A 139,207-nucleotide genomic window follows, 5' to 3' on the forward strand; every position below is an offset into this window, starting at 1 on the left:
AGGACTTAGGTGTCCATTTCTTTTTTCTTTTTTACTGAACCCACTGTCCATACAATGCAGCTGCAGGGCAGGCTTCTTCCCCAACCTGGTTTCCTCCTGATGTCATTGGACTCTAAGTCCCATCATCCCTGACCACTGTTCATGCTTCCTGGGATGATGGGAACTGGGAGGGAGTCCAGCAACATCTGGAGGACACCGGGTTAAGAAGGCTGCTGCTGAGGTTTCCAGAAAGTGCTCCCCTCTCTTTCTCTCCCCTACCCCACATTACATGCAGCAGTGCTTACCTATTGTTCCTGTAGATCTAGCATTTTGAACTGGTAATAATATCTGAAAAAGAAATCAATTTGCATTGGGAATTAACTTCAATTTCACTTTTTGGAGAAAACATATCACTTTAATTGACTTACAGAGCTATCCAGTCTCCCTGCTTCTGCCACCCAGGAGACCCACCAGCATATCTACAACCTGGCCTGGAGGTGCCAGACAGAACCTGGGATCTTCTTTCTGCATGAAAGCATCTCATCTACACTGGCAGTGGTTCTCCAGAGTTTCAGACTAGAGACATTTCCAGTTCTACCTGGGCAAGCCAGGGGCTGAACCCTGGAACCTTTTGCATACGAAGCAGATGCTCCACCATTCAGCTACATCTCTCACAATGTTTGAGAAATCATGATTTGCCCAGTGACTTGGCAAGTTCTGGGCTGAGCTGGGCTTTGAACCCAAGTCCAAGCCCAATGTCCTTCATATCCCCAGCAATTTGTTTTGTAGATTCAAACAGAGAAGGGAAGTTTTGTGGCACGGCATATACTTACACGTAAGGATTCCTCCAGTCAGAAATAGGAGCTTCGACAGTTTACAACAACAACCAACAACAACAACCACCCCAAATCTCTTCCTTGTGTAAGGAGTTCTCACAATAAATACATATTCTGTATCCCCTGTCCTGCTTTACCTTCAGTTGCTCCTGATGGGTGAAACACTCTTTTTCTTTTCAGTGGGTGTTGGAGAACTTTCAGTGGTCTAGATCCTGGTGAAGCTTTAATGATACAGCAGATTTCTGGAGGGTTACGTAGACACTGAAAGAAATGGAACAAAACTTAGGCCGTCCTACAAGGCATAGACTGGGCTTTGATGCAGCACTGAATTATGAACCAATAGCTTTGGGCTCGCATGCTCCCTCTCCCCTTTTCTCCTCCAGAGGGGCCACGAGGAAAAACCTGGAAGCATTTGCTTCCATTTAAGCAAAGCAGAGTTCCTTTGTTTGCATCTTAACTCGGAAACTCAAGAGTTCAAAAACAGTTAGACAGAAAGTCAGGATTGTAAATTATATTTGATCCTGACAAAGTATCATTTATGCTAGTCAGAGAACTCTCAAGTTTGAATATAATGAGGAATTATGGTTGGTTTAAAAGCAAAAGCTTCCCGTCCCCTTTAAAGGTAAAGGTCCTTTAAAGGCTGGCAGGAGCTGGGACTGAACAACGGGAGCTCAGGTCACCCTGTCGAGGGGATTCAAACCGCCGACCTTCCGATTGGCAAGCCCTAGGTTCAGGGGTTTAGACCACAGCGCCACACACGTCCCCATGTCCAGTCCCCTTTAGGCTGCACCAAAGGAGAAGGGAGTTCACAAGCTCAAGGCTTGGTGCTGATCACACTAAACTATGGTAGTAATTTTAATATCTGGAAAAAGCCATGTTATGTAGGACATTCCGCCAACAGGAAGGTGCCCTAAATATGTTCACTACAAACATACTCTTTTCACCCCCTACAGGCTCTGGGTGGAAAAAACCCCTGGTTCTGCTATTTTTTCAGCAAAAGTGCATCGTCTTAAAAGTTTAAAATAATTAAGATGTGGCCAAGTACTGCGTATTCTTGCTTGTGCTTTTTTTTTTTTTAAATGCAGCTCTACATTGGACTTTCTTTGTGGCAGCTGCTTGTATAATCAAACAGGTTTGGGACAGGCCTCACAACATGACTTTTATTTAAATATCCTGTCTTCACTTACCATAGATAGGCAATTTTGAGTTTTGGAATCATTTGACATGTTCTCCTGCCTTGTCTATTTAAAAGTATGTACACACCCCCCCCCCCCTAAGTATGTTTGGTTAGCACTGCTGCAAAGGGAAAAATATAATAGAGATATTACCTGATGAGTAACATTTTCTGGAGACAGGGAAGCAGGAATGACTTCTTTTGAATTTACATTTGAACGACTTGTGCTTGGCAAGGAAGCTTCACCGAGTGAGACTTTATGCACTGATGAAGAGTCCAACTATATCAAAACAAAACAAAAATGTACAGCACTCTCATTAATACGGATCTAAGATCCTTCAAATAAAAGGTGAAGCAAGCTTTCAAATGAGTCCCCTCCTGGCATCCTATACTGTGCATATACAGCCTGTCTGAGTCATGAGGAAAAATGACAATTAGCCTTCTCTTTGTCAGTATGTGACTGTCACAGGTCACTCAGCTTCTTTCTCCCAGCACACTACTATAGCCCTAGGGGGTAACTGCAGTTGTTTGTCAGAAGGAAGACAAAAGGACACTTGCATACTGCTTTTCTGAATTGAGTGGAACATTTAGTGTAATACTTGAGAATCTCTGAATATATACTTATCTGTCGTCAGGATGACCTAAACTACTGATAAGGCAAATGAAGGCAATCTTAGTTTGTTTGTGCTTCTTTTCTTTCCTTTTAAAAACAGCTAGTGTGGCACATTGAACAGAGTAGACCAGGAGTGAAATCTACACACTACCACAAAGCCAATCGCTATCTCTTTTAAGCCTTTTGTGTATCTTAAGAGATGCATGTTTAATAAATAATAATAATAATAATAATAATAATGATGATGAAATAGTAAAGAGGAAGAAAAGAAATTAGTTTATGGTTTGAACAACAGGTAAGTGGTGATGTATAGCTTTTCCCCTACCCTCTGGCTACCAGTACCAACATCTATTTTGCCACATATTTGGAAGCCGCAACGGTTATATATGTGCAATTTTTATATGAATGCAAGTACTTTTCTTCCTGCATGATGATTATTTTCTACACAGAAAAGGTATTGCCTAAAGTGGCCCCCAGATTTCAAAACAGCTACTAGCACATACAGTACTGAGAAACATTTCAAAAGCCAGGAAATGATGCAGATAAATGAGATATAACTTTTGGCCCACAAAACTGGTTTGAAAATGGCCGTCTGAAACTGATACAAACAACAGCACCAAGACCCTGATGTTTTAAATATAAACACATTTCAATGCATTGTATCATTCACATGGAAATAAATGCAAATGGTTACATTTGTTTTGAGCTTATTTTGCTCTAAATCTTCTGTCTGTAGAAGTGCTGCCCTTGTTAACAGCGCTTTATTGTTTCTTATGTTCACCGCTCTGGATCTGCTCTCCGATACAGACATAAAAGTTTATCAGAAGCAAATAGCAAGAGCAATCTGTTCTGCTGTTAATTTTAAAATATTTAATTTCCTTCATATAAAACATCTACCTGCAGCCCATCCAGTTTCCAAATTGAATTCCTTTATAAGAGAGAAATCCATTTTAAACAGATAACCAGATTTTCCTGTAAACAGAATGCTTTGGTTGTATCGCAGGATACTCTGAATTCATTCTGAAAGCAAAATGTCAAGTGAACATGTCTGAGAAGACTCTGGGCTCATCCAGACTTCCTTTTGTGCCGTGTTTCTAGGCATAGGTCTGTGCTTTAATGCCCCCCATCCAAGCACTTTTATTTTTGCGCCAGTTCTTTTCCTGCAAAGCCCTACTTTTTATCACTGAATCAGAGCGAATGGCAATTTACCCCAAACCCGAATTGCCATTTGTTTTGATTCTGCATTAAAGAGAGAGTTTTCCTGGGGAAAGCGTGGGGGGGGGGGAGGGAGTGCTCAGACACTGAGCTTTAAAGCCCAGACCTGCGCCTAGAAAGCAGGGGGCAAAAGATAAGTATGGAAAAGCCAACTGAAGCACTACTTCCTGTTTCCTGAACACTAAGTACACCTATCAGTGGAACCATGCCAAAGGGGAGAGAGACTCCCAATTTTGAAGAGGGTTTATGGGTCCAATTCAGTCCATAGACCACAAAAGGCTCATCCATATTGTTTAACATGACCCAACCTCCCATTAGCCCTAGCCAGTGTATCCAATAGTTAGAGACGATGGAAGATGGGGTCCAACAACATCCCAAAGACCCCAGGCCTCCCGACACCTAGTTTAACTAGTGCCACTTTTATCTTTTGCCAGCTTTTGCGTTGTAATTTCCCATAGCACCATTCAGTATAGTTTCTGCATCTCTTAGCCTTGCAACAACTCTCTAACCCCCAAGTGCAGCACTCCCCATTCCCTTAAAGCTTAGCAGTTGAAAACAACTTACCATGCCAGTACCTGGCTGTGCAGAGCCTAAGGTTTCAGCTGCGATTTCGCAAAATTTGGCTGGACCCAATACATAAGGAGAGGATGAGGATGAGGATGAGGAAAACAGTACTCTTTTTGTGCACTTCATTTTCCTGGGTTGCTGATCTTTAGTCTACAGAAACATGAAGAATTGTATAGTAGTATCATCAACACTTGTAAGGGACGTACTTAAAAGTGTTTTATACAGCACTTTGAGCAATTGAAGTGCTTTGTATACATCTCAGTAATTCTTATGAACAATAGCATGATGAAAATCTCACTTATTATCCTCATGTTGCAGGGGAGGGAGAAAGAGATAGCAGCTTGCTGAAGGCCAACTAGTAATCTCATGGCAGAGGAGAGATGAGATTTAAATCAAGGTTTTAGTCGCTGCACTATACTTCATTAGGACTAGGATCACATGACAGTCCCTGGAAGACGGCCAGCCAATAGAGTGCTTGACCCATTTTATGTTCACTAAAAACATGACATTTGTTCCAAATGACCTCAGCACAGAATGCTAACAATTCCCAATTCCAAAATCTCAGTGTGAGGCAAAAAGGGCAATGTGAGGAGCAATCTAGAGATCTGCTATGAAGCTTGTCTTTGCACAGTTTTTTCTTTTAACAAATAGCTTTCTTTTCATCATGAACAGAAGCCACCCTTTATTTTGATCAAGACCACACACACACAAACATATTTGTAAATGGAAAATTCTGCAAGGGAGTGGTTTCCCCTCTACTTTGGCCTTTTCACTGAACTCACACTGTCAACTATTTAAGGAGTTACACAGAAGAAAAGATAGCCACGCCCACTTAGAAGAACAAGTAATAGCTATTGACTAGTGATTCTAGATGGGAAGTGGTTTCATATTATGTAAAAAGCTTAGTTGAATGATAAGCCGGGAGCACCTTTTCTATAATATATGAAAAAACTGAATTTGTACCACTAGGGCCCAGTGAGTTTCTTTTGCGGATGCCTCAGGTATAGCAGCTTCTTTCTCCAAAGGTTTACCAAATTTAGAGCCTAAGTTACCAGAACATTTTTATTTGGGTGGCTATTTAAGACAGGTTGAAGGGACAACCTTAATTCTGCTATTTTATAATTGGATGTTCCATGATTTCCACAAGGTCAACTTGAAATCCAACTTCAAAAGAAAGAAAACAAGAGGTGCTTAATCATTACCCACCCAAATAATTCAATTTACAATGGAATACAGAAAGCTGACCCAAAAAGTGCATGGGGAGGACCAAGGAAGAATTGTGAGAGCAGAGTCAGCAAGCAGGGGAAGGGTTAACAATCCCACTGCGCCACCATAGCATGACCTATTCTGAAGTTGTAACATCAAGTGTAGCCCCCTTCACTCATCACTGGCACTAAGGTGCCACCATGTGATTACTGCTTGAGCTCTTGCCCCTTGGGCAGGGTGGCTGATCCAGGGTAACAGAATGCTCATCTAAAGATGGGGCCAGGCAGTGTGCCAGGACTACAGCCCCATCCCCAGTAAACCCATGATGACCCCTTACTGGATTTTTAAAAAAATGAATGAAAGGACTACAGTCAACTGGAGATTATTATCACACTTCTGTCCAGATTCATCTACAGTATGAGATTAAGTGTCTCATACTCTACCGAGCTATCTTTCCATGGTTGTGTCACTACAGTTAGTTGTCCACCACACCACTATCCCAATTCACACATGGCAACCTATGAACATTAAACTCGTCACCTTTTTCGTTTGTTTTTGAGGCAATAAGGAGGCTCCAAAAGATTGCAACTCAGGTGTCTTTTCCTTTGCAGGCAAAATTTTGCACACTTGTTTGCCTGAGAAAACAGGAAGAAAAATAATTCTTCAATTTGACTGTGCAAATTGGCCCAGCTACTTCTCTGTCTCAATTTTGTGCTGCAGTTTGGGGGTCATGGGCTGATCTGCAGTCATTTACTGGCTGATCTGCAGAGCCATTCATTCGGCCTCAATGTCTGAGCTTTTAACCATCCCTTAACACTATGTGGCTTGTCCTTTTCACTCAATTTTCTCTTTCTTTCCCTTTTTTTTAGTGGAATGAGATTCTTAAATGGTATGTGTGTCTGCAAGTATGAAAATGGGGTGGGGGTGAGCTACTCTGGATGAATCACTTTTCAAGAGTCCACAAACACAGTTGCCATGGTAACCAGGAAAGACTGGGGTGCAGTCTGCAGCCAGGAGGAGCCACTGTATTTTGCCGTTTTGTTTTCAAAAACCGCCAGCATTTTCCCTGTTTGCAGTCAGTGTTCCTGCCATGCCTTGCAGTGTTCTAATTGCCTGGCTGAGGAAGAGGCAATGGCATGTTTACTTCCCTCATTCTGCTTTAGTGCTGGCTTCCATGTTCACCTCTTCTTCGGCTCAGCAGCTGTTTGAATTAAAGGAATTTCAATGCCAGGAGGGCCACCAAGCCAGGCTAAGAGGGGCAACCTTTCAGGATCATCATTATACACAGGCCCTGTGGCCTGAACGTGTTATTTTAAAAGCACACAGCAAAAACAAATCTGCTAGTCATGTCACATAACTTGCAACTTGTTTGTTTTAAATAACATTATTTACCTGCAACTACAGCTGAAACATCTGTCAATTCAGAATGTGATTTCCGCTTTGATAGCCTGCCACAGTAAGAAAATAAAAAGGCGAAAGTAAGAAAGTAGTTATATGCTTAGCTGCTCACAAAATTTCCATTAAGATCCAAGTGATTTCTTTCCTAACTGGCTAATATCACTTCAAATCTAGTGAAAATACACTGGCTAATGAGTCAACAGACCAATTAATATCTTCAATTCTGCCATAATGGGATGCTCCACCAATGTGTTCTCTTTGCGAGAGGGGATTTCCCTGGCTACAGCTGTTGCTTCTTAATGGCCATGGCGAAGGCAGTGCTTTATGTAGCTGCCACAATCAGAGTCATTACTCCAAGCAGTTGCATATATACTGTCTCTAAAAAAGAGAGCAGTCACAAAAAAATATTGTTATGCGTTTGTGGGGTGCCTGAATTCCCCTTCTAATTCCTGGACCCTGCTTATAATTCCTGGGTGTCAGATACTCGACCCCCTCTCTCAACTCATAATTGGCTAGAAAGACAAAAGCCTCTGAAGTAGAGTTTTAGAACTGGAAGGAGAGCAGTTGTTTTTAGGATTGCAGTTGGGGATGACGTCGGTTGGAGAAAAAATAGTTGTTGGCTGTGTCAGCAAGCCTGAGAGAAAAGTGGCAGTCTGTTAAACATAGCAAGCTGACCAGAGGGTGATGGCTGATTTCTGCAGGCATCCAAGACTATGGCCATGGGAGGGGCAAGAACCTTTTGGAGTGTTAATGCTTTGAACCCCTCCATCGTAGACTCAGGTTGTATATACAGTATGTGTAAATAAACCGTATACCCTAAAGACATCACAGTCTCCGCTGTGGCTCATTTCTTTAGAAACACAATCCCTGGGCAAGCACCTGGAACCCCTGGAATCTCACACCGCTCGGAGACTGGGGTGGCATGTAACAATATTTTGCTTAGGTATTACCTTGTAATGCTCTGGTCTTTTTTTCCTAAAGTGGTTTCTAGAAGAGATCAAATGTGAAGAGTGTGATCAAGGTAAGATAGAGCAATACAGCACAACATAGGGCTCGTCCACACCTCTGCTTGCCCCATGCCCAGAAAGCACAGGTCTGAGCTTTTCTGCTTGTCCTGTGCTTTCAAGGCATGGGTCCAAGAGGATTTTCGCTTGCCCCTTGCTTTCCCCGGGAAAATCAGCTGTTTAGCCCTGAACTGGAACAAACGTCAATTCACAGAAAAACGAATTGGCATTTGTTCCGAGTGCTTCTTCCCCAAGAAAAATACCGTATTTTTCGCTCTATAGGACGCACTTTTTCCCCTTCAAAAATGAAGGGGAAATGTGTGTGCGTCCTATGGAGCGAAGACGCCATAGCCCCGCGACCCTCTCCGGGCTGGAGAGGTGACGCGCGGCTATGGCAGGAGCCTCTCCGCTGCGCCTTTCCGCTGCTCCCTGACCTGCTCTTTGGGGCTGGTGGTGGGCTTCCCCCCGCCAGCCCCAAAGAGCAGGTCAAAAGGAACCTGAAGCCTGGAGAGCGAGAGGGGTCAGTGCACACCGACCCCTCTCGCTCTCCAGGCTTCCAAGGTAGCCGCCTGAACGCACCTTAAACGGCACCTTGTTTTAGAGCAGGAAAACAAGAGGGGGAAAGTTCTCCCCCTCTCTGCGCAGAGCCTCCTGCCGCTTCGCTGAAGGGGTGCTGGACAGAGAGGGGGAGATTTTTTTTTCTTGTTCTCCCCCTTCTAAAACAAAGTGCGTCCTATTGTCCGGTGCGTCCTATGGTGCGAAAAATACGGTAGGTGCTGGAGCTAACCATGAAGTTGTTATAGTAAGTCGCTGGGCAGCTGGCTGGGGCAGCCCTGAATAGATGCTGGTTTGACACAGGAGACGGACTGAAGAAAAGGATATACGAATTTGCCCCACCCTGTAGCTTGACCAATCGTGTCTAGGATGCTTAATCTTTCCTCTTCAAACCATTTTAGTCTTCCCATGGTCTCATCATCAAGCTGCTTTATTTCCAGACATCCAACTCTGCCACTTGGAGTGTGGAAAGACCAACTCAAGTTCCTGACACCCACATTTGCTGCCCTCTGCATCAAAGAAAGGTTTAAACTCAAGCTGGCAACCAAACACTTATGTAATATGTTCAAGGTTACCCAATATCTGTGAAAGATTTGGCACATGTGGCATCTTGTCTATGTTGATGGCTTTGCTGGTATCCAAGAGGGTTGAATTCCTGTGCCCAAGGCATTCTTCTGGACCAGTGCTTTTTTCTAAAACACATAACACAATATGGTTGCTAGCATCTTTCTGAAATGCTTGAAGTTCTACAATGCTAAGTTTGCTAACATTGCATTTGTAAGCTGATCACTCTTGAAGAACCTCCACAGATTTCAGTTGGCTTATTATGGCATAAAGTGTAAAGACTTTAGATCCCCTCCCTACAAACAATAATTGAGAATGTAATTTGAAGCACTTGTTCAGCAATCGATGCATGGTTGATTGCCCAGTGCTGGGGTTAAGCCAATCAAAAAAATGTAGTATAGGTCAAGAATTGCCAAGGACACTCTGAACTCTAGCCTTGGATTAAATGGTCATTCTCTGACCAAATTAAGAGGCATTTGGCAAGAATCAATTAGAAAAGCTTTCCCCACTTGACTATGTGATGGGCTTGATTAAGCAAATAAAAATGCAATGTAGTCAGGCCTTACAGCAGGGATGTGGAGTCAACTGCTCTCCAACTGTTTTTCCTCTCTGGGACAGCTGAGTCAGTAGACCATGAGTCTACTAGACCCTGATCTCAGGGTCATGGGTTTGAGCCCCATGTTGGGCAAAATATTCCTGCATTACAGGGGGTTGGACTAGATGACCCTTGTGATCCCTTCAAACACTCTACAAATTCTAAGATACTATGATCCCTGACTATTGGCCATGCTTGCTGTGGCTGAAAAGAAAGCAACATCTGGAGGGCCACAGGTTCCCAATTTCTGCCATACATTCTGCAACTAAAAAATATAGATGAGAGCACACATGCTTTTCTCAAACGGTCACTCCCACATGTAGAGCATAAGCATGCATACCTAATGTGTTTTCATCTCTGAATATCTCAGGTGATGAATAAGTACTTGCTCCATCACTAGATTCTGTATTAGAGCACAGAGAAGACCCTTCATCCAAACACTGCAGCAGAAAATGTGAAACACCTGTGGGTAAAGTCATTCCTGGAAATAAAGGGAAAATGAGATCAGGACACTGCTCAGTCTTAAAGTGCTCATTCAGGTACCCTGATATGCTGGGCACCTATAAATGCATACAAATGTTAAGATCTGGGTTTCAGTTTGAAATAAAAAGACTGTATGTTGCAATAGGTTATACAATATAGTCCTGTGAACAGAAGGCAGGCCACATGAGAGAAGGATGGAGAACAGCAAGAGTAATAGGTTCAATTGGATTAGTTTTCATTTATTATTACGTTACATGTTCTAAATTTCCTCCAAGGAGCTCCAGGTGACATACATCCACATGGTTCTTTCCATCCCTCTTTTACCCTCACAATAACCCTGTGAGGGAGGTTTGATTGAAAGATGGCAACTGGGCCAAAGTAACCCAGTGAGTTTCATGGCTGAAAGCGCATTTGAACCATAGTCTCCTAGTCCAATACTCAAACCTCTGCACTTGTTTCAGTATACATGCAATGTTCAGCTTCCATCATAAGCGGTAATATATATAAGCTGAACTACAACTTCCAGCAGTCCAAGTGCTCAGCGATTATGGGATTATGGGAGTTGTAATTCAGCAACATCTGAAGGGCCAAAGGTTATTCACTCCTGTTCACCCAATAATTCATTTTTTTTCCTGCCCTTCTTATGTAGAAGGCTGAACAAGAAACACTAGTGATATGAATTGCTCCTGAGGAAAGCTTCAGCACTGGCCACAGAGTTGGGTTGGGGGAATTAAAATTGGGTTAGCAGAACTAAAATATTAACATGAGGACTAGTCACATTAGGGAACTTGGAATAATATTTAGAAGAATACAGTTCCTGATCCAGTATGCTTAAGCATACTCACCTGATGTAGTTTCACTATATCTCGCACTCTCTTTACTTGCAGAGCTTAAATGCAAAGAATCCTAAGAACAACAGTGAAAGATGCAGAAGGCAAGGTATGACGTAGATAAAACTGTGATTTCCCTTATGACCATACAAAATTCATGAAAATAATTTCTCAGAAAGAAACAGTTCTGCACAGTTTTGTCATTAACAAAATATTCCTTAACACTGATCAGAGCAACTCTTGGATTTGAAATGTATTATCAATGGCCACATGGAAGCAATTTTAAATTATGTAAATTGTTCATCTGCAGAAGGTCATCAAGCAGAATGGGAGAATTTCTCATTCACCACAAAGCCCCAGAATTTCTTCCAAGCACAGTCTCTGTTAAGATCAGAGGTTCTGTGTGGAGACTAACATGACAGAGAGAATAATTTAAAGCTGAACCCATATGGTGGTTATTTCCTGGGCACTGAACCTCTATAGTGGTATTGTCAACTTGTATAAATTTCATTGTGATTGATGCACATTTCCAGCCACTATCCAAGTCAATGTGAATAGAGCATAACCATGAACTTACCTGGACAATATCCATAGGTCTTTATGACAATTCATCTGTTCCACACCAACCACTTGAAACACTATGACTTCTAATATTCCTCCACACTGAAATTCTCCCAGCAATCAGAGAGGCTGGTACACTAATTATGCTGGTGACTACTGCAAACCCTGATATTTCCACGTACCTCAGAGAGATGGATTTGCCCCCACTTTAAAGTCAGAACCACAGAATACATACAGAAACAACCTGGTGCTTTCCATATATTTTGAATTATAACTCCCATCATCCCTGACCACTTACCATGCTGCCTAGGAGCTAGCATGGCTTAATTGTGATTTTGGCTTAGTGTGATGTGCAAACCAGCTCCATGACACACCACTGGCTGCATACAAAATACTGTATATGTATTTTGATTGGCTGGACTCTGAAGGTGCAGCAGTCTTTCGTTTTTACCCTACTAGTAGTACATAGATTTGTTGGGATTTAAGAGGTTTAACAATTAAATACATACCTTTAATACAGCAGTGCCCATTTTATTGATACTTTTATTCACCTCCATGCTTCTGTTTTCATTTTCATTTAATTCAGTGCTATGGGGGGGGGGGGGATACAGCACAAATATGGGTCTGTATTTTTCATAGGCAATTTCAAACCAACTCTGATATCTGGAATTTCTGAGAAGATTGATTTCTTTTAATTTGAACTTAAACCAACACACTGACAACAGAAATTGGCATTATTATTGCTCTGGGGATGTTGCTCAAAACAAGGCAAGTCCTTCCTGTCCTGGCCATAACGCCTATAAATACAATTAAAGCTGAATTGCATCATCATATTGACAGTTTCTAGACTGGTGGTGTGGAACTTGGTGCTTTCCAAAAGTTGTTGGACTCCAAGCCATCAGCATAGCCAATTGTCAGAGCTGATGGGATTTGTAGTCCAACAACATCTATGGGGCCTCAAGTGCTCAAGACCTTCCCCCAGATCCAATAATAGAATAACTGGAATCTATACCTTTGTTCCACTGAAAGACAGTCCATCTGGGTCACCCCAGAGGCTTCTTGAATTTTGGGCAATGCTTTTTTAAAGGCATTTCCAATTTGTCCTACAGGGAGAAAAAAGTGAATGTTTAGCCAAAGACAGGATTATGATCCAACAGAACAAATATTGTATAAACTGTATAAATTGATATTAACCTAAAGTCCTACATTTACCCAAAGGATTTGCTCTGTTGTAAAGAGAGAGTAAGAATCATCTCTTTGTGTTAAGACGTCACAGTTGTTTGGCATTCACCCAACTTGTATACAGGTGCTGAATGAAGGGCTTCAATGTAATTATTTCTGGTGCCCCGAGTATGTGCAAAATTCAAACCGAGATATGCACATTCCTCCATGACTGTTTGAGATTATTTATATTGAACAGGGAATGTACACAGTTTCTTCTTCATGGATTATGTGCACATTTTCTTTGGGTGTATATTAGCCACTCAACTTACATTTCCCTAGACGCATACACACACACTTACACACACAAGGGGTTCTGCCCCTGCTCACCAACCCCCTGGGCTAACTCCCCATTCTTTAAACTTCACCCATAAACCCCATAGTCCGTCCCCGCCCTCCATGCTGCCCACCTGACATCATAGTGACACCAGGCAATGTTTCCCTTTGAAGCCCTGATTGTTGGGACTTCAAGTGACCCATGGGGCTTTCAAACCTCGGGGGCAAGGGTTGAAGGATATGGTGTGTTGGATGCAAGCTCCCATCTACCCATCAGATTACCAAACATGGCTGAAGAGAGGTTTAATGGAGAGGGCCTTCAAAGTGCAGCTTGCTAAACTGCTTGGTGAAACACCCTTCCCTGCTGCAATTGCATTTAATGGAGGGCGGCAAACACTTCACCCAGCAGATTGCTAAACACTGGGTGAATGGCCTACTTACCCTTCTGTTAAACCTCACTGCGGGATCATTTATTGGAATGCTCCATTAAACAGTTTGCCTAGGCTGGCCTGCCATTCCTCACTCTGCAATTGGTGCGGCTGCCTAGGTATGTATGGGAATATATGCAGGACTAGTTCATATGTCACAGTAACTACATGGTTTGTTCTTGGTTGCAGCTCATGGTAAACAAGGAAAGAGCTTAACCATGAACCTAGGTTTGTACAACAAGCTAAGCCAACCCAAACTCATCGCAGTACAGGAGTAAAATGACTTGGGGGAAGTAAAGCAGCTGTGAGATCCTCTTCAGGAGTCTGCACAGCCCTGATACACCATAGTTTGGCATGCAAACAAAGCAAAGACATGTGCACATACAGTTGGGTGCATTAAAAAGCATGTTAACCCACCCTGAACAGATTCTCTTCAAGGTCAGTAGATTACTCCACATTTGTTTCATTTGTGTATCGGCTACGGACAACACAACTCTAGCAAGTCAACAAAGAATGAGCAAAAGAAAACCTCAGAGTTGCACTATAATGGAATTTCTGCTCTCAAAAGGAAGGTCCTAGTACAACTGTGAAATCAAGACACCTGTTAAGCTCTCAATCTCCAGAGATTTGCAAGAAGAACTCCTTTGCACCTTTTAATTTTCATCAGGTTTTGCTATCAGTTTCTTTAAAAAAGAAATTAAGGCAAGTCTTGATACTCCCAAGACTTAGTACAATATCAGAAGGCAAAAAGCTCCCCCTACTGACAGTCCAATTTAATGCACTTGGTAAACCAAGCCTATCTGGATCAAAGGCTTTTGCTGCGCAGTTTTAAGAGCTGTTTAGGTAGAATCAGTGATTTTTTTCTTTAAAAAAAAGTTTAGGGGTGCTCTCATTTTCCTACTCATATTGAAATACTGCCCCTCAATGAGGCTAAACCTAGATTCACAAAATGTTTAGGGGTAAGCGTACCCCTGCGTCCCCCAAGAAAAAAGCACTGGGTAGAATAATCATCAACAGGTTACATTTCCACCTATTCTTCACACAGGTAAATACTCCATATGGTAAGACTGCAGCCATACTTAGTCTTTATCCTCCTCCCCCTAACAAGGATCTTTTTGTCATGTGACTGAGGGATATGTCACAATGAAGCAACACTTTACTTCAAAAATATTTGAGAATAATCCGCAAATCCCTCTGGGAACAACAGGATTTAAGCAGAGGTGGATTTAGGGCAGCATGACTGGTTCTACCGCAATAGGGGGAACCACAACTATGATGTACTGAATTGAGCCAAACAGGTGGTGAGAGGAAGGGGGGTGCTGAATTTTGGCTGCCCACAAGGCGACACTGAAATCTGAAAGACCAAAGTCCACCACTGACTTAAGTGTGCATAACTATATTCAGATTTACCACCTGCTCTTTGCATTTCAAGAGGGGCAAATTATTTTGGCGACAGATGAGAACAGGTGTTGTTGTCATGGCACCCACACACAATTTATAAAAATGGCTGTTTCTAACCATTGCAGGTGTGGGGAAAATAATTGTGAACACCATCAAACATTTCCAAAAGAGGAGACTTGGATGAACCACCACTCTTGAATGACAACATCAGTGTTTTGTTTGCATAAAGTCCATATGTACGGTATGTATGTATGTATGTATGTATGCATGCATGCATGCTATGTATAATATTTATAGAAATCTCCCTAACATAAAGTATCAACAAAATATGCATGTACAATAAAACATATACCATAAAAATATAAAATAACCACAAAATGGGTGGCTCATCTTCAAAAGTTTAAGCAGCTGCATAGGCCTTCTGGCATAAAAAGATCTTCAAGAGATGCCTGAAAATTAACTGTGAGAATGCCTGAATAATCTAGGCTGGAAGAGTTTATAGAATGGAACCAGGTATCCTAAATGCCTAAATTCTTGTTGAAGTCAATCAGGCTTCTGAAATATGGGGGACAACCAGCAGTACTTCTCCAAATTATCTCAGTGAGTGAGCTGGTATATAAGGGTTAAGGGAAGCATTATGGTATCCTGAACTCACGTTGATCAGGGCTTTGTATAAGAGAACGCTGGACCTGGTCTGGGAGCATATGGGCAGCCAATGCAGGTGTTTCAGCAGAATGCTACAAACCTACTCCTGAGAAGACATAGGGCTGCTCCACTAGACTTCTAATGTCAGTTTGGGGCACACTACATCACCCCACAAATCCTAGCATGCAGCAGCAGACCATATGTGAACACACAATTGCGTACAGGAGTCTTTGCCCACTGTAAGAGAATGGCGCTGAGCAGAGGAGCCCCAGAAAGCACCATAAATTTAGAAAGTGGCCTGAGAGGCTGGGGATTCAAAAGCTTGGAAAAACACCAGGTGATAGGAGTGTTGCTTTCAAAAACAGTGAGAACCTTGGAAAAAGCAAAACAGCAACTGGCTCAAGACCCAATCTTATGCCTGTTTACCGAGAAGTGAGTTTCACTAGGTTCAATGGTGCTTGCATCCTAAGACAGGATTCCACTGTGAGGTGGCTCAAAGGGTAGGATTCATCCTCGTGTGCCCTGGGGACAGTTGGTTTGTATTTGCAGCTGGTGATTTTTAGCTGGGATGGTAAAGACTGACATCAGGACCGAGTTCACTGTTGACATTCAGTGTTGCAGAAGGAGCACATACTGGAGTAATGAGCTCAGTGTTGTCAGGGTCTGAGCAACTGTGACAAAAACTATGAATACAAACCAAACTAAGGAAAGCAATGAGCCCCATCTCTGTGTCCCATGTAATGCATTTAGCAGGCCAAGCGGCTTTCTACAATACTCATCAAGACATAGCAGGTGAGATAAGCCCCCAACACATTCACAAACACCTCACCCTCTTCCCCACTACCAATTTCACCAATAAAGTGTTTCCATTAAGAGTGACTACATTAAGAGTACATAAAGTGACTACATTAAGAGTACATTCTCACCCCTACACATTTTTAGACAGTACACAGTAGAGTAGTTAGGGCCTTTGTGCCACTACGCAAAGACACAATAAATATTGTAATTAATCCAGACAAACAGGGATGTGATGGGGAAGGACAAGGTAGTTGCATGAACAATTACTTCTGACATGAGATTCCTGCCGAGGTCCAGAAAGCAGATCTAGGCGCAGCCGACTCCCTTTGGCTTCAGCATTCCTTTTACCTACAGTAGCAGATGCTGCCGCAGCTGGGATAGGAGATGCACAATGGACATTCTGTTGAGCCCGCCTCTTCCGGGAATAGGAACGCAATTTCACCCAGTCCATCCTCTTTATTTGCTTTTCCTCACAGCAATGCTGCCTACAAAGCGGTAAGAGGCAATACTAAGAAAAGAGGTTCTGAAAAGTAAAATATAATCCAAGCACAAATGCCAGGAAAAACCAAAACCATGACCTTTAGGGAAGGGAAGAGTCTTATTGGTGGATTGCTGGCTTTCTTGAAACTTGTTTAAGCTCCTGTGGTTTACTCCCTGAAGGATTAAACAAATCCATATTTACCCCCATATTACTCTATATTAACTCACTGTATAAAGGGGCTGTCAGCCCCACAGAACAGAAATGCTTTCACTAGAGCTCGGTGTGCCAGAGAGTACGTTCAATTCTAAACCCAAATATCATAAAGATCCCCTCACCAAATTAAACATGCATACACCACACATACACACTTCAAAAAACAAACATTAGCTAGAATATAATCTCAACAGCCAAATGCCCTACACTCAAATTACTATATAAACCTTTGGCAGTTTTCTCTCACATGAATCTACAAACAATCCTGGGAGCTGTAGATTAGTAAACAAGACTGAGTTATTGGTTATAAAGATCCCAAGCATTTCCATCCCTCAAACTATTGTTTGTGCTTCCCAAAGTTCTATGGGGATATGGGATGACTATTAAGCTGGTTTAAATCTAGTTATGATAGGATTTTGTTGCTGAATGTTACCACCTCCTTCGTGCCACACGTATAACCTTTCTGCAATACATACCTAAAAATCACTGTCAACTGTTGCTACTGTTCTTTGCCCACTCTGTGAATTATAACTTTTTGAAGGTGCTGACTATTTTCTGTCAGGCAGGCAGCCCAGCTTCCCTCACACTTCCTCACACTTGGGAACTACACTTCCCAAGGTTCCTCAGGCTGCAAGCCACGTCCAAACCCACTTTTTGTTTCAGCGTGGATATGCCTTTAACTGGAACTGCCTGCAGTGCTATGGGCAAAAGATCATGCAACCAAGCGAAAAGAAAATGAAACATTAGGATTAAATAATACAAATACTGCCTGAGCAACTGAGAGGAGGCAGCTGTATCGCCTCAGGCCCTTCCCCTACTGAGAACTGCCTCAGGTTTCAAATTCAGCCCCATTCTGAGAGAACACAAATGGCAGCAACAAAGAGCCAGGAGATCCTGAGGCTTCTGGCGTGGCAGAAATAAAGGAGTCAAACCAAAACGCAGGTTACAGGACCTGATCCATACCTGCACCTGTGTTGATAAATACTTTAAGTCAGGGGTCCCCTGCAGGCCTCGAGCCCCTTCTATTTTTACCTGCAGGAGGCATTTTCAACCATTCGGCCATTTTCCTTTCTTCTTCCCAGAATACCTCTAGGAGGACTCCCAAATTTATTAGGAAAGGAAGAGGGTGGGGCAGGTGGAGGCCAAGAGTTAGCTTTGCCTCCCAGCCAAACCGTCTTAAATTTGGGGTGGAAAAGAGAAAAACACTGAAAAGAAGAAAAATATAATTTTTAAAAGAGAGAGAACTGTCACTGTCTGGTAAGAAAGAAAACTGTCACTGCATGGTAAGGTTGTGTGTCCTTTCCTTTATGTTTTAGATTATTGGACAGGCATTGTGCTTGGCCTACTGTGTGTCGTTTGATGTGTATGGTTTTGTCTGAGTGTGTTTTGCTTGTTTTGGGAAGGAAGGGTGCTGTTTGCCTAGGAGTAGTTTCTTCACAAGGGCATTTCTTGGGTCCCAGAAATAAGGATTAGTCCTGTGCAAATAAAAGAACCAGGAAGGGTCAGAGTCCTTGGAGGTTGCCCATGGCAACATACATGCCCATCCCACCAAATATCAAATACCGTATTTACTCAAATCTAATGCTCACCTTTTTTTGGCTAAATTACGCTGCGAAAATTAATGTTAGATTTGATGGCACCTTTACATTCGCCAGCAAATACATTTTTTTGGTTTCAAGGTTCTGAAAATTGAGGTGCACATTAGATTTGATGCCGCATTAGACTTGAGTAAATATGGTATTGCACTGGCAAAAGAACCTCAGACTAGCAGCAGTACATCCCCAATATCGAGCTAGTCTGCACAGAAATTCTCATATGATTAAGGGAGTGTGATTAAGGGAGTAATATAATAGCATAGTCTTGATTAGTAGTGCTGACCATTTTGGAACAACATAGGCAAACCTTTACTTTTTATTGTGATTTTGCTGACAGATTAATTGACGCAGAAGTTGTAATGAGGTTTTTAATAGAGGCAGTGTTTTTGAGTACATACGATCTATCAAACGCTATGTGAATAGGTGTTGATGAAAGCAGTATGTTTGCTATTTGCAAACACCAAACTGGCATGAAATACTAAGCTGAGTTTTGAGGGGAAAACCTAAACAATAATTAAAATGTGAAATGTGAATTGTATGTTGAATTAAGCTGGGGGGGTGTGGGGGGGTGCGTGCACACACACATATGTATATGCACAGCAATGTTGTTGTTCAGTAGGTGGCACTGTGAACTGGTGTTGACAATAATTCCTCTATATGTTTCAAATTCGGTAATCCTGACATGATGAGGAAATGACATCTTTCCAGTATTCAAACTAGTGACTCTATAAAGATACTAGGGCTGGCATACAATTGTTCTTAATTTAATTCCTTCAGGGGAAGATGCTATAGCTAAATAGATGGAGAATTTAAGGTGCATACAGAAGGTCACAGACTCCATCCTTAGCCACTTCAGGTGGGGCTTAGAAAGACCCTTATCTGAAACCATGGAGACCCATTGCCAGTTATAGAGAGTTCTCAGCTAAACAGACCAATGGTATTATTAGATGTACGGTATTTCCTTGTCTCTATGATTACGAGTCATGAGGTCCCAAGCTCTTGGAATGGTACTACTTCAGAATCCATGTGAGATATTGCATGTTGGAATTCTCCTCCATCTCCTGCCCCCCCCCCCCAGGTTCTTGTGCAAATCAGGGCATCCCACAGACAGCTGTTGTTGTTTGTTGTTACAGAGGAAGTGTTCAAACATACAATTCGCTACCTGTTTTCTAAGATGGGGAAGCCCTAGAAGAGCAGTGCAATGTGAGAGTTCCAAACTTAACTCTCAATTTATGGAACAGGATCCACCAGCATGAAGCACACCTAATAAAATTGAATTATATATAGCGGTGATAGATTTTGCGTGAAGTTTCCTCTCTGAGTCCTTGAGTGCTCCCACACCTGTTTGGGCACCTGTTTCTCTTGCTCTGCTTAAGTTACAGCATACAAGGCTGCTTTGACTTTGAACCACTGAAAATAGTGAGCCTCTTGTCCGTTTGTGTTAAACCATGAGGGGGAAAATATATAAAAAGGGGATCAGTTGAAGACTACATTAATACACAGAGTGGGAAAATAAGCTGAATAATTCTATTGACTTTATTCTTTTAAACACATGGTCTGAAAAAATACTATACATTCCCATCTATTTATGTTAAACAAGCTCATACATTTTCTTCTGTTGTTACTGCCAGTTTTATAACGAGAATAAATTCAAGCGACTGCAGACAGGTTCCTCTTTATCTGCAAAGACATTGAAGTCAGAAAGCATAGATTTCTGAAATGGACCTCAGAATGCAGTATTTCTTTGGTTGTTAAAAAAAAGAAAAGAAAACAAGCATAATATAGTATAGGTATAGGCACTCATTTCTGAATGACTAGTTACTGACCACACAGACAAAATACTAGAATAAAACAATTTTTGTATAAAATATTTTATTTGTCAGTCAAGAGGAATATTAACAAATTTGAGAAACCTGACAGTCTTTCAGTTCTTTACAAAACAAAAATCCCACATTTGCTTCTTTGTATTTTAGGTATACATGCGGATATACCAAAACTAGGGAGGATAGAATATTTAATTACAATTGTTCTTAAACAAATAAGTCCTTGCATTTTAATCTCTTCATTTTTCTTTAGTTGAAAATAGAATAAGCAGTATATTTAGGGGAAATGGCTGTTTGACTTGCAATGTTTTACTCTTATTTGAATGCAGGCATGTTGTTCTATTGTGGTATGATAGATAGGGTAAGGTTTTTACAGAAGTGCTGTTGTCTCACAGAAAAATCCTAATTGGGAACAATTGTGGCTGGTGTTTGTTGGGGTCTTTTTTGTTTCTTTGTTTTCTTCCCTGATCATGAACTGCTCTTGCTGCAAGTCCTTTAGTGTGACCAAATGTGAAAGAGTGCTGAGCTCCTGCACATTTAACACAGGATTTAACACAGGGATGGGGAACATGTAGGCCCTCCATAGCTTGTTGGTCTCCCAACTCCCATAAGTCCCAACAAGCGCAACCAATGGTCAGGGATGGCATAAGCTAACATCTGGACAGCTACCGATTCCCCATGGCTGCTGGGATTTACATTTTTGGCAGATGCAACTCATCATGCAGCATCAAGGAAAGCTGCACTTGCTTAAATTACTGTCTTTCTCTCTTTTTTTTCTCCAAAAGTGCTAAAGTTACAAGAATTCTGTTATCCTTTACAACTGGACACCCTTAAAGCAGACTATTTATTGCTTAACTTCATCATCTATCGGGTTCACAGTCTTAACAGTGCAATCCTATGGAATACTTCCAGGTAAGTGCACAGGATTGCAACCTAAGTAATGCTAATTAACCTCCCCCTGCCCCTGCTTTTTAAGAAGCCCAAAACCTACTTGTAAGCAAATCCCATTGAAATAAATATGTACATCTTACTACAGAGGTCCAAATTGGCTTTTTGCAAGTTATTGAAGCTGTTGGCCTTAAAACACATACACGCGCTCTCACACACAAAGCTGAAGAATTGCATACTTGAGTTCAGGTACTTAGTCTTGACTTTCCTAATGATTGCTGATGCCTAAACATGCAGCCACCTTTTGCTTACAGAGACTGGCATCTAAGTGAATTTGCATTCAGTACAGCGCTTTCCGGCTAATTTAGTGTTATTGCATATGGGATCAACCTTCAGTGATTATCTGCTTCCCCCACACCAGGATAACTTTTGGAACTTAAGATAGGAATTAAACTGATTTTGGCAGGAGCTGCTATTGGTCTACTTAGTTTCACTACTTGCAATAATTTTGTACTCTCTCTCTGTACTCTCTGGTACAGAGTACCATCACCTCTTTTTTGGTTGTCCATGGCAGCCATTTTGTGCTGCCACCCGCAGCACTTTTTATCAATGTAAGTATCAGAACCTCATTTTTTTTAAATAAAAAAAGCATTGACTACTTCTGCAGAACTTAGGGATGCTGCTATAAATAGAAAAGCAGAATGAATATGCTCAGCGCCCCACTCAGCAACGCTGCCTCTCCATTTCAGTTCATCAAGCTATCAATACTAGATCAGTACTTTGGTGGTATGGAGGTGGTGGTTCTCATTAACCTGCAGTGATAATAAGTACATGCTTCCACACTAGTCATTTTCTCTATAGTAAAAGCCATTTGCTTACTCACTTTACAGTATTTGCAAGATTTCAGGTAAATCTCCCCAGCCATTTACTTCCATCTTTTTCTAACTGCTGTCCTTCTTTTCTTTTGCTTTTTTAAAGGTGGTTGTAGCTATTTTGGGAGCTTTCATTGCAGTTAGTGCAGTCCTTTTAAGATCAAAGTTCATGGGTGTAGTGCCTTGCCTAGAGTGGAATGAGTGTTGTAGTAGTAGTGTGTAACCCCACCAGTCACCATTACCTGGCCACCCTACCACCATGCCTACTACATATGCCTCTATAATCCCTCTTTCCTCTGGCATTTTTGGAGTTAAAACACCAGCCCATTCTGCTACACATTCAAGCCAAAGGAGATGAAATGAACAAGGCAGTTGGCAATTTGACCTCATTTTGGTTTGAAAATAGAGCTCAATCATTTAACTTACAACACCTCCTGCCATAGTGGTATTAAGGGCGGGGGGGGGGGAGACTTTGATGGGCAAATTCATAAGACATTCATTCCTTTGTCCCTGTCAATCAGTGTACACTTAAGGACAAAGAGACAGATTTCACATAAATACTTTTGTGGCATAGAAACTCTTATGAGGAAAACAGTAGTCAGGAAAAACTCCCCAGTAGCAGCAGAAAGAGTAGGCATTCTAGTCCAGTGGCGGGAGGGGGGATTTTTCCTAATATATCTAACCCTGATTCATTGTGTGCAGACCTCATTTGGGCCATTATCAGGCCAGATTTGTAATTCTACATAAAACTGCTCCACTTATTTTCAGCAGGGCTTACTCCCAGGCAAACGTATACATAAGATTGCAGATTGAATCTCACTAGTGCTTGGGTAGCATTAGTTCTAAAGCATCCAAGCTTCCAGCTTTCATTTTGGTAAATTCTACAAAGCAAGAAAAATTCTGTTTTAGCAAAAGCTTGTTTACTTTAAAAGAAAACAATGTTCCATCTATTGTACTAATAATCCCTAGATGAAATATTTCCATAGTTTTCTGTGAGAACCAGTACATCTCTTTGTCAGATTTCATGCAAAAATAGTATTATTACTTTTAAAGTTTACATTCATGTCATAGTTTATTTACATATAGATCACCAGTTTGTGCTTTTCACAGATGGAAAACAATAGTTTATAATGTTCAAGTTAATTTGTTTCATTCAAAAAAAGAAACCTGTTAAAAGATAGAAGCTGCTTTTTTGATATATGCGATAATAATCAAATCCAAGATATTGACAAGATACAAGATTTTACTGTCATTACCAGTCATGTGCTGCAAAAATGTTTGTAAAGGAATTGCAGCTTCTTTTCATGCAGGATACGCTGAAAATCCTCATTTGACTGCAGGGTGATTTGTCAAATAAATAGGTCCTAAGAGTGCTTTTTATTTCACTTGTATATGCTTTTTGGCTCTATGATAGTTTATGGGGAAGACTTTAGCAACAGGTATTCATAATATAAAACTATGTAATATTATTTTAAACCTGCAGTAATGACTGAGTGTAAATCTGCGATGGGCTGAACCAGGGCCTAAGTAAATTATACAAGTTTATCAAATTATGCAAGTTTATCACTTTGATGAGGTTCCAAAATGAAGAGATGACGTGTGTGGAAAATAGATGTCACTGACCAGGAACAAAACCTCCATATTGTCTTACTTCACCTCGTATCAAATGCGGTGCTTTTCTGGTGGACACAGTTCACACAATAACCACAAGTCATCAAGTGATGAACATGCATGTATGAACCAGCTAACACAGAGATTCCCTCTAATAACTAAGAACACAACTCATCTTTAAATACTGTGCATTTCCTTAGTTAAGTTCTAGGAATGTAGAACCAGCTTGCTTCATCTTATCTGCTCAGGGTCATGGGGCATGGCCATTATTCCCATCCCTCCTACCAGAACCTGAGGTGAGCTAGATCAGGCTTCCCCAACCTGGTGCCCTCCAGACATTTTAGACTAGAGCTCCCCTCATCCCTGACCACTGACTATGCTGGCTGGGGTGGATGGAAATTGTAATCCAAAACATCAGAAGGGCACTAGCTTGAGGAAGTCTTCCTTTGCCCACCTAAGCACCTGATCTTTGGATGGTCTTGCCTTGCAGAGTGATAACTGGAGAGGATCACCATTTTTGTTCCCTTGCCCTCAAAATTCTTTAGTTTAATTAAAAATATTTATATACTAGCCTTCAGGTAAAAAGAGCCGGAAGAAAATACCTAATACAATAAAACTCAGTTTTAGAAAATCAAATCAACAGAAGTATAATAGTGCATATTAATAACCAGTAGAACCAATAAAATGTCACTTAAAGCAATCTACACTGGACATGTATTAAAATAATAAAAACAGTATTCAACAGGTAGCAGAATACATCAGTCTGGGGAGGACATTCGACATACGTAGTGCCACAACAAAGAAACCCTCTCTCTGCTCACACCTAACTTAAGTGACACAGGGAGGATCTCTTAAAATGATCTCTAGTGGTAATAAAATTTTGGGCAGACTTTTGTGGGAAAAGGTGACCCTTTATGGACCCAGGATCATTGGCCATCTAAGCAATTTGAATTGTGTCCAAAGCAGAGGCAGTTAAGAGAAGTGATATGTTCCATAAGGCTAATCCCAGTAAGTACTGAAGCAACTGAATTTTGAACTAGCTGAAATTTTTGAGAAATCTTCAGAAACCTTTGTAATGCACTGTAGTAGTATAAACTGGAGGTTACTAGGGCATAAATGTGGCTGTTCTACCTCTGTTGAGGAGTTGCAACTAGCACATCATCCTTAGCTGGGAACACTGTATGCCACAGGTGACACTTAGGCTTCCAGTGATAGTGTTGGATGATTGCTTCCAAACTATGAACCTGATTCCTTAGAGGGAATGAAACGCCACCCAGAACTGGTTCAACAGCACTTCTGTGCTCAGACAAACCATTCACCTCTTTCTTGTCTGGAGCCAATGAATGATCCATACCAATTCAGCACTTCCATTGCTTCGTCTGGAAGTGGAGCTCTATGACATCAGTTTGTTGGCAGCACCTCACTCTTAAATCCCTGAATGGTGTTGCTAAGCTCATGTATGTATTTAAGAAAAAAGAAGACAAGATGGAAACATGGGGACCCCATTGTGTAAATACCACAGGGCCCCATAATGCAAATGCCACCTTCTGGAACTGATCATCAAAGTAGGAGTGGAACCACTGAAGTATAGTACAGTGCATCCAACCTCCAATGGAGAGAGCCTGTCCAGTTGGATACTGGATACCAGATGGTTGCATAATCCACCAAGAGATCCTGGGTCACAATCCCCCGTCCCTTTTCTCAGCATAAATCAGCAGCCAAGGCCGTCTTGGTGTTTGACTGAAACAAGATCTATATCATCAGTATCATCCAAGAGTGTCAGCAGCAGAACTGTTTTAATGGGCTCATAGAATGGGTGTGTAACAAATAGATAAATCCCATTATTATGTATTCTGAACTTGGTTTAATTCTAGTGCTTTTGATGATAAATTGACCTATTATTTTTCACTGTAGTTTGCAATCCGATTCAGAGTATATACAAAATCCTGGCTTGGCTGGCCAAAGGTTGTTGACTCTGTTTTGATTAGCATGTCATGATGGCCATGAACTCTGATTTTAACTGGCTGGGGTGTTGATCTTTCCTGCTGGCATAACATCATAGCAGGTGCCATTGTGCCAATCTGTTGCCCTCCAGACATTGATGCACCTCCACCTGAGTACCAGCAAGCACAACCAGTGATCAGAGATGATGGAGCTCATAATCCATCAATACCTGTAGGACAGCACTTTGTCTACCTCTCATCTATTACATTATCTTTTTAGGATCAGGTACTAGTGCTAGTACAAAAAACTCTGATAGGAAATAATATTCCCACTAGCAATAGCCTTTGGTGCAGTAACATCGTAATCCCGTGATTATACCGGTGGAATGGTGCATATCCTAAACTGGCATATGCACATTTGCTGATATAGGAAAGCTTACAATTTATTTAAACCTAGTTCGTTTTCTGATTTATGCTTTTATATGTCTTTCTTTAAGTACTGACCACTCGGGGTATGCATGTTTACTCGGTAAGGTGTCCTTCTTGTATTCTGGGTACAATGTAGGAACCACATTCATTCATTACAATTATGGCATTTTATTTTGCCTTTATAACTTTTAAAAGCACATGGCCATGTGGGCAACCAGCACAGCAGCAATGGGTTCTTCTAATGTACTTGTTTCATAGGTGAGGTAAAAGGGTGATGATTGGGTGGGAAGGACCTGTATGATGCTTAACTCAAGTGCTGCCAGGCTCTTAAATGTTGCAGCATGAATGTGGCATAAAGCCAGGAGTAAGTGGCTCTCATGCTACTGTCATATCATATAAAGGGCACCTAAAGTTCAAGGATGCATACTCCCTAGTAGTCTTTGAATCCAGAGGCAGATATCCATTGCAAATGACAGGCAGATAGCAATCTGTCCCTAGGCCATAGTGTTTGTCCTATTTGCCTAACTGTGGTGTAATACAACTTGCAATATTTAGCAAGCATATAGGGCCAAGCTCTAGCTTGGCTCCTTTTTCTGCAGCAAACAACAAACTTGTGTGGGTTTGTGTATATTGAACAACATACACAACTCAGCCACTAGAGTGGGCAATTGTGGTTACTGGGATTTTCCTTATGATGGTTTAAGGAATTGCAATTCCTCAATGAAGGGAAATGCACAATTGACTTTTTTTTCTTTAAGAAAATATGCTAGAGCCAACCAGTGTTAACTATTTTAAGAACTCTTGGTTTCACTAGAAAATATCTAAGATTTAATAAAATGCTTGTCTAACTGAAATCAAAGAGAATGAAATGTGGCTGGATCATACCCAAGGGGCTTTGGCTGGATCCTGCCCAATATGTTCCTATGTACTGCTTCAAGTAAAAGTTCAATAAATATCTAAGTAACCTTTGTAGATTGTAAATTGGGGCCATGAGAGAATTTTAGAGCCAGTGCCAACTACAAATCCTCAATTTCATATAGACCTGCTTTTAATCTGTGGGCCAGTTTTCTCCAGTGTTTATAGCTCAGGGAAGTAAGCATTTAGAAAATCATTCCCAAGCAATGCCTTAACCTAAATGAAAAGAACACACACAACAAAGTTGTGTACCTTCCTCCTCCAATGAATATGAAAAGTACGTGGTTTAAAAATCTGCTGTAAAATTGCAGCCTAGTATTCAAGTGTGGATCTAACAGTGCAGTCTATACATAGCTACTAGAAGTTAGTCCCATTGAGTTCAGTGAGACTTATGCCCAGGCAGTGAAGCCTAAATTACTGGCTTTAATTCTGCTTTTGCACTGATAGAACTACAAAATGAACCTGGATAATCAGATAAGTTTAAGCATAAAGTGAAACCTTTGTAGCTGGGCTATCAAGAAATCAGAACAGGCATTTGAAAACTACAAAAGAAGTACTTTTTGTACTGGAAGTACTACTTCAAAAATGCAGTCACTTTTGAAATCTTAACAGTTTGTTCAGAACAGACATTAATTAACCAGGCTCAGCATAAACACTTGCTCATTAATTCGCTGTCTCTCTAATTTAAAAAAAATAATCTTGCAATCTTAAGTTCACTTTGGTCACCCTTCCACTTGACTGATTTAGCAGCTCCATGTGGATAAATCATTTAACACCATAGTTATTGGTAAGATGATATGGAGATAGTAGGTCTACTTCAGCTCAAACAAGCCCAAGACTTCTTGATGTCTCATGGATGGTTCAGATGTCCTAAAACCTCCTAGGTTTCCTCATGGAAAGAGTAACAACTAAGCTGATCTTTCCTTATATCAATAAATGTGAGCATTGTGGCTCATTAGGGAGCTCCAGGTGCAAAAAAGACAAGTTACTGATCCTTGAATAGTGATATATATGGAGAAATTCAGCAGGTGTCATGCAGACTACAGATGCTAAAATTCCCTCTTGTATACAGAAAGCCTTCTTTTGAACCTTGCCATCCTATTCACCACCTTTCAGCTTTTCCACTCATGCTGATCTACATCAGAAGCAGCTCCTGTATTAATATGGTCACAAGCTTCTTTCTCCATACAAGGTGCTGTGTGTTGAGAACTTTAGAAAATCTGAACTATGTCTGGGGAGACTGTTTCAAGAAAGCCATATAATCTGTTAGCACTGGATTTGGTTCTATGGCTGTGTTCATATAGCTATGGCATTTGAACTCAGACATTCACCTAACCCTGCCACTGCCACCACTGAGGAATAGTTGTGCAGGAAGGGCCAGCCAAAACAATACACTCCCTTATAAGGAAAGATCCCAATATTTAGGGCTTTCTAGTTTGGGGAAAAGGCAAATATGCATCCATAACAGAGGTGTATGCAATTATGCATGATGTGCAGAAAGTATATATAGAAAAGCTTTTCTTCGATGAAGTTGAATGTTGGAAGTTTCAGGAAATACTACTTTTGTGCATAGTTAAATTGTGGAATTCACTACCGCAAGATATTGATGGCCACCAGCTTGGATGGCTTTAAAAGAGAGACAAATTCATGGAGGGTAAAGCTATCAATGGCTACTAGTATTGATAGCTATGACCTACCGCCAGTGTTAGGGATACAAGTAGGAATGGTGCTGCTACACTCATGTTGCAGGATTCCCATGAACACCTGGCAGGCCACTGTAGAAACAGAATGGTGGAGTAGACTGGGTTTAGGTTTGATCCAGCAGAGATCTTCTTGTGTCCTCCTGTATGCAGGTACTAGTACTAACTATTCCAGGGCTAGGGAACCTGTGGCCCTCCAGATGGTGTTGAACTCCTGAGTCCCATCAGCCTCACCCAGCATGGTCAACTGTCTGGTGTGAATGGAGTTTTAGCCCAGCTGCAGGTTCCCCAACCCTTGAATCAAATGACTACTTCAGAGCAGAAAACTATATTTAAGGTAGTCAGACATGGCCCCTGCACCTTTAGTAGTTGCATAAGAGAGAGGGAACTTCAGCAGGTCCTATCAGCTCTGACTACTGGATGTGCTGGCAGATGGGGCATTGGGTGTCCAGCACCACCTGGCTTGCCCACAGATTCCCCATTCCTGATCTACTTGCAATTCCTGGGCATCATAAGAAGGCTTGTGCAGGTTCTCCAGAGCAAGCGTTAGTTTCTCCACTGAAACATGGAATATTTATTTAGGCAAATTTCTAAGGTGTTGGCCTAAAAAAAAAATGGGAACAGGCTCTTTTTCTACATTTATTTTTATTATTCAGTCAAGTGAATCCCTCTCAAGGCCATTGTCAAGGGAGTGAAGCCTTTACTGCTATTCGCTCAGAAGTGCCTGCTGTCGGAATGCATGAGAATAAGAGGTGGGGACATGGAGTAGATGCAAGCCTGGTGGAAGAAGAAGCTGGGAGAAGCTGCTTTAAAGTCAGATGATGTGGCCAAACAGCTGTTTGTTAAGTCTTTGCATCCTCTTTAAATTATTTAAAGCCAGCTCAGTTCTCCTGAAGTGCACCGCTATAAAGTGCTGCAAAGGGAAAGCTCTGACTCAAAATCCTATTCTATTTGGAATCCACTGGGGTGGTGGGGAGTGGAAGCTGCAAAATTATGCAGCATATTTATACCAACTACCCTTCTGTTTTGCAAGTTGCTGTCAGGTAGCTGCCACAACACAAGGCAGTCAGTTCTTTAAAAGGAACAGCCCACAGAGATCCCTTGCTAATTTCAGAAACATCCAAGACACAAGAAATACAAAAAATTCCAAGGCCTGTAACATTTCTGATAGTTCTGGCAATTACAGGTTAGCATTCACCCAGCATGTGCCACTACACTGTATTAAGTAGGCATGAAATCCAAAGCTCTTCCTACTTCGATACATATGAAATCCAAACTCTTCCTCCCATCTGTTCTTTTTGTGAAAGGCTCGCACAAGGTGAATTCAATTTATGTCTTGCAGGGAAAGCATAAGTGCTACCACTTAAAGAACGATTAAACAATTCCAGTTTTAAGTTCTACATCAGGGTAACAGATTTATTTCTGGCTTTGAGCATCCAAGAACATTGAGGTAGACCACTAGTCTTTGTCAGATATCTCGCTGAGTGGGACCCTGGTACTTTTAAGAGCTCAGTTGCAGTGAGGAGTTCTTGGCCACATATGCACGCAGTAGCAGCCAAGGGTGAAGCTACACCACACGAAGGAAGGTGCTGTACCATGCTAAGGAAGGTGTGTGCATGATGTGCAACCTGGGAACTGCTTGCTTCTAAAGAGTTCTTAATGGTACCCATACAGAGAGACATCTGGAAACCCTATCACATTATTGAATCATCCAGGAGCTTAGAGGAGTGTCATAGAAAATGGGCAGGTCCAGTCTGCTTTTCTTTCCTGTTTGCTAAGGGATCTTTGTTTATGTTTTTGCAGGTATTAATAACAAAGGTGTCTGTAAAAGGCTTTCAGAAGGAGTGGGATTGAAAGTAGCTTAACGGTTGTCCAGTATGTTTTTAAGCAATCTTCAAGAGCATCCATTACAACAAGAGGAACTAGAACTAGATGGTAAAAGAATTACTCAGTGATGGTGTCTTCCGACAACAGAAGGCTCGCGTGGAAGGTCAGATGCTTATTCGTTTCAACTGCGCCCTTTTCACGTTTCAGTATTATCCTAATGTTGCTACAGAGTCCATTATTCTGAAGAACTTTCCCCTGGTGTCAGATGGAGATGCTTGAATAAAGCTCTTCTATCTGTTTCTTGAAAAATTCTCTCAGCTCCGGTCTCCTAGCTTTTAACGTAGGTGTCAACAAACCATTTTGTACAGAGAACATTTCGGGGTAGATGTAAACAGCTTTAACCTATGGGGGGGGGAACAAGTCAACATGTTTATAAAAATATACTGTAACGTTGAATAAAAGGAAACGGCTGATTTGATAGCTGTGTTCCAGACATATCACATTGGTCACTCTGCCAAGTATTATTCTGCACACCCACTCCTATGTAGGATGTAATAGCTCTGTGCTAACACCTGCCTACTTTTAAATTCAGTCTTTTAGTTGCAGCAGTTCATCAATAATGTCCCTAGCTTTGCCCAATACACTGGCTTTTTGAACAAAAGGTTCCCCCCCTTCCCAATAGGGCAAAGCATGTGACTTTTACAGCATAAATTATAGTAAGCAGTCACACTGTATTTTCGTTTACCTGACTCCTTAATACAACCCAGACTATTTAGATATTTGGGAGTTTTGTTGCTTTTTATTTGCTTGGCTTGCTATTGAAAGGTGAACAAATTTAGTGTGCAATCCTGTGCATGCTTATTTGAGAATGAGGTAGCTTTCTGCAATGGATGAGGTTCTGTGCCTGTTGCTTTGGTATATATCTCCCAGAGACATTGGAACAGAAATTCTAAATTTGGCTGTTGTTGTTATCACTTGGCATTTAATGGCAGACACAATGTATATTTTATCAACAGACTTTTAAAAATTTCTGCATCAAAAACAATCTTAAAAGGCTCGATTCTAGGATTGAGACACAATGAGGACATGCTGAGTTCTCTCCACCTTCTGCAGAAATAACTGGCACTAGGGGAAATTAAATTTTAACTATTAAAACACTTGACTACCTTTAGCACTGAAAATGAACTGCAGTGCACACTTCAAAGTTTCATGTTGGCAAAATCTTTGCTGCTGCTGTGAAAAATGTGTTGGTGCTAAGCATGAATTCTGAAGCAACTTAAGGATCATTTATGTTTTATTTGCATTTTTACGATTAAAGAGTAACACATTAGCCATCCATCTCCTATGTTGCAGAAAGCAGTGTTAAATCATGTGTTAATCCTGAATATAGACCTCATAGGAAACTATGATGTTTAAATGTGCATTTGTTCATTTAAGTGTCAGGAGCTCATTATAAGAGGTACTGGGTACAATGCAACTTGCATATTTTTGATTTTTTGTTTCCTCCCTGAGCTAAGAACACCCAAAATCATTACCCAAGCAACTGGCAGTGACTATAGAGGAAAAGGCTTTGCCCTTAATATCTTCTTTGTACCCATGTTTCCTGCTTGGGATTTTAAGAATTCATTTAGGAGGGCTCCCCCTGCCCACCTCATTACACAGTGCTGAAATGCTGCAGAGAACAGAGGCATATGTGCCCCCCATACCCCCATGGATTATATTAGATGAATTGATAAATAGTATATTTCATCACAGGGAGGTTTACAGCATGGGAGAAAAAGCAATTTTAAGAGACAGTCAGTTCTCAACATTTTTTTATAGACCAGTTTTTTAAAAAGCAGGAAAGCTTTATGTGGAATTAGTTTCTATAGTCTCTATTCTTGTTTAGTGCATGCATTATGACACTGCAAGTGCATTTATTATGCTGTTGCCAAATCTAGTGCACAAATGCAGGCACGCTTAGGAATTTATGTCATTATACGAATGTTACAGCTGTTACATTTGTGTTTTTAAAAATAATAGAATCACAACATGACCTTGTTTTAGATCACACTTCTTAAAAGGTGTGTGTGTGAGAGAGAGAGAGAGAGAGGAGTACATTATGTCCATTTTTGAACTTCCCTTATTGGAGGTTTGTAGGTCTGCCGCAAAAATACCTACGTCAGGAGGAGATTAGTCCATGGATGGGGGACAAACAGAACAGCTGTATTTTCCAGGTCAGCTACAAGAATGGTAATTAAGCTGACTTTCCAATACTGCTCTCGGCTTGAATGGAATGGTGTTTCAAATATTTTATCATGTTATCTATCATAGAGAGACCTTCTTTAACATTACCTTTCATGCATTCATAAACAGACAAGGATAGTTTTATTTTATAGAAAAATACACATTTGAGTACTGAACCACAAAGCATAAGCGAGGCATTGGGGCTTTTACATAATGCATGCTAAAATCCCTGCTATTCAATCACAAAGAAGCAGCTCATCTGCATCTAGTAATCAAAAGCTATCATCAGTATTTAGTATTTACCTGTTCAAACGAATGAAGTCCACTCTCTTTCCCTAACTGCACCATATCTTCCATTATTGCTTTTTTGAGCTCCTAAGTAAGAACATATGAGAACATTTACAGCCAGGAAGTCCTGTTCAAATACATGTTCCAATATTTAAATAATTATTTATTTGGCTCTCTATTGACAATTAACTTTTCAAAGAAGCAGAGGATGAAATGTGATTATACTATGCAGGACAAGGATGGGAAATATCAGGCAGAGGGATGAATTGTGTCCCCCCGCCCCCCAGACCTCTTTGTCTGGCCCTTGGAATTCTCCTCAGGTCATACCCTTCACATGCCAAGCTTTGCACTCCAAATACGCCCATCTGGAACATGTCTTTGAACTCTGTTATGGGGAGGATAGAGGCAGGGTGCTTGAGTGTTAGTACAAAATAGCCTATTGTACAAAAGGTAAAAATCACATTTGTTACTCCACCCATTTTGGCCCTTGCAAAATTGATCAGAAGGTTATGTGGCTCTCAGCTTGAAAAACATTGCCCATCCTTAAGGAATTCTGGTCCTGTAGTCTTCATGCAGAAGTGTCTGAAATACCTCTTTGATTTAAATTTCCCAAGCATGAACATATGTTTGCAGCGCAAAGACTTAAATTCTTATTCTGGCATGTTGTCTTGGAACTTGTTCTTAGAGCTCAGAGCTCTCACTTTCCTCTTTGCATTTAAAATTAAAATACGAAGGAGTTCAGTGACTGAAACTGTATCTTATAACGCCGGTTCCAAAATAGTAGATTCCATTCCATGGTAAACAGTAGCTGCAACATCCCTACACCTTACACTGATGCCCTTTTCAATGTTATTTATCTAATGCCATCAATATGAATTGCATTTTGCACAGAGGCCAGGTCCCAGCCCTGATCAGCTGGCAATCTAAAGAGAAAGTGCTTACAGTCTACTTCCTTAGTGTTCTAATAACCAAGTCCCTGGATTATAGCATAGGCATTTACTCAGAAGTAAGTCCTACTGAGTTCAATGGAACTTACTCCCAGGTAAGCAGGGATAGGATTACAGCCTTATTTCTTGAACATCCCAAGAATGTTGCCAGGAATTACTTTGGCTACTGCTGAATCCTAGCTGCTCTACATATTTCCAGCCCCTTACTCAAGTGGTAGCTAGCTCACCTGGCTTTGTCACACAGGAGTGGGGAATTAATTAATTATTCAGATACATAGGAGCGTAGGAACTGCTTTATAATGAGTTGGGCTATGTGATAGGAATTTTATGGTCTTAGATATATGGTAATGTTCATAACCGCACATACGTAGGTCAGCACAGGAAGACCAACCTGGAACCATTTTGATTCTTAAGCTGACCAAATGTTTTCTCTGCAAGGTCAAACTGGAAAAGTCTCCCCATTGTCTCTTTCCTCACAAATTACAACAGCTATTTGTCTGTCTAGTTCAGGATAGCCTACACTGACTCATAGCAGTTCTGCAGGGTTTCAGACATGGGGTCTTTCAATCCCTGGAACATCCAGGCAGTGTTGAGAATCTTGACCCTTTTTTGCAGGCAGTACATATTCCACCACTGAGCAATGATCCTTCACTTATGGCTTCCACCAAAGGTAAATGTGCTGGAGCACCCATAGAAGAAATAAAACTTGCTCTTTAGTAGCTTTGCTGTCTTCTTTCTGGAACATTACTGCAATCTTTATCTAGTCTAGGCAACAGCAGAGAAATCACATGATTTGGCACTGGCTCAGACATTCCAAGCCTCCAAAAAACAAAATGAAACAAAAGCATATCTCACTCTGCAAAAAAATAGATGTCATCTTGTAGCAATGGCAGTACTGATAAAGAAAGTGGAAAAAACCCAAGATGTTATACTAGCTCCTGTTATAGGACAGAGCTTTGCTTATCTAATGGAATCTTTCTAACAGATGTCCCAGTCTCTTAACACAGTAATCACCTAGCTACTTAGAGCCAGAATTACACATTATGTTAAAAGCAGTTTTAACTACTGTGCTTTGGACTTGGCTGTGCCTTTCTTTATGAAAAGAAGCTGTGGGAATCCTGACCAGGATTAAAACCCCTTTCCCTTTTTGCCTGAAAACTATCCAAAGCAGTAAATATGTCCTTTGGGGGCATTATTATTAGCAGGAAAACAGGGCATGGTTAAGCTCCCTCCTTCCGTGCTGTGGATCTGATCCAGTTCAGAGCCCCCTATAGCTGCTTTTTTTCTAAAGAAAAAGTCACAGTCAGATCCAAACACATTAGCTGAACTGTTTTAATTCAGCCATTCCCATCTTGGTGCTCTCCTGATATTCTGGATTACAGTTCCCATCATCCCTGACCATTGGCCATGCTGGCTAGAGCTTCTGGGAGTCCAAAACATCTTGGGGGCAACAGGCTATGGAAGGCTGCTTTTAATGTAACATTGAAGTTGGCCTTTCAGCTTATCATATTGCATCATTCGCCATAAGGCTCTTTCAGTGCACTGGCAAATTCTGATCTACCAATTAGAATTATAATCTATATTTGTCTGTTCACACACACACAGCCCAAATTGGCACTGAACTGCACAGGAACATGCACATAAGCAATTTACCGCATTTTTACAGAGCTCTGCAAAAGTTCCATCAAAGCCTCTTTTCTTGGCCCAGGCTGGCATGATTTCAGCATCAGGTACAACAATCCCCACCAGGAAGGCCTGCAACGATACAGATAAAATTGGGGACTGTATTTGTGACACAGCAAACCCATCTTGATCCCTTGAATTTTGCTGTGCTCTCTTATCTGTCTTTCCTAAATAAGAGTGCTTGTCAAGTTCTTTGCCCTTTGCCCCCATTCCTCAAACAATGATACAGCAGCTTCTGCTTATCACAAGAGTCTGAGCACCGTGTGTGTGTGTGTGTGTGTGTGTGTGTGTGTGTTCTCAGCAGTGGAGGTTCAGAGCAGAGCTCTGTTCTCTTAACTTTTGATAATGGCTTCCATATACAGTAAATAGATTTGCAGTAAGGTTACTCCCGCTTCTCCTCCACAGTCCTCCAGCTCTTCCAGTTCCATCAGGAGGCTGGTCCCAAATGTTACAAAATCTGCATGTGGGTGTGTTGCTTGACTCTGCTTATGCAGTTGTTTCCCTATTGATCTATACAGACTTTATAGTGTATGCAGGTCAATCAATGACCACTGCGCCAGAAAGTTTGCTACGTGTCCCAGAATGCCTTGTGCCTGGGACATCAGTGAGTGAATGATGTGCTCCTCTCATTAAACTATGTATCTAGCTGCTGAACTTACCTGCTCAGCAGGTAACAGACACCAACATCTTGTATCCATTTTGAACATTATTAAATGGAATAAAGATGACACCTTGCCTGTTCCTAAACGCAACCCCCCCCCCAACCCAGGAAACAATACAAAATGGTATAAAAGGCATGACCAAATTTCAAATAATGTTTAGAAAGTGGATAGCATTACCTGTAAACTATCTCCATGCACATATAACTGCGCGACAGGCTCGCTGCGAATGTAGATATTCTCAATTTTCTCTGGTGCAATGTATTCTCCCTGAGCCAGTTTAAATATATGCTTTTTTCGATCAATTATTTTAAGTGTACCATTCTGTGAGTAAAAAATAACATAAGAATGTAAGAAGAGTCTGTCTGCTGGTTCAGGCCTAAGGCCAATTCAGTCCAGCATCCTATCTCCCGTAGGGGCCAATCAGATGCCGAAGGGAAGCCTGCAAGTGGGGATACGCTTATGCAGCAGCAAGTAGTCACGTAGAGCTAGGGAAACGTGAGGTCGCCTTGCCTGCAACTCAGCTCCAGTCTACTGGGTCCCTTCTGAGCAGCAGAATTCAAACAGATTTCAAATTTCTCAGACTGGCCAAAGAAGCTAAGGTCAAATATCTATGAAACCTAACAGAAAGTGGCAGGCCCAGGCATAGTAGAGCCACGGGCGGGTAGGGGATTAGGTATAATCACAACAACACAAAGAACAGCAGTGTTGGGATTTAAACAGGCTACAACTATTGGTGTCAGCAGGTTTTGGGAGAGGCATTGGGTAGGTATCCTGAACTCAACCAGCCCAACTGCTGTGGATGATTGGCAGGGTTGATCAAGGTTATGGGTCACCCCACGGGACAGATACATATCACAATATGTATCATATCCAGGCAAACCTCAAAATCACCATTTGGGGTGCTATAGCCCATTAGCTCCCAAGCTAGGTATCAGAACAAGAAGTACTTCCCCCAGGCTCCCATTAAGGGGATACCCTGTGACCATGGAGCAGGGGAGGAGCCTCCACCCCCACCCACACAGACTGAGGATCCAACCCAATGCCTTATCCACCAGTAAGTTGTGACAATTGCTATGAGGTAGCCCATAAACCCATAAAATAAGGCCAGGGGAGGGTTGGAATCTAAAAGGGAACCAATGTTGGAGCTGAACCCTGGTGTAGGTTTGGCATATGCTCACATCACACAGTAGTAATTTTTATCCACCACTATACTCATGATCTGACGTACACATCAGTGTCTAATTCACTTATTCCTTTGGTCAGAGAGGCTTGTAAACCTGCAATCTTAGTGTGCAAAGCTAGCATTTCAGTACGTACGTGCAACCACTTCCCGACATCCCCAGTATGAAGCCAGCCATCCTTGTCTAAAGCTTCCGTGGTTTTCTCTCTATCTTTCAGGTAGCCCTTGAAAACGTTTGGACCTTTCACACAAATCTGCAAGAGAGAGATCTGCTGGTACACTGCAAGGTAGACATCTTTTTTAAAAAAGAAAGACTTAGGCCAATTGTTATAACTTCACACAAATGATGAATATATAGGCAAAAAATCTTCAAGAACCTCAGCCTATGGGTTAGACTGAGCCACACAAGGAACTCTTATTTTATAATCACATGCCACTGAATACTGGCATAACCCTTTTCTGGGGAGGGGAGGGCCAATCACACAAATATACAGTTGGCACCACTGATACAAGGTGGGAGACTTTCAGGAAGCTGGACCTGTGAGTTCTAGAAGCACAGCTGTTTGCCTATGAGGACTCTGTGCCAACAATGAGTAGATTGGAACATGTGTAATACTTCCTGAGTGAAGGTTTTCTGTTCTATCTGAGCAAAGACCAGCCTGAGCCAACACAACATACTGTTAGATGCACAACAGGCAGAATAGAAGCATCATTTGCAACTTAGGATGTTTTGTAATATTTGGGTTTATTTACAAATTTACCTTTGGAGAGACTGTATCAGATAGTTGTTTTAATTATTATTTTTTAATTCTTATCCCCCCCAATTATATCCTGTAACAATGATACATGAGAAATCTGCAACTTTTTGCTTTGTTGTTGTTGTTTATTGTACTGCAGTTTGCAAAACAAAATTATGTATTAAATAAATATATGCAAGTCAAGCATAGGTGGAGGCAGACAGCTTAACATTCAACAAAGCCAGTCCATTGTTCCCACACCAGATTGCAGAGAAAGACACTTTTCTTCCTCCTCAGCTGCTGTTAGCTTACAGCTCCAAGCTTTCTCTGTCTCCAAAACTCCAGTTGCTCTTCTGTTTCTTTCTCAAATGCACATATTTTGCTTACACCATCCTCAGCTGGGTGTGAAATGTGTGTTGCCATATCAGACTGTTGCAGCAGAAAGAGTCTTGTAGAAGACTTAAGAAATGCCTCACGGCATAAGCTTTCATAGTCCACAATAACTTATGCCCTTAGACTATGAAAGTTTATGCTATAACTTATTTGTTGGACTTTCAGGTGCCACTCTTCTTTGCCCCCCCCCCCATTCAAATTATTCCAGAGAGAACCAAGAAACCATCTTTTAATGATGAAGCGTTTTTTGTTCAAAACCAAACTGTGCTCCTGCATTCCTTCAAGGCAAATCCACAATAATAGTCCTACTCACAGCAATCAGAAAGCAGCCTCACCACAATACTAATCCTGGCCAGCAGGACAAGATGAATGTCTAACTCCACTGCCACCATCTTACTCCAAGGATGCTGTGTTTATTTCATTGTGCCTGTTTTCCTTTAGCTGTTCATCCTAAGCTAGGCTTCTAAGGAGTTATGTCATGAACCTTGTCCCTTCCCAGCTCCTGTCAGTTCCAGGAATTCTTGCCATTACCCTGCATGAAGTTTGGATCATCAGTACTGAAATGAAAGAATGAGAGCCAATGCCCGACTTGCTCGCTGGCCTTCCTGAGCACCAGAGCAAACTCCTCCTGCACCTGAGCTTGTTGGTTATGTCCTCGAGAAATATATGTATCTTTGCACCCTCCTATCTCCTGTAAAGGAGTGACAGATCTTGCCTCTGGAAAAGGGCTCATTGGCTTTTTTAAACTACAAGTGAGACAGCGAAGAGTTCAGGAAGAGTGCATGTTACCTCTCCTTCTCCTTTAGAAGAAAAGTAATTTAGTTCTTCAACATCGACCAGTTTGATTAAATTACAGGGCAAAGGTGCTCCAACATGACCTGCAAATCACAGAGAAATGATAGTTTTTAAGTTGCAAGGTACCATAGAGGTCATCTAGGCCAACAACCTGCCCAGTGCCGGATCTAATCCCTCGACATAGATTTATGAAAGTGACAGTGCAGTTCACAGTGCTCTCTGGTGAAGGAGCCTGCTCTGCAATTGAGTCACTGGCTTCTTGCCAAGGAGACATTTGTCATTTTAAAAAAAATTAAAGAAAAACAAAAGTAAAACAACTACAGCAGATTATTATCATAAAAGTATCTGAACATTGCTGAAGATGCAGTTTTATCGCTAGTCTAGTGAAAAATAATAATTGTAATTAGGAGTGAGGGGAAAGAGCACATATAACCCAGAGCTCATCTCTAAGGACAATCCAAAGGAGGAAACAAAATCCAAACAGGGCCACAGATTATCGTAAGTCACAGAAGCTGGGATCTAAAGAAATGATATACGCATACTGGTAAGTAGCATTTGTTTAGGCTGAGCACAGCTGTTGTTTCAGTGAGAAAAGGGACAAACCACTGATTGGTTTTTAAAGCTGCTTGCCTTTTTGGCAGTGAAAAATGCTGAGCCCAAAGCTGCAAAGTATATCACGATTACACGTCATTCTCCTGCACGCACATACATGGTGCCTTAGGATTCTGACCTAATTGTTTTCAAGCTTAAATAAGCTAATTAAACTTGCATTCTAAAACAGAATTTCTTGAGGGACTGCCTTATTCCTCATATACCTAGTAGATCACTGCATTCTACAGGAGTTTATCCTTAAAATCTCTGAAATATCAGAAACCACAGTATTTCAAAGCAGAGTTTTCAGTGCAGCTGCTCCTGTTTTGTGGAACATATATCTATCTTTTGGGATATGCCCACTATCTGTAGTTTCTGGTGGGGAAATGGTAGACATATTTGTTTCGACAAGCTTCTCCAGCTGGATGAAAAGATCCCTGTCTTTGATGTTCATTTTGTTTTGTTTTCACAGCTAACTTTATTCGGTTTATGTATTGTTTTTACAATTATTCTTAGCTGTTTTTACTATTTATCTGTGAATTATTTCACGATGCATAAAAAGGCAATTGATTAATTGATGATTCAGTACCCTGCCTGGTTTATTACCTGATGTCCAGTCCCCTGGAGTAGTGAAGGTACAGCCAGCTGTGCATTCTGTCTGGCCATAGCCTTCATAGACCTGTCAAAAGTATGTAAGGAAATAAGAACAACTTTACTGGATAAGACCAAAGGTCCATCTAGATAAATCAGATGCCTATTGGAAGCCTTCAAGCAGGACAAGTGGACAGTCAAATTCTCCCACTTGCGATCCTCAGCGACTGGTATTCTGAGGCAGAACAGGTATTCAGAGGCCTGCATCATTTAAACTAGATGATGCTAATTTCACCATTTTATTTGAAGGCCAAAAATAAATAAATGAGCAATAAATACTTTTCTCTCCAGTGTTGGGACTCAGGAAGAACACAATCTAAATTACAATTGTGTACAATAATAGCTTCTGATTGCTGAATTTAGAGATGGAGAAAGACAGTAAAGATGGAGGAGAAATCTCTCCTTTGTAGGAACTCTGGGAGCAGCTGAAGAGGATGCACTTTGGAACTTGTACTGCAAGCTAGGAAAGCCACTAGTACCTTGCTGAGAATGGCATGAGCCAATTATTGGTCAAGTTTAGTGCTACAGGCCTCTGCCCACACCTGAAAAGGCCTGTCGGTGGTTGCTGCTAAAGAAAAAGGAAAGACACTGCAAGCTGGGTTTGTCTTACTCAGCATCCCTGCCACCTTGAACACCCATTTAAGAAGGGTGGGTGCATCCAACTTGTTTCTTAAAACGGGAGATCTTCAATGGTATCTAGGAAACACAGGGGCATCCAAGGAGGGGGATTCCCCTTAGACAGAACTGGAAGGCAGACAAATCTGGCCCCAATCCGTCTATAGTACCTCCCCCACCTGATCTAAATTAAAATCTAGACACAAGTTCTGATCAGATCTTCACCATTAGCTTATTACTTTTGCAAGGGACTTGCTGTACGTAAACATGGCTCTTTATATGGTCCTAATACTTAACTCTCCCTATTTCCATTATGGATGTGTTTAGTTCCCACAGTGTTATTAGTTAATACCACAGCTCATTTTTAACAATCTAGCTTTTCCCTAATGGTAGCAGAACTTCTAGCTAGGAAATAAAAAGTGCAACTGGATAAATGTATAGGTGCAACATACCTGACACCCCAGGGCTGCTCGAAGGAAGCCCAGAACAGTGGGAGAAGCAGGAGCGGCTCCTGTTACAATCATCCTAACACAGCCACCCAGGCTTGCCTGTTGGGCAAAGAGAACTTTGAAAAAACAGCATGTAGCATAAAGAAGTTATTGCACATATTTGTACAGTATACTTTGGGCTTCCAGGCACAACAAAGATCAGCCTACCTGTTAGATCTAGCCGAATAGTTTATGCCTATATTTCCAAACCTCTTTCCTCTCCCACATTTATGAAGATCACACTGCATGCTGGAAGTCCCCTCCCCTTCCTGGGGGACGGGACGGTGTTGTGGGAGTGCATCCAGGACCTCCCAGTAATCCAGCTGTGGGTGGAGGGATGCAGCCCAAGTCATAGGGACTCCCAGCCGCATCATGCCCCCCGGCTGGCCAATCAGGTTGGCTGGGGGCATGGCCACTAGCCATTTAAGTTGGTGGGGAGCCTTTAGGGCTCGAGTGGCCATTAGGCATTGGGTAAGCCTTGTTTATGGGAGGGGAGGTTGCTGCCTCCGCCTGCCCCTCCACATTAAGGGTATCCTGTTAAAGGGACCCGGGCGTGTGGATCCTGTCCAAAGCCATGCCACAACCCCATTGGGGACCCTGGGGGTGCTCTTAATCAATGTATATCATAGGGCTCCCCCTACCGGTGGTTTACTCTTTGAGACTCCCTGCAGATGTGCAGGAGTCAGGATATAGTCTGGTTTCACCCAATGCCTAAGCCAAGCTGCTCACATCTGTAACCAATAAAGTTGTGGCCTGTTTTATCCCATTAACCTAAACATTTGTGTCTGTGTGTTTATTATCTAATGGAACTGCGGGACCCAGGGCCTTGCCACGCAAACAGCTACATTCCTGACCTTGCCACACATAACACACACACACACACACACACACACACACAGACCTCAGCCTAGGTGAATGATGTTCTGGGAGAAATGGGGTGGGGAGGGAGCGTAGTTCTGAATGCATAATATGGGCTGTAGAGTATTCTGTTTTCATGTCAAATAAAACTGGATTGTCTGTATCTGGTGATGGTTTTGCACTAGCAGAAAATGTACCCTCATACAAACTATGACATCCAATTTTCATGGATTCCTTCCCTACCCACTGCAGTCCCTACAAAGCTGTTCCAAATAGCATGGGATAAGGTACAGAGGAGCAGCAGGTAAGAACAATGGGTGGAAATTGGATGCCCCGCCATACACAATCATAAGCATTTTTGTACTACTGCAAAGCCACAGCTGGCTACAACCTTGTATTTTAGTGTTTCGCTTTTAATTTTTTATCATTACCATTTTTTTGGAGGAGCACACAATTGGTTGAAGCATGTACTGTTGAGTAAAACTCTAACTAATGTATTTGAGACCTTCTGATACTCTGAATATGATTTTGCTTCTTACTGGTCAAAGCTTTCCTTTTGTGTTTCTAGTAATGGCTTCATTTCTTGCCTCATGCCCTGATCCCAAATGTGCTTGAAAGTAACCCTAGAACAGCACACAGGGGAGCAGGAATGAGATTGTTCTATCAGGTAAGCAGAAATATTTGCACTGATGAACAATCTCCTTAAAGCTACAATAAATTTCACTTTTGGTCTGTGAATTTTCACAGTAAGAGGATCGGGATTCTATAAGAAGATTGGCGCCTATTTGGGGTCTCTTTGTTTACTCCAGCAATCCTGAATTAGTCACTTTGATAGCAACGTTTTCTGTGATTTTCACAGTTTAGGTACTTGTGAACTTGCATAAAACTAAACAGCCGACAGAGAGTGAAATATTAGTTGACTCTTAAACAAGTTGCTTCTGTCTGCTGCAAAGACAGGGCAGTGCCGTGGCTCATGCCTGAAAATTAAGTCAGGGAGCATCCAGATTCTCCAGTTTAGATTAAAATCCAGACTGAAAGAGACTTCCTGGTTTACTGCTCCTTTGAAAGACAGTAAAACTGTTGCTAGGGGGCAAACACCCATTCAGTGACTGGGACCCACTCAGCCCAAGGTTTGTCTCCATTCATTTGAATAACAATGTCATTCAAAGGCTTCACCCATAAAAATTGCTGCTGGGGCCAAAACCCAGTCCTTTAGAGGGCAAGAAGGCTCCCTGGGAAAGGTTGCCTCCCTCCCCCCCTTTAGTGATTTTTCTAGTTTCATGTACAATTTCATTTTCGTAAAGGGTTCCTTGCACAAGTGCCCATTTTTTTCCAGATCCTTACCTGTATTTTATTAAAGAATAGTCTATCCCACAGGCTGTCATTTCTGATTATTCCACTTTGAACTTCTGCCTTTTTACGCTTGGCAGCAAATTCCAGAAGCCAGCGTTTCAGTGGGGTGTCTGCTTGACTGAAGATCTAAGAGAATGCAAAATGGCAGGGCGTGGGGAGAGAGAAAAGATTGCATAGCTTAAAAGGGAAGCGGGACCAAATTTATCACTGGCATAAGCAGACAGGGCTCCACAGATGCCAGCAGTATAATTAATTGTTTGAATTAATCATAACTATACCATTGCTAAAAGTTAACAACAAAGCTCTTCTGCTGCAATTCACTTTGAATTATGCTTTCTGTTCTCTTCTAAGGGAAAACAAAATCACTGAAAACTATGTATAGAGATTAAGGTATCCCAAGGGCTTCCATTGTGTAATTAGCTTGGCACAGCTATATAGAATTATTGGGGATACTGTATTGTAACAACAGAATAGAAACATCTGGCTGCTGCAGAGCAGTTCCCAGTCTGTTAATGAGCTAATTGTGGCTGGCTGTTATTTTTATTAATGTTTTATGAAGTGGCAATTATGGCAAATCTCCATGTCAAACCAACCTAAGATTCATCAGAAATCATTTTATAAACAGCCCCACATGCAAAAATGTTAGGGAGTGGAAGTCAGACTTCTTTCACGTTGCCGTTACAACTTCAAGTATGTTGATTCACAAGCTCCTTTTCCTGCTTGCAAATCCATTCTCAGGTATACAATGCTGGTACACACCTAAGATGTGAAAAAGCAAAGAAATGCTTTTCGGCAGCCCATGGGACACAGTTCTTGCTGAGGGCCACATTCCAGAATTGGATGGGGCCACAGGTGGAAGTAGGCAGAGCAATAAACATAAATGTTATCATTGGCTGGTTTCTACACATACACACCCTTCTCTATTGTCTATCCAGATAGACGAGATTTCACCAGAAGTCAGCCCCACCACCACCACCCCGAAGTATTTTACTGGCAAATGTTGCAATATGATGTACACATGCTTGCCTTCCACATCAGATTTCATTAAAGAAAAAGAAAGAACGTTGAATCAATTTCCAAACAAAAAATATATAAATTGTATCTAGAAGTCTGTTTTGTATCTAGGGGGGTGGATACAGAAAACCTAGATGAGAACTGGGTACCAATAATAAATGTGTATCACATTCATAGTTTCCGGATATGACGGGTAAATCAAGCATAGTGCAGTCATAACATCATTAGAAAAAAAAAGTAGGTCAATTCTTAACTCCTGAAGCATCTCTGGAAAATTTGCTGTTGTGTACCTTTCACAGCTTAGCAGCATCCCATGCATGTAAAGCACCAATCAGTTCATGGTGACAGCTGGGAAGCTATTGATAACATCACCTTGCCCTAGTACACATTCCCTGCCTACAAACAAGGCACAATCAGAGTGCTGGAAAGAGTCTACAGTGGCTCCCTGTCAGAAACTTCCCATGGCGTGAGGAGGCTTGCATTTAGAAACTTGAGGCTGCTCAGGAGAAAGGTTTTTAAGTATGACTGGGATGCTAATTCCCTGCTCACAAACAGCCCTAATAACATTGCACATGACACCTTAACACTTGCTTTTTGCAAGTCGGTGGAAAGGGTGCTTCTCTGATAAAGCAGAGTGGGTGCTGCATCGTTCGTATGAATATTTTTATAATGTAATTTTGTGCTTTTCTTTTCTTGAAATCACTTTAAGACTCCTTTCCACTGTGTGAACCAATACAGTATCCTATCTGCTAAGTATCCTATCCTATCTGCTAAGCTACAACATCAGACATAAGGGAGACTCATACTGAGGATGTGCAAGTTATACTGCCAACATGTAATAAACAGTAATGCACAGAACTAGGTATACCTTGGAAGTTCATTTCACTTTTCAAATGTGATAACTCTGAGTAAGTTTGTTTCTGCTGGTTTACGGCAAAGTGGAAAACAAAGCAGCCAAAGAATTCAAGATACAAAAAAGTAGTATTCAGTAGGTCCACTTAACTTCATTGGGTAACAAGACTGTAGACCATCACTGATTGTTTTAATCCCCAAAACATATGTTAGGCTTACCTTGTCATACATCCTGTTCAGCAGTCTTGGCACAACAGGAAATATGGTGGGACGCAGTGCTTTCATATCATCAGACAGTAGGCGAATGTCCCCTTGGAAGAACCCAATTCGCCCGCCATGGCAATACACTACAGACTGTGATGGGAAAGGCAGAAAAATTTTTTTTTAGTTTAATCACATACATAGGGACTATTCTTCCTGCTCATTTAAACAATGCTTTCTTAAGCATTATTTGGGTATTTATGAATAGCTCTCCTTGATCTGGGTCATTTAGTATGGGTCATTTGGTCATAATGTTAAGATCTCAGCTGTGTGATTGGGATCAGGTTTGGATTGGCAAGCCCCAACATCGGAGGAGGAAACTGAAAGGAGACCTGAATGGTGAGATCAGGCGTTGCTAGACAGGGAATCTGGAGCCTAGAGTGCAGTATTGTTGCCTAGAAGCAGCTGCCACCTTCGCAGGAGGGAGCAGACCCACCCACCCTGAAGGAGCACATGGTTGCAATTCTGACATTCCTACAAAGTGAGTGAATCTTGTGAGTGAGCATGCCATGCCTTTAAAAGGTTAGTGGGTGGGGCATGAAACCTGTCGGGACATCTTTGTTGCTTCCATCCAGTTCTGAAAGTATTCCCTGATTCCTGAACTCTTTGTCTTCTGCTGACCTTGTACCATTACTTGCGTGAATAAACATCTCGTCTTACTCACACATTAGGGTTTCTGGGTGTTGGGTGGGAGCCAGGACACCTACATGCAAAGGGTCTTGTACTTTTCCCAGTATATGTTAGCATAGACAATGTAATATGTGAACCAGATGATTTATGAACTGGCAGCAGCTACTGTCATTATGGTGCTTATGAAAACTGCCTCTCCGGTTGTTAATTTCTGTAGGGGAGTACTCAATGCTGCCTGTCCATTGACAGAAGGAATATCTCAGCAGAACGGGATAGGGAGGCATTTTTCTCCTCCCCACCCCTAAATCTGTTATCAAGAGCTGTCCAATTTCTAGCCTCTCTCAGAAAATAATATGTTGTTATTATTTAACCTTTGGGTCTTTCCGTTCTTTTGCATGGTAACTGGATTAATCTCAAATTCATATAAAAGTTTCTTCAAGAGAGACCTTTATTTGTTGATATTTGTTTCCTTGCTAAAGGAAAACTACACCTGGTGCTGTGATTCAGGCTCTGTTGGGGACAGTTTTCTTCAGACCCAGCTTTAAGTCAGTGGAATAAAAGAATGCTTATTCAGTCGTGTTTAAGTCCACTAGAAATTTCAACACTAGTTTTGGAGCAGTCAGTATCCCGTTATGCTGCAGCAGACAGGTTCTGCAGAAGCTGGAAGTTGGGAGATATTGTCTGGGGTGGTGCCAAAGAACTGGGGCTTGAAAATTCCCCCTGTCAAATAGCCCATGGCATTTCTGGAGTGTAAGTGTTTTTACTTTTACAGTAGACAGGCTGTAGTTGCAAACCACATTGCAGCCACTGAATCCACGGTAAAACCTAAACCATGGATGTGCACAGGCAGCATTAAGCCTCAGGCCAGGTATAGGCAAACTCAGCCTTCCAGATGTTTTGGGACTACAACTCCCATCATTCCTGACCATTGGTCCTTTTAGCTAGGGATGATGGGAGTTGTAGTCCCAAAACATTTGGAGGGCCGAGTTTGCCTATGCCTGCTTCAGGCTCTTCCCTCTCCTCCCCTCTCTTACTTCCATGCAGCCATGAGGAGGAGTTCAAAAGCCTTCACTTTTGGTTAAGCGCTGTTTCCCATGTTGCCTAAGCCTAGAGCTGTTCTTAATGTTAACTATGGTTAGTTTAAACAATACAGCTTCAGAAACTATGCTTTGAACTGGGCTTGTGGAAACTGACCATGTTGAAATCACTCCTTTTCTCAGACATGCAGAGGAGGAGGAGTGTGTAAGCCTGACACTGCAGCTCTGTGCAGCTTATGCGCGTCATGCTAAACTACAGTTTAGTGTGGCATAGAAATGTGACCATTAGCAGACTCATTGATCAAGGGGAATTAGTGGACTTCCACTGACACTAAGACCTTACCTGTACCATTCTCTCAAACATGTGTGCTAAAGGCAAATAGGAAATGTGTGCATCCTCATATGTAGGAGACCACTGACTCTGGAAAAAAAACAAAAACAAGGAGCCCCGCAAGGCCCGGGTCAGTCTAGACAGGTTTCTTACCTGTATCACTCTTTCAAACATGTGAGCCAAAGGCAGGAAGGAGATGAGCACATCGTCCTGTCTCGGAAAGATCACTTTCTGCAGATGAAGGGCATGGGAGACAGAAAGGAAAGAAACACTGACAGGAAGACACAACAAGAAAGTCATAAAACAATAAAAAAGAAAAATGGCACCAAGAGGAGCAAAAGGGGTAAAGATTATTAAGCGAGAAAAAAGAGAACAGTGTTTGAAGTAATGCGTTAGGCCACAACACCAATGGAACTATGTTAGCAGGAGTGGTGAAGAACACAGGGACGTATGCAGAGAGCGCTCTCCGCTGCGCAGAGCATGTGCGGAGAGCTGGGTGGTGAGCATGCCCTTCGACCAATGCGCTTGGGCTTCATGTCCTCTGTCCTTGTCACTTCTGTTGCCCTGTGATATTCCAAGGTAAAGGCATAGCTCTTTTCTCCTAAGAGGTTTCCTGCAAAGGTGTCCGGTTGCTAAACAACAAAGCTGAGTGCCAACATTCACCTGAATTGGGAGCATGGGAAGCCAGTCTATCGCTCTGCACTGACTGGATGCAGATTTCCAGACTGTCAGGCAGGAGTCTTCCACAGCCCTGCGGGCAGATGCTGGGAATTGAACTGAGGACCTTTTGCATGCAAAGTGTGTCCTGCACCACTCGGCTACAGCAGATCTTTTTTGCACACCTTGTATGGCAAATGATTTAAACTTTATTTCCAAATACCCGTTTGAGCATTAGTACAGCTCAAGACCAGAAGATTGGATCATAAGGTTGACAGGATCCTCACCCCTCCCTGCCAGGATTCTTTTGCCACTAATAAGCTACCTGATAAGCAGGACTATGGCTCAGTGCTGGAACCTATGTGCTTTGCTTGCAAAAAGTTCCAGGTCCAATCCCTGGTATTTCCAGGTAGGGCTGGAAAAGATTCCTGTTTGAAATTCTGGAGAGCTGCTGCCAGTCAGTGTTAAACACTGAGCCAGACAGACCAGTGGTCGGACTCAGTTTATAAGACAGCTTCCTATGTTCTTCAGTAGAAATGTAGCAGGTGACACTTTGAGGGGATACAAAGGGAATTTGATAACCAAAATTTAATAGATTAGACTTTTCCTACCAGGCAGCATGGCACAGAAATCCTACTAGGGAGAGAAAAAGGCAACCTTATGAACTAATCTTGCAGACTTAAAGTATTAGATGCCTGCTATGGCTTAAATCGGCACTTGGATATCAACTTTAAATGATAATGTAACATTAGTTAATACCCAGCAGGTTTTTGCTGCCATGATCACAAAGTTTTCTCAGTGGAAGAGGCCATCTTTTTATCTTCCTCTCTTTTGTTCATTTTTTTTTTTTAAAGGAAAGTTTGATCCACATTATCCATAAGGACACTTGACGGGTAATTAATGTGGAATTAAACTGCTACAGAATTGTAAGCCCAGCTCGTAACACTAAACATGTTCACGAATGGCAAAAAGAATTAAGCTACCAACCTTGAAGCTACTATTTATTTATATAGGCTATGGAAATCATGGCAAACTAACTGAAACAACAGTGATCATAAATCACACATCTAAAATGTGGAGTGGTGTTTCTAATCCTGTTTAGTGATTCTAAGAACAGGACTATATAAAGTAACTTTCTTCTGGATGCATTCATCCAGGAACAGAGAGACTGATAGCACATGTTCCTCGATTGTACTAAACTTTCATGAACAGTCCAACACATTCTTGCTAAGGCTGGACAAATCCTTTGATGTAACAATGCTTTGATGTAGGATAATTTGATCCTATTTTTACAACCCACCATTGATTCTAGGTTCTCATTTAACCTCCAAAGACATTACATTATTTCACATTCAAACTAAGAAGAGCAATGCACAGAAGGAATCACCTGTGGCTACATTTTACAATTATATTTCCTTCTCATATTACGGTGATAACTCCTCACAGTCTTACAGGGGATTATATCCATGTAAGCCCCTATGAATTATGACTTACATAAATACAGAAGCTGACAGCGTGGTAGGCCTCTGCCACTCAACTGAAGTTCCTCTGACTGAGTAGCTGCTGCATACCAGGATGGAGAGGGGAAGGAGCAAGATGCCACTAAGGTCAGCACAGTGCTAACGTGCCTGCAGAACTAATACAGTGCTCCTGCTGGTGCATTTGCACTGTACTGCCTTGCCACTGTCCCTCATCATCATGGTATGCAGTTGGAGGGAGGTCAGATGAGTGGCACAGCCCCACCATGCTTCCTGCTACTGCATTAATTGTAGGACCCATGCTTTAAGAAAGCAAAAGTCAACCAGTTAGAAGAGTTGGTAAATACAATGGGAAGGACTATCTGTGCACCCAATAAGGCACTGCACGAGACCGAGGTTTTTCAGCAATGCAGATGAAGCTTTACTGTAGGAAACACATTTATGGTATATACTCCAATCTGGAGTACAGAGAGAGAGACAGACAAAGAATGATGGAAAATGACATTCCTACTGGCAATTCTTCCAGAGCACAAAGAGAAGAAGCGTTCAAAGTTCCGTGACTCATTTTAGGTAACACAGACTGCTATCTCATTTTGAAGCTGAGGACACACCGCTCCAGCCCTGATTTGCTTCCCTCTTTCCAAAATATTTCTAACTTTATCCTCAAGTTGGGATGTTATCCTCATACAAAAGAGGATAAAGACTTAAACAAAATTCTGAAACCTTTTCTATGTAGAAAAAGACTCACTGACCATTGTAGGCTAGTATCTTAACTGATACCTGAATTATTTTGATGGATCTGGAGATTTCAGCATCCTGCAAAAAAAACACTCAACCCAGCTCTGTTTGAAAGAGTATCACCAGATGCACCAAGGCAAGGAGGACCTCTCAAAACGGCAGTTTCACATCCGGTAGCTGTTTCCACATCAAAGTAACCGATTCACCGCATGTTATACATTCTGCTGAAATTTTTTTGCAACATAAATAGATAGAATATTCACCTCTGTCACTTTCAAAAAACCTGAAAAATCAGCAACCACATTCCCATGAGTCAGCATAGCACCTTTAGGGTTACCTGGAGAATGGAAGAAGAAAAATACATCAAAGGAACACTTAAGAGTTTCCAAAGTTGAATTAAAGGGAATTCCCGTTTCTTTTTCCGGACCAAAGCATAATACGGAGATGAGGAACCTGCAGCATGCCAGATGTTTCTGGACTCTCGCCTTCCATCAGCCCCAGCCAGCAGGACCGATGGTCAGGGATGATGGGAGGAGTCCAGCACAGGTTCTCCACCACTGATAAAGCAGAACCACCTCAGTGACCCAAACTGAGCTCTGTGCCTACATTTGAAATCCCAGCAAAGCTGTAGTTAAATCAGGATTCCCTTCCGTTATGCCTATCATGCAGATGAAATTAGACTTCTGTGAACACTATTGTCATAAACAAGTCTGTCATGGAAAGACTGAAGGGAAGATTATAGTTGGTATATAGCAGAGACAACCAGCACCACTGGACTCTCTCAGGAAACTGCCTCTGGATTATTTAGTATACAGTGACCCATAATAGGATGCACATTCTCAGCTGATTTGTTGAGCACTTTAACAATTTAAGATGCTTTAATTGCACTAGTTTTAAAGAAAGCACACTCATGGAAGGGAGGTGTAAAAAGCCCCGCGTGTAACCACAAAACGAACCTCCAGGGACCACCAGCAGTGGACCTTTTCCATTCCCTGAGGAATACTTTTCTATCTGGTATTGAAAGAGGGCACAATAAGCTTTTCCTCCAAGTGATCTCATTTTGAAGTATTTAAAGTATCATTAAAATGAACATGCTTGCTCCTGGACTACCTTGAAAAGCAAGCAGCTTTTTAATGCTTTCAAAGGTTTGTGTGTTATAGCTTTATATATCTCAAACCATTACTTCAGTATTGCTTAAGACGCTCACCGGGATTTCTCCAAAGCAATCCATTTGTTTTTTGTGTGAGGAATATGGGAGGCAGCACAATCTTGCCCCTTGCCTCAGACAGCAGTATGTTTTGGGCCAGAATTTTGTCCATAAGTGACATCTAAATTAGCAGCAATGGATCTATCATTAATTGTGTTAATACAATAACCGTGTGAACTAAAACTGCGTAGCTTGGCCCAACACCTGTAGGGCAAGTCAGAAGTGTATATGGGAAGAATGTACTCCAAGGTAAAGAACAGGGTTTGGTTCCGAGTCTCTGATTTGGACTGTGTCTCACACCCTAGATAGTCCCCGATTGATGTTTAGACTAGCAATGATAATTATATTTAAAACATTTAGGGCTATTTTGTATGGCGTACTTCCATTCACAGAAGGCTCTTTGATCCATTGAAGGCTTCAATGAACAGGAGCGATGTTCACAAATTTCCCTTTTCTCCTACAGCCATTGCACCCTCCCTCCTGCTGTCCTGGAAGGTCCCAAGCATATTTAGGCTGCAATTTCTAGTGTTGCCACCTCAACATGACAGGAAGCAGGAAAAGAAGTCATGTTGAAGGCAAAAATGGTTTCCTGTTAGGAGAAGGAACCTAGCCCTCCCGCTGCCACAGGCTTGTTCACTCATTCATTCTTTCTCCTCTCACACAGCCACAACTAGATCAGCAGATTCCACTTTCACTTTAGATTAATTGTGGTTTAGCATTTAATACTGAACCCTAAAACTGTGCTCTGTCTTCACCATGGCAGGTAAAAACAAACCAGCTTCATAAACTATTCATTATGTTTGTTTATTTTTCTACATTTACAGCCTACCTTTCTTTCATCATGGAACCCAAGCCAGTGTACACGTGGCTCTTTAAAACATTTAGGGCTATTTTGTATGGCATACTTCCATTCACAGAAGGCTCTTTGATCCACTGAAGGCTTCAATGAACAGGAGTGATGTTCACAAATTTCCCTTTTCTCCTACAGCCATTGCACCCTCCCTCCTGCTGTCCTGGAAGGTCCCAAGCATATTTAGGCTGCAATTTCTAGTGTTGCCACCTCAACATGGCAGGAAGCTGGAAAGAGTTTTAAAGTGATCACCCAGCCAGGCACTGACCAGAGCTGGACTTGCTTAGCTTCAGCAAGGTGGTACATGATTTCCCCTCAGACCAGGAAGCTAAACTATGCCCTGAAGCTGGCTTACTTTTGCTAACTACCTTTAAGATTAACCACAGAATGTCTGTGTTTGGACAATCTGGAAATCTGTGCTTAATTGCTATGGTGTAGCATTATATCTGAACTAGACCAGTGTATTGCACAACTCATACAAGAGCAAAAGCATGCTACGGAAAACATCACACTGACATTGTTAAATGTAAATGTGCAATGCAAGCAGCAGCACCCAGACACCTGGAGCCCTTGCATCAGATCCAGATCAAAACCAGCACACAATCCAAATGCCTAGGGAAAAATTCCATTGCTCAGTGGCCATTAAATTGGGTCAGGAAATGGCGCCAGAGTCTGTACACCCTTAGCCTAACACACACTAGGAGCATTTTAAATTCCAAAAACTTAATATGCAAAACAAACAAGAGTTCTTGTTAAAAGATCTTCATTACCACTAGTGACTGTTTCAGCATCTTTGGAAGTAGCTAAGACTCAATCAAGAAGTTGTGTTGTTGTTTTTTTTAAAATAACTGTTAGGCTCACAGATTAATATCCCAGTACATTTCCGAGCACAATTCAAAGTGTTGGTGCTGACCTTTAAAGCCCTAAATGGCCTTGGTCCAGGATACCTGAAGGAGCATCTCCACCTCCATCGTTTTGCCCGGACACTGAGGTCCAGCACCGAGGGCCTTCTGGTGGTTCCCTCGCTGCGAGAAGCCAAGTTACAGGGAACCAGGCAGAGGGTCTTCTCAGTAGTGGCACCCGCCCTGTGGAATGCCCTCCCACCAGATGTCAAAGAGAAAAATAACTACCAAACTTTTAGAAGACATCTGAAGGCAGCTCTGTTTAGGGAAGCTTTTAATGTTTAATAGGTTATTGTATTTTAGTGTTTTGTTGGAAGCTACCCAGAGTGGCTGGGGAAACCCAGCCAGATGGGCGGGGTATTAATAATAATAATAATAATAATAATAATAATAATAGTGAATTTCTGAGAAAGGAGAATAAATGTAAAGATTATTTGTGTTATATTTTATGCCTTGCCTCAAACAAGAAAAAGTCAGCAAGTCAGCTTCTTCAGTCATGGCAATTCATAACTTTTTTTCTTTGGGGGTGGCTGTGTCCAACCTCAACTCTTAAGTACCGGTATGTCTTGCCACTATAGAATACAGTATCACCTTATCATTTGTCATCTTACTGGAATCAGTTATTCCGACCCCGTCAGAATTAATGTCATAAAAATTAGTAGATAGCTTCTTGGATCACTTGGATACAACCATTTAGTTATGGCAGGTTTTCAGAAGGGACATTTGGCACAGTTTTGAAAGAACTGTCACAATCATCATACAATGCTCTTTGTTTTCTATCAAAGTCAATTCCTATGAGGGGCTAGTTCCTAAGTTTATGGTGGTGGACAATATGCCTGCATCCTCTGGCTGGAAAGGCTTAAGGAGAAAGATACAAGCAGAGATATTTTTTTCCAGGGCGGCAGCATTTCATTGTTTCTGTTATCTTTAGTTTTCTAGTGCTTTTTTTTTTTTTTTTACTTCCTGCTGGGTAACATTGGATCCTGACTAAGTTACTCAGGATAAAGCCCATGGATATTGGCAGTGATCTGTTTGTAGTTCTCATTCTGCCCTGCTCGAAAATGAGGCGGGATTGGCTGCATGGTTAAAATAATCAGAAGCCGCAAACAGGAGTTGATATATATATTTTTACATTAGTGAACATTTCAAGTGATAAGAAACTTTGGCTCATTAGCTGTAATGGTTCAGCTAGGTTGACTTTTATTTATTTTTTAATAGTAAACTTAATAAGCAATGTTAAACTAAAACTAGTGATATCCTCAGAGAATTCTGCATACATGTTTCTATTATTTTTCAAAATGCAATGAATAAATTTAAGTAACTTACAAAGCAGCAGTCTGTCTGTTTATCATCTGCCAGTGTTCTACAATTTGTATAGTAGTATATTTTCATATCCTTTCTGGTATATATGAAATATGTTTTAAAATATACACATAACTTAAATTTACATACATCTGATATCTATTTACATATTATTTTAATGGAATCAAAATGCTTTTCTGTACAATGTCACCATTATTAAGGCCCAAGGAAAACTGTTGCAAAACTGGTCAAGTTTACCTGTAGTGCCACTAGTAAAACAGACTATCGATAGATCTTCTGGTCGAGGAGGCTAGAAAAGTCATGGAAGAAAAAGAAATGTCTTAGTTCATTTATTTTACTTATTTATATGATTTACACCCCAGCCTTCCTTCCCAAGGAGAGCAGGGAGCTCCTTGTACATTGCTTATCTATTTTTAACCTTACAGTGCAGGTTTGAGACAAATTATGATGCTTTCGCACTGTGTGAATTCTTTGTCCCTCTGGCCAAAGTATTTTGTTCCAAGCATACGAAGCAGATTACTTTCTTTGAATAACTTGCCATGCAGGAGTGCTGGGCTGCAATCATATGCACACATAGCTGGGACTAAGTCCCACTAGATGCAATGGGACTTACCTCTGAGTAAGAGATTGTACTCAGGGCTGGCCCATGATATTTAGCCACTTGAGGGAAATCATAAATTGGTGCCCTCAGCTCCCTCCTCCTCCTCCTCTGTCACCTGAGGCGACTGGAAGTGGTGCAGGGAAGCTCCAGCACATTGAAGGTGTCAAGGGAGGAAAAAATAGAGTCTGAAGAGGAGCAGGCAGTGGCAGAGGGACCTTCGCCCTCAGGGGCAACTGGGATGGCAGTAACTCCTATCTGCAGCCGGAGGAGGAGCAGCAAAGGTATGCGAAGGATCTGCTGCCAGCCTGCGGCCTCAGCGAGGCTAATTAACAAGCCGATCCTGTTTGTACTGTTAGTTTAAGTGATTCCCAGCATTCTAGCAGCTCTGGTGCTGCTGTTTGAACTTAGGTAGTTGGGTAGTAGTCATTTCCTCAGAGTTCACTGCTTTATTTTTTCTCAGCTGATACTTCATGTGAGAAAAATTCAGAATTTTTAATTTCTGCCCCACAGTGGATCACTTTGTAGTCTCTGATCATATTGAATGTTTAAGCACTCAATTTGTTTACCCAGGGTGCTTTGTAATGAAGAAGGGGCCTTTGTAATAACTGCTTCGGTGGCCACCTCTAGCATGTCGTTTGGCTAGGCACTTATCTGTACTAGACTATATTTACCAAGTGTCTTACCCTTCCCCATCTTACTGCCATTTTACTTATCACATGCCTTGTCCATTAAGCTGAAATATTCCAAAAAAGAAAAGAAAAAAGGGACCCAGTGGCAAACTTCTAATACACAGCAAGAAACGTGGCCAATTGTGCTTTTCACAAGTAACTTCGATTCCATTTAAAACCACATGGTACTTAAATATGAGAATCATCTACAAAGACCCCTGCACCAGCTTTCATTAAAACAAATGGGCCATGCACAAGGACGGAGACAGGCTGTTCTGCAGCTTTCATTCATTTCAGTTATGCTTGCACAGGAGACGTTTGTGGTAAATTGTGCTCATTGTTCATGAGGAAATGTTCAGTGTGGAATAAAAGGGATTATACTCACTACAGGGGCACGCCGACTTTCTCGACCACAGTCCTGAAAGGATTTAATAAAAAGGAGAGCAATTTAATATATGTGGATTGGCCAAAGGCCTTTAGCCCTGCTGCAGGAAGGTGGCTAACCTAGTGCCCTTTAGATGTTGCTGGAATATCATCCTTGACCATTGGCCATGCTGGCTGGGGGTCCCAACAACATCTGGAAGGCCAGAGGTTAGCCACCCATGCTATAGCCTGTGGATTGGCCCACTTTCTTGAGTCACCAGGGCTACGCTTTCTGCAGATGCCTTTCTGCAGTGTGCCTCTCATTTGCTTGTGTCATGTTGTAATATCAGATGGCGACAAATAAGAGGAAAAACTGTTTGCACAATGAAAAGCATAGACATAAAAAATAATCACCTCTTATTATTATTACTTTGGCCATTTTGATTGTCCATCAGTGCATTTTATATTTGTGCTAGTCCAAGTCTTCACACACACACACACACACACACACACACACACAATATGATGGCATACCACATAACTTTAATTTGTTATAATTCTGTAGAACTGCTGCTTAACCGCATAAACAATGTAACGTGAGATCAGTTAAACAGTGCATAAGAACCTTACCTCTACTTCCTGCATAGCCTGGATTTGAACTCCACACTTTTGCCCTCTTTCTTTAAGATCCTTCTCAAAAGGGTCCATCAAAATAATGAATTTCAAGCCTGGAGTTTGTTTTTTCTCTACATTTTCTAAGAGGATTCTGGCTTTTTCGGGCTTATCACAAACTACTATAGAAATATCAGCTAAACACACAAAGAAACAAACAGAAAATTGTAGTGCAGTGTCAACACATTTCTCTTTTTAAAAAATCATAATCCGCCCTCCATTGAAATTTGTCACTGACCGTTATACAAAGAGATATAGGAATGCAGAGGAGCCTTTTCTGTGGTGGCCTCCCATCTGTGAAAAACCCTCCCACCCTTTACAGGAAGAAGCAGGACCAACATTGTTATCATTTCAATGCACAGCTTAAGGTTTATTCATTTGCCAATGCATTTTAAGTGCTTTATGTTGATTCACCTACTCTGGTGTTTAACTGACTTTTTTGTGCATTGGTGCATTTTAGTATGTTGCTTATTTTATTATTTGGTTGGCTGGCTTTTATTTAATTGGTGATGTCCAACTGAGTCATATTCAGAATAGAACACTGAAATCAATAGTCTTAAGTGGATGGATTTTTTTGGAGTATGACCAGCACCAGATATCAGCCTATGTTTTGTACTTCACCCGGGTCAATACCGCGGAATAGCTCAAATAAACAAATACACCAATTCCTTAATTTAACAGCTCTTGCTTTTCCAGGCTCATCAACCACACTTGCTTTCTTCTGTGTATCTTGATTTCAATATTTTAAAATTTTAGTTTTCAACTTGTTCTCCTAGTTTTCAACTTGTTCTTCATCTTCTGGTCTGACTCTCCCCATGGCTGACCGTGCCCTACTTTATAAATGTCATGAGCCACTTTGGGGTCTTTGGGCAAAAAGCAGGATACAAAATAACACACTCTCTCACACACTTTATGACAGTTTTCCTTTGGAAATACTGGTATACACCTTCAATTGCTTTAGTATTTATAAAGAAAGGGAGCAGAGAGATCAATCTTTTCTGATGGGAAATGATTGTTGCCAGACAAAAAGCCAAAACGCAAAATGAAAGTGCAGGTGTTCTGGTACCATATTGCCAGTGGATGACTGCTGAAATGAACTAGTGTTACCCTGGAACTCCAAAAAGGAAACCATTACAGAGCCACAACTAGACTCTGTTGATACTAGTGCTTAATGTTCAAATTCTACCTTGGGTATCTTCTGAAGTGCATTCAAAGGTATGAATTTGACAGGTTAGGTCTGATTGCCCTGCTGAAATTTTAATAGCTTTTTTTTGTAGTAGGGAATGAGGACTTGGTAAAGGATCTTAAAAAGATACAGTATTTGAATATTAACACTAAAAGTACCTATTAAATATCACGATGTTTATATTGGCTTGACAACCTACACAATAAAACACACAGTCAACCAATCTGCCCTAGGGTAGCTTGGTTGGCTATATCATCCTGCCAAGGAGCAACATTATATATCAGTCGTGTGATAAAACAACCACTTGTAACCACCCAGTCAGGTTTTTTTTGTGTGTGCAAGACCTTCTGTTTTCCTCTTCTAACATTTCACTAGAAAGTGAGGATTCAGAAGTGAAGCGATTCTTATTGGTGAAATAATGCTCCCAAAGCCAAAGCTGTTGCTGTTTTACATCGCAAAAATAGCTTTCTATGAAGCTATTTACTCACAATGAATCTACATTTCTTTTTACCTGTGTTGATAATATAACGAATGGCTCCAGGGCCTAACGTATCATACAGGGGAACCACAACCATGGAATAGGTATAGCAAGCCAGCTCAGAAATGATCCACTGGAAGGAGATTATGAAAGGTATAAGTTACAGTTTGCAATAAATATGAATAAAATGTGAAGTTGGAGATAAGGCTCTGGTTTTCTTGAAGCTCACCTCTGGCCGGTTTTGTGCAAAAACCCCAATAAACTGACTTGCTGATGGTTTGCACCCCTTTTGGAGTAAACCTGATCCCAATGCTTCTGCTCTTTCGGCAACCTGAAAGTAAAAGAAAACACTTAAGAAGAATTAACAGAGGATCATCTTGCACATTGCATTAGGCAAATCCAATGATATTCTTAACAGGGATTTTGTGTTTGTTCACAAACAGCTCTTATAGTGTATGGGCACTTCCAAAGAGTTGTTTAGGTAAAGGTAAAGGGACCCCTGACTGTTAGGTTCAGTCGCAGACGACTCTGGGGTTGCAGCACTCATCTTGCTTTACTGGCCAAGGGAGCCAGCATATGGCTTCTGGGTCATGTGGCCAGCATGACTAAGCCACTTCTGGCGAAACCAGAGCAGCGCACGGAAACGCCGTTTACCTTCCCGCCAGAGCGGTACCTATTTATCTACTTGCACTTCGTGCTTTCGAACTGCTAGGTGGGCAGCAGCAGGGACCAAACAACGGGAGCTCACCCCGTCACGGGGATTCGAACCGCGACCTTCTGATCAGCAAGCCCTAGGCTCTGTGGTTTAACCCACAGCGCCACCCGCGTCTCATAAAGAGTTGTTTACTGTGAACCAAAGAAGAATGGCAACTTAAGTTGACAGAATATGCACAACTTGCAGACTTAACATATAGAATCCGAGAACAAGAAGAACATACATCTAAAGAAGATTGGAAAACATTTATTGAATATATGGGAAATAATTGTGTACAGCTGAAAACACTGGCAGCATTAAAATAAATTAAACAGTGTAAATAATGAGTTGTTTACTGTGAATTTGGTGGTTCTCATGCATGGAAGTTTTGTGCAGCATCCACACAACATCATATTCATCAAAATGCTGTCCCATATTGTTTTGCCATTAAATAATTTGATTTTAACCTCCCTCCCTTCAGAAGTAGTAAATCTAGATATCAGGGAACTGCCATCAGCTCGGAGGCGAGAGGTGGAAGGGGAGTTGGGTTACAGGGAGCCTCCAAAGATCGTGCAAAGCAGCTCTTCCTCTGGCGAGGAGGGAAGCCCCGCCTCCAGTGGGGAAGGGATGCAGGGCTCAGAAGATGCTAGAGAGAGCTGCAACACTGGGCCTGAGCAAAGCGGGGGGGAGGCAGGTCCCCCTTTGCCCACGCCCTTTCTGCTCAGTCGGTTTACGCGCAGAGAGGGGAGGCGTAGGATGGGTGTCAAAAGACTGCTATGCTGGGGAAAGTTTAAGGACCGCCCACTCCCAGATTCTGCTAGCGAGTGAGCAGACATGGACTTGAGACGCTCTGCACTGTAAATGTTTTGTACAGATAATAAAGCCTTGAAAAGACCAGTGGGAGTCTTGCCTGTTCGCTCTCGAGCAACCACACCGGCAGACACACATAACACCAGATAAAATTGGAAAGGAGATATGGGATGTCATCTTAATGAGGACAACATCATATGGACACTACAGAAACCTTCCATATGTGAGCATTACTAAGTTCACAACAAACTGCTGTGTGGAAGGAACCATATTCCACAAGAGCAATAATTCAAAAACCCTCTTCTAATGTTGTTGTTCTATTAAGAAAAATATAACATGAACCTCACCTCTTTATAGGTCAACCACTGGTAAGGCTGTTTTGGTTTCCTGAATCCTAAGCAGGGGCCATTTTCTAAAGAAAAACAGATGAAATGAGCTATAAGAACCATAATTCTTTCCCAAAAAGATGGTTAATAATGCACTTCCTGGCAGCCTGAGTGCTCCTAAAAATAAACCATTGTTATTATCAAGGTCAGGGTGTATGTCAGCAATCCAGGAGTTCATACATAGAACCATCAAATGCAAACAGAAGCTATCTTGCCTAATGGAATATTGCATTCTGTAAGTTCCCTCAAGGACCATTCAGTGTTCTCATTTAGAAATGAGAAGGTGACTGTGACATTAAGCACCTCCACTGCCTTATTAATATATCTAGACTCTAGAGGGCTGCATCATCATTATCTGATTGATACTTCCATTCTAAATGTCACCTCCCATTGGTTCAGTTTGCTTTGACAGAAGGGAAAATAAGAAAAACCTCCATCTAACAAGAACAAAATACTGCATATTTTTCAGGAGGGATGGAAGGGAGGGCTATATGAGGTGTGATTATAACATCAGATTTATCCTAAAGGTTGGTAGAATTGTTATAGCATGATTTTAGCTCCTCCTGGAATTAGCGATATTATCTCTTTTGCTTCAGAACAGAGTAATTTATACTCTGATTACTGTTCACCCAAAGAGGGGCTGCCAGAAAGCACACACACACCGTTAATACTGCTAGATGCTGAAGCTGTTTGAACCAATGTGCAAGGGTTGCAATATCAATTGCAGTGAACAATTTGGACCACCACCTCGTTTTCTAGATCCCAAACTGCTTCCAGCCCATTGCAGTTTCCAATCTTGGTCAACATCAAAGTTCACTTCACAACTGGCCTCTTACAGAAATTGAGCCAACAGCCCCCTGTGGGTCTAGTAGGAAGTTTAGGCGAGAAGTTGAACATTATGATCTACAAGTCCACATTACCACTTCCAAATACTTACCAGATATATTAAAACCCCTTCTAAAAACCTCATACATGGTCCTTGCATCATCATAGTAGTGGGTTAGCAGTTGGGAGCTGTTGCCTATTACAGATCTCCGTGCACCATCCCAGCCCTACAGTGAAACAACACAGACAATGGGAGATCAGGAGTTTGGCCCTTAGAGTCACATTCCAGTTACTCAGACAAAGTTCTTAAAGCCATTGAAGTACAGACTCTGAGACAGTATAGAGAAAGCTATGCTAAACACTCCTTAATCCCCAATGCAAACAGACATGCACCTACAGCTACACATAGCTTCATTTGCTCACATTGATCCCTTCTTGTCCCTGGTTTCTCCACCACCGCCCTCTTCACGTCTTTCTGGCAAGACTGTCAAGATCCTAAAGAATGTGAGCGTTGACATGCCTGGCTACGTCCCTTTTGTCAATTTACAGTAGCACTATTTGGGTGTTTAGCTGTGCTCATGTGTAAGCAGTCACACAGTGCGGAATGGGGAGGACACTGCTAAGCCCCTCCTCTTTAGCATGTCATCTCTGTTCTACGAACAACTCTTCCAAGAGTTGCAAAAGTCTGTAGCACAGAGCTTCCTCCTCTCACGTAGGCTGCCTGCTTGATTTAAAACCCAGATTGTGTAACTGCTTACACATGCAGATGCTTGGATTGTGCTACAGAATAAATAGTGTCAGCATGATCGCTCAAAGGCCAAATAGCATACAAGCATGCGCTTTCAGGAGCCTCAGCTGTAGGAGAGCATGTGGATGGATATATCAATCTGCGTTACCTTCAAAGCCACATGTTACGGTGCAGTGAAAACATAATTGCTTGCTAAAAGTTTCTATTTATGCTTCGGTTATGCATAACATTACAGAACATTCCAAACCTGCAATTTTGCTGTATTGATTTTTCTGAATCCTTGTTTTGTACAATGTGCTTTCAAAATACTCTTACCGCTGGCTGCAGAAATGCTCCCTGTGGACACTTGCATGGAATTAAATGTATATTTCATGAGTCTTGCTGCATCATTCATGTTACTCACAAAGAAGTCAGTTGGAGAGGGGGGATACTGTTCTATACACAGCTGTGTGCCTCAACCTTCAAAACAGTAGCTTTTCCCCTACTCACCTTTGACAGCATCTCTTTATGTAGTTGAACACTGGCACAATGTGAATTTTGTGGCCTACTATCTCATTTCTAATGTAGTGGGAACATTTTAATGGTCTCCTTATTTTATACATCAAAGAATAGCCTAAAGTTTCAATCAAAATTTTCCTGAACTTTCCTATTTCAAATAAAATGAATAAATCCACTGATCAGCCTGGATATTATTATTATTATTATTATTATTATTATTATTATATGGTTGTCCTTCTCCAGATTGGTTGAAGAAAATACTAGGTTTAGGTATGGCTGATCCTTGTGATTAGTGGACTTGAAAAAAACTAGATCTCATCATTACAGTTCAGAGATAATGTATTCTTAATTATTCCTCTGTGTTGACTTCTGCCCCTTCAGTATTTTCATTCTGAATTCCTTTCTCCAATTGGTCTTTCTAGGCTTACTGCATGGTTGCTTGGTGATTTCTCAGAGTAGGGGGAAAAGCTTCTTCATGTATCACTGGTTGAGCAGTCCATTTGCCTCAGAAATCCCTCATAAGCCCATGTGATAAAACCACTTCAACATCCACCGTGCCCAAGTAGTTTGTTTTCAGCTGTCTCAAAATTATATATTTGGATAACACTAGGTAACCCCAAAAGCATAAAGGATAAGAGTGCACAATTACCATAGGTAAGTTTTTGTATGGACTTTAAAAATAAAATAATAATGAGGAGTTTTTGAGTACCATAACAGGAATCTCAATAGTATAATTACCTTGCTTTGTCTAGGCTTTTACAAATATGTCTCCAAGGATTAAAAGCATGTTGCAAACAAGAACAATGGCAAGGGAACTGTATTGCATCATTCATTTTTCAGAAAACAAACATGTAAATATTTCATTAATATTTAGGCAGCTAGATATCCCATGTTTTATCATTTTCGGTGAAGGTCAGCACAAAAAAACACTTTGCTCCACAGAACTGGAATTCAGTCCAGCAAGTGCTTTCTTGAAAGTGCTTGTTCATCACAAACAAACATATTTTAAAAAAGAAGATATCAAAGTAATACCAAGCTAATGAAATATTCAGTAATTATTTGGATTAAGGCATTTTTGCTGCAAAAACAAATATGTGGTTGAGAGGCGCACATGGCAGTAATCTGCAGACAAGCAGGCCATACTAAGTTTGTTCTGATATATTAGTATCCAGAGGAAAACTCAAAAACCACTTTGGACAAGCCATTCTGTTAAAATCAATTGTACTGTCACAATGTTTAAGATTGCTGCCTATGAATATTGTAAAAAATCAATGATGTAAGAGCCATGCTGCCTACTAATGAAAAAAGCGCAGCAAAAACACAGCAACAACTTTTCATAAAGTCTAACTCTTGTTTTTTGTAAAGAGCATAAAGACTCACCTCAACTTCTTCTGATTGCATCAGGAGGTCACATGGTGGTTTCACTGCTTTTGGCCGGCTGGCCAACCAGTAAGCAACAACAGCTGCAAAGGCACCAATGCCAACCAAGGTAGCAGCCGGCAAACTTCGGAAAAACTGACTGAAGTCTTCAAACTCTGGAAGCCGCAGGTTCCTGAGGATCTCTTGCGCTTGCATCTTTTCAAAGATTGAAATGGCAACTTCTGCAGAACCCAATGGAGAAACAATGAATTAGTTCACAGCAGGGTCAAAAGACAGAGGACCCCAAAGGTGGGATTTTTTAGGACCATACAACACCAATCTTAAAGAATCTTCCCAGGCTCCCAGTACATTTCCAAGAACAATTCAAAGTGTTGGTGCTGACCTTTGAAGCCCTAAACAGCCTCGGCCCAGTATACCTGAAGGAGCATCTCCACCTCTATCGTTTAGCCCAGACATGGAGGTCCAGCGCTGAGGGTCTTCTGCTGATTCGCTCACCGCGAGAAATGAAGTTACAGGGAACCAGGCAGAAGCCCTTCTCAGTAGTGATGGCCTCCATGTGGAACGCCTTCCCTTCAGATGTCAAGGACCATCTTCTCCTTTACCTCAGCAGCCAAGGGTCTTGTGCCAGCCCCAGCCAGCACTGACTCAGATTGGGCCTTGACACCCACCCACAGTGCATTTTGCTTCATACTATTTCCGGGGTGGGGGGGATGAAATGGGACACTTGCAACTAGTGTGCCACTTTCTGTGGCCAAAGTAAAATATCAACCAACTCATGGTTGCTACGCCTCTCCTATAACTATAGTCTTATTAAGAAAACAACAACTGAAAATGCCCCCACAAAAGCTGCTTCCAGCAAGAGTAGGGCTCGTGCTTACTTACAGATTTCATTTCAAATAAGCCTCAGTAACAACCTCATGATGACATAGCATCACAGCATGTTGAAAACAAAAGCAAGTGTGGCTTCTGTGTGAGAAGCAGCAAATCCCTCAGTTATGAAAACCCTTAACAGAAAATTTAGACCAGAACTAAAGCCATAACACTTTCAGTGTACATCTTTGAGAATGCTTAAAGCCTGCTTGTTTACTTGCCTCCACTTTGAGCACCCTTGAAGAATTTACAAGAAACCATTTTTTTAACATAAAGCTGTAGCTTAATTTCCTGCCAACAGACATCATAACATAGGGTGCTTATTGTTTTGTTTGGTGCAGTGAGTGATATGCTGGTATATAGCAAAACTCAGGTGGCATTAGGCAAACTACAGCCATCACTTCAGGTCCAATAGACTACAATACCTTTCCAGAGAGCTACAGGACACAGGGCAGCAAATCTATTTCACAGTAGTACTTTGCCACAGTAGTACTTTGCTGAGAGGACACACAATTAAAATGCACCCAACATAAACCCACTAGTTCATCCTGCAGCAACCACAAGCTCACCTACGCTTGTCCCTTCAGCGAAGGCAAGGCCAACTCCCAGAAAGACAGTTTCAGAAATGACCAATCGCTCCAGTGGGTCATTGGTTTCATGTTCAGTGATGGAACAGAGATAATTATCCAACGGCATTGCCAGCCACAAGGAGAGTTTTGAATATCTTTGAAGAGAGGGTGTAGCTATGTCTCTGTCTGTTTGTCTGCCTGTCTGTCTGCCTGTCTGTTGCGCGCTCTCTCTCTCTCTCATTAAGCTCACAATGTTCCGTTTTGTTTGTTTGGAAATTTCCCAAGCTCTTTGGCTTTATTCCTCTGTGTAATGGTTTGTAAATAATCAAGCGTAGAAGTCAGGAATTCATTCTAGCTTTGTGCATAGCATTCTGAAGTACAAGATAGGAAGCTATTAGAGGAGTTGGGGAAGTATGAGCACTGCAGATTATGTTCTCACAACATGTGTGGTAGCAACCCAGTTTCTGGGTTGCATACTTTCAGGCTGCCTGTGGGAACTCTCATGCCTGAATGCTATTTCATGGGAGGGGGCAGGAATATCTGCACACAGAAAAAACAACCATTGTCTTTTTTCTGATGTACTAGTTTCCCATGTTCATGTGTTATCTTTTCCTATTCAGGAAATATTCAGGCATGTGCATACACACTAGCTATCTATTATTATTAATAATAATAAATAATTAAATTTATTAGATGCCTTCTCTCACTAAAGGCAATTCAAGGCATCTTTACAAAAACAAAACAAAATGACAAACAGCAAAATAACTTGTATCTAAAGTGGTACAAGCCAGAAGCAGGGTTGTATCACATCTGCTTTTTGTAAAAGTAGGCTCAGGTTCCTTTAAGGAACCTGTTTTTATTTTGATTATGTATTTTTTTTTTGTATTGTGATTGTGATTTTATCCTGTGAACTGCTCTGAGACCTGTGAGTATAGGGCAGTATACAAATTTAATAGAAGAAGAAGAAGAAGAAGAAGAAGAGAAGATGGTTGCAATTTAAACTTGCATACCCAGGCCCAGTAAGTCCACTGCTGATGTAAAAAGTTTGTGGGCAGGCTCAATTAAAACTCAATGGCTTGCAGAGGCAGCCATGATGATCCCTGCCAGCCATTGGACCCAGAGCAGATCACCCTGGCATGATGGCAGACTGTGCTGAGACACAATAGTCATACCACGTTTATTAAAAGGTGAGAGGGTTTTGTAAACAATAACCATCATAATCCAGGTTGCTAATATTATAAGTGATAATAATTTCTCCATAGGTTTGGGCTGGCAATAGTGGCAGGGCTGGAATTTGCAAAAATAGTAGAAATGGAAGGATCAGATTGGCAGAGCATATAACAGTGATAAAACACCATGCAGCTCACCTAGCTTACAGCTGACATGAAAGACCCAGAAGCTGAATGGAACAAGGAAAGGAGAATAGACAGTCAACATGAGTTGTGGGTGTAACCACTGCAAGGGGCAGGAAGAAACTGGAAACTTTCCTTCCTTTAATTTCATTATGTCCACATATTTTAGGATCCAAGCCAATATTTGTGCAATTTGCCTCCTTTGAAGTAGTGACTCAGTACCATTTGGCAGCACAGATTCAGACAATTATGATTCCTATTTTCTCTAAGTAGATTTGGGTTAAAGTAAATTCTATGCATTGTGATTATCGCTCTGGTAAAGCATTTAATTTTCATTGCCGCAGATTTATCACCCTATAGAATCATAGAATTGTAGAGTTGGAATGGACCACAAGGTCCAACCCCGTGAAATGCAGGAATCTCTCGCCTACCAAAGGACTCGAACGCACAACCTTGAGATTAAGAGTCTCATGCTCTGTTGACTGAGCTATCACACCGTAAACCACACAATTAGTTATTGGTTGCTTCAGGGATGTGCATTTATTCTGCGACCCACCCTGAGACCTGTGGGTATAGGGCGGTATATAAATTCAATAAAGAAATAAAATAAAATAAAGCCCTAAGAGTGTGTGATAATTAATCCTTTCCTGAACTTTTCTTGCCACCTATCGGCTTATTTTGTTCTACATCCAGGCCTTTCATTAACATCACTACTGGATCTCTAGAGCCAACAGCTCCCACTGAATAAGCACTGCAACATCTATACAAAACAGAAAATATTACATTCAGCAAGCAAGAGAGGGTGCTATAAACCCTCCTACATTGATGTAATGATGGCTCAAGTGTGGTCTGACCTTACAGCTCCTATGCTTTAGCCCTGTGCAGGTCTTTACTCTACATGGAAAACAGTGTGTGAACGTGGTATATATGACCCGCCTGACACAGAGTCAGATCCTTGGTAATCTAACCCAATATAATGTGACGCAGCAGCTCTCAAGGGCCTTTTCCCATCAAAAGGCTACTTCATCCTTTTTAAACTGTATATGTCCTGAACTGAACCGGGGCATTCTGTACACACAGCACGCGTTCTACTATTAAACTATGGCTACTCCTGATTCGATGGCACTCCTTCGCATCCAACTCATGTGGATGAAACCAAATGCCTGTAGGCTCCCTATGCACAACTTACCCTGCCAATATTGTTCAGGTGCAGGCCTCTGCACAAACAACCAAGGGTGAGACCAGCTACTGGCTCCTCCCCACAATGCATTCATTTTCATACTTCAACAGGACCGCTGAGTGAAGTATGGAGATGCGAGATCTCAGGTGAGGAGCAGGAGAAGCTATTTCACTATCTAAGAGTCCACTCAACAATCAATGAGTGTGATATCTGTTCAAGAAGTGCCACAAATTTCTCAAGCTCTTAATAATAATCTGTCTAGGTTACCCCAGCCACTATGAGTGGTTTCCAACAAATTAAAACACAATAAGACATCAAACACTAAAAACTTCCCTGAATTTTAAGGAGAATGTGGAAGTCTTCTAGGATGCACATTAGGGTGTGAAACAAGATATCCAGTACCATTTACTTCACAGAGTTCTTTAAAAGAATAAGGACACAACCTTATTCAAGCCCCTCCCTACCATGGACCCAGCAACTCCTAGACCTAGACCTGAAGTCAGAAAACAGTCTTCTTTGGTTGCACTGGTAACTTCTGGTAGATTGGGAGCAGTCCTTGGACAAAGAGAGGAAATAGCCTACTGATGATCAGACCAAACTACCTGATAAATGGCGTGCCATGACTGGCATTTTGGATGCTCTGCTTCCCCAAAAAGCAGATGTGTCAGGGAGGCAATTAGAATCAGGGCCGTGGCTTGCAGAGGAATGGCATTGGCCAGAGGCAGTGGGTCACAAGATAAAGCTGCCACAAATTACTCCAGAGAGGTCACTACATTTTGTAAGGCCTCTGTTTTACAAGAATAGAGCCAGTGTGGTGTAGTGGTTAAGAGCGGTGGACTCCTAATCTGGGGAACCGGGTTTGCGTCTCCACTCCTCCACATACAGCTGCTGGGTGACCTTGGGCCAGTCACACTTCTTTGAAGTCTCTCAGCCCCACTCACCTCACAGAGTGTTTGTTGTGGGGGAGGAAGGGAAAGGAGAATGTTAGCCGCTTTGAGACTCCTTAAAGGGAGTGAAAAGCGGGATATCAAATCCAAACTCTTCTTCTTCTTCTTCTGAATCTGAGTGGCTTATACTGTCAGTCCCTCATGCTTTTCTGCAGCATCCAAAACAGAACTTTCAGTCTCCCACTACTACATGCAGCTCTGGATATATGATCATGGGTAGGAGAAACAAGCATTTTGTTTTGACCGTTACAGAGAAGGATCAGAACAAGGGAGGGTGAGGCACTTCTCTAAATATTTCTAGCTACTCTGCACGTACAAGATTTATCCAGTGTGAGTAACAATTTCCCTCCTACCTACTGTGATGGCTCTCTTTCCCCAATTCTGCTTTAGTAGGTGTGGAAACCGCATCCAGTGGGAAGAGAATGACTACACAGGACAGAAGAGTGTTGATGGAAAGTCTGTTTGCTCTTTTACTGAAAGGAGATGTTTCTCGTGCTGGAAACACTCTACAATGAAAACCCAAAAGTTGCACAGCATGAATATGACCGTATCTTGGATACTGATAAATTCTGTGGCCTGTTGATGTTGGTGGTGATAGTGGCAGTGTTTTTAAAGAATCCCCTAGCCATGGCAGCTTTAAAATATAATTTTGTTTTGCACTATTAAAGGTCTTTCCTAGCTGTTTGCTCTAATAAGCCTGGCATATTTGAGGAACCTAGTGTGTGAGGAAAGGTTTGGTGAAGTTGCACCTTTTAGAGATTCAGCATGGCCTTTAACCTAGTGTGTCATACAAATGTCAACACTTTAATGAGCCCAAATAAGCCCTCTAGTCTTCCAGCCAAGGATGGAAGGATCTGCCAGTTTTGGTTCTTATTTTTCCACATTCAAATTCAGTTCTCCACATTTTGAAGCAATTAGCCATTGAAAATTCACCAGGATTTTACTGCAAATTTCTCACGATAAACACGTTTTTATATGCAGTTTTGACCAATGTACATATTTTTTCAAGCAATTTTCCCTGATATAATGCACGTTTTGCATTCATTTTTATTCACTCCCCCCTAAGACATACAAACATTGTTGGATTGGAGAACTGTATTGCAAAATTCAGAGAAATGCACATTTCAAAGGAGCCCTGTGTTTCAGTTCACGTATTATTTTAGAATGTGTGAACTTGATAGATTCAGCTTTCAATGCATACTGAATCAAATTTCTCCCCCAACCCTTCTTCCCACCATATCTTCTTACATTCTTCGACTTCTACTGCTTCCCTTTGTATCAACTTCACACAACGATCTCTGCATCCACTTCATTGCTTTTCATGTGTCTGTGCTGACCTCAGCCTCTTTGTCTCTTACCTTCTGTCCCCCTGCGAGGTTTTCCCCTCATAGCTCCCTCTCATCACTGCTGCCTAATGCAAGGTTCCTTTCATATCCCCTTCTCTAACAGATTCCAAAATCAGATCCCTTTCGATGCCTCCCCATTTGCAGCCATGTACTCTCTGGCAGCTTCGACTGTGTGAGTGTAACTCTCTTCTAAATTCAAAACCCTTCCCCTGTTGCCTGAACAAAGTGGAATGCTTGCTAAGTAACACCCTGTTGCCATGACAGCATCGCCTTGTATTCAGAGACACCCGCAGTGATGCTTTCGAGATGAACTGTTTAGGATACATCCTGTAATCACACTTGAAGATATCTGTTACAACTGTGACAATAAGAAGTTTGCTTGCAAACAACAGCAAAGCATTCTGAAATGGCCAGGTTCCTCAGATAACATGGGTTTTGATAGTTCAAACATGCAGTTTGATAGTGGGGAAAATGCACCCCAAATCCAGCGGCAATTGGGCTGTGCATCCATCTCTTTCCCCCTCATTTTGTGGCTTTGAAATCTGTTTCAAATGCACAACTGCGATATTTATTTCATGCCGAATATGCAGCAGAATAATGAGGAGGTCACTAAATCCAGTGCTGGTGGAATCCTAAACTAGGAACTAATGGCCGAAATCTGAATCAACTTGTTCAGGATTGCCAAGCACAGTCTGTGGATGAGTATTTCCTTGAGTATGGAGTATGGATGAGTATGGTGATGAACTAAAGGGTTTAAAGCCACATTTAGAAGAGGAAGAATGAGAAATCTCTGAGTATAAAAGAATTCAAAAGGATGATACGTGTTGGCTACAAGGTTACACACACACACACACACACACACACACACACACACAGCAGCTTCTTCCCAAATACACGAAGATGCCGCAATCCTTTTCCAGTTGCTACTTCCAAGTGTTTTAAAGGGGAAACACATAGGCATCCTATTTTGTACCTTGAGATCAGAAACCAAGTTCACAATGTTTAGTAAGGAGTAGGTTACCAACCATCCCATTCACACCTGAAATAATAAGGAAGGGTATATCAAAACATTAATACTGTATTCCACCACCCTCCTGCTTCCTAAAATGACTCTGCCCTTTCTCACTTGCTGATTGTTATGCCTCTCAGAATGACTTCTGAGATACCTTCCTCCTCACCTCTATCAAATCACTCCTCAGTTCCTCCTCTGTTTCATGAAGCATTTAGAACAACATCCTTGCCCCAATTATCTACTATAAGTATGTAAGCCCATTATTCTTATTCTGTTTACCTCTGCCTCTATCTGTCCCCACTTCCACAGTTTCTTCTTCTTGTTGTGGCTTTCTCTTTTGCAGATTGTTGGGTAAGGGACCTGTCAGACCTGTTCTTCGTAAATTGCCATGTGTACAATCAATAGCACTATATCAGTGTGTTCAGTGATCAACAATTACTTAGCCATGAACATCATCACACTGCCTAAATTACAGTTTAAGCAATTGCTTTCTGTTTCCTATTCAATTTGGTGCCAGGAGAGACACAGGTGCTACTGTTAGTAGGTGCCTTAAAGAGATTAGCTTCAAAAATAGAACTGATGGGCAGGCACACAAACCATCATCTCTTCATGACTGATATTATTGCAGTATTATTATGCGTGTAATGCTAAGCACTTCCACACCCAAGCAGCAGCAAGTTTAACTCTTCCTTTCTTTTGCAACAAAAGTGACTATTACGCTGCTCAATATTAAATTTCTATTTTGCTGTGCTAGTTTTTTACTGTAGACTCTGCTTAATTAATTCAGCAAAGCTCACATTTTACAGTTTAGTATCCAACATCCCCCTGAGGTGGTACCTTCTTGGTAACTATCTCTTGCTGGCACGTTCGACCCTGGTAGAAAAGGGTGGCTACTAAGCCACTACCTCCAGGGCCAGAGGCAATGTGCCTCTGAATAACAGTTGCTAGGATACAAGAGGAGAGGGCTATTATGTTGCTGTCCTGGCTTCCCATAGGCATCCTGTTGGCTTCTGTGGGAAACAGGATGCTGAACTAGATTAGCCTTTGGTCCAATTCAGCAGGGCTCTCCTTACGTGCTTAACCTCGAGAACTGTTAGTTTACCACACACTCCTTAAAATTGTTGGGGAGGGAGGAAATATTCTAGTGTAGTGCCAGTTGGGAGGGGAGAAAAGCAAACATCCTAGGTGTATCTGCCACTGAATTAAATAAGAATTCAGATTCTTTTTCCCCCATTTGAAGCTTTGAATAGTTCAGCACCTATGACTATCTCCCATCTTTTTCATTCTGATGAGTCAGTAATGAACTTGGCAAATGAAGCCAAGGTCGATCAATTGCATGGGCTAATAGATTCATACATGGAGCCATATAAAGACATATTTTGACCAGAATTTAATAAATAAAGGGAGCTGTGCACACAATCAAGTAAAAGGAGAAAACCCTGTAATGGAATGCTGTCAATAAACCGAGGAGATTAGGTATAGAATAAAAACAAATGTTTATATTAAAAGCAGACAAACCTGGAATTCTCTCTTCCCACCTTTGGAATATATTTTTCAAATCAATACTTCTAAACTACTTCTACTGCTATTCTCTTTAATTCAAATCTGATTTCTTCATTTCTGTGGCTCACAGATATTCTGACTAGGACAACACACTGAAAGGTTAATCTTGATTTTTTTCTGTCTAAGAGCAGCTTGACAATGACCCTGTCCTGAGTCGGCCTGGAGTCTGCAGCCCCATGTTGGGACATGGCCCAATACTTACAACACAAAAATAACTCCATCTGAGTCAAGCTAGCAGAGAGCAGCAGCATCCAACAGGTGAGATAGGAGAAATTAGGTTTTGTAGAAATGGGGAGAATGAATACTCAAACCTGCTAACGCTCCCCCCCCCCAAGGAATGTTCTACCCAAACCCTGGATGCCAATCTCCTGAGTTGTAATGGGATACTGAATAACCAGGGTGAAAACCAACCCTGCCAGATAGTACAGCCATCATCCCTGTTAGTGCCCTCAGGCTGTTTCTGGACATCCTTGAGGTTCACAGAGACAAGCGCCAAACCGTCTACTCACTCTCTATCTCTTGAGCCCCAATCAAACAAATTATTCAGGAGCACCAAGCAGCCAGGTACCAGATTTAGAGCCAGGCTTACTTCAAGAAACCACACCAGGATAAATGCAATACTTTATTAAAGAGGTTAGAAGCATAAGCATAAGAACCGATTACCAGTAAAAAGATAAAGGACTAACAGTGTAAGGAAGGATACTTTTGGGAATTCAAGTACAGAACAGAAAATAACAAAGCTAACATGCCTCACCCTAACGCTAACCTTTAAGAGTCAGACACCCCCACCAAACTAGCAAGCTGCATCCAGGCACACATAGGTATTGTAGTCCACAATCTTCATCAAAATGGGGGCCACCAGACACTTGGATAAAGGAACACAGGTATTGTTTGGCCTCTCAGGGCCCAGAGGCTTACTTCACAGCACAAGAGACTGTGCATGCCTGCTGACCATGCAGCTACTCACTTTCTGCACAGTCGTAGCGACTGTGATACCATCTTGCACCAGACACCCATAGCTGGCAAGGTGAAACTAATTAATGGAACTTCTTTCCCCAGTGAATACTGTACCCAGGACACTGAGTAAAATGCCCTTTTAAAATAGGCAAGAAAGTGGGGGGGGGGGGATTTCATTACAGGTTTGCTTTAGTGAATGGGGTAGGTGCAGCCAATTCTGGCAGATAGAACTGGAACAGAATTGCCATTGGAAAGTTTCAGCCTCTTTTCCACTCTCAAAAATTAGATGATATGCCGCCATTATATAATCCAGGGATCAGCAACCTTTTTCAGCCATGGGCCAGTCCACCGTCCCTCAGACCATGTGGGGGGCTGGACTATACTTTGAAGAGGAAAAAAATGAACAAATTCCTATGCCCCACAAATAACCCAGAGATGCATTTTAAATAAAAGGACACATTCTACTCATGTAAAAACACCCTGATTCCCGGACCCTCCATGGGCCAGATTGAGGTGATTGGCCCACATCTGGCCCACAGGCCTTAGGCTACCTACCCCAGATATAATCTTCTACTCTTAGTAGAGGTAAGGCAACTTTGCAACACTCGCAGGTCCCATTTTCCACATACAAACACAAACAGCACACTCAGCCAGAATCTGGTGTGTATTCTATATGCTACTGCATACAACGGGGTTGGGAAATATTTCCAGACTGCTGGGCCAAGATCCTATCTCCCTAAGGCCCAAATTGGGCAGGAGGATGAGGCAGCCTACCTGTCAATCACCTAGTAATAATCGTAATGACACCAGGTGACAACAATGCCTTGAACAGAGTTCCCCCATCTCTTCCCTACTTTAATGCAGATGCAACTGACAGATGTCTGTCTGGCCTCTGAACATAAGAACAAATGGTGAGCAAGATGGACCAGGCCAATGGCCCTCCTAGTCCAGCATTGTGTTCTTGCAACCAGATGCCTGTGGGAAGCCTTCAAGCTGGACAGCAGCAAGCTCCAGCCAAGAAGAGCTCATCACTTTTCAAAGCAGTCTGTTCCACTGTCAAATACTGTTATGATGTTTCTCTTAACACATAGGCAAATTTGCTTCCCTGCTGTTTCCACCCATTGGTTCTAATCCAGTCCTCCAGAACAACAGAGAAAAAGTCTGCTCTGTCTTCTGCATGACAGACCTTCAGATATTTGAAGACCAATGTAATGTCTCCACTCTACTCCAGGCTGAATGCACCCAGACCTTTCAACTGTTCATCACAGAACTTGATTTTTAGCCCATTAGCACCCTTGTTTCTCTCCCCTGGACATGCTCCAAATGGTCTATGACCATTCTTAAAATGTGGCACCCCTGAACGCAGTTCTGAAGACATGGATTAACCAAGGCAGAATAGTGCAAAGTTATTACTTCTCTCATGATGTGAACACTGTGCTCCTGCCAAAGTGGCCTAAGATTGCAGTATCATCATCATCATTTTTTATTTGTATGCCGCCTTTCCACAGTTAAAAACAATGCTCAAGGTGGCTTACAACATGACAAGATTTACATAATTACAAATGTCATAAACAATAAATAAACCACATCAAAAAAATACACAACCAAATGGAAAACAATTTCCACATAAATCAAAATCTAAAACTAAGAATACAACATTAATATCACAGTTTAAAATGGCATAGGTAAAAAATAACAGCAATTTAAACAAAAAGCAAACAAAATGGAGCCCTCTCTGCCCAGCAGCAAGCAGCAGTGGCAGCAGTAGTCCTTTATAGAGCCCACCAGGCCCTGCCCTAGGCCAGGTGTTGAGTGGCAGGACTGGGGCCCTCAGGTGCTGAGCAGGAGAGTCCTCCTGGGTGGTGGTAGCAGCAGCAGCTATATGCTTCTTAGCAGCTATATCTCACTGCCAGCTCATGCTCAGCTACATCCACTAAGGGCTCATCCACACATTCTTTGTCCTGTGATTTCAAGCCAAGGGTCCAAAAGGTGGGGTTGTAGTTGTGTCCCACCACTTTCCTTGGGAAAACCCACTGTTTGCTGCTGAATCAGAACAGACATCAATCTGCAGAAAACCCAACGGACGTTTCTTCTGATTCAGCAGAAAACAGCACGTTTTTCTTGGGAAAGTAGGGGGAAGGGGCACCCTCTGAGCCAACCAGTAACTTGAAATCATGAGAACTCAAGTGTGGATGGGCCCTAAGATGTCCAGATCTCTTTCACAATTCTGTTTCCAAGCCAAGTCTCCCCATTCTACAATTGTGACATTGCTTTTTTTTGTTTAATTTTTACCCAAATGCAGGGCCTAATTTTTTTTATCCTGAATGTAAACATTTTTGCTTTAGCCCCCTGCTCCAGCACACCTGTGTAATTCTGAATCTTGATTTTTGTCTTCTATAGTGTTAGCTATCCCTCCCAGCTTTGCGTCATCTGCAAATCTGATAAACTTCCCCTCTGTATTCTCATCCAAATAAAAATATATTGAATTGGACAACTTTTTACATTTATCTTCTAGAAATGGGAATCACACTTTCCCATACACCACAAATGCAGAGTGTGCAGCAGTACATCTGAGGACTTCCCGCACTCGGACTGAATGCCAAGTGAGATCAGGCCATTACAATTCTTCACAGTGCCATCTATTGGCTTGTTATAATGCATACAAGTTCAAAAGATGGCTCCCTTAACTTGTGGAATTTGTGTTCCTGTAAACATTAATGCATAATTAAATTCCCCGTATCAGGGTGGGGAACCTCAGCCCTGGAGGCTGAATGCAACCCTCCAGGACTCTCTATCCAGTTGCCAGGACTCTCCTAGTCTAAAACACTTCTCATTGGCCTGGCTTCATCTCTTCCTTGAGTGCTTTTGCCTGGCTGAAATGTTATAATGGAGAGGTGGGTGTGCATGAGAGAGAGAGAAAGAATGTGTGAACATGAAAGCCTGCTGGATCAGGCCAATGGTCCATCTAGCCTAGTACCCAGTTCTCACAGTGGCCAGCTTCCAACTTGTGTGTGACTGGAATGCAGCCTACTGTAAGAGTCACACCCATTGCTCCACTCACTTTTGCTTCTGACTCCAGCCACCCCTGGCATCCAGCCTTCAGAAGGCTTCCCACAAGGCAATGTGGTCCTCTGGCTCATCACCTGTGGCCTATAAGCTGATGATGCTATGTTGCATATTGCCATGTGGGTCTTCCTATGGCTCCTCTGCAATGGCTCCTATATTTCCTGCAATGGCTCCTATATTTCCTACTACAATCCAAAATACCTTTATGGTTATAATGAAGAATGCAAGCCTAAACGTATTTATCCAAAGCAATTTCCAATTGAAATCCATGCACGTTACCTTCAAGCAAATGTTGCGCTGGGCTGCGCAAGAGAACACTGCACCCAGGACACAAAGTACAGATATTGAAAACCTCACATGGAATGTCACCATTATCTTGCATCCCAATTCTAAACATATTCCAAGTGTTTCACTGACCTGGTGGACATTCCATCCGAGTAAAAGTTACTTCCAATCTCAAGCACACTCTTAAATCTCATTTATTTCAATGGGAGCACCTTTACATCTCGTTTATTTTAATGGGAGAAGTAAGCATGTGTTCAGGCCTCTACCACTAAAATAAATGGGACCTAAAATAAGACTGCTCAAAGAATTGTGATATGCAACAACCTACTAACACCGCCAGATGGTTCCCACACCTATTAAAAGCAGGCAGGATATATGAAGTTAAATAAAATCTACTTTGGGGGGAATGGGGGAGGGGGGTTCCCACTCCATTGTTGGCTCCCAAAGCAGCCTATAATTCAAAGTCAAGTGAAGGAGGCAATGATTGGGAAGCAGTTCATCTAACAGTGCAGCCTGCCATCCTGTCTCATAATATGCTCTTGGGGACCCTGGGAACAGCAGTTGGACATATAAATGCACCCATCTTCTCACTGCATTGAGCAGAAGCCAAAAGAGATGGGAAACAACTGCAAAAAGAATCAGCAAGTCTCATGATCTTTGCTTTACACGCTGCTAAATTACGATGAAATAAAAACCATCAGTAGGAAGGTATCCTTTCAAAAAATGTCTTCCTCTGACTGGCAGTATCCACTGCCGCTCTAAAGGGGTAATGAAACTGAAGTTGGATTTTTACACCACATGAACTTCCAACTTTGCATCTTAGTCTCAATTTCCCTTTGCAGCTACCTAAAGAAAAAAAAATGCACTGACTCCAAACTTTACCATTGCAAACTGGTGCTTTTCGGGGCAATGTGGAACTGGCAAATTTAACTGGCATCTTATTTAGAAAGAATTGCCCCCTAAGGTCAAATAATTTTATTTTTTAAAAATACTGCCACATATTTCCAACTCAAGCTTCAATGCTTTTTTATGGTGCACAATAAGTCAAAGTCCACATAGCTGCAGAAGCATGAAAAAGCTGCCCCAGTCTGCAGTGTCGTTTGTTCATTCATGTTTCAGTTGATTAGAGCTTAGGAAACAAAGTGTTTATTGCCTCCAAAATATCTAAGACTAAGGGGTCAGGGCCAAAAGCCCTCTGTTTGCTGAAATGTTCATCTGCAACATAAGCTTTTCAAATACTTAGAAGCTGCAGTCTGATGCCACTTTGCTGAGTAAAGAGTAGATATCCAATTAGCAAAATCTTGGGTTACTGGTAACACCAATGCCACTATTTTAACATAATCTCTTCATCGTTGGAAAGATGACAAATACATAGGAGCACAAACATAGATACACAAAACACACATAGATAGTTATGCTAATTTGATTTTTTTAAATCCGAAAAGCTATTATAGTAAAAGTATTCTGCTGCTGCTAGGATTGCTCACTCAATTATTTGCTCCACTCTATTGTTATAATTTGGGTTTGCTCTCAGCGTCTCTCCTTTATATATGTACAGCTCTCCTGGCATGTTGCCAGGAAACAGAGATGTCGTTAACATGACATTCAGAGTTATTTTTCATTCGATCAACCCCAAAATTTCCAAAACAGGGTCAAATGCACCAGGCAATCTATTTGCATCCTGTTAAATTAGTAAAACGTATATGCACACCACTTACTTTTCATACTTGCAAATCTTAGGATCTTCACGTATAGACTACATCCTCTTCCTTCCAGAGAAACACTGAGCAGCCAATGTGTGACATATCATAGCACTTCAATAGGCTTTCAGGGTTTTCTGCACTAAATATCACCCAATAGAAAGATTCCCATCCTCCCAAGTGTTTGTTTCAAAGTGCGTCCTTGGCACACAGTGCTAAATACTAACACAGAGCGCTTTTTGAGGTAAGATTTTTGTACCAGCAACTCCAAGAAGGGATTAACAATGTTTCAGAGATCAAAAGTTTTATCCTCCAAGGGGAAAACTAAAAGGACTTTGCCCTCTTCCCCTTTTTTATGTTATTCCCCTCCTTCTTTAGCAACTGAGATTAGATTTTTTAAAAATTCTTGCAGTGCAGAGGGTTTGGCATTCATGTGCAGCAACCCGCACATCTTCACAACACCATGAACGAAATAAAATGAAGCTACTTACTTGGTCCAAACAGGGCTTTCAAGGTTCCCACACACCAACATATCCTTTGACTCAGAGCTACCTCTTCCTCATTCCCTAACAAAGCACCAATAGCAACAGCATGGGAGATGCAGTTCTGAGGAGCCAGCCAACATCACTCCAATCTTACTAAGATTCAAAAGAACAATGGAAGCTCCACCCTCTCCAAGTCCCTGAAAGGCTGGGCATGAGTGCCTCTTTCCTAAGCCCAGTTCTCCCTTGGGACAGATGTCCTGAAATCACTGCTCCCGTCTGGAAAATCCACCATACTGTGAATCCCTGCACGCCAACCAAGGGCAAATCCTGCAGCACAGAACTAAAAAGGCTGCCCTTTTGGCTCCATAGGATTGGAACATGAATTATCTGCCTACCTAAGGAAAGTGGGGTGTGGCCCTAAAATTGCTTGCTTGGAGACAAATTCCACTAAAATGAATTTGTTTAGAACTAGGATGCCAATAGGAAAACACCTCTTCAACTAATAAGAGGGGAAATGATAAAGTTGTGGAAACAACAACAGTAATAATTGCTTGCATGCCAAGCTCCCCTATCCCTGCCTTAGGCTGCAAAGCAATGTAAGCAAAAGCCCTGTCAGAATATCATAGGAACCAACAAATATGCCTTATACAGAGTCAGGCCATTGGCCATCTCACACATGGTCTACAATGACTGGCCACAGCTCTCCAAGATTTCAGACAAGGTTTTCTTCCATGAGAAGGCACTGTGTTAGGGCAAGCCTGACACAACAAGCTGAATGAACTTAAGAAGCTGCCACCAAATCAAACAGTTGCCCCATATGACTGTCTTCTCTGGCTGTGATCCTGCAAAGCCTTAAGGCAGCACAGAGGACCTTCAGGAATTCCTGAACTACAACTCCCATCATCCCTGATCATTGGCCTTGGTGGCTGGGACTAACGGGAGTTGGAGTCGAAAAGCCACAGGATCCACACTAGAGGTTTTTCCTAGTCCTGCTCCCAATCCTTTTAACCGAATATGCTAGGAATTGAAACTGGGAGCTTCAGCATGCAAAGTATAAGTCCTTCCTAGTTGGAAGCTCTTTCAAGCCAGAGTTGAATCGGAAACCTACATATAGTAACTGAGCAAACCATTCAATTCAATGTCTGTTTGTGGGGGCATGCAAAAACAGGGAGTAGGAATGTCAGGCACTTGACAAATACAAATGCAAACATACACAATTTAGAAAACCCAAAGTGCCCTGTGTATTACACAGGCTACAGGCCTAGAGATTAGGTCAGAAAGAGGTTTCAACAGTATGATGCAAGCCTGATTTTCTTTTGTATCTGCTGTACTTGCTGCCAGTTGAACAAATCTTCAACTGAATGTTTGGAACTCAGGAAGTAAAACTCTTGTAAAACATCCAAAAGTTTCACCCTCCAATCGTTGTCTGGAATCCCCCTTTATTGCATTGTAAGCAAGCACTTACTCTTTTTTCTTTTCTTTTCTTTAGATACACCTAGTTAAAGCAAGTGGGGAGATGTGGTGTAAATTAATGTTCAGTGTAACTACAGAAACACCTCTTCTACATCTTGCAGCATCACTCATATTGTATAACTTTATTAAAAAGTAACTATGGAAACTAGTTATCAACAGGTCAAAATGACTAAACAAGAGCTGCTGTAATTTGAAAAAGGAGATTAAAACAGAAAACAACTTTGTTACATATGAGATCTTGGGGAATTTTAAACTATTCTGTCCTCATCACTGACTGCAATCCAGATAATTCCTGCATTGCAGGGGGCTGGACTAGATGGCCCTTGGGCTCCCTTATAACTCTAAAATTCTATGATAAGCCTCTTGAGGAGAAAGGAAACTTGTTTATCTTTATCCTTCACATGCCTGGTGCAGACATAATATTATGTGCCAGAAGCTCTCAATAATCATGAGATGTAATATTGGGTGCCATGCTCTCTCCTCTCCTCTCCAGTGAGAATCCTTAACTTCCCAAGAAGCCTGATTCACATGTAAAACTATGGTTTAGCACAAACTAGGAAACAATGGTTTGGCACAAACAAGCAAACATGTGAGCTCCCAGAGAAGAGGTGGTGGCTGCTTTGCTCCTCCTCTGCTGCTGAACAGGGCCCTGTCTCCAGACAAACCAAGAACTGTAACCAAGGCTTGCCCCCTGGTTTACAACAAAATAGCACAGTAAAGTTACAAAATACTAAAACAACCAACAACAACATTAAGTCTCATTAAAATAACAGGGAGTTATTAAAGCCCTCATCATCAACCCACAGTGCCATAAAATCAATTAACCTAAATCAGATTAGAATAAAAAAGTTCTTAGGGCTCTTCTAAAAACTCTCAGGAGGGGGCTTCATACAAACCCCTGGAGAGGGTATTCCATAAGAGGGGAGCCATCCAGTCCCTGGAATCGCTCTCATCAGTCGTTGAGACCTTAAGGCTAGTGAAGGTTGTCCTTCAGATAAGCATATTCCTATCATTCAGATCCCTGGGGAAAACTCTGCTGTGTGCCCCTCCACTATCAGTTAAGAACATAAGAGGAGCCTACTGGATCAGGTCAATGGCCCTTCAAGACCAATACTCTGTTCTCACAGTGGCCAGCAAGATGCCTGTGGGAAACCAGATGTATAGTAAGCAGGGAGACACAAAAGCGCTCCCATCCCCTTCCACACAGAAACCAGGGTGATGACTGCACACACGCCACACAAACGAAAAACTTGAGGATCCATTCTGCAACCTTCACATAAGTCAAATTTTTGTGGTAGAAGAAAAAGTCGGCTTTTTTGAGTACATTATTCTGGAATACTAGTTGTGTGGCAGCATGCCAAGAAATCTGAAAAAACAGCAACTGCCTTACTATAAGTGGTAAGTAACTCTGTATCCATAATCCACAATCCAACAGAACAAATGGAGGATTCAGTAATAATGCATGCATAATGATCCAGTACGACTAATTGTATCTTTTTAATTGCAGCCAGTGTGACAGCAAGTATAATTAGCAAACAAGTGACCTATTTGTCACAGTACATTTCAGGTGCCTTTCCTACTGACTATGTTGCTATCAAGATATAGTATAGTACAGGGTTTGAAACATACTTTGCTACAAAAATAGTGATCTTCCTTCTTTCTAAGCCAATACTGACTACTCTGACTGGCAACAGCTATACAGAGTCTCAAGCAGAATTTTCCCCCATTACCTACTACCTGATCCTTTTAACTGAAGATGCCAGAGATTGAGCCTGTGAGCTTCTGCATGCAAACAACTGGGCATAGTTTGTCCCTTATGGGTCATAACACAACTTAAGAAGAGTCTCATACAACTTTGCATTTAACAATTTACCTGGCCACAGAAGGCTACAAGGAATCCCACGTAGGTGTTGAGTTGCACGCCTGTAGCAGCAAAGAACAGTTCTGTAGTAGCCCTCACAACTTGAGCAACGTTAAAACAGGCTGTAAAAGTGGGCAATTTTAGGGTGACAGAAATATGCTCTGATTAGCAAGTTTTACTGACACTGATCAGCTCAACTGTTCCATTATTACATCACAATCAGTTGACTTAAGTTATAGTTCTTTCCCAGTGTTATCCATTCTATGTATGCACAAGGAAGTCCTGCTGAATTCAGTGGGACTTGCTCCCAGGTAAGCATCTATAGCCAATATGTATGGGGCACCTTTGGGTTGTCAGATTTTGTTGAACTACAACCCCCACCAGCCCTAGCTAGAAAGAGGACAGGGAAACCACTGGCTGAGAGATTTCACCATCCAAAGCATTCCACAGTTCCACTGTAGATAGGGTACCACAAGCTGCAGATACATTTCAGGTCTCAAAAGCTGGCATTATGAGGTAGAGCTTGTTGAATTATTTGTACCCGTTTTTCTGGTTTTGTTTACTTTGAATAAGGCCAATGCTACCTTATAATAGGCCCAAGAGCAATTATTCTTCTATTCATACCCTATTCAATCCAAAGGTTTAAATTTATTGCTAAGGATATAGGTGGGGAAGAGAACTGGAAGATGCGCTTGAGGAGGCAAATGTATTTTGGGTCAATTGCTGAAAACTTGCTAAATCTGAGATATGCACACGACATTGTTCCATCACTGGAAAGTGCCTCATACTTCCAAGTTTATTAATTGGCACTGTAAAACATAGAATCATAGAATCATAGAATCATAGAATCATAGAGTTGGAAGAGACCACAAGGGTCATCGAGTCCAACCCCCTGCCAAGCAGGAAACACCATCAGAGCACTCCTGACATATGGTTGTCAAGCCTCTGCTTAAAGACCTCCAAAGAAGGAGACTCCACCACACTCCTTGGCAGCAAATTCCACTGTCGAACAGCTCTTACTGTCAGGAAGTTCTTCCTAATGTTTAGGTGGAATCTTCTTTCTTGTAGTTTGTATCCATTGCTCCGTGTCCGCTTCTCTGGAGCAGCAGAAAACAACCTTTCTCCCTCCTCTAGGTGACATCCTTTTATATATTTGAACATGGCTATCATATCACCCCTTAACCTCCTCTTCTCCAGGCTAAACATGCCCAGCTCCCTTAGCCGATCCTCATAAGGCATTGTTTCCAGGCCTTTGACCATTTTGGTTGCCCTCCTCTGTACACGTTCTAGTTTGTCAGTGTCCTTCTTGAACTGTGGTGCCCAGAACTGGACACAGTACTCCAGGTGAGGTCTGACCAGAGCAGAATACAGTGGCACTATAACTTCCCTTGATCTAGATGCTATACTCCTATTGATGCAGCCCAGAATTGCATTGGCTTTTTTAGCTGCCGCGTCACACTGTTGGCTCATGTTAAGTTTGTGGTCAACCAAGACTCCTAGATCCTTTTCACATGTACTGCTCTCAAGCCAGGTGTCACCCATCTTGTATTTGTGCCTCTCATTTTTTTTGCCCAAGTGCAATACTTTACATTTCTCCCTGTTAAAATTCATCTTGTTTGTTTTGGCCCAGTTCTCTAATCTGTCAAGGTCGTTTTGAAGTGTGATCCTGTCTTCTGGGGTGTTAGCCACCCCTCCCAGTTTGGTGTCATCTGCAAATTTGATCAGGATGCCCTTGAGTCCATCATCCAAGTCGTTGATAAAGATGTTGAATAAGACCGGGCCCAAGACAGAACCCTGTGGCACCCCACTAGTCACTCTTCTCCAGGATGAAGAGGAACCATTGATGAGCACCCTTTGGGTCCGGTCAGTCAGCCAGTTACAAATCCACTGAGTGGTAGCATAGTCAAGACCGCATTTTACCAGCTTCTTTACAAGAATATCATGGGGCACCTTGTCAAATGCCTTGCTGAAATCAAGGTAGACTACATCCACTGCGTTCCCTTCATCTACCAGGCTTGTAATTCTGTCAAAAAATGAGATCAGGTTAGTCTGACATGACTTATTTTTCAGAAATCCATGCTGACTATTGGTGATCACAGCATTCCTTTCTAGGTGCTCACAGATTGTTTGCTTAATGATCTGCTCCAGAATCTTCCCTGGTATTGATGTTAGACTGACTGGGCGGTAATTATTTGGGTCCTCTCTTTTCCCCTTTTTGAAAATAGGGACAACATTTGCCCTCCTCCAGTCTGCCGGGACTTCGCCTGTTCTCCAGGAATTCTCAAAGATGATTGCCAGTGGTTCTGAGATCACATCTGCCAGTTCTTTTAATACTCTTGGATGCAGTTCATCTGGCCCTGGAGACTTGAATACATCTAAACTAGCCAAGTATTCTTGTACTATCTCCTTAGTTATTCTGGGCTGTGTTTCCTCTGCTGAATCATTTCCTCCAAATTCTTCAGGTCGGGCATTGTTTTCTTTATCGGAGAAGACTGAGGCAAAGAAGGCATTGAGGAGTTCAGCCCTTTCTGTGTCCCCTGTTTGCATTTCACCATCTTCTCCTCTGAGTGACCCCACTGTTTCTTTGTTCTTCCTTTTGCTACGAACATACCCATAGAAGCCTTTTTTGTTGCTTTTAACCTCTCTAGCAAGCCTGAGTTCATTCTGTGCTTTAGCTTTTCTGACTTTGTGTCTACACGTGCTGGCTATTTGTTTGAATTCCTCTTTGGTGGTTTCCCCCCTTTTCCATTTTTTGTACACATCCTTTTTTAATCTTAACTCAGTTAAAAGTTCTTTAGATAGCCACCCTGGCTTCTTTAGGCACCTTCCATGTTTCCGTCTCATTGGTATTGCCTGAAGTTGTGCTTTTACTATCTCCCTCTTAACAAACTCCCAGCCATCATGAACTCCCTTTCCTTTTAGTATTACTGTCCATGGGATCTCACCTAGCACTTCCCTAAGTTTTATGAAGTCGGCTTTCTTAAAGTCAAGAAATTGAGTCCTAGTATGCTTGGCTGCTCCTTTCCGTTGTATAGTAAACTTCAGAAGAGCATGATCACTTGCGCCTAATGATCCTTCCACTTCTACCCCATTAACCAGGTCATCGACATTGGTTAGGACCAGATCTAAAATGGCTGTTCCTCTTGTTGCTTCTCCCACTTTCTGGACAATGAAGTTGTCTGCAAGGCCAGTGAGGAATCTGTTTGACCTTATGCTCTTGGCTGAGTTTGACCTCCAACAAATATCTGGGTAATTGAAGTCCCCCATTACTACTATCTCCCTTCCTTTTGCATGCTTGGCCATCTGTTCCAGGAAGGCATCATCTATGTCCTCCGTTTGGCTTGGGGATCTATAGTAAACTCCCACAATGAGGTCACTATTATTCTTCTCTCCCTTAATTTTGACCCAAATGCTCTCACTTTGGCTTTGAGGTTCTAAATCTTGGATCTCTTCACAGGTATACACATCCCTGACATATAACGCCACTCCTCCTCCTTTCTTGTCTGGTCTGTTTCTCTGAAATAGATTGTAACAGATGCTCCAAGTGTCCCTATTTTCCAGCGACAGTCCCAGATTTACAGAAGACGTCCCAATTTCTGATTTGATCCCAGAATGCCCTGCTTTTCCTTAGGACGTCCCTATTTTAATTGGAAAAATGTTGCAGGACATGGTAGGAGATCCCTATTGTCATCAGAGGGTATAGAGTTATGCGACCCCTGAGACAAGGAGATAAGTAACTATACAACCTTTAGAAGACATTTGATAGAGACACCTGCATAAGGAAGGTTTTTTTTAATGTTTAATGTTTTGCTGTGTTTTTATATATGTTGGAAGCTGCCTAGAGTGGCTGGGGCAACCCAGTCAGATGGGTGGGATATAAATAATAAACATTATTATTGAATATGTCCCTATTTTTATCAGAGAAATGTTAGAGGGTATGCAATGAGAATTATTAATAATCAATTGTCCTGGGGAAAACCACATCCAGGATGCTTTTAATACTACTTCTGGCTGCAATCCTATGTAGATTTGCTTGGTTGTAAGCCCTGTTGGACTTTCTGCCTCCATGAAATTCAATGGTTGTTGTTTTTTTATTACGATGTTTTGCTAGATGGGGTGTGTGTGAAGTGGCAGGCTTCTTTAGGAGAAATCAAACATTCAAGGGCTAACTAGCTTCCTGTTGTGTTATTCAGATCCCCCACTGAGGAAAAAAGACTGTTGTGAGTGTATGCAACCCCGACTGTCAAGTGTTGTTTAATGCAGCAGGATATTAAAATTACAACGAGCCAAAGTCACCGCTGAAGAGCAAATGCTTTGGGTTTGATGAAGTATTCATTGTTTCTGCAGGTGAACACATTGCCTTTTGTGCTCATCTATTCACACACAACTAGCCACCTGGGGAATTACTACCTAAAGAAATTCAACCTTTCTATAGCAACAGGTGGTGAGGTATTGTTGCTTACTGAGTTCATATGATAAGGCTTCTTTGGTGCTAATTTCCAACACAAGAGTTCCTGGAGTTAAGCTGCCTGACTTATGCCTGTATCCATAAACACAGTGAAGGACTGCTGGTGGGCATTAGGTGACAAAAGAAAAGGACTCTGCATATTCTCAAAGGCACTTTCTACTGCACATTTCAGGGCAGTGTAAATAGGTTCTGGAGAAATAGGTTCTAGCAGTGTAAATAGTAAATAGTAAATAGGTTCTAGCAGTGTAAATAGGTTCTGGAGAAGAGGCTGCTGAGCCCTAGCTCAAACAAAGCCTGGAATTATTCATATGTTAAGAGAAAATATATATAGCAGCTTCTCTGTTATTGTTCTCCGTAGGAAATACTTTTAAATGATATTGTAGTGCTTCTGTGGCTCTGTTCGAGTTCCAGCTTCTTATTTACTGTCTCTAACCTAAAAAAATTGTTAAATTCATGTCCTTACCTTTGTGCACTGGCTTAGGAACCCTGCTGCTTCTGAGACTGCATTGTCAGCCATGTGCTGAAATATTATTCTCTTTGCAAAATAACTAAAGTCCCTTCTTCAAACATCCTTGGAATATTCTCAACACAGGAGCACAAATGGGAACAGGAGCCGGCAGATAAGTCCTCCTCCCCACACCAAATGCATGTCGAAGATAAATGGGTGCAACGGGCTTACACTTCTGAAATGAACAAGTTTTCTGCCTCTCTCCTTTTTTTATGGGTCTTTTGCAGCTGGCCGAATCAGTTTGGAGCTGAGAACCTATGTTCCAAGAATATGGCCAGGTATTTACTAAGAATGCTTACTCATTGCTAACGTGATTAGGGAACATTTTAACACCAGCATTTGGTAGGTAGCCCTTGCTATCCCATTTGGTTTACTTTACATAAATTTAAAGAGCAAGTGTTTCAAGGACAGTTTAGTAGTTTGTATTTAGGAAATGCTGTTGTCACATATGTACAGCTGCTCTTTTTTTTTAATTGGTTCCTGCTTGCATGACTTTAACAATTGCTTCATCTGAACACATAGTAAGTCATAATCTACATGCTTGGAGGAGTTGTACCTGGTGAATGTCTTCTGATTACAGTACATTACTTTTTAAGAATCAGAAGCCTTAAGGTGGGGATTCTTTTATGCATACATTCTACTGGTAAAGGAATATACAAACTTCCACATTACACAAAAGTCTCCATCAACTTCAGCATAAAAGCAGCAACAGTTATGCCCTATAGTTTTTAAACATACTAAAAATGTTTACAGTGCCATTACTATCTATCTGAACAAACAAGAAAGGAGAATGGCTGTGCTTTTTTTAAACATACTTTTCTGCCTACCTGACAAGTCCCAGTTAATTAAAAAGACTGCAACATTCTTTAATAACAGAATTGGCCCACATTCCTAGTGTTTCAGTTAATGAAGAAATGGCATCTTATGTCTTAGTTTTACACTAGTCAGTTTATAAACACCTCTCACATGAAAAAAGGCAGCTCTCTTCCTCACCCCCATCCCACTCCCCAAAACCCCCCAAAGGGTAGTGTTTCCAATTGGAACAGCCACCTCAACTATCTACATGCATCTCCAATACTTCTGGGACTCCAGGACCACTGCTACTTTATCTAGAGTGCATTTTACTCCAAATAAACTAATAACTTCACCTCCAGACAGTTAAAATAGAATTAGCTTCAAATAACCCTCAAAGATGTTAAATTACCTCCATTGCATTTTGAAAGAAGCCACACGCTACAAGTCTGCAAGCCTAACGTTAGAGAGAGGGTAATGGCTGCTCCATATGTATTAAAAAACAAAGAGCAGGAGGGGTGCTGCTGAACTAATGCAGTAGTTTCCTGTTATCTCTATTTTGCAAAGGAGAACGCATCTGAAACATTTTCACAGAATGGAAAGAAATATTACCACCTCTTAATGTCCACACATCATAAAGCAGGCCTAAAGTGGCTGCTTGCAAAGTTGGCAATTGCTGCTGGGTTTGCTACTTTATACAGTGGTACCTCGGGTTAAGTACTTAATTCGTTCCGGAGGTCTGTTCTTAACCTGAAACTGTTCTTAACCTGAAGCATCACTTTAGTTAATGGGGCCGCCACGCTGCTGGAGCACGATTTTTGTTCTCATCCTGAAGCAAAGTTCTTAACCCGAGGTACTATTTCTGGGTTAGCGGAGTCTGTAACCTGAAGCGTATGTGACCTGAAGCGTATGTAACCCGAGGTACCACTGTATATATATAAACTATCCAGCCAGAAATTTAGGGTTTTCTTCTGAGTAACAGACTGTTGTTAAAGACAGGAATGCAGTACAGTGGTACCTCGGGTTACATATGCTTCTGGTTACATACGCTGAAGCAGGAGGCCCCATTAGCTAAAGTGGTTCTTCAGTTAAGAACAGTTTCAGGTTAAGTACAGACCTCCAGAACAAATTAAGTACTTAACCCAAGATACCACTGTACAAAGAAAGCAACCCATAGATTCACACTGACTGTGATACAAACATACAATAACATTTTCAGATGGAACAGATGGGGGGACTTCCAGTCCATGGGCCTAGTTATGCCCACTAGCTCTCCCTACCTGACCTGTTCTCTATGCCAGGTATGAGGCAGGTAAAGATGCAGCTGGGCTAAAAAGGGACTTTCGGCTACCAATGATCAGCTGATTGTCAGAGCTTGCAGAGTGCTGTGATTTTCCTTATGTGGTTCGATTTCAAACTGTGGTCAACCAATCCCGTTGTGATGTCAGGTGATTGACAGGTAGGCAGCCTCCTGCCTTTCAAACTTGGCCTACATGGGGTTATAAGGATCTGGTACAACAGCTAGATCCCCATCCCCAATGTAAGAAATACCATATTTTTCGCCCTATTGGACGCACCGGCCCATAGGACGCACCTAGTTTTCAGGGGGGGAAATCAAGGAAAAAAATATGATTTCCCCCCCGCAGCTCTGGGAGCAGCGGACAGGCTGCACGCAGCCTGTGCGCTACTCCAAGACCTTCTCCCTGCTTTTGCGGGAGGTGGCGGAATTCCCCCACCTCCTGCAAAAGCTCACAGGAGCCGTGCGCGACTCCTACGGGCTTTTCGACCAGGAGGGAAAAGGGACGGACTCGGCCAGTCAGTCCCCTTCTCCCTCCTCGGGGAAAAGCCCCCAAGAGGGGCGCTCTTCAAAGGGTGTGCGGCTCCTGCGGGCTCCTAGAAAAGCCCGCAGAAGCCGCGGAGCCCCTTTAAAGAGCGCACTTTTTTGCCTGCTTTTGTGGGAGGTGGGGGAATTCCCCCATCTCCCGCAAAAGCCCACAGGATGGTTGGAGAGTAGCGGGATGGCGTCGCGCGCCTTCCTGCTGCCCCCCATCCTCTGGGGCTGGCGAGGGGGGAAGCGCTGCTTTCCCCCCCGCCAGCCTCAATGCCGGGATGGAGAGTAGCAGGAAGGCGTTGCGCGCCTTCCTGCTGCCCCCCATCCTTTGGGGCTGGCGAGTGGGGAAGCGCTGCTTTCCCCCCCGCCAGCCTCAATGCCGGGATGGAGAGTAGCAGGAAGGCGTTGCGCGCCTTCCTGCTGCCCCCCATCCTTTGGGGCTGACAAGGGGGGAAGCGCTGCTTTCCCCCCCACCAGCCTCCAACCCGGGTCAGAGAGCAGCAGGAAGGCGTCGCGCGCCTTCCTGCTGCTCCCCATCCTTTGGGGCTGGCGAGCGGGGAAGCGCTGCTTTCCCCCCCGCCAGCCTCAGTGCCGGGATGGAGAGTAGCAGGAAGGCGTTGCGCGCCTTCCTGCTGCCCCCCATCCTTTGGGGCTGACGAGGGGGGAAGCGCTGCTTTCCCCCCCGTCAGCCTCCAACCCGGGTCAGAGAGCAGCAGGAAGGCGTCGCGCGCCTTCCTGCTGCTCCCCATCCTTTGGGGCTGGCGAGCAGGGAAGCGCTGCTTTCCCCCCCGCCAGCCTCAATGCCGGGATGCAGAGTAGCAGGAAGGCGTTGCGCGCCTTCCTGCTGCCCCCCATCCTCTGGGGCTGGCGAGGGGGGAAGCGCTGCTTTCCCCCCCCCCCGCCAGCCTCAATGCCGGGATGGAGAGTAGCAGGAAGGCGTTGCGCGCCTTCCTGCTGCCCCCCATCCTCTGGGGCTGGTGAGGGGGGAAGCGCTGCTTTCCCCCCCCCGCCAGCCTCAATGCCGGGATGGAGAGTAGCAGGAAGGCGTTGCGCGCCTTCCTGCTGCCCCCCATCCTCTGGGGCTGGCGAGGGGGGAAGCGCTGCTTCCCCCCCCCCGCCAGCCTCAATGCCGGGATGGAGAGTAGCAGGAAGGCGTCGCGCGCCTTCCTGCTGCCCCCCATCCTCTGGGGCTGGCGAGGGGGGAAGCGCTGCTTTCCCCCACGGCTAGCCTCAAAGAGCAGACTCTCCTGGCTTCAGCGGAAGCAACGCAAAGCCTCCGGAGCGCAGGCTTCGGAGGCTTCGCCTTGCTATCGCTGAAGCCAAGGAGCCTGCATTCGCCCCATAAGACGCACCTACATTTCCCCTTCATTTTTGGAGGAGGAAATGTGCGTCTTATAGGGCGAAAAATACGGTAGCTCTCTTTCTGCATACTCACAACCAGTTTAAACTCCACTAGTGTAAATGTAATAGAATGGTCTTTTCTCTTCCTTTGGCCATAGTTTTGCAATTCCTTATGTTTAATTGCACATACTTTTGTCTTGCTCATTCATGCATTGGGCCAGTTAATGCCATACAACAGCAGACTGCCATTGCACTCAGGTCTTGCTTGCCAACTTCCCATGAGCATCTGGTTGACCACTGTGAGAACAGGATGTTGGACCTGTTTGGCCTGACCCAGCCAGGTTCTTCTTTGGCTCCTATGCTCCTGCTCTGAGTGACCATGCATCACACTTTACAATCCTCTGTTTGGAGGGGCTCTCAGAAAACTATTGTCTCTTCGAAGGTGTCCCCTGTTAGAGGGCTGTCCAGTCCAAGACTAGGAACTGTACAGAGAAGTCTTGAAGTCGCCCATCAACAGTCAGCAGCACCTGGTCAACAAACTGCTCAAACAAACCACAACTGGAAAGCCAAAGCCAAACCTTGGGTTCTCTACAATCCCCAGTTCCCACTTAACACCAAGCACTAAGGATGGTGGCTTGTTTTGACTGCTGGGGAGAAGCAAAGAGGGAATCATCTGCATGTTCACGACTTACTGTGACATGTAAGCAAGGCCAGCATTGTGAGATCCTTCTGGAGTTCTTCATATTGATGTAACCTTAAACTTAGCTAATTTGGTTCTCATCCCTGACTCCAGGTTATTCGTGAACGTTAAAAGACCACCAGTCCTAGTCCAGCTCTTTGGGGGACTCCACTGCCTTCTTTACTCCATTATGGAAACCATCTGCTACCAGTTATTTAACCAGTTCCAAATCCATAAAAGCACCTGGCTTCTAAGTTTACTCAGCAGCTGGGAAGGAACTTCGCTGAAAGCCATTTGGAAGTCCAACTGTATACTGTAATGGCTAGCAGATCACCCCTATCTACATATGTATGTAGCACTCAAAGAATTCTAAAGGTTGGTGAGGCTTGAAAGGCTTGTTCTGATTTAAGCATTTCTCATACTTCCTTACTCACTGCATGAAATAACCGGATGAGATAACAGGACAGCTATTACCAGCAAAACAAAACAAAAAACAAAAAAAATTGCAAATAGAAGGTAATTGCAGCAGGCAGAGAACACAGATGCAAAGCAGCTAGGACGTGAGAGAAATAAAATGCATTCATTAGGCTATTAATGGTAACCAGTGGAGCTGAATAAGGAAGGAAGAATTTATATTTTATTTGATGGGTTAGCTTCAGCACTTTAAATTTAGTCCTAGCTTTCAGTAACTGCTTTTAGAAACTGTTTGACAAAGGTAGGAGTACGGCAAGGGCTACTTGAGCAGCATGCCCTACCAGGCTGCTCATCCACAGTAAGTCACTGTCTGTCACTGTCACAGTAAGCAAGCCATCATTCAGATCAGGTGTTCCCAGCCCTCCACCCCAGGGGCCAAATGAAAATTGCTGGTTGTTTTGCTGGACAAACCCTGGAAGGTCAGTAGCCCAAGGTCACCCAGTGAGCTTTATGGCTACCGGTGGGGGTGGGTGGGATTTGAACGCTTGGTCTCTCCATTCTTAGTCTGACATTGTAGCCACTACACCAAAATGGCTCTCTAGGGTAGCCAATAAGACCTGCTTCTGGACCTTTAACAGTAACTTCACAGGCAAAGGCGGTGAAGCTTTTCTTTGCATGGAGTAGAAAAGGTGAGAAATTTTTCTTCTCTTTTAAAAAATATACTTAGTAAATATTTGTAATCTATAAACAAAGTAGTCATTACAACCATTTTTCTTACCTCCTTATTACAAAAGGTTTGGGTCAATTTACCTTTATGCATTTAGTTTAGTTTTGCATTGAGCTCACTGTGTTCTGCAGGATAGGGCCCTCTTGCAGACACCATCTTATCAGGAGATCTGTTCTGCACCATGTCTGAATGGAGCCTTTAGTGTGGTGGCACCCACCCTTTATGCCTCCCTCTATTGTCTTGTCAGCGCCTGCTGAAGACTTTCTCTATCACATTTTTTAAATGGATATCCTTATCCCAGTCTGCAAAAGTAAGTACTGGAACTATTTTTAACTATTTTTTTATATATAGAATTGGTTGTTATTCTTTTCCATTGATTTTTTTTTTGGGGGGGGGGGTACCAGCTGTCAGCTGCACTGAAAGCATTCCCACTCATGGTATGGGACATAAATAATAAAGAAAGGCAATGTAAAAGTCACAGGAAAAAGGCGGCAACACTAACAGCAGAGGTGCTTGGATATGATAACACTAGTGTTAGGAACAATGTGAAAATGTGATATCAAGAGGGTAACAACTTCTATCAAAAACAGTGTTTTAAAAATAGATTACTGGCTGAATGTGAATTGGAGTTTAGTGCTCATACTCTAATATGTCTTCCCAGTGTAAAAAACACATAAATTAGCACATAGAGTTACAACTGCCTCTGCTGATAGCCCCTTGTAGTACTGTTAAGTACTGTAAAATCTGTTGGCAAAGCAATTGCAATTGCTGAGTATACATCTCTGAACAATACTTCATTTTTCATGTTGTAAAATTATATTACAAAAGGAATCTGTTTACCAGAAGCCTGGTCCATCTGAATTGGTACACCTGAATTGACATAATATACTTGGCTTGCAAAAGGACGCAGGTAGTCCTTTGGTCTAAATCACTGAACCTAGGGCTTGCCAATCGGATCCCCGCGACGGGGTGAGTTCCTGTTGCTCGGTCCCAGCTCCTGCCAACCTAGCAGTTCAAAAGCACATCAAAGTGCAAGTAGATAGATAGGTTCAGCTCTGGTGGGAAGGTAAACGGTGTTTCTGTGCGCTGCTCTGGTTTCACCGGAAGCAGCTTAGTCATGCTGGCCACATGACCCAGAAAAACTGTCTGCGGACAAACGTCAGCTCCCTCAGCCAGTAAAGCGAGATGAGAGCCGCACCCCCCGAGTCGTTTGTGACTGGACTTACTTGTCAGGGGTCCTTTACCTTTACCATACTTGGCTTGCAAGGCAACAAGTATTGTGCACTTATATTCTGACCCCTTACTGTTTACTTGCACCACTTGACAGACACACAGGGTGCTTCCAGATTCAGGGCCTTACATAGCAAATGAGCCATCCATTGCTATTCTGCTGCTTTCCAGAATGTACCTGGGCCATGTGTTTTTGTCCCACCCATGACTCTTTTGCCATTTGGGGCATGCACACCAGTATTTCTGTACGTGTGCAGCTGAGATCACTCAATGAAGGAGAAAAGATGTGCATAATCCTTTGAATGAAACAAGGGGGAGGGGAAACAGAGCTCAAATGGAAGCAAATCAAGGGAGAAATAGTATCAAAAAGGCATGGCTAAAGGTGAACAATCACAACAGTATTCCACCCCACCATGAAATATGTGAGGGTCCCTAAAGAACGACATTGACCCTACAGACAGCACAAACAGGCTTGGAATCAGATAATAGCAGCCTCATATGCAAATTAAATGTTTTGAAGGGGAAGAAGCTTATTCCATGAGTCTTCAAACAGCTCAGTTCTATCATCAGCTGCCCCGGCATATAACCACGCAGCACCAGATTCAGGGGCTTCTTTCTGTGGCTCTGCTGGGTGTTGCAAGATGTTGAGATAGAGCAGTCATGTGGGCCAGTATTACTAGGTTGACCTGGACTAGATGATCCTTTGGTTCCCTTCCAGCAATAAAATTCTATGATTTGTCTGATCAGGCATACAAAAACCACACAAAAGAATGCTACACGGCACAAAAAGAGGTGGAGGAGAATCTTGATGGAGACGGGGCTCACCTAAAAAAAGCCCCCAACACTATACACAGAGCCAGTAAAACCTATCCCCCCTCTATGTTAATAACAAGTAGTTATATTCATACTGCAACTGACCAAGAAAACACCTGGATGGGGCAGTCCATCAATGAAATGAAAATTCACAAGATTCACCTGAAATCTGCTCAAGATTCAGAAACATTTCCAATTTTGCGTTCAATTTCTTGAATAAGAAACAAGATACATTCAGGAAGTACTGCTCTCACTCTGAATCGGCTTTGTTTGCCCTCAGTGATGTCATCACACAGTCAAATCTGATTGGTTGCATGAAAACTTTGGAGGGTATTTCAGGAAATGAATTGGACTCCTCCCTACCACCTTTTTGTGCCTAAAATGTTCACAGGAAAACATTGGGTGCACCTCTATGTCAGTGGAATATTACACTAAGCATGGAGATTCTACTTAACTGTTCATGGTCATAGCTTTATCCACAAATTTGTCTAAAACCACCACATGCTATGGTAGGGAATTCCATACGTTTATTCTGCATTGTGTGAAAAAGCATTTCCTTTTGTTGATCCATCCTGACCCTAGAACCAACAATCATTTTCACTTTGCAGACTAATTCTAATATGGTACAAACAGTATTATTATTTTTTTACAAATTTTTAGTTTGTGCAAATGGATTGCCAGTTAGCTGGCCTTTAGACTTGACAGAGGTACATCCTTCTCTTTTCCCATCTGTTGAATGCTGCTTTTCTTTCTCCTTTTGGAAAATAATTTCTTGAGAGTTGTTATGAATTTAACCGATACCTCAGAACTCCCCTCTATGGTAAAACAAGTAACAAGTATGGGAAGTATTAAAGCTCAGCTAAGTTACCAGACGGCTCATTCTTCAACCTCAATGGCTGAGAACTTTGCTTTTTCAGACGTGTTTGAGCAAACAGGGGGAACAGAGGATATGCAAATAGCTTCTCTGAATGAAACACAAGCCTGAATTGGTGTTGGCAGATCACAGTATCACACCACCCTCAGCAGCCTGTGAACTGAAAGGATTTTTTTAAACATTATTATTATTCAGATAGTTGGCTGAAAAAATCCTGCCAGAATAAAGCTGCTGTCAATGGACAACAAAAAATCCTTTCAGAAGAAAATAAAATTAGGGCTTAAGCATTACACTCAAGTGCAGCGAAGAGGTTATTTTCGTTCACTCAATCCGGAGGTTCATAGTTTTAAGTCTGTGTGTGTGTGTGTGTGTGTGCGCGCGCGCGCGAGTGTGTGAGTAAGAGAGAATGTGTGTGTGTTTGTTTGAAGGTTGTAACAAGATCTTCTTTCGCCTCTGTTTTGTCAACAAGTATACTAGGAAGGCCAATTATGAAACTAAATGCCTTCACAAATGCAGCAAATAATTTATGTTTCCTACCTAGACATACATTAAAACAGACACCTAGATAACCTGAAATCTGCAAAATAATTTTGGAAAGACAGAGTCTACTAAAATAATCTGTTTTACTAGTTTACTACTAATCTAGTAAACTAGTTTTGTAAACTGCCCTGAAACCAGATTTGTGTTCTTCTTCTTCTTTGGTGATAACTTGTAGCTGAGTAAGATTGTCTTCCATAAACATGGTTTTAACAAGTGGCCAATTCTGGACCCACATGTCATTCCACTGTGGGGACATTGGTTCCTGGGCGGGAGTTGATCACAGTGTGGATTTGCCAAGCATGCCTTCCTCTTAGCACATTTCTCCCTTGCATTCTGAGTTTGAGTGTCTTCAAAGTCCATGACATGGACTTTGATTATCGTCTTCCAAAGCAACTACTCTATTCCAAACTTAAAAATGGAAAGCATAATGCTGGTGGTCAACAAAAGAGGTTTAAAGTCTGTCTCAAGGCAAATCTAAAAAAATCTATATATTCCATATACCATGGAAAGCTTGGGAGGCCCTGGTCTAGAGATTATATAATAAAGCAAACTGAGTTGGACTGTATTTGCCTGCCTTACTCTGTGTTCTTTGTGAAGGAACATAGTGCATCAAGCAGTGTCAAGCAGAACCTACTGGCCCACACAAGAGAAGAGAAAGGAGGGAGGGAACGAACATGACTTATTGGGTTTCAGCAATGGAAGGAATTACTCAAAAATCCACACAGGAGGCTAATCAAGGTCTTTCAAATACTTGGGCCTAAATCCAGTGTGGCAAAAATACTTGATCATCTGAACATGCCTCTTTAGCAAGCATATTTGTTTTCAAGGTGCTTTGTGGCAAGGGTGCATTTTGTGGAAGCTTTGTCTCTTATTACATAGGGCTAGACAACCCAGTGGTAGCCTCACACTAAGGAAATATGTTGCCTACTGAGCATAGGAAAAACAATATTACACATTTTCATACTGTCTCCCAAATCATCAAAGTTAGTGTGTAGAGTGGTACCGCGGGTTAAGAATTTAATTCATTCTGGAGGTCTGTTCTTAACATGAAACTGTTCTTAAACTGAAGCACCACTTTAGCTAATGGGGCCTCCTGCTGCTGCTGCGCCGCCAGAGCACAATTTCTGTTCTCATCCTGAAGAAGAAGAAGAGTTTGGATTTGATATCCCGCCTTTCACTCCCTTTAAGGAGTCTCAAAGCAGCTAACATTCTCCTTTCCCTTCCTCCCCCACAACAAACACTCTGTGAGGTGAGTGGGGCTGAGAGACTTCAAAGTGTGACTGGCCCAAGGTCACCCAGCAGCTGCATGTGGAGGAGCGGAGACGCGAACCCAGTGCCCCAGATTACGTGACTACCACTACACCACACTGGCTCTGAAGCAAAGTTCTTAACCTGAGGTAATATTTATGGGTTAGCGGAGTCTGTAACCTGAAGCGTATGTAACCTGAGGTACCACTGTACAGTCCTGCATGTGTAAAAGACATCTACAATGAGGAAAACCATAGCAGTGTGCATATCTGGAGGTCAACAGACCAGTGAACTGGAGACCTGTGTAACAAGAAATTTCCACAAAGCCTCCTCTTTTAAATAAGTGGAGGAACAAAACATCCCAAATGCTACGAAGAGAAGTGTGAGCCCCTAACCTCAAGCGACCCTGCCATCCCTTATACTGACAGTAATAGAAGGTGCTTTTTAAGTTTTTCCTGGGTTTTGGCATGATCAGCACAAATTCAGCAGTGCTGTTGAAACAAGAGCAGGTGCAGATTGCAAGCAATGGTTGGCTCTTGTAGCCTCAGTCTCGCAACAGCAGCAACTATTATTGTTAGATCTCTCAAGGTGCTGGTGGAGATGCCGTCATCATGGAACCAGACGCCAGCCAGGAACTTAAAAGTAATCAGCTTTATTCTAAACTTCTGCTGTAGAAATAGATTAATGGCTGGCTTACTACTTGCTTTTTTGTGGGTGTATGTGTTTGCATACAAGATAGAGAATGCTAATATGTACCACCCTACATTTCATCTCAAAAGATGCAAACTTTGTCACTACATAAAACTACTCTCCAACATCATGCTTTACGTAACAAGAGCAAGTCAGACTAGCACCTGGGAGACCAGGGTTCAAACCCTCACTTGGCTGTGAAGCTCACTGGGTGACTCCTGGGCCATTCACTGTGTCTCAGCCTAACCTACCTCATTCTGGACTCAAATTAATTTAAACCAACTCAAACAGTAAAAATGTGAATGCATTGAAAGTCAGCAACTTTCACTTCTGTTCTGCATTATATTACTGTTGAAATTCAATTAAATTTAATCACAAACTTTGCATAGCCACTCAGGAATGTGCATACAAGGGAACTTGCAGCAGCAAATTCCACCTGTTTTGTGGCTGAAGCAACAACACAGTGATATAATGTATGTTGTTCCCATTTCACTGCAACATAGTTGAATTCCTTGCCTTTGGCATGAGTTCAAATCAGTTACTCTTTCCGTGGATATTCAGTTAATTCAGTTTTGCCATCTGTCTCCTAAGCTGGGCCTCTATTTTCATTATTCAAGCCTAGCTTGGGGTGGGGGTGGGGAGGGCGCAGAGAGAGAAGGGCAAGCATGTGGTTTAGAAAATGTATTTCCATGAGTCCCACACACATGAAGCTGTCTATGAAAACCAAGCAGACAGGAGAGTAAATGCCTCTTGCAAGGTTTAAGAAAAGAAAAAAAGAGGAAGATACAAAGGATAGGAGAGTAATGATGCAAATTAGCCGGCTTATATCTGTGTTCTAGGAAACCTTGGGGTTTTCTAGAAGCTTTTCAAGGGTTCCCAGTGATAAAAATCAGTAATGACAAATTAGTTGAAAAGCAGCCTGCCCACCCCACTGCTACTAATCTTCTTCTGCAATGTGCTGCTGCAGTGGAGCAGCGCTGCCCAAAACTTATCTAGGGAACCACCATAGCTCAGTGATGGAGTATCTGCTTTGTTTGCAGAACGTCCCATGTTCAATCTCCAGCATCTCCAGGTAGGGCTAGGAAAGACCCCTGGAGAAGGAGTCTGAAACCTTGGATAGCTGCTTCCAGTCAGTGCAGGCAATACTGAACCGGATGAATTAAAGGGAGTGTCCTATGTTCCTGTTGCCCAAAACAGAACACCAAATGGTGTCGCCTCCAATCATATCAAGGTATACAGTACCCCTGAACATGCACAGATCTGGTTTTAAAGGAATGTTTTATTTCAGATGAGGAGGGAAGTGGCCACAATCCAAACTACTAAACCACCTGCCTTCTTTTGCTGTAGAGCCAAAGACACATGCCCCCCAAATCCCACAGAACTGAGGTGGGACTTTACCAACACTTAATTCTGATGACTGCATCACTGAGTACTATATTAAGATACCCTTTATAAGGAATCCCTGGCATTATGAATATAAATTCATGTTAGGGATGGTGTGTGTGTGTGTGTGTGTGTGTGTGTTAAGCAGAAACACACTTTGCATTTGGTCTTCCGAATAACCTTCTTAATAGGGAAATTTTGGTATCTGGAAAAATATGAATTTGGGCTTGCTGCTTGTCTGTTAGCTGGAAACCTTCGGAGATATTTCCTTCACAACTTCAATATTATCTCCTCAGGATGTTAGCACTACTAAGCACCACCACAATGAGAACAAAATCCTATTAAATCCTGCCCTCTATCTACAACTCCCAAACCAGCCATCCCTTGACATCTCATTGTTTCTGGCAGTAACACCACTAATAGAAAATATAATGTGCCATTTTGACACAATCCTCAGGCCTCATGTTGCCAGAACCACTAATTGATGCCCATGTATTTTCAGAGCAGTCATCCACCCACCCCCACCAGCACTGGCTTAAAATGAATTTTCAATGGGTTCTCGTTCTGATGTTTTCTAGGTGGGTGTGGGTGTGTAGCAGAGGCTAACAATGTTTTGCTCCCTTTGCACAACCATCAGAATTTTTTTCTGTTGTGCTTTCAAAAACTGAATCTGCTAACACTTCTTTTTCCACTCCTCTACTGTTGATTTTTTTTTTTTTTTACTTTGCATTTATCATTTTTATTTCTTTTATTATATATTTTAATGGTAGTAGTTTTATATCATATATGCTGCTTCAGAAATGTATTTTGAAAGATGGTATAAAAACTATTAAATAAATAAAATCCACAGCAGTACCAGGTGTGGAGGCTCCAGTAACATCCTGTCACTGTAGACCAAGCAGTAAACCATTAACAGTGCTGTCCTATACATCCTTCAGAAGAAGTAAGTCCCATAGAGTTCACTGAGACTTACTCTCAAGTAAGAAGTAGTAACAAGCTTATTGTTTAGCTGTAAGCCATAACAAAAACAAAAGGAGCATTCAGACTTGAAGTAACAAATTGGGCTCCTAATTTCCTGGCCAGCACAAAAGGAAACACGCAAAGTAACATAGTTTTCATTCTCAACATCAAAAACCATATAAATGCTTTAAGAAAGAATGTTGTAGGACTAAACTCAAACAAATACTTTTCACAAAGATCCTTATAAAGAGGACACTGAGTCATGTAAGGAACAATATTCTCTGTAAACCTTTTACCAAAACACACAAAAACACTGTTCCAATGGTGATTTCTTATAAAGGGCATTTAAAAACATGAATGTTTACTAATTCAACAAAAACAGTTTAGGCTTTAGCAGCTCAACTTATGCAAATAATTTTTGTGTGCGTCCCTGTTCATATGTGTTTGGCGAGAGGAGAGAGACAAGAATGAAAGTTCTCCTGCCCATAACAAGGATTTGGAAGCGTTACTATGATTCTTACTAATACTGTTATTATTATACTTTAATCCCAATCTTCCTTGAGAATCTCAATGTACATCACAAGTTAATAATGAGAACAATAATAAACAGGGGGCAAATAATAATTATGGCAAAAGCTTAAGACTCCAGCTAAGGGACTCTGGTGCTACGAAAACTTTTTTGGCGATTAATCCCTGTAGCTGATTTTTAATTAAAACTCAGTATTAGGAACCTACTCAGCTGGGCCGGGTCTGTAAACCAGTGTCTAGGGAAACTGATGGGGCAGTTGGGTAAAGTCTGCAAAAGATTACTGTGGAAAACTCAAGGGAGCTTGCACCAATCCAAGTTGCAGAACGCACTTCCCCCTAGTGGAAAGAAAGGATAATCAAAGCCCAACTTTAAGCTATTATAAGAAATACAGAATATTCCTGTTATTCATCTGTGAATGAGAAACTATTGGGATCATCAATGATTACCACACAGTGGACATTATTACTTTTTATTCTATCCATATATTAGCATATAAATCTTTACTTGAATAAAGATACAGAAAGGCTGATTTCAAATTTAGAAATGGTTGTCGCATTTAGAATTGCAGTGAGAAAGTTCCCCTGGAGTTTCTTATTTATTTAAGAAATTTCTGAGCCACCTTTCAAAATGCAATATTTTCCCCAAGGCAGCTTACCATTTCTGATGTAATCAGTTAAAACATATACAGCATTAAACTAATAAGCGACCCAATTAGAAGTGGCTTGCTGGGTGGGGTGGAGCAGCTACACCAGCTTCCCAGCAAATGGGTCACAGTTGCTTAATGGGAGGGAGTGGAGGAGGCAGCAGGGAGGTTGGTGCAGTGCAAAGGCATCAGCAGAGCTCCTTCTGGTGTGTTTGCACCACCACCTTGTTCCTCTCCCTTCTGGCAAGTAATAGTATTATTTATACCCCGCCCAACTGGCTGGATTTCCCCAGCCACTCTGGGCAGCTCCCAACAGAATATTAAAAACACAATAAAACATCAAACATTAAAAACTTCCCCAAACAGGGTTGCCTTCAGAAGCATTCATTTTCAATTGTTTGCAGAGGGTTAAATGATGTTGCATCAAGTCAATTGTTATCCCACACTTACCAGTGCATTTCCCCCTCACTTTCCTTACTGCAAACATTCAAATATCTCATTTTTGCTTCCGAAGTGGGTTTGTGGCAAAAGAGGAAAACGGCCTCAAATCCACTTTCATGGGTGGGGGTCAATCACATGTCATAAGGATATCACATGACTGTCAGGTACGTAGACCTGGCCACCTGTCAGAGTTCAAAAGGGTCTTACTATAATTGTGGTCACAGTGAGGACATTTGAAGTCCATTTGCACCCATGGTTTGCATCCAAACCATACCTGCTGCTAGCAGAGAGAGCACGGCTACATGAAGGCAGATTGCCAATGAAAACTCATCTTCAAAGGGGCTTGTGGACAATGAGCCCCCTCAACTCTACTAGGGAGTTACCAGTGGGGAACCTCTTAGTGTCACCAATCCCTGTGGGGATCACTGTCTAATCAGCAAGCTCCCAATTGTCCTTACCTTACATGTCCTTACCTGCCCCACACCTTTATCTCACCCTTCTAGCAAAAGACCGCGGTGCCCTGAATTAGCATCTAGGATCAGTGATGGACTAGATGAAAGTGAACACAGTCAATCCAGATTAGACAGAGTTGGTAACATTTGGGGAGTGAGACACCTGTGGGCAGGTTAAATTGCTTTGGTTAGAATCGTACTGTTCCTAAAGATTCACTTTGAAGCTTAGGCAAACTTCTGTACTTGACATTACACCCAGAATCCCTGTGACCTATAATGCCTTTGATTAGTTTTGGTTGAGACACCCACTGCGGACACTGCTGGAAGACAGAGACTGGCTTCTGTCATTCATGCTTCAGTTACTTCTAGATCAGATTACCGTGATGTGTTTTATGCAGAGATGTCCACGTAGAAACGTCAGCTAGTGCAGACGGCTGCTGCCCAACTGTTAACAGAGATGGCTTAGCATGGTCATATTACACCAGCTGAAACATCTGAACTGCTTCACATCTCTTTCACAGCTAATTCAAGAATTGAGCTATAAAGCTCTATATCGCCTGTATCTTGATTATTCAGGGAACAAAAATTTATTAAATAACAAAAAAACAGCAGGGGTGCCATGGGTGAAGGCAGTGTTCTCTGGTAAGCTATAGGACTGCAGTCTAAGCATGGATCAGTGCTTAACCTTTGCCAATGTTTTTAATTAGTTCACCCATGTTAACAAATATGTGTGACATGAATACTACAAATCTCCAGTTTAAGCTTCCCTTTCATTATAGCAGCTGTAGAGGAACATTGAAACTGTATCATCCTTTTCAAGGGCATTTAGTTCTTCAGCCTTGGAGCATTTAACAGAACTAAAGCTATATGATAAAAGGAGAAGGGAGGGAGAATAAACCAATAAAACTTAGGCTGTGTTCACATTCCCATTTACTATGCACTGGCTTTGCTTCCAGTGCTGGATTTTCATGACCTTGTCCAAAATGCTTAAGTATCCTGTACTTTCTTGTGAGCTACTACTGTTCTATGTCAAACAAGCATCAAAGTGCCTGGAGTCCTTAGACTCCAGCCAAGGTGTGAACACCTCTGCTTAGGGTAACAACATATGTGTCCTCAGCACTCCCTGGTGCATACACAAACAACTGAATTGAAACCATGCTTATGTGAACAGATGGGGGGGAGCTGTGAAATGCATAGAAAACAGCTTCACTGTGCTATAAGGTGGGAATGTGAACATGCTCCAAGTCTTAGAGCAGGGTTGGGGAATTTGTGTCCCATCAGATGTTGTTCGACTACAGTTCTCATCACCCCTGAGCACTGTCTGGGCTGGTCTGGGCTGATGGCAACTGTAGTCTAATAACATCTGTAAATCCAAAGGTTCCCTGCCCCTGTGATAAAGGATCAATTAATCCTGCAGCATCTCCACCCCTGGTTTCACATACCATAAAAGTCCAACCAAGTTAGTAGTACTGGCTAAACTCTTGGGCTTCATTTAAACCAGGTTCTTTCAAACAATCTGTCTCTGGGGCTGGAATTTATAAAATAATAGGAAAGATGCGAGAAACGCTCACCATCTGCAGTGCTTTCCCTTCACCACTGAGGAATTATAAGCAGCTTTGCCATATTTGTGAGCAGAATGATGGTTTACAATAAACAACGAGCTGCTCATTCAAAACATCTAGTACAGTTTCCTAACCTTCGGACTCAGAAACAGCCAGCATGAGGATGCAGATGGGGCTGTACTGCTGGCCTGGCTTCCCAACACTGCGTAAGACTGCCGGTTGTCAAGAGGGCGGACAGTGAGGAGTGCAGTACAGTGTTGGTGCAGCACCGGAGCCAATCCAATGCTCCCAACACAGAACCTGAACTCCCTGCTCACTTGCCTCTTCCCCCTCTTGGTAACCAACAGCAGCAATGCAGCCCCACCTACTGCTACTGGTTGGACTTCATCTCCCATCAGCCCCAGCCAGCATGGCTAATGGTTAGGGTTGGTGGGAGCTGTAGTCTAACAACATGTAGAGGACACTACACTGGCTATTTTGGTACATTGGTATTAGCTGTTTTCCAAAACTTGGGCTGTTCCTGGGGTGGGTGTTGAAGACATGGTTATGACATGGTTTATACAACCTCAAACCTTGGCTTACCAGCACCATTTGTGGGCTTCTGGAGAGAGGCTCACAGCTGCTTTGCTCTTCCCCACACTTTTTACTCCTGTGCTACCCTGAGCTAAAGCAAGGCTTGGCTTAGTGCATCATCTAAGGCTCATTGTTACACTCTCTCTCCTTGGCTACAGCTCTTTGTGACTGAGGATGTCACCACTTGCAATTCCCAGCAATGTAGAGGCAGATCATAGCCATCACAGCTAGTAGCTTTTACATTAATTTGTCTAATCTTCTTTTAAAGCCATCCAAACCAGTGGCCAGAAAATTTCACAGTTTAACTAAGCCTTTCAACATTCCTTTTGAATGTTTCAACATGCAGCCTTGCTGGACGTACCTGAGCCGTGTAACTTTTCATCAGAGTTGCTCCAATAAAAAGCAATTTTGCCCTGCCTTTCCATTTTAAAACAAACAGCACAGCTATGGGAGTAATATATCTGATGCTGTATGTCATTTTAAGTTGGTGGGTTTGATAATATCATCATTTTAATTGTGTGTTGGGGTGTCTGTAAACCTCCCTAGATCTTCAGGACAGAGGGCAGTATAGACGTTTAATAAATACAGAAATTATTAAAACACTTAGGCTTGTATTCAAAGCAGAGTTCTGTTGGCACAGTTGCACTTCTGTTTCCTCTTCTGCCACCATGAGCTCTCCCCCCCCCAAAAAAATTATTCAGGGGAGTCCCCAAACCCATCCCCTCAAAACAAGACACAATAGAATCTAACCACCTAGGACTAAGCACCTAAAACTAGAAGAGATAATGTTAAAGGATAGGTCATTGGCAGGTGCAGCACACATTTTTAAAAACAACAATTCCATTACATTTCAGGGCCTCAGCATGTACACTAAAAGAAAAAGTTTATGTAAAAGGGGTGGGGCCCTAAGGGCAGCTCTATACTTAACTACAAATGATCAATTATTGATTCCATGCCTGCATGACTCAGAGGCCAGGCTAGGCTTTCCCGAAAGAGAATATGGCATAGTATGACTGGGCAAACATTTAGCTTCCAAGTACCAGTTTTAGATCTTTGAGTGTTTGCTTGCAATGAATAGAAGCAGAATTCTTTGGGGTACCAGCATTAACTTATCACAGAAACAGCCCCCAGGCCTTGCAATAATTAGTTGATCTGGAGGTTGTAATTTATCTCCTTGCTGTGCTGTCGCCTCATCACATGGGCACGAAGCAGAGATCACATTCCCAGCCATATATCTCAAGTGTCACCCATTGTGCGGGATCAGATGTAATGTAAGCAGTAAAGCAACAGCAAGGAAATATGCCTCTGAGCACATGCAAAGTGCTTCAACCGCTAAGGGTATCACTGTTAGCCCCACCCATGTAAGATTACAGAATAAGACTTCCCGGAGCATTATGAGATGTTATGAGAGTTAAAGAGGGAACAAATGCTTTATTCCCTGAGAAATGCTACATAAAACAGCAACAACATTCATTTGAAATACTCTTCTCCTTCTTAAAGCTATCCTGCCTTACCCCATTGGCGTGAGGCCCCACGCTCAAGCCTTTGCTTCTGCAGCCAGCTGACATGACCAATACAAGCAGACAAAGTGAAAGAGCTCTGGGGTCCAGGTGGCGCATAGGCTGGGGCAGGGTCTCTCTTGGCTGGAGCTGCTAAACGAGCTAATTTTGCTTTCTGTTGCCTCAACCTCAACAGTTCATACATATTGGTCCTTTCCCCCCACCTCTGCAAGAGGACTCTGTTGTCATGGCTTCAAGCCATAGATTTCACCAGCAAGGCTGGGGGGGGGGGGAACATGGCAATGTGTAGAGTAACAGCAAAGAAATAAGCCTCTGAGCACATGCAAAGTGTTTCATACATATTGAGAATAAAAAAGCAAGTCTTCAAAGAATTGCTGGCATGAGTTCCTAAATTTATATTTTTTAAGACATGAGACGTGGCAACAAAATCTTTTTTTCCTCCTCCCCCCATCCCACAATATTATTATAGCGCCACTAGATTTCCACCATGCTGAAAAGAATTTGCTAGCCATTTGGGTGATGCCTCCCACACCCCAACTTAGGCCAACAAGAGGAAATATTGGCACATCTAAGTGCCTTTCTGTGGCTTTGCATGCCCTGGAGAGAAACAGAGTGTCCTCAGTGCTGTAAAGGGGAGTTGCCTCCTACACGGATGGAGGGGAGGCAGGAGCCTAGCATTAATTCCCATGCATTTATTTTAGCACCAGAAAATTCAGCCCATGTGAACTACGGTTCTCCCTTCACAGCAGCAACACCCACTCAACACAGCAAAGATCTCTGCACCAAAAAGAAGTTGATCCCAACCCATCACCTACAAATGACAAGGAGTTACAGATTCCTAAAGGCTGCCCTTCTCCCTCACCTCCAGAGTGTTCTATTTCAAATCATTGCAGCAGATTACACCATTTAAAACTGAATCTGTCAGGCGCTGAAGAGGATCGCAGCTATTCCGGGGTCCGCTAATCCTCTTTGTCTGATCCCATCATCTTTAAAACATTGACCCATCATTAATACTGCATGCAGCAGCCACACACAACGACAGATTCCTTTTTGCACCCATACACACACCCATATGCATCATCCTATACACTCCAAAGAGAGCATCTTGACCCCGGTGCAGGCAGCGAAATCACAGCAGATAACTTATGTAATCTTTTCCCTTTTTTTCAGGCTCGCCCAGCATTGCTGAGCTTTCCAAATTCCTCCACACAATAGGGCCCAATACCGCAGAAGGATGACATCAAAGGCAGCAGCATCCCTCGCAGCCTTCCTCTTCTCCTGCCCTGGTCCTTCCGGAGGGTCTGGGGGAAAACACATCCCAACGACGGCGCTCATGTCCAGGAGATCCGAGAGAAGCAGCTCAAAGCAGCAGCGGGACGCGCAGACGAGCGGCTTCCATGGAGGCCGGGAGAGGTGTGCAGGGTTGGATTGAGGTCATTTCCAAAAGGGAGCCTCCCCGCGCACACCCTCCGTCTCTTTCCGCTTTTGTTCCGTTTTCCCTGGCGGCGAGGGGCATGGGAAGCGGCGCCCGTGATAGGTGGGGAGGGGGGAGAGAGAGAAACCGTAGGAAAGCGAAGGAGCGGGATGGCGGGGAGGGGAGCGAGCGAGCGAGCGAGCGAGCGCCGAGGCTGACTTACCCACGAAGAGCCAGATGGAGCCACCAGACACTAGGAAGAAGGTGAGCATGCCTGCTGGAGCCGGCTGCAGCATGGGCGGCCTGAAGCGAGAGCGCAGCTTGAGGGGGGGACTGCAGCAAACTCACTGCAGTGACTGAGGGAGCAGCAGCAGTAGAGGCAGCGGCGACGGGGACTGGCTGGCTCTCGCTGCTCCCAGGCGCAAGCCCGCCCGCCCGCCAGCCCGCAGCAGAGGAGGTTATTTTTAGCCGCGCGCCCGCCGCCCTTCTTTGCACCGGCTCCTCTTGGAGAAGGCGAGGCCGCGTCCCGGCTTGGCGGCGCTAAGAGGATGCCAGGCTCGCGCGTGCTGCCGCCGCGGTGCATGCGTACAAGGCGGCAGACATCGACGCTCAGCTCTCGGCCCTCATTTCCTCGCCTTTGCCCGCCCCCCCCCCCTTTGGGGAGTCCGGCTGAGGCGCAGGAGGCAGGCAGCGGGAGGCCCAAGAAGGCGCCGCTAGTCCGCCTTGCAGGAGGGCAAAGGTCAAAAGAAGCCAGGCGCTTTACAGACAAAGAGGCTGGGAGTCGCCTCAGAGCAGGCCCCAGGCATGAGGCGAAGCAGCAAATGCGCTCGCCTCCCCTTCAAGTTAAGTTACCAAATAGCTGCTCTCCTGGCACCACAGACATTAAAAAAATAAAAGACCCCACAAAGCATTTCTCCCTGAGAATAAAAATACTGTAATGATGCATTAGGGAGCCAGTTTGTTGCGCTTTCCTGATGCCCACAATTAGCTGCCAGAGGCTACTGCCTCCCAATGCCTAAGGGTTGGGCCAGCAGGCGGCAAACGCCCAAGACTGCAGTGGTCAAATATATGCTTTGGGGTCTCTACAACTGGTTTCGGACATTACAAAGCCAGACCAGCTGCTGCGGAGTGAGCCAATACAGTGGTACCTCGGGTTAAGTACTTAATTCATTCCGGAGGTCCATTCTTAACCTGAAACTGTTCTTAACCTGAAGCACCACTTTAGCTAATGGGGCCTTCTGCTGCTGCTGCGCCACTGGAGCACGATTTCTGTTCTCATCCTGAAGCAAAGTTCTTAACCCAAGGTACTATTTCTGGGTTAGCGGAGTCTGTAATGTGAAACGTATGTAAGCTGAAGCATATGTAACCCAAGGTACCACTGTACTGTATTGGCAAATGCACCCAAATGATACTTGGATTTTTTTTATTATTATGTGAAACATTTTGTTACATTTTTTGTTGCATATTTTTCATGTTTATATGTACTGTGTTTCTGTTGTTTTAAACTAAGCAATAAACCAGCAAACAATAAAAATGCAATACATAAAGCAAGTTGGACTTCACTTCAAATGGTTCAGTAGAAAGCACCTAAGGTGAGTCATGGTAACAGCACTTTCATCATACAAATATATGGTAAAAATAAATAAAAATCAAGAAATGGATCCCTAAATGCATATTTGGGCAAAGGTGGGTTCTGAGTCAGGAAAGGTTGAAGATAAAGAGCTCAAGGAGGCTGTCCCATGGGAGCTGAGTTCCTGTCATCAGCCCTGAACCTGTAAGTATGTCTAATCACTGAGAATTTGATAAGAATCCTGCATATTGTTCATGGTCTTTGGGCAGCATCTGGAGAAAACAGATTTGAGTTATTCATTATTAAATTTCAGCAACCCCAATAATCTCTCTGGAGATTAATCTCTCAGAGTTTGATTGCATTCAGCAAAAGCTACCCAGAAAGGGGCCAATGAAACATTCTAGGAATAGCTATTCAGTGTAACATATGAAAAACCTTTGTGTGCCATTAAAAGATTGCAAAAGCAACCAAAGGCCAGTGAACCCGGGTGGTGTAGTGGTGAGAGTTCTGGACCAGGACTTGGGAGACCAGGGTTCAAATTTCTACTCAGCCATGAAGCTCACTGGGTGACTTTGGACCAGTCTGTTTCTCAGCCTAACCTACCTCACAGGGTTGTTGTGAGAAGAAAATAAGAAGGAAGAAAACCAAATACTCCACCTTGAGCTCATTGCAGGAAAGGTAGGATATAAGTTCAATCAAACAACCTGCAGTGTAGAAGTTCCTCGGTCTCTTTATCTCTCAAACCAGGGTCAGAGCACTGGTTTCTCTGCAATCCACAGTGGCAAAATTCTTATTGTATCATGTTCCAAGACAAAGGCAATGATCAAGAATGCGCCCCCCACATATCTTTTATGTGAATGTAAAATCTATACTGTACATTTATTTTTTTCTTTCCTGTTTTCTAATGCCGCTTTTCAAAAAACATTCTCACGTGTCCACAAATAGCAAAACAGAGGCTCAAAGGTGTTGTTAGTGTTAGTGAATGGAAAAATGCTCTTAGTCTCTAGAGATGGAGAGCAACATTATTATTTAAACCAGAGTACCACAGATGTCTGTGTAGTATGAAGGTCAAACAGATGGTAGGCACTTGAGGAGTTAGAGCCGCACTCTACCTTCAAAGATGTCGTAGCGGCATCGCCTTTAAAGTCAGTAGTACTTCAAAATGCAGGTGAGAGGCTGCATATTTTAAATGCGTCTGCCCCAATTAAAAGAACATCAACAAGCCCTGCATTTAGAAAACTAGAATGGCATGTTTTCTCTTGTTAGGGACAGGAATTAGATACAGTTATCTCTCTTTGTCTGTTCTCATTCCCAGCCTCTGTCAGCTCCGGAATGTACATATATTCCATGGAAGTCAAACGGAATCCATTCCAGAAGTCTGTTTGACTTGCAAAATGTTCAGAAAAGTGTGGCTTCTGATGGGCTGCAGGAAGCTCCTGCAGCCCATTGGATGCCGCAGAAGCCCAGTCGGACATCCGGGTTCCCAAGAACGTTCTCAAACACTCACTTCTGGGTTTGCGGCGTTTGGGAACCTAAACGTCCAAGTACCAAGGCGTTTGGGATCCAAGATACAACTGTACTAAACTTCTGAAAACAGAAGGGATGGATATTACCTGCTCTTGTCTCTGTCTGAGACAGGACTACATATATTCCTTCATGGAGCAAAATGCCTGCACCCACTCCCATAGGTACCTTTTTACACAACACAAATCAACCCAGGATTCTCATTTGTGTGTTCATTGATTATCTTTATTTTCATGTGTTTCCACTCTGGCATTTCTTTCCTTGGGCATCGGGGCGGGGGGGGGACCAGTATTGAACAATGTGCTTTGAGTCAAATGATAACAGAACTAATAAAAATGCAGTACTCGGAGAGGAATGTGCTGAATAAAATCTTTGCCATCAGCTGTGTCATGGAAAACTAGACTCAGATTGCCCTTGCACCTTCTTAGAAGGAACTGAAGAAGTGTGAGTAGTGCTTCACCTGCAACACAATCATCATTGAGCTTTTCCTATCCTTTTTGTAGATATGACCTACCTGATAGAGATGGGGCAGATAGACTTCAGGACTGCAGTATCTGATTGTTTGTTTGTTTGATTTATTGATTAGTTTTTATTGGACCCTGAGATCCATCAAGCAGAGCCAGATGCAAAATCATGGTTTTGGTGAGGGAAGCAACACACTTTTAGAAACAGGGTGCTTACAAACACACACACTCAACCCTCAATTTCCCCCCAGTAACAGAACTGAGCTCACAGCCCATTCAGGTTCCCATCCCCATACCAAGCTTTCTTCATCTCAGCTGCCTAATTTGGGGAAAAGTTTTCTTGTTGTTATTGTTTAGCAGGAATTATTACTCCAAATTTCCTCTCTATTGCAAATCACTCAGTGAACTCCCAGTATACCATACATCTACATGGTAAAAATAAATAAAGAAGTGGATCCCCAAACACATATTTGAGCTAAAGGTGGAGCATGGGTTGAAAGAGATTTGGGGCTGCCACTACAGAGGGATGACCAAGGTGACAGATACCAAGGTCAGTGAAGAAACCTGCAGAACTTAGAGCAGCTCCATAGCTAACCTAGATATTTCTTCAACAAAGACTTGTTTGCTTTGCTTTATCATCTCCCAAATTTCATTCCTCAGATGAATCCAGCCAAGAGATTTAAATATGTAACACTCTGGCTTAGGAAATTTTACTGTGTCACTGTTGATGTTATACCCTCTTCTACCAGGAAGCAGAGACATTTCAAGAGGTGTGTCATCTTCAGTGCTTGGTATACAACTGCAGAAAGATCTCAATGTCTGCTCTTGGGGATGATAGCCTACCAACAGAATCAACTTGTCAGCCACCTTTGGAATATTGTTACATGCCACCCTCAATGGAACATAGCAGACATGTAAAGAATCACACAATAAAATGCATTACCTTTGGTCCAAGAAGTATTGTATGATACCTATCTGAAACATATTATGGAAAGCAGTGTATCCTCCCCATAAGTTATTGCTTAAAAGCAGCCTGAAGCTTGAGAAACTTTTGGCAATTGATTTAAAATTGGGGATAGATTGATATTTCTTCCTTTTACTACAGGTGAAAATCCTATAAGTGTTTACTCAGAAGTAAGCCTGACTTTTTATGGGACGCGGGTGGCGCTGTGGTTTAAAGCCTCAGTGCCTAGGGCTTGCCGATCGAAAGGTCGGCGGTTCGAATCCCCGCGGCGGGGTGTGCTCCCGCTGTTCGGTCCCAGCGCCTGCCAACCTAGCAGTTCGAAAGCACCCCTGGGTGCAAGTAGATAAATAGGGACCGCTTACTAGCGGGAAGGTAAACGGCGTTTCCGTGTGCAGCTCTGGCTCGCCAGAGCAGCGATGTTACGCTGGCCACGTGACCCGGAAGTGTCTTCGGACAGCGCTGGCCCTTGGCCTCTTTGAGTGAGATGGGCGCACAACCCTAGAGTCTGGCAAGACTGGCCCGTACGGGCAGGGGTACCTTTACCTTTACCTTTAAGCCTGACTTTTGCAACAGGGCTTACTACTTAATAAGTTAGGGCTGTTGCCTAAATGTCAGTAACCAAATAAATGCAATGAATCATGTGTTATAAATAAAATCACTTAAGTCAAAGAAAACATGAAAGCATCCAAAATGCATTTGCTATAAATCATTTTGGGAAGGCTCATGAATGTTGGCAGAAGTGTAATTTAGTTGCCAATGAGGCACCAATACATTTTGAAATACAGACATTTTGCACATGGTGGGGTCATCCTTTGCCGGGAACATGCAGGCTTCTAAAAGGTTCTCCCCATTGCTCTTTTATGTCAAGAACCACACAACAAAAAATAAGTGACTGCACAGCTGGATACAATTATTGTTTTCTACCTACTAACTTGTATTCTGAGACACATGCTGAAAGACTCCCTAAGAAAAGTTATTAGTGGAACAAGTCACTTTGGGAGAGTTATTAATGTGAGATTTGCAGAACTGTGGTTGATGAAAATTAATGGGTTCTCAGTAGGACTCTGAAACAAAAAAGAAATACATTTGGGAAAGCAATTTGTTCCCATTGGGTGGTGTCAGCTTGCATATTACCTGATATTCAAAATTCCTACCTTGTCGACAGACTGGATTACTGATGGTGTTTTCTTTGTCTCAAAGCTACCATGCGACAACCTTTTCGCAAAGCAGAGAATAGTGTTGTGCAGGCTTATAGTGGAGCAGGCAGATAGCAGCCCAATTCTACCTACCTACCTGCAGGGTGGGATTATGCCTCCGTGGCAGAGCACAAAGTTCGTATGCTAAAGGTCCCAGGCTGAATCCCCAGTGCTGGCACAATAGAGTGGCGAGGAAGACTTCTGTTTGAGACCCTGGAGAGCACTGCCCAGCAAGGCAAAGGAAGCATAAATAGTTGCTATGTCCCTAAAATGAAAGACTGTTCTCTCTGCAGTGGGTTACACCTGCTTGCCCACTCATGAGTGTCTCTTGTGGCACTGCTGTGTGTCAGTTCTGATGCTGGCAGTTATTTTTATTAAAAACTTAATTTTTATAACAATTTTTTAAAAAAGATTCATGGTGAAAAATTAAAGAAAAGGGAAACCCCTCCCCCAGCTGACATTGATAATACAATAAGCTCACAACTTACACAGGGGGTTCCTTCTGGGGATGGCACCTAAAGCCAAAATCCTGAATCATCAAAACACGTTGGGTGCAATGGTGGGTGGGATTGCCAAAGTCTCTCCCCCCCAGATGTCCACCCTCTTTCTGCCCCCCTTTTAATTTATTAAACATTATTTTGCCAAGTGCATAAAGCTGAAGTGCACAAGTTAAATGGGCATTGTTCATGGGCTTACTGTACAATAACCATCAGTATATAGAACTTATTTTAAAATATCAATTGATATAAGGCATTCAAATGTCCAGATAGGTATCCATATGGAATTGATGTTAATACGAAGTGTGCTCAAATGTGGTAAGGGCAGGGAGATCCGCATTATTGTGAAATAGATGGTGGCTGCTTATGCTTCCTGGCTTGAAGTACAAGTCATAAAAATTCACAAAATCCCCTCTTGTTGTCCTGCTATTAATCCCACTAAGATCTGCTACTAACAGCTATGGTAACAGGCCTGGGACTGCGGTCACATCTCAGTGCAGGGCTCCCAGCATGGACTATTGCAATTCTAGTGCTTGGTTCAATGCAGCAGAGAGTGGCAGCGGAGGACTCATAGTCACTAGCCCCAAGAGCCTTAAATGTCACTGATGAAGAAGGTGAAGTTTGTGGGGGCTCTTTTGCACAAGGTGCTCTGAATTTATTAAAAACCACAACAATCTCAGATTCATCTCAATATCTCATTTTTTAAAAAGAGGTGATTTATAAACTAAAATGGTTTAAATGGTTGACAGGCCTACCTCTTAGAAATGTTCTTATTTATTCAATATTTGAGGAGCTTCTGCCAAGGGCGAGTGGCTGTTGATAACCTGGTGACCACACAGTTCCCCAATAAGCTCTACTGATTTTTTTGGGCAAAGAAACCACAGTCCCGTACTTTCACCTCAACTTTTTCTGTGTGTAGCTGTGGTGGATTACAACTAGGAAATGTGAGTCTCCGAGTATCCTTTTGAAGATAAATAAAGTTAGTTTATTCTTCTATCACCACCTGTTTTCTCTCAAAATCCTCTTCCACCCTTCACCTTGGAACTGATCATGAATATGAGAACAAGATGTATAATTAGTAACTGAGATAAAATATATAAAACCTTTTGAAACACTCTAAAAGCCAATGTAAAAATGCTAAGTGGTGATGTCATTTAACATAACTAAACATAGCATCTCTTCCAGCACCTAGGACAGGGATTCAAGAAGTGGGAGGTCCCAGTTATGCAGCATACATTTGGAGTGTATTTCTTTCTCTGACAGAAAGAAAGGATGTGTCAAACATATGGTCCAGATATTTTTTTCAGGTCCTTCAGCTGTCCTGAGTATGCCCAGAGGACCCTCACCACAGTCTTCTATTCAAAGAATAGAGAAAGATTAAAATGTTCCTCCCAAATTATTGAAACCATCTTCACAACTCACAAGGCAATCCTAACCATGCCTACTCAGAAGTCAGTCCTGCTGAATTCAATGAGACTGACTCCCAAGTAAAAGGCGAAAGATTTATATGATCTGAAGAGAAACCAGAGTATAGACTGACTCCCAAGTAATTGGAGTTAGGATTACAGCCTAAGAAGTCTTGTCATACTGGTTGGCTCCTTTGACCATCATGTGGAGGCAAAGTCATGATCTTCCTGATGACTTTACTGGAATACAGAGCAGTTCATATATGTTCCCACATGTATACATTATGCTCTGTCTATGTGTCTTCCCTCCCACTGTCAGATGCTCAGGACCAAAAAGGATAAAATCACTTATTTGCACTGTAGCATTCAAACCATGCACATGTATCTCATGGAGTACTACTTTCCCCATGTGTACCTTCTCCATGTTCCCCCTGCATCTGAAGCTCAGAAGGTGGCCATGAGAGAGAGGCAGAGTGTAGAATGCTCCCTAGGGGAGCTTGCCTGATGCCCACACAGCTGTCATTTGGCACCAGGTTAAAACCTTTTTGTTCTGTCGGTCCTCTTAAGATCTGGTCCTAAGTACCTGTGGTACAACTGTATGTAGGGCAAGGCAGGACACTCCATGGGGACTTTTAACTTTCTGATACCACAGGGAGCAAATCAGAATCTCTCCATTCCACTCTCAATTAATTTAAGTGGGGTGTGTGTGTGTAAAGTAAGTAGCCCTCTATATCAAGCCCTAAATAAATTAAGATTGGAGATCAAAGCAAGACATAACAGCTGTCAAAGCCAGTAACATTTCATGCACATTCTAACTCGAGTCATTTAAGGCAAAGGAATAAACGTATAATCTTCCGCAGTTTAGAGGAGGAACTTAGATTTCTATTCTAAATAATCTCCCATCCCTGGGTAGGATCTTATTTACACCCATGGCAGAAATACAGTTTAAAAAAAGGAGTGTGTGTGTGTGAAATGATGCTGATTAACATATTTAGGCACAAATAAAAATTTAAAATAGCCTGCATATTATCTTTTCACATCAAACTTGCTTTTTGGAACAGCTAAGTGAACTGCTCTCTCTTTCAGAAAGCTGGTAGCTAATCAGATCCAGTGAAATATGATGTTTGAATAGGAAATCTCCAGTGAGATTGCTCACATACTTTCACTAGTATGAGAAAGATTTCTCAATTTCCAGGGCTGATTCAATGAATTTGCTTCCCCTCATCCAGTACTTTTTACTCTGACTGACAGCAGAACTCCAAATCCTCAGCAGAGGCCTTTGAATCTCGGGTGCCAGAAATTATTTTAACTGGAGACATCAGGCCCTGAACCTTGACCTTATTCATAGACAGTGCTAGGACCCATCAACATTCAGAGGATTTAGCGATCACTCAGTATCACCAAAATGAGCTTCCAAGCTTGCAAAGCTTTATACCACAGGCTGCTAAATTTTCAGCCAAATTTCTGTGAGAGCAAATGTTTTTCCATTACCTAGGCCAAGTTCAAGTTGATAAAGTTCATCACTAAGGGAAGCAATGGCAAAGCAACAACAACGTCAAGGAGAATGGGTGCATATTGTAGAATCCAAAACACCATCAGTCACATACATGTTTTTCATTTAAAATGATAATCGTAATAAAACACAGCAACAATAAAAACACACCATGCAGTCAGCACTTGATTGAGCACCACAGATTTCCCATAAGGCAGTAACCAGGTAAAAGGTAGCAATTTACTGAGGTCTAAAAGACACATTATATTTATGGGCCCGACAGTTGGCAGTCTGCCAAGAAACAGCAGCATTTACAGTAGCAACTATTTTTATTTGGAGGTCTACAGTTATGCCCATTTGCTTTAGCACTGGCCAACAGAATAAAAAAGCAGTGCAAAAGTCAGGCAGTAATAGGTCCTTGAGGGAGCATTGTATCTGTGCTTAATTGGCTCATACGTATAGGCCAATGAAATTGTCAAGTTGCCAGATAGTAAATTGTGATTGGTTTAGAGGGTTTTGGCCAGATGGAATAAAAGGGCACGCATAGCACTGCTGGAGTCAGGAAGGGGGAAACCTGATGGAGTCCAAGGGAACTGCTTAAGACAGAGTGGAACAAACCCTGCTTGTCCTTAGAGGACTTAATGCATTAAACAGATATTAGACTACATTGTGTATGCATGGACCTTAATTATTGACTGTAGTTTTATAGTACATTGTTTTAAGGTTTTGTTTTAGAATAGGTATTTAGAATGTGTATTTAAGCTGTGAGAATTTATCTAGGAAGCTCATTAAATGAACAGTCAACCAGTTATGCAATGGGATTCACTGCTGATCCACATTATTCTGAAAACCAAAAAGTGAAGTAAAAACAGTTGTTGTTTTTTTACCTCCATGAGAAATGTCCCCCCTGTTGATGAAATTTAAGGTGTTCAGACTGTTTCCCTGTTGAGAAATACTGAAAAGCCATGGATATCACTTCATATTGGTCCATGCCTCTTTATCTCATCAAGTGGTACGGAAGTTCCAGGGAACGTGGTTTGTGGTTTCACTGTAGTTCCCTTGTGAGAAGAGCCCAATATTGTTTTTGCATTATCTATCCACAAATATACAAGATAATATTATGGACAGGCACCCAGATAGATGGTGCCAATTTTAAAAGCAACATTTTGTCCCAAAGCAAAGGACATACTCTTCCCCCATCTAGGGTTCCTTCTTACCATGCAGCTGAGAAACAAAGGACTTCTGTTGCCTTAGTTGGTTGCACTGGTGACTAAATAGCTACCAGAGCATCTTCAATAACTTGTTATTAGTATATGAAGCCCTAAACAATTTGGGGACAGGTTACATGAAGGACCCTTTATCTCTCTATTGACCTGCAAGAACACTTAGATCATTGGGGAAATATTTACTCATGCACAGCTTCCTACATGGTTTCATATGGTGCTGATCCAAAAAGAGGCATTTCCTGCTATTACCTCTACACTTTGGGATGCCCTTTGTTTGGTTAAACATCATCATTTGCTTCAGATGTTTTGAAAAAACACACACACACAGGCTTTCCTTGATTCCTATGACGCTGAATTTTTGTATTGCTCACATGATATTGCTTTGGCGTTTTGATGTTGATTTGTACAGTTCAAACTCCACTTAGAATTTCCCTTATATCTGTTTAATATACACTGCTGTTGTTCAACAAACAAACACGATGCCCTTAGTAGAATGGCAGGTATTTGCTTTGGGAACATGATACCTATGGTACAGCATTAGAACTCTGGGCAACAGTGAACTATCAGCACTATAGCAAATTTAAGTGCTGCAGGCTAGATTCAGATAAACCTCTTCCTTTTATGAATGCCAGTAAGAAAATGGATGACTTGGGAATGTTCTCTTTTCAGGGATATTTATAGCAATGTTATGACAAGATGGATTCTCAACTCTTTCTGCTGAAGCAGTGCAGATTCAGGAAGAAATGCAGTCTATGAGGATTTGGAACCAGGGAGCACTTAATGATAAACTGGAGGTTCGCCATTGAGGTTTTAGAAAAACCAAGACCATGGATAGTGATGTTTCCTTCAAATGTAATTCTGTTCCTAGCTCAGGACCCACCAGAGCACAGCTGCCTACAGTGGGAGCTGTGGGGAAAGTCCACGTTGAAGGTGGTGGAGAGGACTTGCCTACCAAGCTGCAAACCTCATTAAACTCAATGGAGCTTATTTCTGAGTAATCACACACAGGGTTGCACATACCGTTTCCTTATTTGAAACCTGCCATCTCCCCCCCCCCCCCCGTGAGGCCTGGGTATGGAAAGCAATAATTCCCTGCAGATATATATAGCTGGTCACACTTTCAAGCTCCACAGGGCAAAACGTCAAAGGGTCAAATTGGAAATTGACCAAAGAATTACATTTTGCTTCATTTGCAGGAAGTTGATTTTCCTTGTTCCACGCATTTGAGGAAAGCGACACCTTCTGTTTGAAACCAGTAATGCAATTTCATCTGAAGTCTATAGGAGTCTCTGCTATTTGGACTGAGAGCTAAAATAGGCATATCAGGCATAGGCAAACTCGGTCCTCCAGCTGTTTTGGGACTACAGTTCCCACCATCCCTGACTGCTGGTCCTGCTAGCTAGGGATCATGGGAGTTGTAGCCCCAAAACATCTGGAGGGCCGAATTTGCCTATGCCTGCCATATATTGATGGTTCTGTTGAATCTAAGCCTGGAAATGTCCAAATAATTTATAACAAGTAGGACGGGATTTTCCCCTGAAGAGAACAGCTGAATCAGCCAACCTGATTATTTCATTGACAACCAGGATAAAAATCTTAGTGATAAAGATACATAATTTCTTTACTTTCAGTTGTTTTTAAAGCTGCTTAATCATTTTAACCATAGGTTACACACACTTATGCAAAAGACAAGTGTTAAAACCTTACTGGCAGAGCAATCAACTAGAGCCTCAACAAGAGCCAGGGCTTTTTCGGCTGTGGCTCTGATCTGGTGGAATGCTCTGTCACAAGAGACTAGGGCCCTGTGGGACTTGACATCTTTCCACAGGGCCTGCAAGACAGAGCTGTTCCACCAGGCCTTTGGTCAGGGCACAGCCTGACTCCCTCCTTTGGCAACCTTCACAGAACTTTAGCCTAATGGTTGCCATCAATTTGAGTTGAATTAATTTTAATGAAATGATTTTAGAATGTTGTATTATTTTATTGTTGTTAGCCGCCCTGAGCCCAGCCTCAGCTGGGGAGGGCAGGATATAAATAAATTTTATTATTATTATTATTATTATTATTATTATTATTATCCTATACACATCTATTCAAGAGGTAATCCTTAAAGAGTTAAATGAGGCTTATTCCCAGGTAAGCGTGCTGTAGGATTGCAGTCTGAAGCAGCTTTTCAAAGGCTAATAATTATTCATTAACCCATTTATTTATTCCTAGCATTTATATCATGTTTCTCATCATACATGATCTCATCAGGTCACAACAATGTAAAACACAAGAAATAATAAAACAACAATATATACTATAAAATGCAATCATCTCCCCAAACAGTACAATGCATACCCTTGAGGGAGGCCTGGTAGTTGGACAGCCACTGAGCCACCGAGGAAAGAATTACGACATGTTTTTAATAGACCAACACACATTTTTTTGCTTTTTGAGAAAATAATGTCTCCTTGTCTGTCTCAGATTCCTTTTCCTGGTAGACCTGTTACCTCTAGAGGTCACCCTTTGGCTGCATGAGTGTGTTCAAAGATGATTTTTCAGGGATCTGAGGGTGACATAATAAAACTATGATTGCTTTTGGGTACATGCTATTTTATTTATTTCTCCTATTACGGCCTGTGGTGGGACACAGGGTTTTTGTAGTATTTCAAAAAGCTGCAACTCCTTTAAAAAAGTTATATTTTGTTTTATTATCTTCATAGATAAAAGAAGTAATAATAATAATAATAATAATAATAATAATAATAATAATTTTTATTTATACCCTGCCCTCCCCAGCCAAGACCGGGCTCAGGGTGGCTGAGTAACCAATGCCTAATACATGACTAAGTATTAAGAACATGTTGATACATATAAGCCATATGCAGGTTTTGGTGTCCTCGGGTGTCTTCCCGTGTAAAAGTTGGGGTGTCTAGGCGACGTTTCGACGAGGTCTCACTCGTCATCTTCAGGCTGGTGCTTTCGGCTTCTTGTTACTGGAACAGAGATATAAGCCATATCTATAGTTTCAGTACATTACTGTGTAATCAATAAGAAATCCAGCTTAATCATCACCCACCCTAATCTCTGAGCAGGGCTTATATGACTATTTTTTCCATTATCTTGGCGTGCCCCAGCTTCCCTGACCTCATCAAATACTTCATTCTGGGTACCAAACTTTACTTCCATGTGAAGATACCATCATTCCAATTTGGCACAATGGTTTCCAAGACCAAGGAACATGTTTTGGTCTACATTTGGAAACAGCTGGGAACCACTTTGAATCAAGATGGCAGGCGGAACCATTCCAAACTGCACACATTTGGATGCCTCTGAAGATGTCGTCACCCAGTTTGGGGTGATGTTGACCGTTTTGACATGGTGATTCCATGCTGCACCAATATGGATTCCTCTGAAGATATATTGCTGCCCAATTTGGCATGAGGGTTATTGAGATAGAGAAGCAGGTTTTGGTCCCTGTTCAGAAATGTTTGGTGGTGGTGGTGGAAGAGACAGCTGGGCCCCGAACCACACCAAGCTGGGACACACACTGGGTGTAAAGAAGTGAGAGGGAGGCCCAGCAGGCCTGACACAGCAGCTGAGAATTGCGCAGCAAGAGTGCAGTCTTGCTGGCTACAGGGATCTATTTTGCCAACATGTTTCCCGCAGGGACTGATTCCTCTTGCTCTCTGCAGTGTGGTTGGGAGGAACAGGAAAGGGGCTGCAGTGTCACCTCCCCCCACCACCTCTGGATCATAAAGGGGTTTTTAAAAAAACCCTCATTAAATATTAGCCCCACCATTTAATTGATTTAGTTCTCTAGTTCTCTAGTTTAGAGAACTAATTTAATTGATTTAGTTCTCTAGTTCAGGTCAGGGCCCTGGATTGAGGGGGTGCTGTGCACAGCCATAAAACTAATAAACCACACCGTGCATTGATAAATCTCTCTTTTTGTTCTTCTTAGTACTTTCGGCACGTTTCCCAAGGGGGGGGGGGAGTAAAAATTTAAAATCACAGCCCACCAGCTATTACAAAAGAAGTTTCCTGCTACATCTTGTGGGAGTGAATTCATTTGCTTAACTGTGGGCAGCAGCAGATGACAGGCTGGGGCTTAGCTGACCTCCTGGCAGGTGTGTTGCTGCTGTCTACCGGGAGGAATTAATATCTATATGGACTGTTAAGCTAGTTTATTTTAGGCTTGTCATTTGACTTTATCTATAGATAATTAAACCAAAGCAACCAAGTGTAGTAACAAGCTTTTGAATTCACTAGAACCTTCTTTGGGCTAGATTTAGTACAGGTTTCAGATGACCTGCAGAGGAAATGAGTCAGAGTGTTTGCCAAGAAAAGCTGCAAATACACTGTTGAGCCACTGGGCTGTATATCTAGTCCACTAATGCTTTCCTCTCAGAATGACCTGCTTATACGTCAGATATGACCACTGGGGCTGCCAACCTTCAACCTGGCTCTGTGTGGTTTTCCTATGCCTTTACCTAAAGAATAAATCATAGATGAAGAGGATTAGGGTGTGTCTTCCGCTTTGAATAGGATACAGAACTTTTTCATTCCAGGGCTACTGAGTGTGGGTGAGAGTGTGAGTTGTTGTTGTTGTTGTTAATTTATTATTTAAATGATGCTTACTCTGTATTCTCATCACCAAATGAGAAGCTGTTTATTTCTCCCAGACTTTTAGTGGAATTTTTTTCTTCCCGCTATAGTTTTTATCCTGCCATTTTTATGGCGCTGCTTCCGTTTATTCTTACTGTTGCATGTCAGCTGCCCTGGGAATAAATGCTTTATCCTACTTTTCCAATATTTTTGTTTGCTGCAAAGTTGTCAAGCATTTGGGTGGGTTTTTTCTATTGGAGGGGGCAGCGGCACAGCATTTCACAAATGCACTGACTCGCTCGTGAGTGGCTTCATGACAAGATGAATTTGTTTATTTAATTGATATACTGCTTAATACTTTTACAGATCTCAACAAAAATAATTCCATTTAAGAAAACACAGTACAAATTTCACACTCAAAACCAAAAATAATGCTCCTCATATATCCACATTTTAAGTAACATAATTACAAATCATATACAAAACACTAAAGCTTATCAAGATACATCAAAATGCAACATAATTACAATATAGCATAAAAACCGTAAATATTACAAAAAAACCACATAACGCAACCACCAGAATCATTCACATACTTATTCACACTACACAAAACTGAATTAAATCTCATATTAGGTTCTGTTCTCAAATGCTGGTACTGTCAGGAGCTCAGACTTCTGGGTAAAGAGGTGAGCTTGTGAGAAAAGCAGTTTTTCTCTCTGCTAGTTGATAGCATGCTCATTAATTGCATCTGTGTTATCTTGTCTGCATCAGGGCTTCAAGACCAAAGATGGCAAGTTCTCTAATTGGGAAGCATTCAAGAGCTGCAGAGTTACATGTACACTCTGGACTCTCTGTTCTGGAAAGTTACAGCCTAGATATCTACTCATTGACTGGGAAGATTCAGCAAAAGGGTATAAGTTACCTATATGTTCTGTGTGTGATGTTTAACCTTGGTCTTTATCTTCCAGACTGGTACCTGTGTTGCATCTTTGTGGGGACATGAATTCATTGGTTAGATTAGCTTTGCTTGGTTGTTTTTGTAATGTTTTGTGATTCCCCAAATGGTCCTATATTCCTTAACAGAAAAGTATTTCCCTTTCCTATTTCTCCTATGTGGTAAACAGGTTTCATGGTTTGCTGTTATTTTATCCATTATTAATAAAACATCTACCTCTTCATTTTGGTGTGTCTCTTTGGGTTAAGCCTTGGTTATAAACTAGTGTCTGGACTTCTTTGATCACATCTGTTACTTAGTTTCCTTTGGTAAATTGGTTTCTTTTGCCTGAGGCCCCTGAAATAGAGAGTAGTACTTTAGCTCTTGCTCTCTGCCCCAGGTTAGGTGGAGTGGTGGCAGGGTTGAGCTCTACAGGAGCACATGGCGCTGTGGCTAAACCACTTAGCCTCTTGGGCTTGCCTATTGGAAGGTTGGCGGTTTGAATCCGTGTGACGGGGTGAGCTCCCATTGCTCTGACCCTGCTTCTGCCAACCTAGCAGTTTGAAAGCACACCAGTGCAAGTAGATAAATAGGTACTGCTGCGGTGGGAAGGTAAACAGCATTTCCATGCACTCTGACTTCTGGCATGGTGTCCTGTTGTACCAGAAGTGGCTTAGTCATGCTGGCCACATGACCTGGAAAGCTGTCTGTGGACAAACGCCAGCTCCCTCGGCCTGAAAAGCAAGATGAACGCAACAACCCCATAGTCGCCTTTGACTGGATTTAACCATTCAAGGTTCCTTTACCTTTACCTTTTACCTGTAGCTAACATACATCGGTCACTCCATTAACAAGAGTCACAACATTAACAGTGGCATATTTCAGACAGGAACTGGAAGTGAACGTCTGATTTGCAACATACAGTGTCTGTGGCACAGGAATGGGACCCGCAGTTCTCGAGGTGCAGTATGAGGTCCATGCATGTGCCAAAACAGCCAGTCAGGATACAGATCTTGTGAGGAACATTGCAAGCTCAGAAGAAAAGGAGACAGTAATGAACCATACCAAACAAACACTGTCATTGGTCCTATACACCTTATACTGTTGTAGTAAACCAGCCAGCGGTTTCTGTGATGTATGCCAAAGTAAACAGAATACTTCATTAGACTTATTCCTGAGGACTCTTTTAGAGGTCATGCCATTCTTAACAATCATGTAACTCCAGCATGAAAGAGTACTATTGACTTCCTTAACGACGGAGTGAATTCCAAATGCCAGTCAATTATGCCATCTATTTTGCAGGTCAGTCACTCATCTTACAGGTACTTTCCATGCTATGTTGACAGGATGTTTTTCTTATAAGTTGCCAGAACCTGTGCGTTAGATGACAATCTGTTTGCACATATATGGAGATGAACCAATCACATAGGTGATTATGGGAGCAGCTTCTTGTGAGGATGACATGATGAAGCAGTCAACTGTATTAGTGTTTTATTTCTAGCAAAAGAGCAATAAGGGTTGTGGAGCTACTCAGCAATGATGGAAAAGGTACTTAAGCATCTGTCAGGGACACTTTCTCATATATTCTGGCATTGAGCCCTGGTGGGGATTGGCACAAATCAAACCTGGACCGTGTTTGGTACCTCTGCTAAGACCACTCTTTGTGTTCACATTGTTCTATCCAGACCCAGAGTCATGAAAGTGCTATCTCCCAACAGGAGATTGGATGCTTAATCTGTGATTAAATAGATATAAGGAAGGTCTAGGTATCTACAAGATGAGCTTCCCCTCCTTTTCCAGTCCAATAAAAGACTGGTCTCTCAAGCGGCTTCTGAAAGCTGAACTGGACCTGATGTTAAACACCTAGTTAATGTGGGGTGTTCACACACACACACACACACACACAGAGAGAGAGAGAGAGAGAGAGAGAGAGAGAGATTTAACCATTTCCTCTCCTGCTGCACCCTGAGGAAAATCCCCTCTGAAGCTGGTATTTGCATCAAGAGGAAATTCCCCATTGTTGCTCATGGGGATTTCCTCCCAGTGTAAGGGAGGAATGGCTTGGGATGAAGAATTTTCCTCTGGGAAGCTGATGAGGAGAAAAGAATTAAATCACACAGAGAGAGAGAGACAGTCTCCAGCCATAGTTTTGATAATTATTGCCTTCAGTAGCTGATGTTATTTGCATTTTCTTTGAAATGCAAAATTCTTTGAAAAGGCTGCATGTTAAATACAAATATACATATAATGGGGTTCAGTTTGACCCTGAGTGAAGTTTGTCCAAAGCGAGAGAAGCCAGACTGAATCCCTTGTCCCTCTAACAGATTGTCATCAGAATGCACAGTTTTATTTGCAAGGATTTTACAGTGGAAGGAGAGACAAAAGTGCATGAGAGATTGTTGCTTTGCTCTCTCTCTTTAAAATTAACCTAGGTAAATGAACGTTCCATGGCTGGAGGTAGGAAGCGAACAGCACATAAATTAAAAACAAAAACAAAAACAATTTATTTATTATGTTGCATGGCAATGCTGTGGAAGAGAGCTGATGTTTCCCATCATATTCCACACACACCAGTGGCTACACAGCGTTATTTTGCACCTTTTCTCACAGACTTGACTTATTTATGGTAATGCAAGCAACACATTTCTGCTATAACTTTACTATACATGCCTTCCAGTCATGTCTTCCTCCATGCAGATGAATCCTTCCTGTTGGATGGCACAAACACTCTGCCTGTTAAAACAATGGCAGAAACAGGTTTTAAGACATGACATTGTTTCTTAAACATTTCCCAAATGCCAGGCCTTAGTGGTGGAAAGAATCATATTATGGCCACTCACTATGTCATGGAAACTAGCCACTGCACGGCTGTGATACTCACAAAACCACAGCTAGATATGGTAGTTTTCATGCAGCATTTGGGTAACAGAATTGCTTTTCTTTTTCCAGTGAGAAGATATTGACTGATACTTCTGGGGAAATGCTGATTTTACGCGCAACATTTAAGTTACAACTGTCAGTTCTTCATGCAGCAGAACAACCACCTGGAAAGCCCCTGAAAGGAAGATAACATATGTTGGAGAGCCAGAGTAGCGCAGTGGAAATGGAGAGCAGGTTAGACCTGGACCATGCAAATCTGTGATTGCCTCCACTGATGCAATTGTGCAGTCCCAACCTCTCCACAGTCCTGCCCTGATCCATCCCAGTATTGACCCAGTGTGTGGCTATTATGGCATGCAGTACAGTAGGTATTTCATAGAATCATAGAATCATAGAGTTGGAAGAGACCACAAGGGCCATCGAGTCCAACCACCTGCCAAGCAGGAAACACCATCAGAGCACTCCTGACATATGGTTGTCAAGCCTCTGCTTAAAGACCTCCAAAGAAGGAGACTCCACCACACTCCTTCGCAGCAAATTCCATTGTCGAACAGCTCTCACTGTCAGGAAGTTCTTCCTAATGTTTAGGTGGAATCTTCTTTCTTGTAGTTTGGATCCATTGCTCCGTGTCCGTGTCTGGAGCAGCAGAAAACAACCTTTCTCCCTCCTCTATGTGACATCCTTTTATATATTTCAACATGGCTATCATATCACCCCTTAACCTCTTCTCCAGGCTAAACATGCCCAGCTCCCTTAGCTGTTCCTCATAAGGCATCGTTTCCAGGCCTTTGACCATTTTGGTTGCCCTCCTCTGGACACGTTCCAGTTTGTCAGTGTCCTTCTTGAACTGTGGTGCCCAGAACTGGACACAGTACTCCAGGTGAGGTCTGACCAGAGCAGAATACAGTGGCACTATTACTTCCCTTGATCTAGATGCTATACTCCTATTGATGCAGCCCAGAATTGCATTGGCTTTTTTAGCTGCCGCGTCACACTGTTGGCTCATGTCAAGTTTGTGGTCAACCAAGACTCCTAGATCCACCCTTTGGGTCACACCCTTTGGCTATTATGGCATGCAGTACAGTAGGTTATTTGGGTCACACCCTTCCCTACTATTTTCTCTCTCTTATACCTGGATCCAGTTGGCAGCTTTCAGGGGTTTATTAAAACAAAACATGGGAGCCTGAAGACTGCCCATCCATAGCTACCTTACAGGATGGTGTTGAAGTTATAATTGAAAAGGGAGAGCTATGTGCACTAGTTTGAGCTCCTCAGAGGAAGGCAGAGAGGCCAAGGCAATAAAGATAATTTTAGAAGATTTTGAGTTAGTTACCCGCTGGTTGACTTCAGCCAGAATGTATTTAGCTGCACCTTGGAAACCAATAGAAGCTCCATCTGGTGGAAAAGGTGATGGACTAGTGCTCTGTTTACTAAAGTGATTTATTCTAAAAGAGGCAGAAAGGTTAGATTGCCAAATAGGTTTGTAGAAGACTTTTGTTTGTAAACCACTGAAATACTGTGCTAATTTCCAGGATAAAGTTCAGCTTATGGATTTGTTAGAGATGAAAGCTTTAGTATTCCCCCCTCCCCCTTATTTCTAATAAGTCGCTAATGCTCACAAGCAAATAAGGGAAGACTTAAAGCCAGTAACTTGACAAGGTTTGAGGGCTAGCAGGCATGTACAATTTTTTGCCTCTTCTGTTGGGCTTCATTTCCCCTGAATATAAAGCGTGGATCATGTCATGTCAAAACATGCTGCATGTCAAAACATGTTGCGTTATATTAGAAACCTTAAAAGAACTTAATATATCTATATAATCACAACAGAGAGAAATTCTGCACCTCAAAAACAATGTTGTGTTGGGTAGTATTGTGTTTTGTGATAAATAACCCTTCCTTCATTAAGGCAGATTACAGATCCACCCTCCTGAATAATTTACAGCCAAACTATTTAAATACAGATGATATAGTTAAAAGCAGAAAGTAGCTGCGTATCGAGAATATCAGACCCCTACGAAAGCTAAATTGCATAGGTGGGTGTTGAAAAATAAAGACAGCATTAGCTGCAGCTCAGCAGGAAAGGAGTTCCATTGCCCACAATTAAGATGCAAAAAGAAGGTGAGGAAAGAAAACAGAAAACAGAAGCAATGTATTGTCAGTGCATAGCCAACCGTAAATTGGGTAAATGAGAATTCAGGTCATGAGTCATCTGAAAGCGGGCATTTTCCTGATACTACTATATGTGACGCCATGTGGGAAGAGGGCCCAGTGAACTGTGGTTGTCACTTTTTAAATTCCTTGAATGAAAAAGACATGCCCTATTTCTAGAAATAGAAATAAAATTCTATTTCTAGAAATTCAGCTATATGAACCATATGAAGGCAGGTGGGTGAATCAGAGTTTAGGCTTTAGATTAAAAGCATTCTTCCTGGGAAGAATATCTGGCACCGGTGGCAGCTTATTACTGGTTCACAAGATTAGAGGGCAAAGTTACAAGGAGAGAACCGTTGAGAGAACGGAAGAATTTAGTCAGATGCAGAACCTGACTAAATCCTTCCATTCCTCATACGCAACATCTCCCATGTTGAAGGCAGCACCAGGACACATGGGGAGAGAATGCACGAGTGACTCTGCAAATTGTCGGCTTAAAACAATTTCATGGCAGGCACAGCTAGGTACTGAGAGGCACCCACAGCTCCTATTTAAGAGCCCCCCACACACCATACATCTAAAACACATGGTTCTTCCCCCCAAAGAATCCTGAAAACAGTTGTTTGTTAAGGGTGCTGGGAATTGTAGTCCTGGGCGTGGGTAAACTGCAGTTCCCAGGATTCTTTGGGCTTTGAATGTATGGTGTGTATGGAGCCTTATTCTGAGGATGACTGCTGCTGTATGGAGCCTCTCTCCTCAGCTGTGAACTGAGTGGCCAAGGTGTCATGGAAGGCTCAATTGACCTCTGTGCTGTGTACCGTGCATTTTTTTCTAGAAAAATAGGTGCTGGTACTCACCATGAAGTTGTGCCACACTTTTTAACAACAACAACCCCCCCAAAGAAACCCATGCTGGTTCTGTGTACCTGTGAGTACACCCTGGGGAAAAAAAGACACTGGTTGTGCAAAACAGAGCACTAGTTTCAGGCTAAGAATCTTCCAATCCAATCCCAAAATTGAGGAAGACACTACCTCAGCAGTAGAGCCCATGCTTTCGATGCAGAAGGTCCCAAGCTCAATTCCTGACAGCTGCAGTTAAAAAGGATCAGGTGTCAAGTGATGTGAAAGACCCCTGCCTGAGATCCTGTCAAAGTAGATCCACCAGTCAAAGTAGATAATACTGGACTAGATGGACCAATCATCTGACCTGGTATAAGAGAGTTTCCCGTTTTCTCATGACTTATTGGTAAGGCTTGCTTTGAATCTCCAGGTTTTCAGGTGGTTGGGGGGTGGGTCTATCTCAGCCATATATGGAAATGCCAGGGATTGAACCAGAGACCTTCTGCATGCAAAGCAGATGTTCTACCGCTGAGCTATAGCCCTTCAAGGGTAGCAGTTCATTTCCAATCACCAAACATTGTTGAGTCGTTTAGTCGTGTCCGACTCTTTGTGACCCCATGGACCAGAGCACGCCAGGCACTCCTGTCTTCCACTGCCTCCCGCAGTTTGGTCAGACTCATGTTTGTAGCTTCGAGAACACTGTCCAACCATCTCATTCTCTGTCGTCCCCTTCTCCTTGTGCCCTCTACCTTTCGTAGAAAATGATCTTCATGGGGAATATTCTGATGTACACCTGCCATTTTCTTTATCTCTCATAGGGAATTCTTGTTTCTAATTTTATAGAATCCACAGTGTATTTTCCCTATGATAATTCAGCTCTTGCTTTGCTCTGTATGTTCTCTATGAATGCCCATGGTCTTGATTTCATCAACCACATCCTGCAACATATATGATAAGACATTTAGTGGAAAAACCCCATCCATGCCAACCTTTCAGCTTAATTTTTTTCTTTGTTGCCAAAGAACCAATACCTCTGTCTAAAGTGACAGCTTCTGGCTTCTGAATTATGCTCCAGAATAATTCTTTCCCCATGGCTTTGAAGTTTTGGGTTCCTTTTCCCAAGCACTGATACATTTCAGCAGTTCCTCATTCCAGAGTCAAGGTGGCTAATTTGTTTAACCTCTTTTAATATTATCTTATTTCCCTTTTTAAAACACCCTCTAGCATCACACTTGCCTTTTGTTCACTTATTTAAGTGGTAAGTAACATCTGTCAATGTGTGCACACACTGCCTTCAAAGCACAGTCTTTCCCTCAAAGAATTCTGGGCACTGTAGTTTGTTAAGGGTTGTTTTGAACTGTAACTTTGTGAGAGGTGAACTACAATGTCCACAGTTCCTTGAGGGAAAGAATGTGCTTTAAAGGGATAGCATGTTCCTAGCCTGAGTTTCTAGACAAAAGCTCTAAATCCACTTAACCTCTTGCCATGACCAAAGCACCATTTAAAAACCAATGGGAAATCCATAAACCAAGTCATATGCAGTACCACAATGTGCAAGTGTTTTCTGAAATAAATCCCTCTGTATTTATTTGGACTTACTTCACAAGAATGTGCCTGGGACTGAAATCTTCTTCTCACAAGAATTGCTCATTGCCATTGGAATCTGAATTATTTAGATTTTCATCTCTGGCTTAACCCTCAGATGCTGGTTCCTATACTGGCAAACATTTGAGGGGTGGGAACAAGGGCTTAATTCACTCTTGGCCAACCACAACTTGTGGAGACTGAATGCTAGTGGTGGGTGCACATACACGGCACATGCACACACATGATATCAGGACACAGAAACAAACCTCCACCTAACCTAGTGCCATGCCAACTTTAATTTCCCCACCTTTTTGCTGCTTCTTTTTTCTGGGACAGGCAGAAACAACAACAACCCACCTTGCTTGGGGGCTGGATCACAGGCTGAGAGTTAGCCACCCCTGTCCTATAGCATCACCGTTTTGAGACAGTAGCTAAGCCAATGACAGTAACATCTGTTTGCCCAAGCCAAATGGTCATCCAATGGCATCAAGAGAAGGGACTAGACAGTCCAGCATTAAGCAGCATTGGCTAGAGTCGTGGTTTCCAATGTGGGACAATTTGATTTTTAAGGGGGTGCAATTCAAGAATGAGTTATTAACAGTTAATGGCCTTCTAGGCTTCCTCCATGTAAATAGGAGTTCACACGGGGGGGGGGGGGGAGAGATCAGGATTTTAGAGATGCTTAGGTGGGGCATGACCAAAAAAATGGTTGGGAACCACTGGGCTAAAGAGATGGTAGCGTTCCAAGCAAAGGAACTGTTCCTTTAAGGTTCTACCCCAGAAATGTAGGCAAGGTTAAGGAACGAAAATAGGCTGGGTTCAGAAGCACTTGTAGTCATCTCCCTGGGCTCTGTCCGGGGTCCTGAAAGACCTGCTGCCACCCTCCCTTCTCTTCCTGCATTCAAACCCTGAAGAAATGCTACCTGCCCTCTCCTTCCACTCCAGACTGTTGGATTTGTACCCTCCTGATTCATCTGTGGGCTCTGCTTTGCCAGGACAGGACACTTATATTCACATTACACAGGGACCAGAGGGATGCTGCTGCTACACTGGCTGAATGGCACCCATACTCAAGGGATGCTCAGTCTAGAGGCGAGGAGAAAAAAAAACACAACCAGAAAATGATTTTTATCAAACACTTTGCTCCCTCTCCCTCCCTTAAGGATTGTAATCTAAGATTCTTGTCAGTAGCAGCAAAAGGAAATTTGTCTGCCAATGAAAGATTGTGAAATCCACACTTAATCAGTATCTTCTGCCAGAATGCAGCAGCTAGACTGGTGACTTGGAACAGCTGCCAAGACCATACTGTATAACACTGGTCCTAAAGGATCTTCACTGGCTCCCAGTACGTTTCCAAGCACATTTCAAAGTGTTGGTGCTGACTAAAGCCCTAAACGGCCTTGGCCTAGTATACCTGAAGGAGCGTCTCCACCCCCATCAATCACTGAGGTCCACCTCTGAGGGTCTTTTAGTGGTTCCCTCATTGCGAGATATGAAGCTACAGGGAACCAGGCACAGGGCCTTCTCAGCAGTAGTGCCCTCCCTGTGGAACACCCTCCCATCAAATGTCAAGGAGATTAAGAATTTCACAACTTTTAGAAAACATCTGAAGGCAGCCCTGTATCAGGAAGTTTTTAATGTTTGTTGTTTTATTATGTTTTTATATTCTGCTGAAAGTTGCACAGTGTGGCTGGGGAAGCCTAGCCAGATGGGTGGGGTATAAATAATAACGTTGTTGTTGTTGTTGTTGTTGTTGTTGTTGTAAATTGAGAATGTGGCTTTTGAAAATGGCAAATCTCATAAACACTGACTTACTGGAATTGCTCCCCTCATGACACCAGAGCAGTCTCAAACTGCACCCACACCTAAGTTTTGTCCTGAGTGATGTGTGGTATTGCGTGGTCAAAAGAGAGCTTAATGTTGGGGCTCCCCCAGTCTCCAGTTGAAGCAGATCTGTATAAATAGTTTATTTTTATTCTGGATTTCTCGGAGCCAAAATTAACTTTCTTGTATATTCATTGCCAGGAAGATAAGATGCTATCAGAAATAAGAATAGATAGCATTTGAAATAAAAATAGCACTTTAAAGAGATGGGATATCTTGACTGACGCCATGCTCCAAAATATGGACTAATTAAACTTGCTCCATTTCCTCAAGTCTGCCTTCATCCTGTTAATCAGGACAAAATTAGTCCAGGTCAACTTGTTTCAGTTCTTCATTATCAAGTAGCAGAATCCTACCCATTCCAGCTAAGTAGGACAGGCAGCTCTTTTGATATCAGAGTGTATATTCTAGGTAGAATACTGAACACCATCAGGTTTGATTTCCACAACTTTTTCAAAAACAGCCATCTTTTTATTTTTCTAGTTTATCATCACAGCAGTTATTAACACTGGGCTTCAGCAAAGCAAGGAATTTAATTAGACAGTGCGTATATGATATTGAGCGACAGAATAATTTGACCGCCATAAGGACATTTTGTTCATGGTATGATTATTTTTCACCTAGTCATTTTGACACATTGGCATCCTATTTGCAAAATTAAACAGTTCCAAAATACAGACAAGCTTTCACTTATGCAAAATTAAATATAATGCCTTCAGCTGTACTTGAGGGGTTGATTTTTTTTTAAAAAAAAAATCCACTGGAACAATGCTTATGTCCATGTGGAGATAGCAGTGTTGAATCAGTAGCTCATGTGCTACTGGCTTTCACTGTTTATAAAGATTTGAGGAGTGAGGTTATTACCCCTCTATCTATATCCTCCTGCCAACCTAGCAGTTCGAAAGCCCGTCAAAGTGCAAGTAGATAAATAGGTACCGCTCCGGCGGGAAGGTAAACGGCGTTTCCGTGCGCTGCTCTGGTTCGCCAGAAGTGGCTTAGTCATGCTGGCCACATGACCCAGAAGCTGTACACCGGCTCCCTCGGCCAATAAAGCGAGATGAGCGTCGCAACCCCAGAGTTGTCCGCGACTGGACCTAATGGTCCGGGGTCCCTTTACCTTTACTTTACTATCTATATCAAGTCACTCAACCATTGCTACTATGTCTTTTCTTCGAGCAGATCAAGATAACCAGGTGACAGCAAAAACTGCAAAAAAATTGTGTCAGCAGTCCATATATCTCACACATCCACAGCAACAACATTGCTCTAGAAATTATTATATTTATGGTTCATATACCACCACTACTCTTGTTAGAGAAATATTTTGGTTACAAATATTGGAAAGTCATTGTGGTTCCAGTCTCAAGCAACCCACATTGAAGTAGCCATCTTTAGGTAAACTATGGAATAAGTAGATTTTGTTAGTTTCTGCAGAGACAGGTTTCTTAGTTATTGCTGTAAAGGAGAGAAGTAGGCAACCTATGGCTCCAGAGCTACAATGCATGAAGCAAGCTGGTGGTGGGGAGCAGGGTAGGGGAGTGGCAGGAGAGAGACAAAGGGGGTCCACCCTCTTTTGCTTCTGTCTCACCTACCATCATTTCAGCCCCTCCTACTGCTGGCCTGTGGCTGTGACAACAACAACAACAATTTATTATTTATACCCCGCCCATCTGGTTGGGCTTCCCCAGCCACTCGGGGCAGCTTCCAACAAAATATTAAAATACAGTAATGCATCAAACATTAAAAGCTTCCCTAAATAGGGATGTCTTCTAAAAGTCTGGTAGTTGTTCTCTTTGACATCTGGTGGGAGGGCGTTCCACAGGGAGGGTGCCACTACCGAGAAGGCCCCCCGCCTGGTTCCCTGTAACTTGGCTTCTCGCAGTGAGGGAACCACCAGAAGGCCCTCAGCGCTGGACCTCAGTGTCTGGGTAGAACAATGGGGTGGAGACGCTCCTTCAGGTATACAGGGCCGAGGCCATTTAGGGCTTTAAAGGTCAGCACCAACACTTTGAATTGTGCTCGGAAATGTACTGGGAGCCAATGTAGGTCTTTCAAGATTACCTCTGAGAGAATGCTACCCTCAATGAGAAAAAACCCCCAAAGGTTCCTAGTCCTGCTGCAGTGTAATAGATTTTCGATGTTTGATCCATACTAAAAAATTATTTATCTAGATGGCAAGAAGAGAAAGTGTCCCAAAGATTTCAGTCATTGGGCATTTAACTGAAGGTGAGAACTCCCCCTCTGTCACACATCTTTCCAAACTGTTTTGGTCACATGAATTATTGTCAAGACATTGTGGTTAAGGGTCTACATAACTGGGAGCATGTGTGCAGTAGAAAAGAGCTCAGGTCCCATTGAATGGAAATGCTTTGGTTTGTGTGACCAAACCCTGAACCAACAAGGAAGTTGGCTTCTTAATGCTGTATATACAGACTGAGAAACAGTCCTTGATTAGTCCCAGGACGCTCCTTAGCCTTCAGAAATCTGCAGGATATCCTGTAGGATATCCTCCCCACACAAATAGGAACTACACTTAGTACTTCCTGAACCAGATGCAACTCTTTCTTTTTTTAAAAAAAGAAAAGGTAAAGAAAAGTGAACACCGGGAAGACAAGGTATGCCATAGAGTATGGCAGGCTAGGCCCATAGCTAGCCTAAAAGTTTGGAGGAGGCACTAAAAACGTAGGGGGCAGTTCATCCCCATGTACACATTAATGTGGTGAATGATGATGCTGATAAAGGTGATATTTATTACTGTAACCTGCAGCAGTGGCAAGCCAGGTTGGAGGAAAGCTATTTATGGGGTTGCCAAAGAACAGCAGCCTCGCACTGCCTTCCCCTTTGTTCACCCCCTTTTTGTTCTCATCTTTCCAACCATCCATCCACTGGTTGCCTTCCCTCTCCCCTCTCTTTTCTCTTCCACATCTTCCCTGACCTCCATTCACTTCCTTGTTTCCTCCATTCTCCTCCAACTCATCCTTTTCACATTCTTTCTCCCTCTCAACACTTGTTACCCACACACAAGAATTCTGGCATAATTTGGGGGTGGGGGACTAATTCAATGCTAGCCTATTCAGAGGAGGCCCATTGAAGTTAAGAGACATGACTCGTTTACTCCGAGTAGGACTTAGTTGAATAGAACCCAGAATGTATTGGTTTGCTAGTCATCCTATTTTGCTGGAAGCCACCCAGAGTGGCTGGGGCACCCCAGTCCGATGGGCGGCATATAAATAAAATCAGTGCTTTTTTTCTAAAAAAATGTTTAGTGGTACTCTCATTTTGACTCAAGAAAACCATTTTATAGTTTATGCCAGAAAAAATAAATACAGTAAATGGACAAAAACACAAAGATTCACAAAATGTTTAGGGGTAAGCGTCCCGCTGTGTCTCCCCAGAAAAAAGCACTGAATAAAATTATCACCAACAACAACCTAGATGCATTTCAACAGAAACTTCCAGAATTCTCTCTTCTCCGCCCTTCCACTCCCACCCCCAAGGGTTCTTAGGAGGCCCTTTTTCTTACAACCCTCCTTAACAAAGGGGAAAAGTTGAGGAACTGCTCAAATGAGAACTCTGCCCCCTGTCCTGTGCCTTACAGTCAAAAAATGAAATAAAAATGAATCCTTTGTCTCCCCCTCCCCATACACTGCTGCAAATTAGCTAGAGGTATGCAGGTATGCCTGATGTATGAAGACATTAAGAATATATGGCTCTGATTGGCTTATGTGTGGTGCTTGAGAATACTATTAAAACAAAGGCTTTCCTGTTGAGTTAATTACTTGTTTATAACAAAAAAATAAGGGTGAGGAAAGCCCCACCAGCACCCCCTTCTACAAGCCTGTGGTCAGGGTCACTGATCTGGTGCCCATGCTTGCCCATGTGCCTGAAGAGCTAGAACCATGCTCTCATGTCACATCCCCATGGTGATGAAGCAATAGTCCAAATTCCTTCCTTAGAATGAGATCCACCATTGCATCACCAGGGCTCTAATATACATGGATGATTGAAGATGGCTTCATAATTCCAAATCATGTAAGGACATAATTCTATATGAAATTAATTACTTTAAATTCTGTTAACTTTTGACAGTTCGTTTTGCAACACCAATGATGAAATGATGAAAATCTGCATATGCATACACACACACACGCTCCCGTCAGATGTCAAAGAGATAAACAACTACACAACTTTTAGAAGACATCTGAAGGCAGCCCTGTATAGAGAAGTTTTTAATGGCTGATGTTTTTCTGTGGTCTTGTGTCTTGAAAGATGCCCAGAGTGGCTGGAAAAACCCAGCCAGATGGGCAGGGTATATTATTATTAATAATTGGCCTTTTGCTGGGCAGCCATTCAGAGGAGCCCTTCAAAGAGAGGACTATCCATTGTAAAAGTAGGACACAGGGCACACCATCCAGAAAAGGGCAACCAAAATGATCAATGGGATGGAGCAACTTCCCTTTGAGGAAAGGTTGAAGCCTTTCAGCTTTTTTGTAAAAATGCTGCAACCTTTTCCTCATAGTGGAGCTGTTCCATGCCCTTGATCATTTTTGGTGAGTTAGAGGTGACAAGATAAAAGTTTATAAAAAGGATGCATGGCACAGAGAAAGTGGATAGAGAAATGTTTTTCTCCTCTTTTAATAACACCGGAACTTATGAAAATACAAGGAAGCTGAAAAGCCAATTATTCAGGGCAGATAATAAGTTAAAGTATGGAACTTGCTCCCACAGGAAGAAGTGATGGCAAGCAACTCAGATAGTTTTAAAAGAGAGTTAGACCATTCCATGGAAGATAAGGATATCAATGGCTAAACTATGTTCTGCCTCCATGGTTAGATGCTTCTGAATACAGTGGTACCTCGGGTTACAGATGCTTCAGGTTACAGACTCCGCTAACCCAGAAATAGTACCTCAGGTTAAGAACTTTACCTCAGGATGAGAACAGAAATCGCACGGTGGCTGCGGGAGACCCCATTAGCTAAAGTGGTACCTCAGGTTAA

At 42.3% G+C, this 139,207-nt stretch overlaps 4 protein-coding genes across 42 annotated transcripts; 2 read left to right on the forward strand and 2 right to left on the reverse strand.

Moving 5' to 3' along the window:
• Window positions 1–283: 283 nt before the first annotated feature.
• MEIKIN (meiotic kinetochore factor) lies at window positions 284–16,800 on the reverse strand (the record flags this gene model as incomplete). The annotated part of the gene is made up of 13 exons (XM_083428747.1): window positions 284–327; window positions 953–1,076; window positions 2,144–2,269; window positions 4,382–4,534; window positions 6,131–6,225; window positions 6,983–7,038; window positions 7,939–7,975; window positions 9,123–9,239; window positions 10,047–10,187; window positions 11,035–11,095; window positions 12,090–12,168; window positions 12,593–12,683; window positions 16,617–16,800. 13 exons carry the CDS (start codon window positions 16,798–16,800, stop codon window positions 302–304), a joined length of 1,290 nt encoding a protein of 429 aa, XP_083284873.1. The 3' UTR covers window positions 284–301.
• Window positions 16,801–30,207: 13,407 nt separating this feature from the next.
• ACSL6 (acyl-CoA synthetase long chain family member 6) lies at window positions 30,208–109,863 on the reverse strand. Of its 22 annotated transcripts, none has more exons than XM_083428730.1 (23): window positions 106,076–106,178; window positions 103,953–104,094; window positions 69,974–70,126; window positions 64,703–64,923; window positions 62,189–62,303; window positions 61,213–61,277; window positions 59,591–59,692; window positions 59,395–59,494; window positions 57,656–57,834; window positions 57,048–57,080; window positions 55,631–55,682; window positions 51,375–51,448; window positions 48,392–48,469; window positions 46,199–46,333; window positions 44,105–44,239; window positions 41,867–41,962; window positions 40,755–40,827; window positions 39,552–39,640; window positions 37,770–37,886; window positions 36,630–36,773; window positions 35,761–35,862; window positions 33,176–33,247; window positions 30,208–31,048 (listed from the first exon to the last, which is right to left on the reverse strand). In XM_083428730.1, the coding sequence occupies exons 3-23, from the start codon at window positions 70,026–70,028 to the stop codon at window positions 30,908–30,910; spliced, it is 2,178 nt and encodes a 725-aa protein (XP_083284856.1). In that variant the 5' UTR covers window positions 70,029–70,126; window positions 103,953–104,094; window positions 106,076–106,178; the 3' UTR covers window positions 30,208–30,907. The 22 variants fall into 22 exon arrangements, 21 of the variants coding, with proteins under 21 accessions (XP_083284856.1, XP_083284848.1, XP_083284843.1 ...); XM_083428722.1 differs by having other exon boundaries at window positions 48,251–48,469; XR_014508397.1 differs by lacking the exon at window positions 69,974–70,126 and having other exon boundaries at window positions 33,176–34,416; window positions 34,595–35,862.
• On the forward strand, window positions 30,679–45,344 carry LOC310672110 (uncharacterized protein). 7 transcript variants are annotated; one of them, XR_014508412.1, is made up of 4 exons: window positions 30,696–30,809; window positions 32,778–32,878; window positions 37,851–37,919; window positions 39,204–39,545. XR_014508412.1 is itself a non-coding variant. In XM_083428754.1 (4 exons), exons 1-4 carry the CDS (start codon window positions 30,752–30,754, stop codon window positions 45,217–45,219), a joined length of 375 nt encoding a protein of 124 aa, XP_083284880.1. In that variant the 5' UTR covers window positions 30,710–30,751; the 3' UTR covers window positions 45,220–45,344. The 7 variants fall into 7 exon arrangements, 3 of the variants coding, with proteins under 3 accessions (XP_083284880.1, XP_083284882.1, XP_083284881.1); XM_083428754.1 differs by lacking the exon at window positions 39,204–39,545 and adding an exon at window positions 45,049–45,344 and having other exon boundaries at window positions 30,710–30,809; window positions 32,786–32,862; XM_083428756.1 differs by having other exon boundaries at window positions 30,710–30,809; window positions 32,786–32,878; window positions 39,262–40,727.
• On the forward strand, window positions 83,620–93,379 carry LOC310672106 (uncharacterized protein; the record flags this gene model as incomplete). Of its 12 annotated transcripts, none has more annotated exons than XR_014508398.1 (4): window positions 83,620–83,679; window positions 87,562–87,817; window positions 88,429–88,686; window positions 92,751–93,379. XR_014508398.1 is itself a non-coding variant. In XM_083428749.1 (4 exons), the coding sequence occupies 4 exons, from the start codon at window positions 83,632–83,634 to the stop codon at window positions 93,304–93,306; spliced, it is 549 nt and encodes a 182-aa protein (XP_083284875.1). In that variant the 3' UTR covers window positions 93,307–93,379. The 12 variants fall into 12 exon arrangements, 1 of the variants encoding a protein (XP_083284875.1); XR_014508400.1 differs by having other exon boundaries at window positions 83,626–83,679; window positions 87,716–87,817; XR_014508401.1 differs by having other exon boundaries at window positions 83,626–83,679; window positions 87,716–87,817; window positions 88,429–88,622.
• Window positions 109,864–139,207: the final 29,344 nt, after the last annotated feature.

This window comes from Podarcis tiliguerta, assembly GCF_965153285.1.
Source record: "Podarcis tiliguerta genome assembly, chromosome: 2".
NCBI classification, from domain to species: domain Eukaryota; kingdom Metazoa; phylum Chordata; class Lepidosauria; order Squamata; family Lacertidae; genus Podarcis; species Podarcis tiliguerta.

Coding starts and splice junctions, on each gene's coding strand:
- ACSL6 (XM_083428711.1), bottom strand. CDS start 109,296: ATGCTGCAGCCGGCTCCAGCAGGCATGCTCACCTTCTTCCTAGTGTCT. Junction 39,641..40,754: donor TCCAGGGGACTGGACATCAG/GTAATAAACCAG, acceptor TGTGATTTGCAG/GTCATGTTGGAGCACCTTTG. Junction 31,049..33,175: donor GACTTCATTCGTTTGAACAG/GTAAATACTAAA, acceptor CCCCCCCCATAG/GTTAAAGCTGTTTACATCTA.
- LOC310672110 (XM_083428754.1), top strand. CDS start 30,752: ATGGTAAAAGAATTACTCAGTGATGGTGTCTTCCGACAACAGAAGGCT. Junction 32,863..37,850: donor AGAACAGCTGTATTTTCCAG/GTCAGCTACAAG, acceptor TCTATCTTTCAG/GTAGCCCTTGAAAACGTTTG. Junction 37,920..45,048: donor ATCTGCTGGTACACTGCAAG/GTAGACATCTTT, acceptor TTGTCTATCCAG/ATAGACGAGATTTCACCAGA.